The 144,179-nt window shown below is 38.0% G+C and overlaps 5 protein-coding genes across 6 annotated transcripts; 1 reads left to right on the top strand and 4 right to left on the bottom strand.

Moving 5' to 3' along the window:
* Nucleotides 1-4,676: 4,676 nt before the first annotated feature.
* june (JunE proto-oncogene, AP-1 transcription factor subunit) lies at nucleotides 4,677-17,958 on the bottom strand. Of its 2 annotated transcripts, none has more exons than XM_084746376.1 (2): nucleotides 17,891-17,958; nucleotides 4,677-10,381 (listed from the first exon to the last, which is right to left on the bottom strand). In XM_084746376.1, the coding sequence occupies exon 2, from the start codon at nucleotides 10,292-10,294 to the stop codon at nucleotides 9,257-9,259; it is 1,038 nt and encodes a 345-aa protein (XP_084602502.1). In that variant the 5' UTR covers nucleotides 10,295-10,381; nucleotides 17,891-17,958; the 3' UTR covers nucleotides 4,677-9,256. The 2 variants fall into 2 exon arrangements, with proteins under 2 accessions (XP_084602502.1, XP_084602501.1); XM_084746375.1 differs by having other exon boundaries at nucleotides 4,677-10,454; nucleotides 17,891-17,950.
* Nucleotides 17,959-29,459: 11,501 nt separating this feature from the next.
* On the bottom strand, nucleotides 29,460-46,326 carry LOC146308048 (oncostatin-M-specific receptor subunit beta-like). The gene is made up of 18 exons (XM_084746630.1): nucleotides 46,134-46,326; nucleotides 45,910-46,057; nucleotides 42,222-42,373; nucleotides 41,979-42,126; nucleotides 41,585-41,857; nucleotides 41,339-41,483; nucleotides 38,864-39,003; nucleotides 38,627-38,772; nucleotides 38,374-38,527; nucleotides 38,208-38,269; nucleotides 36,982-37,189; nucleotides 36,125-36,316; nucleotides 34,299-34,400; nucleotides 34,046-34,213; nucleotides 31,952-32,080; nucleotides 31,755-31,845; nucleotides 31,463-31,631; nucleotides 29,460-29,876 (listed from the first exon to the last, which is right to left on the bottom strand). The coding sequence occupies exons 2-18, from the start codon at nucleotides 46,034-46,036 to the stop codon at nucleotides 29,460-29,462; spliced, it is 2,823 nt and encodes a 940-aa protein (XP_084602756.1). The 5' UTR covers nucleotides 46,037-46,057; nucleotides 46,134-46,326.
* An 8,335-nt stretch (nucleotides 46,327-54,661) lies between these two features.
* On the bottom strand, nucleotides 54,662-74,211 carry crata (carnitine O-acetyltransferase a). The gene is made up of 14 exons (XM_084745375.1): nucleotides 74,059-74,211; nucleotides 71,694-71,990; nucleotides 71,485-71,603; nucleotides 68,131-68,184; nucleotides 67,441-67,606; nucleotides 66,225-66,399; nucleotides 65,239-65,417; nucleotides 61,281-61,381; nucleotides 60,939-61,058; nucleotides 59,217-59,339; nucleotides 57,625-57,760; nucleotides 56,236-56,298; nucleotides 55,851-55,988; nucleotides 54,662-55,275 (listed from the first exon to the last, which is right to left on the bottom strand). The coding sequence occupies exons 1-14, from the start codon at nucleotides 74,083-74,085 to the stop codon at nucleotides 55,060-55,062; spliced, it is 1,914 nt and encodes a 637-aa protein (XP_084601501.1). The 5' UTR covers nucleotides 74,086-74,211; the 3' UTR covers nucleotides 54,662-55,059.
* An 827-nt stretch (nucleotides 74,212-75,038) lies between these two features.
* ptpa (protein phosphatase 2 phosphatase activator) lies at nucleotides 75,039-114,224 on the top strand. Its single transcript, XM_084745376.1, has 10 exons — nucleotides 75,039-75,157; nucleotides 76,162-76,271; nucleotides 76,771-76,857; nucleotides 79,291-79,416; nucleotides 80,800-80,917; nucleotides 82,811-82,910; nucleotides 84,266-84,390; nucleotides 88,413-88,513; nucleotides 102,382-102,489; nucleotides 113,092-114,224. Exons 1-10 carry the CDS (start codon nucleotides 75,133-75,135, stop codon nucleotides 113,164-113,166), a joined length of 975 nt encoding a protein of 324 aa, XP_084601502.1. The 5' UTR covers nucleotides 75,039-75,132; the 3' UTR covers nucleotides 113,167-114,224.
* Nucleotides 114,225-127,606: 13,382 nt separating this feature from the next.
* On the bottom strand, nucleotides 127,607-129,470 carry ier5l (immediate early response 5-like). Its single transcript, XM_084746381.1, has one exon. The coding sequence runs from the start codon at nucleotides 129,312-129,314 to the stop codon at nucleotides 128,424-128,426; it is 891 nt and encodes a 296-aa protein (XP_084602507.1). The 5' UTR covers nucleotides 129,315-129,470; the 3' UTR covers nucleotides 127,607-128,423.
* Between the last annotated feature and the right edge of the window lie 14,709 nt (nucleotides 129,471-144,179).

Genomic DNA, 144,179 nt, shown 5'->3' with positions numbered 1-144,179 from the left:
ATGGAGACAGTACAAATGTCAAATGGTACATAAACTGAAGTTTTAATCAACATCTGTGTAAAAACCCCCGAAAATCTCCACACTAAGTGTGAATTCCCACTTGATAGAAACTGACACATGAGGACGTCATTAGTGTGTCACCATCTGATCAAACAGTTTCACCTCGGCGTCTCATCACGGTTAATCATCGTGTTTCTACATCCAAGGGACTCCACATAATGTGTTCAACAGTCAACAGACAAGATAATAAAAGTCAGAGTCATGATTAATGTTAATAATTGAAACAGTAATATGTGAACATGATGGAGTATGTGAAGGAAATCTTTATATGTACTGCGTTGATGAATAAACAGTGTGTGGAGTAAAGAGCTGTTTCTGTTCTGCTGCTCTGATTCACTGAGAGAAATCACTTCAGTCTGATGAGTCATCGATGAGTTAAACAAGTAAAAGCCTCAGAGAATAAATAGATAGATACACTATATGACCAAAAATGTGTGGACAACCCTGCTGATATCGTTAGTCCACTTGTGGTCAGGGACAGTTTTTTGGAAAAGTGTGAGCTCCCGATGTTGCAGCATCAGTTTGGGGAGGGTCCTTTCCTGTTTCAACATGACAGTGAGCCCCGTTCAGACTGACCAAATGTGTCCAAAATCATCAATCTACTCTATTAATGTACCTTTATATACAAGATACAATTCAGACAGGGAAATTACCATGATCATTTCATATCTTATGTTCAAACGGATTCACAGTTTCACTCTTACTCAACCAGACAGTCATCTGATAGTCATCTTCCCAAACATCTCACAAGCAGAAGTCAGTGTTCGACACACACAGGAACTCTTTGTTACATTTGGTTAAAATTACATTTTCTTTAAACTCCCACAGATCATATTTGAAAAAGACTTAAGTCTGTATTTATCACCTTGTTGTTGATGTTATAACATATATAATTTTAAAAGTTTCATTTGTTTTTCTATTTAGGTTGAGGTAACTTTGTTTTTCCTCTCTCCCTGGGTAATATTATATCTACTTGTTAAAGGGACAGTTCTCTCCAAAATCTTTATTTAGATTTTTCATTTTTAATTAATTAAACATATTTAATTTAGATTGTTTTAGTGTGAGTTGCAGAGTTTTGGAGATATCAGCCGTAGAGACGTCTGCCTTCTCTTCAATATGATAGGACTAGGTGGTACTCAGCTCATGGTGCTCAAACCACCACAAATACTTTCGAAAAATTCAAAACCAGTGTCTCTTTCCAAAAATCATGACCTGGTTACTCAAGATAATCCACAGACCTTGTGGTGAGCAGTTCAATGTAGGAATTACTTTCTTTCTGCAGTAAAATCATCCAGAACCACTTTAGAATCAATTAGAACTACTTTTGAATCTACCAGTACTATTTTACCAAAACTACTATAGGATCTATCAGAACTACTTTAAAATCCATCAGAACGACTTAAGAACCTACTGGAACTACTTTCTCTCTAGTAGAAAAAAAATGCCACAGACAACATAGCAGCTGTAGCTGGATATTTTTTAGCTAAGATGTACATGTTGTTATTATGAACTATTTTGTTAGATTAATCTGTTTACTGGCACATATGCAATGATTATGAATGCATTTAAATATTTTATGTTTAAGGTTAAAATGTAGAAAGTAAAGTTTACCAACCAATATTGGCCTTGTTGACTGCCAGCAGCCAATAAGAAATAAGAAGACAGTCACCAATGGAAATGGCTGATTTTTATTGGGTTGCTTTTTGTTTGTTTGAGGCTGTTTTCAGTTGGACTTGGACAGCAGCTAGAATACCCTGTGGTCTCTTTTCAAATAAAAATGAAAGAAAATATCAGCCATGTTGGAGTATTACACTATCTGAGAGAAAGATCAGTGACATGCTGTTTGTCAGGTGTGTTCCAGAGATGTTTCAAGAGGAGCAAGAATACAGTATTTCATATAGTACAAATACTTTGTTACTGTGTGTAAGTAGATTTTTCATGTATCTGTACTTTACTTGAGTATTTCTTTTCCTGCCAACTTTTTACTTTTACTTTTTACATTGGAACACAAATATATTTACCTTCTACTCCTTACATTTTCAAAATAGGCTTGTTGCTTTAGTTTTAATGCAAGATTCAAACAGTGTAAAAAGGTGTAACTAGGTGAAAACACCATAAGACAAAAATGATTAAAAGATGTAACAAGGCAAAAACGATGTAAAAGGTGTAACAGGATGAAAACATATACATTTAAGTACATAACAAGACAAAAATGACATAAAATGCATAGGAACGTAACATTAACAAAACAATGTAATGTAACAAAACAACATAACGATGAAAATTAGGTAGATGTAACACAACAAAAATTAAGAAAAAGGGTGCAACGATACATAAAAAACGAAAGTGGCGTATAAGATATAAGACAAAAACAATGTAACAAGATGAAAACAACATAATACATAAGACAAATGTGTGGAAGATGTAACAAGACAAAAAATAAGTAACAAGATGAAAACAGTGTAAAAATTCCTAACAAGACAAAAACGATAGAAAAGACATAACAGACTGAGAGCGAGACGCAACCAAAGAAAGAAAAGATGAGGTTCAGTTAACTTTGCACAGAAACAGTCAGTAGAAATGTCCTTCAGATGACGACTTTTTGCTTTGAGTACATTTCAGAGCCTGTACTTTTTCCACTTTTATTGAGTAAAGAAGTTGAATCAATACTTCTACGTTTATGACAGTCTTGTTCTACACAATCTGTACTTCTACTTGAGTACAGAATGTGTGTACTTTTGCCATCTCTGCCTGAGACCAACAAAAAACATCATTTTGCTGACGTCTGTCTTCCTAAAATCTACAGCATTGTGGCCGTGGACATTCATGAGCTACTGGCTGGTGACATTCCTGCTGTCATTTTCTAAGGCCACGTAAGTACAGAATAAGTGTTCTCATTGAGTTGCCAGTTGGATAGCAGGCATTTGGATCTTTTCACTTTTCAGTCTTTCAAAAAAAATAATCTTTTTCATGCAAAAGGAGGTCATAATGGCTGTTTCATAAATCTGTATAGTTGAATTTGTACTCATTCAAAGATAGTGCAATGAAAGGCTGAATGACTTTACAAAAGTTCTGTTTTATAACTGTGCAGATTCCTTTGCTTCCTTGCCACAAAAGGGGGCACAAATAACAGCAAAAACAAAATAAACAACAAAAGTAAAAATATCTGGTGAAATTGTTATTTTAAGCATCACTCATCTGCCCCACAATTTCACAACCAGTGCAAACATAATATTAAAGTAATGTAATTGCTTTCCATTTCTTGTGGACTACCTCTAAAGTTAGCGGTTGTGTATAGGCAACGTTAGTAGTTTGTGTGTGTAGATAACGTCAGTGGTGGGCCTTTGTCGCTATCAGTTGTTCTGTGTAGCTAACATTAGCGATTGGTCTGTGTAGCTAAACTTCGCAGTTGGGTCTGTGTAGCTAACGTTAGCCGTTGTTCTGTGTAGGTAATATTAGCAGTTGGGTCTGTGTAGCTAACGTTAGCCGTTGTTCTGTGTAGGTAATGTTAGCAGTTGGTCTGTGTAGCTAACGTTAGCCGTTGTTCTGTGTAGGTAATATTAGCAGTTGGTCTGTGTAGCTAACGTTAGCCGTTGTTCTGTGTAGGTAATCTTAGCAGTTGGTCCTTGTAGCTAACAGTTGGTGGGTGTAACTAATGTTAGACATTGTTCTGTGTAACTAATGTTAGTGGCTGTTGGTGTTGGTGTGTGTAGGTAACGTTAGACTCTTGGTACCCATGTGCACATGGTTTTTGAGTGTACTGCACTTAATCAGTTTTGGAGGCAGGTGACTGACATAATATCTGGTGTCACTGGGATGTAAATACTGTGCTTCCCAAATGTTGCACTGTTGAACGATGATTCTTCACTTAATTTATTAAACCATCAGAGACGGGTTCATTTCACTGGCTTAACAGCAGCCAAAAAAAATTAAGCTATTAATCAGTCCTCAATCCTTTCATAATGCATTAGTCTTAGAATTGTCAGTTTCATCCATAAACAATGCAGAAACATTAGAGGCTGCAGACTGGGTATTATCATTGACATGATTCATGATTGTAGATAAATGTATGAATTAATAGGCTGATGGGTATATGCTGAGCATCGTGTACAATTATGAGATGCCGTAAATATTCCTTTTTACATTTTCACTCTTGCAAAGGAGAGTGGGCAAGGGGATACCTCATTCATACTCATTCAGTTACTTTTTCTGCATCCTAATTATGTAATCCTGTTACATGTAATCTGTCACTCCCCAAACTTGGTAAAACGTATATAGCTTTCAATGAAAATGTGTAAGTTTGAGGATTTCATCAGGATTCATTCATCTGATTCTGTCAAGAGTCTCATTTACAGGAAAAACAAAAATGAGGAAGCTTCTTAATAGGGAAGTGTACGATGTTCTTTGTCACTCCACAATTTCTCAACATGAAACCAGCGGCTGTTGTACTTGAAATCCTGACACTTTCAACACTCAATTTACATTTTGATTGTTGAATTTTTCAAAAGTTTGACACCCATGTAAAATGAATTTAGGAGTTTAGTGTACTTGTTTACAACATGTGGCCGTGGTGTCGTGGAAAACTCTGAATGCACACACAGTGACAGCAGCAGGTGAATATTTCATCACTGATATATTGACACAGACATCTCAACACAGCAGAACAGTGTGAAGGAAATAAACACATATCTGTGAAACAAAAGATATTCATAATAAATAGAGACAAAGTGTCTGGGCAAATCAAACAGCTTATTCACATACATTTTTCTGGAATATTAATAGCAACAGTTTTTATACATTTGTACAAAAATAGAATCATTAAGAGACGTCAAAAGCCTCATTCAAGTTAAAAAAAATAAATATTTGCTCGACAATTGTTAACAGTATTTCTGAGAGTCTCTTATTTGTCAAACAGAAAACACGTAACTGCAACTGAAACTGTTTTTTCATACTTTCATAGTATTAATATCCAGTTAAAATTCTGATGTCAAGTTAATTAAAGTAACAGAACTTACGAGAAATATTTTTGTCACTCATAAAAGATCTGAATTATTTTATTTCTTTGCAGTTATATGTTTTTCTATCCGACAGCTGCAGTTTACAAACTGTAACATGATACAGACGTGCTGACTGGACAGAAAAGTCTGTACAAAACAGAGTCCAAAATAAGAAAGGGATTATTGGTTTCATGGTTGAAAATGTGTGAAAATATCAATCAGCACTGCAGAAACAACAACACATTTACTTTATATTTTGTCGATTTACCACTGTTCTGAGATATTAAAGGCCCGATCTGTCGTTTTTTTTTTTCACCATCTAAATCGAAGGTGTGATTACACACATAGCTTGAGTTAAGTAAAAATAAAAAAGACAGAATGTGCAATTACTGAACAATAATACACATTTTGTTTTCATTATACCTCAGCAATAGAACACCCTGCTTTCTGATTGGCTAGCACATGTCCATTAAAATCTTTCATGGACACTTTGAACATAATAGAGTTTTAAAAAAATCTGCAGGTAATCATGGCAACAACACTCATAATTCAGTCTCCTTTAGCAGTCAACTCACTCAGAGACTTCTGCAACTTCCTTGAGGTCCTCAAGACCTCTACCAGCTCCTCGGGGTCTTCAGAAACCTCTACAACCTTCTTAAGTATCCAAGGAGCCCCTTTAAGGACCTCATAAACCCTTCAGGGACCTCAGATCTCCACTACCTCCTCAACCCAAAGAGCCCCTTCAAAGACCTCAGAAATCTCCTCAAGGACCTCAGGAACCCATCTAAAGACCCCAGAAAACCCAGCATGGACCTTAGGAACCCCCTCAAAGTTCTCTACAACCTCCTTAAGGTCATCAAAAACCTCTTTAGCAACATCTGCAACCACCTTAAAAACCCAAGGAGACCCTTCAGAGACCTCAGCAAACTCCTGACTGTTAAGGACCCTAGCATTGACCTCAGGAATCCCCTTCAGGCCTTCTACAACAGTCTCCTCTAGGACCTCAGCTGCCTTCTCTAGAACCATTACTACACCCTCACAGCCTTCTTTAACCTTCTCAAGGACCTCTGCTACCCATTGCAGGATCTCAGAAATCCCCTCAAAGATCTATACAAAGTCATGAAGGTCTTCAGGAACCTCTGCAGAAACCTCTAAAAAACCCCTCAAGAACCTCAAAGAGCCCAGAAATTTTCCTCAAGGAGCCCATAGACCTCTGGAACACCCCCCAAGGTCCTCTAATGACTTCTCCAGGACCTCAGGAACTCCATCCAAGAACTCTGTTACACCCCAAGGGCCTCTTTAACCTCGTCAAGGACCTCTTCTACCTTCTGTAGGATTTCTAAGACCTAAGAAGCCCCTTCAGAGACCTCAGATGTGTTCTTAAGGACCTCAGGTACCCATCAAGAAACCCCAGACACTGAAGCATGGACCAAAGGAACCCCTCAAGGTCCTCTACAGCAACCTTAAGGAATCTCCAGGAATGTTCTCAAAGACCTTCTCCAAGAACTTTACTATTTTCTCAAAGGACCTATGCTATCTCCTGTATCTCGATCTCTACAAGGTCCTCAGCATCTTCAGGAACCTCTACAACCTCCTCAAAGACGTAATGAGCTGCTTCAAAGAGCTCAGAAATCTCCTCAAGGACCCCAGACACCCCAACGTAGACCTCAGGAACCTCCTTCAAGCACTTTACTTAACCTCCAAGGCCCACTCTAACCTCTGTAACCTCAGGATCAAAGATCTCTAAAACCTCCTCAAAGACCTAAGAAGCCCCATCAAAGACCTCAGAAATCTCCTGAAGGACCTCAGGCACCCCTGAAGGATCCCAGACACTCGAGCATAGACCCTTGGAACAACCTCAAGGTCCTCTACAGCCTCTACCATTCCTCAAGGTCTTCAAAAACCTTATCAAGAACCTCAAAGAACCCTTCATTGATCATAGGGGCCCCTTCAAAAACCCCACAAACCAGGGTCTGCTATCTTAAGTGGGACCTCAAGAACCGCTCATAGATCTCCACAACTTTTTCAAGGTCCTCTGAAAAAAACCTCAAGGTCCCCGGACCCCGCACATGATATTCCCCTGAGATCGTTTTTGCAGAAACAAAATCAACTTCTGTACATCAGAACCTGTAGAACCCTGTGGATTACTGTCACAGGGGGGAAAGCAAGGTGAAATGTTTAGAATGCTAGGAAAGTCAAGATTAAGTTTTTCCATTTTGAAGTCAAAATGATAAAATGGTAGGTCAGATTATGACATCCATATATATATGTATATACACAAGATATTTTTTATTTCCATCATTCTTAACATTTCACCTTTCTCTAAATATAATCTAAAATGTGCTTCCATATACACCGGAAAAAGAACAAAAACAAAAAAGAAACATTGACGTATATGAAATGATACTTTTTACTGTAAAAGGTAAAGGAATAACAGGTACATTATTAACATTACAATAAGCAAAATAATTAATATTCTTCAATAGTCATATCTTATCTGCACAATATTATGAATAAACAAGATATGAAACACTTCATCTGACATTTTTCATCTTCATTTATATTCAGTAAAATTTCTGCTGCTGTAGAAAACATGAATATCAACAATCAGTCAAACACAAGTTAAATATTTTTAAAAAATTCTCTCCCCACGTCAGGATTTTATGCCATCACTCAAAAGTAAAAAAATAACCAGAGAGATTAAAACTCTCATTAATGTGGATTAAAGTAAATATGAGTCAGTTTTGCACACGTCAGTTTCATAACTCAAACCATATGCAGACGTCCTCGCTGGCAGCTCTTCAAATGAAAATTTCCCTCAGTCCTGATTCCTAAAAGATCAAGAGAACGTGTGAAAAGTTTCCACCAGCTGACAAATGAAAAAACCAGAGGACCAGAAAAACAGAACGATGGAACGTCAAACTCTGTTTCCTGATCAGACTTAAAATGATTTCAACTTCCAGCAGCAGGAGACAGAAAACACAGTTCAAACATGTGAAGTCACTGGATTATAACCAACCACAGCTGAGCTGTAGTGTAAGATGTGTAAAAATGTAGTAATCAGCAGAGTCAGACAGATAGGGCGGTCATATTATTAGCCCGATATTATCCTATCACAGCTAGATCAGTTTAAATCAGCATCTTTGTGTCTGCAAAGAAAACATTTTTTACAGAACATAATGCAGATTGTTTTTATTTTTTTTAGTTTTGTAGACAGAATTTATATCGGCTGATATATCGAAATCGATTTTTTTTCCTCCCAGTGTGCTATCGGCCTATCACTCTATTACAGTTACAATGACAAGTTACCGTAAAAATAGAGTTGTCAAAGTCAAGATGTTTCTTCTAAAGTGATGCTCCCTCAGCTGTGTTAACATATGGACTGATGGTAGGGAAAAAGTAATGAGATTACAGTAGTCAGCTCACAAAACAAACTGCAGCATCTGCACTTCTGAGCAAGGCGTTCACTGGATTTGGAAAGAAACTGGGTGAAATTGTCTCTTTGAAATGGTTGAAAACACTGATTATTGTGAACTATGACAAGAAAATTCTTTAGCTAAAAGTAATCTGATTACTTGACTCTTTTCCACATAAAATACATTAGTGATCTCAGTACTCATTATTTACTGTTTCTGAGTGATCTTCTCATTTCTGTTTCAAATAGTTAAAGACAAACTTCACACCATAAAAATGTTCATTTTAACATGTGTCATGAATTATTCCAACACTATAAATGAAAAAAAAAAATCATCTAAGAAAAATCATTTCCACCTTCCACCTTGGAAATCTGTCCATAAATATATGTCATCTGTCCAATGAGTGTGTTATGTCTGTTCTCACACACACACACACACACACACACACACACACACCTGTCTCTTCAAATGAAATCTGTCACCATCTCTTCTTTACAAAGTTAACTGTCAAAATTCAAATTGTCCAAATTTGAACTTTGCTCGTGTCAGGGATGTGTCCCCCCTCTTGTCTCGTCTCTGTCCTCTCAGCTGGCTGGAGGACTGACAGTGGTTCACAGGGCTACAGAAATCCCATTAACCATCTATCCGTCCTGTCGGGCGTCGTTGACACCTCACTCTCTGCCCGCTCTGACCGAGAGTGCGAGCAAAATGCCAAAATCGTAAAGTAACCCATCGGCCTTTCGGCTTATTTTCTCACCCTCGTCCTCCTGATGTCCCGCCTCCTCAGCAGCTGGAGTCCTCGCTGCCTGCTCCTCCCCCTCCACCTCCAGACTTGGCGGTGGAGGTCGATCCGACGGCGATCTGGCAACCATTGGTGACATGACTCATGACCTTCTGTTTGAGCTGGGCGACCTGCTCCCGCAGCATGGCGGCAGTGGAGGCTAGGTCCGAGTTCTGGCTCTTCAGGACCTTCACCTTCTCTTCCAGCCGCGAGATCCGCTCAAGCTTCCGCTTGCGGCACTTGGATGCGGCGATGCGGTTGCGGAGCTTCTTGCGTTCCGCTTTGATCCGCTCCTGCGTCTCCAGGTCGATCGGGGATAGGGAGGGTGGGGACGTGGGGTCGCCCGGTGGGTGAGGCACCTCAGGGACAGTCTGAGGGGTGTCCAGGCCTCGGGCGTGGTGCTGAGGAGCTCCACTCCCACCATGGCCATGGCTGCCATACGCCATCTGTGCTCCAGAGTACGCCATCTGGCCCGGGTTGTAGCTGCTGAGGTTGGTGTAAACAGGCATGTCTCCGCTGGACATCAGGTTCCTCTGGTAGGACGTCTGTAGGGAGACAGTAGAGGACGAGGATGGGGACATGGGGCCACCTCCCACCAACTGGTTCTGCTTGTGAAGGTCAGCTAGTGCCTTGACGAAGCCATCAGCAAACCCTTCTTGCTCGTTGGTGGCCTGGTTGCGGTAGATGAAGGGGGTGGCAGAGTTGGACACGGGGCTGGTGGTGACCAGTCCCTGGTTGGACTGGATAATCAGGTGCTCCAGGTCGGGGGATGCCAGCTTCAGCAGGTTCATGTCTGCCGAGGAAGCTGCTGATGTCATCAGAGAGCTGTTGCCACTGAGCCCTAGGTTGTTTGGGTTTCCGCCCCTTCCTCCTGCTGGACCACCGGCACCACCAAAGTGATGACTGCCCACCACTGACATGGCCTTCTTACTCATCAGCATCTTGTTTCCCGGGTAACGGTCGTACTCTGCGATCTGGTTGAAGCCGGAGACGGCGGGGGAGTCGTCGTGGTAGAAAGGAGTCTCCATCTTGGCCGTCATTGATGAAGAGGCGTCTCAGAGGAAATCTTCATAATCAGATTAACCTGAATATCAGAGGGGATTGAAACGTTCCACTGACGTCTGTGGCTGGAGGATGAAGACAGGACGAAGACAAGAAGAAGAGATGAAGAGAAGAAGAGGAAGAAGAGATGATGAGTGCCTGCAGAAAAAACAAACATGTCTGTGTGAGGAAGAGGAGGACGAAGAGGACTAAAAGATTACTGAGGTGTAAACTGGGAGGTGGTGCTGACACTGATATTACTGCTGTGTGTGTGTGTGTGTGTGTGTGTGTGTGTGTGTGTGTGTGTGTGTGTGTGTGTGTGTGTGTATTATACATGTATCATGCATTCTTGAGAACTGGAACAAATCATCCTAAAAAAAAATATTTTAAATTATTATTACTAAAACTATGAAAATGTATGTTTTGACTTACTTTTTTTCTGAACTTTCTTCATGTGTTAAATGCCTTCAAAATCTAAAACTAACAATACCTACTGATGACATAGGTATAAAAATTCTATTATAATCATCTTTGTCTTGAAATCAGTTTTTTTAATGAAAATATTGACCCTTTGAAGTTGTGTCCCAGGTTCCCATCAACCCTGTCAGATTTTTACAAAAACATGATTTAATCAGGCATAAAAGGGTTAGCTATACCCTAAGGACCCCTGTTTCACTTCCTGGTTTAAAAAAGGCAGGAAATCTGCTCAAGCACTGGGAAACTTTCTATTGTTTGACAAATTCATTAAGTAATATTTCTATCAGATGTGTCTCAATCATAACATGTCAACTCTGTAGTCCTAAATCAAAGCTAAATAAGAATTATGGTTTAAAAATGTGTATTTTGATTAACATTAAGAGACTCTGAGACACTTTCAAAAATAAAATGGCTGCTCACTATAACTATGAAATTTTTTTTGTCAACTTCAAGAAACTTTAAAACAAAAATGTATTCACTAGGATGTTGACCTGTTACAAGGTTTAACAGCCAAGAGTTTGATCTTTTAAAATACATTTTTCAGTTTTGTCCTGATTTGATATAAAGTATATATATTGTGTGTTGAGAAGTAATATCCAGCTCTGATTGGACAATAGAGCTCTGCTCTATAATACTGTTAGTTCAGCTGTTAACTGTGGACCTTGAGTACTACTGCTGACAAGATCAGGAATGAGCTTTTGTGCTCAAGGATCTTCTTTACATCTCATTTCTTTATTGTGATTTTTTCATTTTAGATGTTTATTCCTGATTCATTTTATTTATATTTTCTACTACTTGAGTGACAGCAGGATTCTGGTACTTTCTAATCATGTTCCATAAACAGTATTTGTTATTGTCTTTATTCCATGTAATTATTTTCTTTTTCTATATGATGTGAATATGGAGAAACAAGACTGCCAAAATGAAAAAAAAAAAATAAAATAGATAAAGGACTCTATAAACAGATTTAAGGAGCAATATGTAGCAATTGTACGTGCTAAAATGAGTACAGCAGTCCAAATTATGAATTGGAGGTGCAGACTGTATTTAAGATTATAAGATCAGTTGAAGTGAGTTGTTTCCCCCGTCCCCTGCTGCAGGAGCTCTGCAGGAGTGCAAGATGAGCTGAACATCAGAAACTGGCAATAACAAACGAGGACGAGTCCTCCACTGTAAACTGATCAGCTGTTTATGACTGAAAGCTGTCTGTCAGTGTAAAGTTCAGCCTGTTATCCTGAAAACAAAAGTCATCTGCTCTGAAATAACACACTCTGGATGATGAGTTAAGCAGCTGCCTGTCTCACTGCTGCCAAACTCCATTAACATTTTGCTCAATTTAACAGTTAGAAACATCTAAGCCTTCTACAAGATTATTAATGATTTCTTACGAATCATGAACACTCACTCATTCAGCAAACATTCAGCATTCATTTGAACTCTGATTAATGTGAAATGGGCAAACTAAAACAGTTATTTTTGCCTGGAACAGAAATTTCAAAGCGGGACCACACAGCTGTAGCACTGACTTCAGAGAAGCAAGTATTTCAACTCAACGTTTCCTTAATCCCTGATGACATATCGTGGTTATTTTATGATTTATCAGAGTAAATATGTCACAGATTTCTCCTTCAATATGCCATTAAATGTCATATGAGGTTACTCAACTGTCTCAGCATTATTTGTGTGATGTAGGCGATGCCAATGAGCAACTTCCTCCAAATGATAGAAAACTTAAGGTCAGCCTCTGTGCCTGTGAATCCAGCTAATTCAAACACACTGTCAGTCAAAGTGTCAGCACAAAAAACCTAAACAGTCCAGACTGACAGTATTATTTTCAGCTAGATAAGCTCTGTGCCTCAGTTCTATAGCGCTCACTGTGAGCTTGACCACCAGTGTGGGAGCAACACATGTAACTGATCTCTGCACTCAACCAAACAAAAGACAAAAAAGTGGCCGCATGGTGACATTTGAATGACAGCACCTCATTTGCGTTTTAGGAAGCAGAAATGCATAAAGAAATGTACAAAGAAAAGTTTGGCAAAATAAATAGAGGGAGAAAATCAAAGGGGGAAATATTACAGAAATACATTTTGAAATTAACAAATTAGTTTTTAAAATGAATAAAATTAAAAATTAAATGGGAAAATAAATAGATAAGGGAATAGTTACAAGTAAATATCAATATATTTCACATTTTCTAATATTTTTGGTGGTTTTATTTATTTATTGAGTCATTTATTTATTTGTTTTATTTTATTTTATTCCAAAATTTTGGCTGTTTCGAGCCTCCATAACAATATATGTTGACTTGACAAAACAATTGCTATTATTAAAACTATAATAATAATGTTATTAGTATACAGTAAATAACGTACATAGTAGTAGTAGTAGTATGAATGTGTGCATTCATTCAGTCTTCAGTTCATCAGTGTATATTTTATAATTTCTAATCTATATGGGATCCATCGGTGGAAAGTAATTTGATGCATTTACTTAAAACCCCTGAAAGCTTGATTTCCAATTAATTTCAAATTAAAGGTACCCTGTTGAGTTTTTTGGTAAACAAACAACTGTTATGTTTACATGTAGTGTTTCTCACCAAAACACGTGTCTGTCTTTGAGAACAAACAAACATGTTGGATGCATTTCCAACCAACAGAAGATCTGCAAAACTGATATTTTCATATTTTAAACTATGCAGTATTTACATGTGTGTATGCTAGCTGTTTGCTATAACGACTATAAATACAGGTGTGGTGTTTCTTTGCACATTACAGTATAGCTTAAAACAGGCAGAAGAAATATGTATCACATGCATGAGCATCCTTGTACATGTGTATGATACATTTACAAAAGGAGACCCACTTGTTGACACACTGCTCCATAGTGCTAGTTGTCAAAAACTTCACAGGGTACCTTTAAGTATTTATGACATTTATTGTTCATAAATAAGCAACAATCAAAGTTAAAGTTGAAAGGCAGAGTTTAACAGTCACAGCTGACCTGCTCCATCAGGACTGTGTAGCTGTGGTTTGATCACATTTGTTTGACAGTGGTTTGGCAACATCAGGAAACAAGCTTACAAATATGATCACATTTTGATTCCAGATGTTGTTAAACCGTGATTAGCGCACTGAAACACATGTCATCGACTTCCCACTTCAAACCAGTGAGAAGACAGAAACACAAATACAGACATCTGTTTGGCACAAAATTTTTGTGTTCACAGTACCACTCTAACTAAGTAACTGATTGAGAAAATATGTTTAAGAACTTTACTTAAGTATAATTCTGGGTATAACCCAGCTGATATTTGCAGCTGAAAAAAGTCTGATGTTGGTATATCCATTTACATACAACATAACATTTTTTATTAAATTAAATTCCCTTAAATTTGTTTTTAATGAACAGAGCATGATATGTCCCTTCATTAAATTTTACAGTTCAAACATTAACATGTAGAGGTGTGTGCCACATCATATTATTCATGTTAAATATTACCAGTATAAATATTAATGTATACTAAAAATGATCATATCATGGTATTCACAGTATTGCCTGTGTTGACATATTTAGGTCATAACTATATACAGCAGTAACACACATGGCTGAATGCAAAAGTGTCATTGCTGCTGGCTCTGCTGTGGAGGGGTTGGTTCTATGTGATCTGATAACATTAAAGGGACAGTTCACCTCAAAATCAAATACCTTTTTGTGGTGTGAGTTGCAGAGTTTTGGAGATACTGGCCGTAGAGATATCTGCCTTCACTAATGGGAATAAATGGCACTGGTCCTGTGGTGCTCAAAGCACCAAAAAAACACATTCAAAAAAATTCTGGAAATCATGACCCAATTACTCAATATAAACCACAGACCTTGTTGTGAGTAGTTTCATGTAGGGACTGCTTTCTTTCTATTAGAAAGGGTGAACTGTCCCTTTAAAGAATATATTCAACACTCACATGTAAATATGCACATTGAAACCAGTATTGATTGCTGTAATCATTCCTTCTGTTCATTTTGGCTCAAAGAGATCAAAGAGATCCCTTCCTAAAGAATGTAAGTGAAGTCTCTTTATATTTCAAGACAGCTTGTTACCATGACAGTAACACAAAGAGAAAATATTGTACTAAAAAGAATAACTAGATATCCACTTGATTAGTCTGCTGAAGCCTTGGGTCAGCTTTTGCTGAAATTTTCAATGCATTTTTCACACAGAAGGAAGACTGTGGATTTTGTCCATTGAAATTGCTTGAAAGGAATGGTTCAGATTATTTGAAGTGCCGTTGTACGAGGTACTTAACAGCAGTTGGTGTATTACCAGCAATCCATGATGATTAACATGCCCCCAGTAAGTGTACACTGTATTTAAAGGATTTTCACTGCTTTAGCTTGTTGTCAGACAGACTTTTCTGATGGGAAACCATCATTTATAAACCAAATATCACTCTCTCAACCAAACTCCTTTGGCAAAAACAGATTTTACCTTGTAGAACACAGGAGCTGCTGAACTACCTCTCCCTCAATCTGTTTGTTAGTTTGTTAAGTTAGTTTGTGTTATTGTATGATTTCAGTGCGTTAAAGGGTTAGCTCAGATCCACTGAAGTCACACCATTACACAAACAAACTAACAGATCGAGGCAGTGATAGACTAGCAACTCCTGCATTCTGCAAAGTACAATCTCTGTTTTTGTCAAAGGAGTTTGGTGTAGTTTGGAGAGAGTGATTTGGTTTATATAAGGGAGGTCACCAGCCAGAAAAGGCTGTCTGACAGCAAGGTACAGTTGTGAAAATATTCTAAATATAGCATACATTTGAATTTTTTTTTTTTTTTTTTGGTATCTAAAATATCAGCGGCACTCCTGCTGCTTCTCATCCATCATCTACTGTAGGTAATACACTGACCATGAATAAAAACCTCATATAACCTCACCTCAATTAATCCAAACTGTCCCTTTAAGAAGGGATCTCTTTGTGGTCAGCATGAACAGGAGACGTAAATACAATGAAAAAAAAAAAAAAAACATTTCAGTGTACATATCATATGGGCATGTGAGTACTGTTATAAAACAGACGTAGTTAAGAGGCCAAAGAGCAGAACGACAATGGACACACACTCTGGCATTAAGTAACAAAAATGACCATGAGACAAGACGTGTGAGGATGTGATTCAGCTCAGGTCAGTCATCACTTTGCACAGTCGCTTCCTGAGTTAAAAAGGGAAACTCTTCATGGCTTTTATGGAAAAGTAGAGACAAACGTCTCATTGCTCATATTTAGGAGGGGATGTTTGAAGAACATTTCACTGCACATGCAGTCAGACACCAGGTTGAAGTTAGTGTGATCATCACCAGCTGCGAGGAGCCGATGAGCTGAACTCAGTACAGCTGCTCTGTGCAGATCAATGATCATCACAGCTCTGACGCTCTGACTCCACCACTGACCATATGCTCTATATGTGCAGACTTCATACAACAGCTGGTTTTAAATTTTAAATTTGTAATATGAGATATTAGATTTTGGCTTAGATAATTGTAAATTTTGAATTTGGATCTATTTCAAACTATTGATCTATTTTCAATTTTGTGGCCTATTGATGTAACAGCAAAATAATTCTGCATTTTTAAAGGGAAAGTTCACCCCAAAAAATACATATTCTATACATTTAAAAATTAATAAATTAATTTTAAAAAAGAAAGAGTTAATAAATGAAATGGAAAACTGAATGGGGACTTTACCACTTTATTCTTTGAAATTAAGTGATCCACAGACCATGTTGTGAGCAGTACTTTTTTTCTGCATAAGAATCTACCAGAACTACTTTCTTTCTAACAGAGAGAAAGAAAGTAGTTCCTACATGAAACTGCTGTGGGTTATCTGGAGGAACTGGGTCATGATTTTTGGAAAGAGACACTGGTTGGTACTTGGAGCAACACAGGACTTGTGCTGTTTTGTCCCATTATACTGAAGAGAAGGCTGACATCTCTACGGTCATTATCCCCAAAGCTCACACCAAAATTATCTGGATGGATAAATAACGCTGCAGCCCAGGGGAAAAATATGCATTTTTGGTTTGGGTTGAACTGCCCCTTTAAGGACAATTGTCTTGAAGAAGCTGTGATAATGCTGAAAGGTGAATTAACAAAATTAATACAACAGCTGGCTGTAAACATCTGCAAACACCGGCTGTAAAACAATCCAACATTTAACATATTTTTTTTTTCCATGCTGCCATAGGTATTGCTGCTGCAAAAATACCTTTCAGTATCAGGACAGAATTTTATATAAGGTCACATTACTCTCTGCTATTTGTCTGTGCTCTCTTGTGGACAAACTCTGTAATGGCAATTTTTAAATGACCTCCAACTGTGTTATTTATCATCAGCCAACATGTACAATTCAAATACGTAACACAAACTAATATGATCTGATATATGGATCTGAGTATGTCCTCTTCTTGCTGCTTTATACATCCACTTCACTGCACTTCAGAGGGAAATATATACTTTATGCTCCTCTACATTTACTTAACAGCTGAAGTTACTTTGCAGGTAGAGTTTAAAAATAACTAATAAATGATGATTTCATAAATACGATTAATTTAAGAACTCAACAGTGTGTTAGATATAGTTTAAATCAGCTTTTCCTCCGCCATAGACAACATTCAGACACAATAATACAGAAATATGATCGCTTACCAAATAAATATTATCATTATCATTGTCAGAGCTCATTATTAATAAAAAGATGAAATATGAATCTCATCATCTTTGTTACTGCTGTTTAATAATAATGATTGATCAGTAATAGTCAGACAGAGACTTCAACACTGACTGTTGTGATCTCTCAGTATTAAAGCTGATGTTCAGGTGTTGGTTTAAAGCCGTTAAAGTTCCCGGTGCAGCCGTTAAGTTCACACCGGGAGAGAGCAGCGGGAGGCAGGCAGCGCCGCTGGATCTGATGGATGAACACAATCAAGATCTGGAGGAACTACAGCAACAGAGCGAAGCAGAGCGAAGCGGAGCCACCTGGAGCTGTGACACCTCACAGGAACACAGCGGCCGGAGGAGGCTGATCACAAGCGTCAATAATCATGTTTGATAAAGGTTCATACTCACAGAGAAGAAGAGGAGCGGAGCGGAGCGGAGAGGAGAGGAGAGGAGAGCTGCTGAACGATCCGACAACACACAGAGTGAGTCAGAGAGAGAGAGAGAGAGAGAGAGAGAGAGAGAGGCACACTGAACACACACACATACTCTTCTTCTCTCTCCATCATAAAGTGACTCACTCTGACGTTCTCTTCATTAGGTTATTAACACATTTCTAATGAAGTCATTTATTTACAGGACCACGGTTGAAATGTTATATTAATATTTGATGTCTAATTTACTTTGATTGACTTCATTATATTAAAATCTGCCAATACTCAATTTCAGCTAAATGACGTAAGCACGGGGTTAGTTTTCCACTGGAGCTGAGACAACAAGAATAAAAAATATTAAAAGTGCATAATCATTAAGTAATATATGAAAATGATTGATTTGGGGGAGGGGGGTTGAACATTATGTTTTTACTAAGAAGCAAAAGAAGTCTTAACTAAAAGGGACCAAGTAATATAAAACTATTGGTTATTGGTGCCTTTCTTTTTGTGTGGAAAAGTATGAGGGCGAGGCATGAAAATCATTTCAAGAATAAAGTCTGAATATCAAGAATAAAGTCAAAATGTCAAGACGAAAGTTGAAATGTCAAGAATGTCAACGAGTCCATAATGTTGAGACTACAGTCAATATCTTGAGAGTCAAGTCGAAATGACAAGTCTACTGTCAAAATGTCCAGAGTGAAGTCAAAATGTAGAAAATGAAGTCAGTAATGTCAATAATAAAGTAAAAATGTCAAGAATAAAATCGATATGGCAAGAATTAAGTAGAAATGACAAGACTAAAGTTGAAATGTCAAAATGTTGAGATTTAAGTAAAAATGTTGAGAATAAAGTCAAATGTTTAAAATAAAGGCAATTATGTCAAGAATAAAGATGAAATGTTGAGAATAAAGTCAAAATGTTGACACTAAAGCCAATATTGTTGTTAATAAAGTTAAAATGTTGAGAATAAAGTTGAAAATGTCAACATTACAGACAAAATGGGAAGAATAAAATCGAAATAGTGAGAACTAAGTTGGAAATGTCAAATATAAAGTCACATTGTCAAGAATAAGGTTAAGATGTTTACAATAAAATAAAAATGTCAAGACTTAAGTTGAAATGTTGAGAATAAAGTGAAGTTGACTCTTCGCTAAGCCCCGCCTCCAAACAGCAACTGTCCAATCATAGCTTAGCAACTGTAACTAGAGCTGTCAAGCTTTCCATTTCTCTACAAGTTGAAGGTGTGCAGGAGGCTCTGAGGAGAGCGATGCTCAGCTTTTCATGAGTCTGGATGGTAATGTCTTTTTTGTTTCTCAAAAATGTGAAACTGTCTTCTGTATTTACCTGCTCTAACATAAGGTGCAAACATTAGCATGTCCAGCTAACTAATGCTAGCTTAGTAGCTGCAGTAACAAGCTTGTTAGATCCCACTGCATCTGCATTTGTTCTGAAAATTTGCTGAGATGTAAGCTAGCCTCAGTCTTTTAGCATTATCCTAAATGCAGCTGTCAGGTAAAATTACATAAACACTTTCACAGGGTTCTTGTTTTAAAACGTGTCAGATGAAAACATTGAAACGTCAATTGGAGACGGACTTCTCGGCCGACTCAAGGAGTTAGCATTTGCTTAAATCAGCCAGCTACACTTATAAAAGCTGCTTGTGAATCATTATTTTAGCCAACAAAAACCACCGTTGTCAGAGCTGTTAAATAAGAATCTGCCAATACCAAGTGTTTTAACAATTACTCCCAATTTTTCACTGTTAAATATGCCACCATTATCACTGTAAACTACCTAAATGCAGGGTGAGAATGGAAAGTTTGGCAGGCTTAGCAACAGTAACTAAGGAGGGCAGGCTTAGCGAAGGGTCAGTTGTCAAGAATAAAGTTAAAATGAAAATAAAAAATAAAACCTTGTCTGGCACTAATACTGACTTCACTCCCAATATTTTGACTTTATTCTTTCATAGTTTAACCATTAATAACTTGCAGTGCCAAAAAAAAGAATGTAAGATGTGAATTCTAACTTAATATATCATAATATGTTCATTGTGATTGTAAATAGCCACTAGTTTGCACAATGTAAGTGGACATAGCACTTGTCTTAGCAATCGTTCAAATTATATGGCAAACATATTTCAAAAATGATACTGTTTTTGATACTGATATTGTTTTTATTTGAAGCTATTTTTTTAATGCAGTTCTTCTCGTGAAGATGCAGAATAAAGTGATGACGGGATCAGCTGTAGAATAATGAAATGGACGGCAGTCCATTTAACAAGAAGATGAAAAGTCTCAGTAACTTCTCTAGGGTCCCTAATCACTGATCACTCATTTTAATTAAATTTACCTGAGCTGTTTTTGCCTTAAAGAGAGTGAAAATCTTAAAGTTCAGGTAAACAATATAGAGGACATGACCTTTGTCAAGTGCAGCTGAATATTCAGTGAGTATCAGTCAGCTGATGATGATTCATCATATCAGACGTGATCACATCCTAATTTAGTTTATTTCTGTCATCTGTCAGTTTCAGTCACTATTGATATAAGTTTTGAAGACTAACCAACAAATAACCACTGTGTGTGTGTGTGTGTGTGTGTGTGTGTGTGTGTGTGTGTGTGTGTGTGTGTGTGTAATGACAGATCAGTGTGTTTACTTTGGCAGGGCAAAGTAATTACAGTTCTTACTGTAGGTGGAAGAGCCAATACAACTACAGAAGATGTGTTCAGTGTCTATCGGGGGAATCATGCTTCAGTGGAGGGAAACATTGGAAAGAATAACTGAACAAAACAACATCAATTTGATCATAAAATTGTTATTACTATTATTATTGTTATTTAATACAAAAACATTAATATCACACACCATTCTGACATTATTATATAGACTCCAGCATCACTGTTAGGAGGTTATATTTCAAATTATATTAAAAAACAAAAAACAGGGAAATGAACGTAAACTAGTTCATTTTTGGGACTGTGAACTTTGGTCAAAATTCGAAATTGTGAATTTTGAACATGAACTGGAAACTGAAAAGCAGGGCCAACAGTATTTCTAAACATCCGTTTTAGATGTCCAAAATGCTAAACATAACGTTATGTTACAGTACGTTACGTTACGTTGCGTTGTGTTGTGTTAAGTTACGTCATGTTACGATATGTCACATCACGTCATGTAACGTTACAGTACGTCACGTTACGTTACGTTATCTTACGTTACATTGTCTTACACTACCTTACTTTATGTTACCTTATGTTATGTTAGCTCACATTATGTTATGTTATGTTATGTTATGTTACCTTACAATATGTTACCTTACATTCTCTTATGTTACATAATCTTATGTTATGTTATCTCGCTACATGACTTTTTTGTAGTTTTATGCTCAAACTCACACCAACAACAAGATGACAAAGTGACTTGCACCCGAGCAAAAACTCTTCTTGGTCTGAGTGGTGCAGTATCAGAGTACAACACACTCAACAGCAGACCATAAAGTCACTTTCTGAATGGAAACACAGCCCAGGAAGTCAGCCTGTTTCACACAGCAGATACTGTTTGTGCTCAAAGTGAAACTGACTTCACTCTGAGGTTATTTGGCTGGTTGGGGCGAGAGTCCACTGAGTGTAATGGAAAAAACCTCACTCTCACATCTGAAAGTTATCAGCTGCCATGACATCATCTGAACAAACAGGCTTGATGACATCAGACTGAGCAAGAGACACAGAGAGACAGAGAGGGAGACATGGACTGACTGAAAGAGAGGAGAAACAAGAGGAGACTGAAAGAGTTAACTCCTTATATTTGACACCAATTTAAACCCAAAAACTTAACAGCATGAAAGGAGGAGAATGTCTGAGAAACACTGCATAAACCTGAAGTTTGGTGTAGGTTGTGTTGAAAGAGTAAGAGGCTCTAAGAAGTTGTCCATTCTTGTTAAGTGATCCAAAATAAGATCCAAAAAAGTTTGTTTGCTACAACAGAACTGGTGAATTAATACCTAAATTTTCTTTCCAAGTAAGCTCACGAGTGCAGTTCGCATAATCTCAACCATAAAAGATGAGGCCAGTAATAAAATCCCATGAGCTCCACATTTTGGTCCAAAAACAAAACAATGAGCCTCACTCTCACACAGGATGACATGTCCCTTCGTTATCATGAATACACACACTGTAGTTTGCTTGGGCTCAGTCTCACATCTACCGTCCTGCTGCCTAAAATACTCACCAGATCACCAAATGTGGATTAATCCGCCACTGAAAATAGTACCCGAACTAGAAGAGGTCACTCAGAGTGCAGATCCCCACCAGACAACAGAGGGGGAAGCACCTTCTGCAATGCCACCACAATTGCGACATGTGAACAGCAGAGATTTGTGAAGCTCCACCTCCATCAACACTAACATAAGGCCCACATACGATGTCCCATGAAACAATATTTCAACAGCTGTTGATCGCTTGTGGCCCCTAGTGGCCAGTTAAGAAGAGCGAGAAGTCAGCTGTCTGCTAAAACAGAGCAGTCAAAAAAATAGAATTACTGCCTCACAGTTGTATGTCTCCGCTGACCAAGTTACAGTTAGTGAAGACTTTGAAGGAATTTAATATGGAACTTACCACTATATTGTCCTGTAACTTTGAAGGAATTTAATAAAAGTTGGGGATTATTTTTGGCAAACCGTTCTCACTATACATATGTATGATTCCAGTGAATAATTTCCAATGAGAAACATGCTGTCTTCACTTAGAGACTATTTTTACAGAGGAGGACAGAGGACTGATAGAGAGCTGAACATTATGGTGTCACAGTCAAGTTGACCTTTGACCTTTTGGATATAAAATATCATCACCCCATCATTTTATCCTATTAGATATTTGCGTGTATAACTTTGTCATAATTAGCATATGAATTCTTGAGTTATGCCCAAAGATGAGGTTAATGAGGTCACATGACCTTTGACCTAAAATCAAATCAGTGAATCTGAGACCAAGTGAACATTTGTGCAAAGTTTGAGGAACTTCCCTGAAGGTGTTCCTGAGATATTGTGTTCACAAGAATGGGATGACCTGAAAATATAATGCCTCCTGCTACAAAAACAGAAGCCATAAAAGTCATAGAAAAATAAGTATTTTTCAGTGTTTCAAAATTCTAAGTTACAGAAGTCCTTCGGCCTGTAGGAATGAATGTGCACAAAAAATATTAGGCTGATCCATCCAATAGTATTCCAGATTAGCGGCGGACAAACTGTAATTCCAGTCATCATGTATGCACAGAAGTGATTACATGATCCCCTCCTGGTTTATGCCTGGCAGGGATAAAACTGCATAGTGTTAATACAAATACATTAATGTGTTAACCACATTTTATTGTTGTAGCTGCTCAAGATGGAGCTAACTTTACAGTAACTGATGTATATACAGTTAGGTAGTTCAGTGGTTCTCAATCTAGGGGTCAGGCCCATCCAAAGGGTCATAAATCTAAGAAGGCGTGAGATGAGTAATGATTGTCTGTTACAATAATTTATTTTAATTTCTCTAGTCTTTTTTTTGTTTTGTTTTTTTTTTGTGAAGTTTTGGATAATTTGACTCTTGAACTGTTATTGAAACGAAACCATCTGAGAAGTTTAGGGGAGAGTGTTTCTGTTTTTCTGTCTTTTTTTTTGTTTGTTTGTTTGTTTTTTTGTTTATTTGTTTGTTGCGTGGGGGCACAAGCCTACAAGATTGGGAACCACTGGTTTAACCTTTAATAATACATTCTTATTTTATAAGTTTATCTTATTTTTCAAATAAAAAAGTGACAAATAAAAGAACTATAGTAAAAATATAAAGTAACATAAACCGAAAATTCACAAGTGCAGTACAAATACTTTAAAACTGCCCTTGAGTTCACTACTTAGTTTCTTTGAACCTCGACCTGCACTGTGTAACAATTCAGCCTCAGTCCACACTGTCCTCTCATCTGTAGTGCAGTGTTAGCTCCCTCTAGTGTTCACTGCAGAAATAGTCAATCATCTCCAAAACTCAGCAACATACACCAAAACCATCTCGACTGATAAACAGCACTACAGAAAAGAGGAAAAATATGTCTTTTTGATTTGAGGGTGAAATGTTTCATCATCCCAACATTTTGGCTACAGTTTAGAGACTTTGAAGTCAGCTGGAAGAAGATGTCTATATATGAAAAAAGAAATGGAGCAGCCATTCTTTATTTGAAAAGTTGAACCCAGCAATTAAATGCATCTTTGCCCATTTTCACGTACACACACACCCTTACTTCCTCTGCTATGACCTACATACTTGCTATCCTTCACTGTTTCCTCCAGGGAACACAATTCTTCTGTATTTCTCTGGTTTTATGACAAATGTTCATGTTTTCTTTTTAATTATTTTCATTATTACAACTTGTTTCTGGCTGTTGCATTTAACAGAAGCAGGATGGAGACAGTTTTGAGATGTACAGGGTTTTATTGCAAAATGTAGATGAATGACGGTTGAATGGAAGGCGGAAATGATTAAATGATAGGAGCCTGCACTGTGGAAAAACTGCTGCATCAGTTCTCTTATAGTGACATGGAAAAAATAAATGAATGAAAGAAAACTAATTAAATATAGTTCATTCTAGAGATTTAAGCAAGTTAATGCCTTATTCTGTATTCTTTCCTGAGAATTTTAAGTAAAATCATTTAAGTAAAAGCATGTAACATAAAAATTCAGTTGTAGTGTACTAATTATTTTATAATTTTCATTCTTTACAAGTCATCAAAATAGAAGAAACACAGTGTCCGAAACTTCAATCTTTTGGTTTCCCCATTTTTTGAAGTCTCAGGGTTAGCAAGTTATAATATCTATAAAAGGTTTATATTGATGAAGCTTTGATAGATGTTTCTCAGACTTTATGGCTCTTCTCACTACATTTCCCATTTTCCTGCAATTACCACATGTAGCCGCAGTGGCAGCTGTTTATCAAAAGTTACATAAGATCATTTTTAACTACATCAATCTATCTACTTTGATTCCATGGTGTAATGCATATGTGTCAAACTCAAGGCCCGCGGGCCACATCTGGCCTTGTGTTTCTTTGCACTGAGTCAGTTGCCTAAACAAACAAACCTGTTTACATTGTCGTTTGACAGAAACTCGCGTCTTCGCAACTGCGAGCTGATTTGAGTTGCGCGGCAGCTGACGCAGTGCATTGTGGGACTTGTAGTATGAGTGGTGGGGGTGCTATTTACCGACGGGCCATTCATAATAGACACATGAAATTATCTCGCGGGCCGTATATAATTGAATTGCGGGCCACATCTGGCCCGCGGGCCTTGAGTTTGACACATATGTTTTAGTAGAACAAAACATTCTGGTGACTGTTCCATCTTCTGTTTGTGGTTTCTGCAAACATTACTACCTTTACTTTTACCTTTGTGCTAAAGTAAAGTAAATACAGTAAAAGTAAATCTAAATTAAAAGTAAAGTTACTTTACTGAGTATGTTTACGTTAGCAATTTATAGTTGTTCATTTAATAGACCTGTCTTACCTTCTCTTTTGTATATTACCATTTTTCTTAATGTAATAGAAAAAAAATGCAGAACACGCAATATTTCTTATCTGATTACTCGATTAATCTGTAGAATAATCGATAGATTATGCTTTAATTTTACTGGTTTGGCCCACTTGAGATCAAATTGTAATCAAATGTAATTATTATAGGCAATATATTCTGTTTTGTTTGTTCAAACTCTTTATTGAAGCCCTTCTGTATGTTTATACTGACTCAAATATGTTCAAACAGGACTGTAACCAGGACTGTAGAAAGACTTAGTCAAAAAAAAATTCTGACCAGAGTCTCTACAATGTTTTTAGTTGTTTGTCATTTTCACATTTTATGTATTGATTATACTTTCTGTAAATACAATTTACCATAACGTGTTGAAGTACTGTTTCAAAACAGATTATGGGAAAATAATGAGTCATTTATCTTCTTTTCGTCATTTTGCTGATTGCTGAAAGTCTAAAATTCCAAGGCAGAACACAAAAGACATGAAGAAATTAAAGTGTCCTCACTGTGGTCATGGTCTTCTATGATCTGTTACAGCTGCATCATTTCATCTAATGGATATATTCAACATTTTCTATATCATTTTCCTCAAAATTAACCTAACATACTTTGTCGTTGGAAACTAGGATCTCTCCTGTAGGACTGAGTGTTGTTTCAGCTTCAGTTTCACTATTGGTCATTTCTACTGATCTGGCCACTGTGACTCACAATTACCAGGAACCTCTCCCTGCATGCAACTCCATGTTGATTTTACTTTGTTATTGTAAGAGAGACGTCAAGACTCCACATTAAGACATGAGAATTTTTCACATTTTATTTTGAGATACATACAGTAGTTCACATGTATTTACACACACACACACACACACACACACACACACACACAAACACACACACACACACGTATATATATGTACCCCAACTGCATTGGCATATTTCGTCTATAACTCACAGTGTATGTTGCTTTATCAGTGATCATTAATGAAACAACAAAAATAACAGAATGTCTGTGAAGATTTTCAGTCATTTGGGTCACAGTGTATCCACAAGAGCTACGTCAAGGGGCAAATGAACATAGTTTAGATTCTTGAAGATGTTAAAGAAGCAAAACAGACAACGACAAGATCCTTTCTCACCACCACACAGCTGGCCAATCGTGGTGAGAAGTGGTTGTGAATGTCCAATCAGAGATTTAACACTTGTGAGAGCTGCGGGGGCCTTTTGGATGAGAGGTGGAATACCTTCAAGAATCGAAAGCAAGTCCAGTTGTCTTTGATTTAACAAGACAAAGGGTCCTATTTAGAGAATCTACAGCACTACTTCTAATTACTGGAAGCAACTTCTCTAATTATTAAAGAAGATTTTTAAAGAAAACACTGATACATCAATACAACACACAATAAAGAAAGAAATTACCTGGAAAGTTAGGGCTGCTTAACATAATTTAAAAGATGATTAAATGATTAGAGAAGCTTCTTTCAGTTTCCATGTGTGCAGTAAAAATATTATTAATATTTAAGCAGCAAAACTAGAACTCTAGTTAAGAACTTGACAGGACAGACAAAACACTGCAGAGGAAACAGGAAATATATTATATATTTATTATATATTATATATTATATGACTCTGATGGAAGTCAGGATTCATACGGCTGCTTTCCTCCAAACAATGTCCCTGTATGAAATTAGACTGTTTTGTGAGAGATCTTCTGGATGTGTAGAAGAACGCCAAACATTACTTAGCATTAGATCCCATCTGGTTTAAGCAATCAGTGAAGTTACAGCTGCTGTGCTGGTGCGTAAATGCGAAGGCATCTCTCTTAATGAGCAGACAGTTCATCCTACTTCACCCACCTGCAGCTCGTCTGTTATCAACCACCAGATTAACTGCAGTGCCCTAGTAGCAGAGTGTATGTGCACTGTGAACGTGCTTACTGTCTGAATAATGTTTCCTTTAAGTAGCAGGAAAATTATGCACCATGGACTTGGTTTTTGTTGGTCAGCATGGGCACTGGGCAAGAAAATGACGACTGTCAGAAAATAGCAATGAAAAGCTTTGCGCTGGGCGTTATGTAGCAAAGTAGCATGTCAGCCATGCTACTTTGGCATAGCAGTACTGGGAGATAAATGGCCAAGTCCGCACGCTGTCATGCTCAATTTAAAAATGCTAACATGTTGATGTTTAGCAGGTAGAATATTTACCATAGTTGCTATCTTAGCTTAGCGTGCTAACATATTAATATTCACAAATTAGCAATAAACACAAAGTACAGCTGAGGTTGATGGAATGTTGTTAGCTTTGCTGGTAATCTGTCATGCACCAAATTACTAAAGAAACTGAAACTGTGAGCTGATGATGGCACTGCCTGTCCAAGTCTGGGAATCAAAGTTATTATAATTGACCCTCTGCAATCGTGAATATCTGTGCCAAAGTTCATGGCAATCCATACAATGGTTGTCAAGATTTTTCAATACAAAACAAAAATATCTACCTACTGTTGGCAAAATGTTGGCAAGTCATCTACTTTATCTACAAGGAAGTGTGAGACTGTGGGCCTCCTTTCAGACAAAGCTTAGAAAAACGTGCCACATAACCACCTTACTTAACCTTATATTGCAGTTTAACATAACTTCAGCCCACACTAAATATATAATAAGGTCACGAGGTACTTTCAAATGTGGCAGTTGTAATCACTGTGAAAATGTGGTATCATTTTCAAGATGACAGTACATGCAGTACATATACCAAATGAGACATTTTGCTAACTGCAACACCACACGTTATTTACAGACTGGAATGCCCTTGTGGTCATTTTTATGTTGAACGAACATAAAGAAGGTCAAAAGACAGAATTGCAGAACATAAAAATGCCATTTGCACAAAAAATCTTGATTATGTGGAAGCTGGACATGACAACCCAAATACACTGAAGGTCATACTGCAGGAAGTTGTTGAAAGGGACGTCAGATATATAAAGAATATAAAATATATATAAAAAAGAAATTTGATATACATATATAGCAAATTTCTTTTTTAATTTTTATTTTGTTTATATATATGTATGTATAGATTTCTTTTAAACTGTTATTATTATTATTATTATTATTATTATTATTATTATTATTATTATTATGTGTATTTTTATTTTTCTTATTTGATTTTATTTTATTTCTCTTTTTTTGTTCTACTTTTTTTTCTTTTCTTTTTGTCCCCCACCCCCATTTTTTCACTTTGATACACTTGGTATAGTGTAACACAGCATACGTGTGCAAGTTACTCCCTGATGAAGATGTGGTCGATATGCGTAGGTCATTTTTAGCTCTTTTTTGTCATGTAAAATACAGGCATTTTAACTTTATACAAACTTTACAGTGTGCTTCGGTGTGTTTTTGAAGGAGCCTTGCATTTTTGATTTTTTGCTAAAACTGTTTGACCCATGCAACGAGCCCCTCACCTGAAAAATAACTGGAAAATACCTTAAGTATCCAAAGAGCACCTGTATTGTGACCAACAGAAAGACCCAGCAGCGCTTCCACTCTATTGTCTTCACATAATAAGGTCTGTCCAAAGTCAATTCTGACTCTAGGAAAGTGGGAAAAACAGTAAAATTCCCCAAACAACTGTATGTCTGGACTATCTGTTTGACCCAGTGACACTGCTCTACTATATGTGTGTCCATCTCCATTTCAAAACTAATGTAATATTTTTCACTTCCATTTACTGAGCTTCCCTTGAAACTATGTGGACCCACTCTTGGGAGGCTTGCCTCCCACTTTGGAAACTTTTACAGTAGGAAATGTCGAGACCAAAGGGTGGACAGACAGACGCTACCCTCCTCAGAGCTATGCTGCTAACATGGCTAAAATGTGCTTAAAATACTGAAATGTGCGATTATGTCTGCATAATAAACATTCACAAAATTCATTTTAAATGTCCGTTTTCTTGCAGGATTATCATACTCGACAACCTTCTTATAACATTCTATCTGTGCATGCAGCAGCTATGTGGAAGCTGACTGTGGTAACATAATATAAGTGGAGTCACAGGACATCGGACTGTCTGGGTACTCTGTCATCTGGTTTTCAGTGAAGGTCTCTGTAGTAGTCTGAGGCTGGTATCCACTGGAGCTTCTCTCTAAAGCTGGTCTCTCCTGGAGCTCGGGACCTGGATCGGACTGCTGATCCCCAGTCTGCGGCACCAGGTTGTATGACGGGTTCGAAAACTCACCTTTGAACGGAGAAGACAGTAACCCCCTCTTCAGGGGCTGGTTGTAGTAACCCTTTGGCGTTTGTGCAAAAACAAACAGCATGTCCTCCTCCTGGCTGTTGTAACCTCTCTTTAATGTCCCTGAGGTACAGTACAGCTCCGATACAACCACAGTCTCTGCTTTGTGGAGTCCAAAAGGACTCTTCCTATCCTGGAAAACAGACAAATAAAAAAAAATAGAGAAGATGAGTGGTAGCTGGGTGATAGAAGGGAAACTAAACTTTATTTTCACCAATATTAAAGGTGCATTTAACCAGTTTAGGGTAGCACTTCCATAAAGTTTTGGGACTCAGAAGAGACACACTAGAATAAGACTGATTTTTAATATTTTTAATTGCAGGAGCATGCACACGGTGATCCCAGAGACATGGAGTCTAACAGAAACTCAAACATGGAGGCAGACTGTCATTGTCAGCTGATTGCACTTGTGTCGCGAGTGTTACTTGAAAAAATTCACATTAACCAATGGGAGCAGACCGGCTGACACATATACACTCACTCAATGGATGGATGATTTTTTTTACAGTTGCCAGGGGGTTGGATGACTGGATGATTATATGGGGGATTGGCTGTTTTTTGGGGGCAATTTAAAACACTTCAGGTAAGATAATGTTACAGAGTTGGTGATATTTATTGTGCGAGACAAGAGATGTAGTTCACCAAGCAGTTTCACACAAAACTAAATGGTACTATGACAAACTGAGATTTTTTTGACTTGTAAAATTAGCTAAATCTACAAACACTTGCGTAATTCATGGCAAATTCTTGTCAATGACTACCGTTCATATTTTTTCCATTAGGTCCCATGTAAGGGCACGTTGAAATGGGAGGGACTTTGCCTCTTTGTTGGCTGTTATGGGTTTTTGCGAAATATTCCATCATCATTTCCTCTAAACATTTTGATATTTAGGATTCAGAATGAGGGAGCCTCTGACAACTAACAAGTAAACTGATCTTCATGTGTAATATTAAAGTAGCGCCCCTTTAAGCAGGCTGTGTCTTGCCAAATGCGGATCAGTGGGGAGACCCACTTAGTCATATGTCATCTCACACGTGCTAGCAGCTAGTTGGGATATATATATATATATATATATATATATATATATATATATATATATATGTATATATGTAGCTCTAGCCTACCTTTAAATTTTAAGTTCATCAGATGAAATGTATTGAATGTTAAATGCATGCTCATGGACCACTATAGAGGGTTTGGAATCCCCCCACTATAGTTTCAAAAAATAGGGCCCCCAAAAAACATTTTGCATAGGTCCCCCAAAAATCTAACAAACAGCCCTGCCTTTAAGACGTTTTTTGTGAGAACCTACCATTGATGTCAACCACTTGTCTGTCGCATGTCATGTCACTACATCACTCACATGAGCATGGTGTTTTTTTTAAAATATGTTTTTAATATAATTAGCTTATTTTATTAGTGTCACCAAAGAAAATGCAGCATCTGTCTCATTTTGGCAGATGTTATAATGCAGATTCTGCAATTTTCTTAATGTAGGGGAGGCCTAGTGATTCCCATTTATTATAATTTCCTATAGGGTTAAATTTCTGGGGTCAACTTGAGAATTGTGATTTGAATTTGAGAGAAAATTGATTTTTTTTTGTTTGTTTGTTTTTGCAGATCTAGCCTCCTTTCCATTTAAAGTTCACTAGATGCAATGTATTAATTGTTAAATACATGCCCATGGACCACTTAAGAGGGTTTGGAATTCCCCTGACTATAGATTCAAAAAATAGGGGCCCCCAAAAAACATTTCGCACAGGCCCCCCCAAAAAGATAGAAACGGCCCCTGCCTTTAAGACATTTTTGTGAGAACCTACCGGTGATGTCAACCACTCATCTGTCAACACTGGCTTTGGGACTGGTGGATAGACTTTGTGTTTGATGCTGTTGGATAATAAGAATGCAAAAAAAATACATCAAACACTAGTTTGGCAACAGCATTCAAATGGCACCATCAGGCAACAACTGAGCAAATCACACAGAAAATTCATGCGTTGACTAGCTTACCATGTCCACTGTCTGTAGCAGACGAAAGTGATGAGAGAGAGGAGACTAAAAACAGTGACCAGGGAAATGATGACAGGCTTCAAGTTATCAGCTGGTGGATTGAGACAAACAGAACTGATGAGGAACAGGAGTAAATGGTTTGACTTTCTTCATTACTAGCACAGACGCAGAAATGGAAATGGAAAGAAGCAACATACTTTGTGTATTCAGAGTGGCTTCAATGAATGTAGTGCCACATTCTCCAACTGCCGTCTTCACCTTCACTGTAAATGTGTAGGATGTGATTTCGAGGTTTTTTGCTGTCAGGCTGGTGGCTTTAAGATCGTCTAAACAAAGAGAAAGAGATCACTCTCACTGTAAGCCTTTAAGGTCACAGTTTAAGAGAGTGCACTAAGTAGACACTTCACTGTAGTTTGGATTATTTGAAAGCAAAATATATTTTAGACATCTAAAAAATCAGTGTACCCAAGAGACAATCTCACAATCCCCTTTTCTTTGTCTTATGAGAAATAAATGAGATTCTTGTTTTGAGCTCACTGAAGAAGAAAAAAAGGAGCAAAACAAAAGAAAAGCAGATCTTTTGCAGAGCTCATAGGTGTCTCGGCGGTTTCTCCTTGTTGACCATATGGAGCAAGAACACTTAAATTTGTCCACTGAGACAAATTTAAGATCTCATTTAAGAATGTTTTCTTTTAGATCTCACTGTTATCCAAGAACTGATTATTAAAGATGAATTTCAGATCAGCACACTGAGACAAAAACAATAACATTTTAAAATCTTAACTTGGGCTCAAATTAGTCTGAGAGGCGAGACACAGAGGCTATTTCTTAAGAGCCAAATTTAAGAAATATGAGAAAATGGTCAAAGTCTCATATTGGTCTTAAATTAAACTAAGGCAAGACTGTGTTTTGAGCTTTCTCTGCTTTACTTTGCTCTCTCTCACTCTCACCAGAAACTTTTACCAAAAACAATAATTTTGCCCAGCAGCTGGATTTTTAACAGGGGGGACTGGCTCATGAACAACACTTTCTGTTCTGTATTTTTTAAATATTCCCTCTGTAGTTCCTCTGCAGCTTTTCCATGGCTTAAAAAGGCGGTTGCTAACAAGTGGCTAAATCAGACCGCAGAGGTTGTCTGGGACTATTTCCTGACGTTGTGGACATTAAACATCATCACTCACTTAGTGGGGGTGAAGTCACTGTGGTGTGGTGTAGTAATTTTCTTGGATTACTAATCCAAAATCCAATAGAAAAATTTTATTGGCTTTGTGCGTAGGCAACCAAAATAATGCTAAATTTTAGGGGCACGAGAAAAAATTGTTTTTCTTACGCATCGTGTGTCTATTTTTTATGATTCCTGAATCAATTTTTTAATTGCTGAATTGATTTTTTGTCTATATGAATAACAAGCGCTTAGTGTATTAGCTCAATGCTAATACACTAAGGTATTGCGAGGGGCAAACAGTGTTATGGCGCATTACTGCCACCTACTGTGTCGGAGTGTGAACTGCTTGAAGTTAGTGCTCCTGTGAAACTAGAGACGTGTACAGTTATGTAGTGACTTGCCCCACCATCTTGAGGAAAAGCAAGCCGGTTCTTAGATTGTTCTCAAGCTGAACCAACTGTGAACTGGCACTATCACCAACACCGAACTAGCACTAAGTTCTTGTTGATCGAACAGGGATATCAGAGGCTATAATTCAACTTTTTTTCCCATGGTTTAGTGAAACTAAACAAACAAAAATCACATTCGCAATATACTAGTATTGAATCAGATGATAAAATGTATCATCCCTGTCCAACTAACTTGGGAAACTAATCGGGTTGGCCTACAAACATGGGTTTTTGGTAATTTTGCTAACAAGGGGGATGGCATCCCTCTACAAATAGCCTTAAACTCTTATACTTGCCTCAGTCTGTTAGTTTGTGTTACTGTGTGACTATATTTGCCAAAGTAGTCCGGTTGAGAGAGATAATGGGAGAGTTGAGAGTGATATTTGGGTCATATGTCCCATCAGAAAAGGCTGTCTGATGGCAAAGTAAAGCAGTAAAAATATTCTAAATAAAGCGTAAACCCATTTTTTTAGGTGTCAAATAATAGGTTTCGCTGCTGTCCCTGTCCACAGCAGTACAATGACTATGGAAAAGTGCCTCATACAACCCCGCTTCAAGTAATCAGAACTGTCCCTTTAAGTTACTTCTATGTGTGCTAGCAGGTTCAGAGAGAGAAAGACATCTTTCATAGCATCATTTGTGATCTATCATCAGAAAAGAACTGGGTGTCATCTTACCTGTGCTGACATTCATGACCATACTGTTGTTGCCCAAAAGATACACGAGTAGAACATAGCCTTGGATGAACGCAGACTGATTTCTTAGATCTATAGGTTTCCAGGACACCTCAACATCTGAATACTTCTGTTTCCACTCCAGTGATTTAAAGAGTCCAACTTTTATTCCTGTAACATGGGTGAAACGCTGTTGGACAAACTGCTGACACTTTTATTAGGCAAACAGTGCTACACTAAAGTCAGACAACCTTACTTTTCTCGCGAACATAGCCCTCTCTTCTTTCTAGTCGCATTGGAGCTCCCTGGGTGCAGGCATACACAGATAGTGTGTATCTCACTCCATCTCTTAAGTTTTCTGGGATGAGAAATGAAAAAAAAAAGAAATGAGAAAAGACATTCTGGAATCTTCTCGTCATGTATCAAACATGCTACTGTAACACCACTGTTAAAAAAAAACAAAAAAACAGGAGTAATCTTGATCCACTTGTTTTTGAGAGCTGTAGGCTAAAAATCAAACCTTCCACTTTGGGGGAAAATTCTTGAAAAGGTTATTTACCATCAATTACATATGTATCTGTCAAATAACACTATGTTTGATGTCTCTCAGTCTGGTTCAGCAGTTCATCATGGCACCAAACTGCTCTGATCAGAGTTGTTAATGATCTTAAAGTTAGCACAGACAACCACAGAGTTTCTATTCTGGTATGCTTTGATTTCAGTACTATATTTGACACTGTGGACCATGTATTTATTCTTCAGCACCTTGAACACACTCTCAACTGGTGTTTTTCATATCTTACAGGAACATCTTTCTCTTTGTCTGTTGGTAACTGTGAATCTGATGAGGTTGATATTCCATATGGAGTTCCTCAGGGGTCAATTGTAGGTCCTCTGTTATTTAATATGTACATGCTTCCACATGGGTCCATAATACAACAATGTAATACTTCATGTCATTCCTATATTGATCACACAAGTGAATGATCTCAACCAGTGCGTTGCAAATGTCAGATTTTGGATGGACTTTTTTTTTTAAAGATTTATGAGGATAAAACAAAGATTTTTTTAAGTAGGTCCCAAGGCTTTTTTTTACTTTTACTCTCAGCATTTTAACACAAATGTCTGTATTTTCTATACCTTACATTTTCAAAACAGGCTTGTGACTTTAGTTTTAATGCATTTGAGGGGATTGTATCATTGCACGCCACCTTCCCAACATCAAGACAGACTTTAACTTAAATGAATGGGACAATAACACATAGAAAAGACAATTTCTTGGTGTGTCCATCAGTGCATATCACACATGCCAGATATAACAAACATGACATAAAAAATGACATAAAAGACTTAAAAATACAAAAAAAAAGTAACCAGATGAAAAAGATGTAACAAAACAAAAAACAAATAAGACAAAAACCATGTAAAAGACGAAAAAGACGGAAAACTGTCTAACAAGACGAAAATGATGCAAGATGAAAAAGACGTAACAAGATGAAAGCAGGACAAAAGACTTAACAAGATGTAACATCACAAATGACAGATGAATGAAAAATTATGTAACAAGGTGAAAAAACAACGTAATAAAAGGAAAAAGACAAGACAAAAATTACATAAAATACATAATGAGACAAAAATGATGCAAAAGATTTAACAAGATGAAAATGATGTGAGGAAAGAAGAAAACTACCGAAAAGATGTGAAGAGACAAGAACGGTGTAAAAGACATAACAAGACAAAAAAGAGATAAAAGACATAACAAGATAAAACAAGACCTTTTACTTTTGAGTACAATTCAGAGCCTGTACCTTTTCACGGATGTACAAAAGATAAATCAGTACTTCAACTTTTTTGTTTTAGTTTTTTTTAAACACAAATATGTGCACTGTAAATAATGTGTGTACTTTTGCCAACTCTGTATATATGTAATACTTCCTTTCTTACATGCTGTTTTCTGTTTTGTCATGTACAGCACAGTGAGTGTACACTTGCTTTATGAAATGTGCCATGTAAGTAAGACTGACTTGACTTGTTGCACAAAGAAGTGTAATATTGCATTGGTGGACAAAGAATAAGACTTACCTGAGGATACTCTGGCAGTGGTTTCACTGGGAGACACTTTGAGCCACTCCACCTCGCACTGCCCTGAGGCAGGACACCAGTCCACTATGTAGCCACAGCTGGCTGCAGGACTGGCAGACCAGGACAGGTCGAAGCCACCGCTGCTGCCGAGGATCCAAGAAGTGCTCTCTCCTTCTGCTCCGCCAGAAGACTCTGCGGAAGTTAGATTGCAGGTATTGAGGCAATAATTTGTAGATGAGACAATAGAGAAGGCAGACATCTCTACAACTGACACCTCCAAAGCCTTTTTGATTTGGGGTGAACTATCCCTTTAAAATCATCCTTTAACTCTGTACATGTCTTTGATAGAAACTTGTTTATCACTGTAAAGTAACCACACCTTTGCTGATCACATCCTCAGTGACTCAGTGCTGAATGATGATGAAATGTTGGAATTTTGGGTTTCAAATCTCTTAAAAGCAAGTATTCTTTCACTGCATGTTTCAATTCATCAGTTATGATTGTTAATTTCCTGACTGCAGGGGATCATGCAATCACTTGTATTCATGATTGTAAGGACCTCTGTGATTCCCAATTTTTTGAAAAACCTTGAAAAAGCTGGTGAACAGAGTGGAGCATTTAGTAGCTAAGGAGACAGATTCAGACCAAACCAGAAAAGCAGAGTGAATATCAGATTTATCTTCACTGGGTAGCCAGAAACATGACTGCTGAATTTGTAAATAATTCACGTTAATAAGGTGATAGTAAGTTAATTTGTGTTTACAGCCTGTTGTGTTCTACTTGAGTGGTCAAATAACCAGGTTTACAGCCTGAACTCTTCCCTAACTGTAACACGTGCAGCTCTGTTGGCTTCATACCTGGCGGGATGGTGATGGTCGAAGGAGATGAACTGCCATTTTTATTCCTCGCTGTAACCGTGACGATGTACTTTTCAGTCGTGTCCAGACTGAGAGTAAGGCTGGTCTTGTTGCAAACTCTGATTCTGTTTTCTTGTTCTCTCTCTGTGCTCCTCCAGGTCACTTCATAGTCTTCAATGTGTCCATGACTCTGGTTGGCCAGTGGTTCCTGCAGAGAGGTAACATCAGGACTTTAGCTTACCTGGAGATCATGCCCTCATTAACACTCCTCTCTAATGAGGCACCCTTTATAAAGAGTTTATATCTTGTAACTAATAGCTTTATTAATGGTTAATAAACTAATCTGTAAATGGTTACAAAATTATTTGGCAATGGTAAATCAGAAATGGGAAGCAACCAGGTGCAAATACTTTGTTAATGTACTACTCTACTAAGTAGATTATTAAGGTATCTGTACTTTACTTGAGTATTTATTTTTCTGGCAAATTTTTAGTTTTACTCGCTACACTTTAGTTTAATTTTACTGCATTTGAGGGGAATTATTGATTTTCTTTCTTGTTTTTTTTTTTTTTTTGCATAATTTTTGCATCATTTCCCAACATCAGGACTGATTTCATACTAAATATATGCAACAATTACACATAGAGAAGATGATTTCTCGGTCTGTCCATCAGTGCATATCACACATGACAAATGTAACAAGACAAAAATGATGCAATGAGACAAAAAAGACATAACAAGATTGAAAACTATGTAACAAGATGCAACACAACTTAACAAGACCTAACAAGACAACAAAAGACGTCACAAGATGAACAACAATGAAACAAGACCTAACAAGATAAAAAAAAAATCTTGGTAAGACAAAAAAATGACATAACAATACCAACAAGATATAACAAGACAAAAAATTACCTGATGAAAAAGACATAACAATACAAAAAATACATAGCAAGACAAAAAAATGATGAAACAAGACAAAAAAAGATGCAACAAAACCAAAAGCAATGTGACAAGACAAAAAAGATGTATGCAAAAACAGCACAACAAAGACAAAAAATGATGTAACAAGACAAAAAAGACATAATGAGACAAAAACAATGTAATAACTGATCCATTACGTATCATTGAATGATTTACTACCCATGAATACAGTCATTAACTGCAATGCAAAAGCTTTAAAAAGAGCATCATATTAGAAAGTGGTTTCCACTCATGTCACTTACTTTCCAGACGATTGTAACGTTGTTACGCTTCACCTGCATCCACACATCAAGAGCGTCTGGGACTGTGGGACAAATCAGTGACCAGAAAATGTCAAGACCATCTATTACGTTTCCAGTATCACTTAGAAGGTTGTTGTTTGTTTGTTTGTTTTTTTCCAATGCTTACCATCTCCCAATGTGTGGAAGTTGATGCTTTCGCTCCAGTCGCTCCATTTCCATAAATGTGGCGTTGTCCCACATTGTACTTTCACTTTATATCTCCAGTATGGTATCAAATCATTCAGAACAGCTAAATGAAGACCGACTCCAGAGGTGTTATGCTGGGAACACAAAATGCATATGACTGATGTAGGTCAGAACAGAATTTAATAAAAAAAAAACCTTGCTAATGTCTCACCCTCCTTCTTTTGTCAACTCACTATGGCGTATGTTTCATGATGGCTTATGTGCACTTGGCATGTCATACTGAGATCCCTGTACTGTGGCACCTTCCACGCCCACTCCACCGTCACATTTCTGGCATTCACATTTGAAGCCCTCACTTTCTCTGGCTTGTACATGTGCACTGAAACAGAGGACAAACAGCAGTCAGCTGAGTTTAATCATTAAAAAGAGACATCAGTGTTCGAGGAAGCATTTTACCACACAAGGTCTACCTCTTTTAGTCAGGTCTGCAGGGTCTGAGATCACCACCTTCCCAAGAACATTTGTTGCTGTTAACGTCCAGTTTGTCTCTCCAGCATCCACTGTCACGTTATTTATCTTGCATCTCCCTTTTGGCTTTTGTGTACAGGTCCTGAAATATAAATGCCAAGAAAATATAACTTAGTTTCACACATATATGCTTAATTGTTTTGTTTTTTTTACCTCAAATATGGAGCAAAGCAACATCATGAATTCAAGATCAGTAAGCAACCGAACACCTAATTATTTAATTAAAGAACCACTGAATATTTCAATGTTGAAATTTTAATACTTATGAATATATATCATCAATATATTTTACTTTGAAAACTACAGCCTGTTTCCACCAATGAGATTAACAAAAAGAGATCCTGTAGTCATTAGAATGAGAAATATTCTCAAAATGACAACTTAGTATCTAAAAATCCTCATTATTTTGATAATAAACCATCATTTTGACATTCTAACTTGTTAGGTTCTTGTTAATGTTCTCACTCCCAACTCAAACCACCTTAACGTTGTGTTTTTCATGTGCTACAAGACATATCTGGAGCGAATTAAGCAGTAAACACCATGTCTGAGCATATCTTGCATTTAAACTGATTCTGTCAGGCGGGCATGATGATGTCATAAACTTAAGGAACCAATCCTGTTAATCGAAGGAGTGGTGCTACACATATCATTAGCGGCGATGCCCAGCCCACAGGAGTAGCTGGATGTAGCTAGTTACAATGCTAGCAAGCTAGCAAAACAGAGGAGAAGCCAGGTGCACCTAGGGTGGGGGTTGGGGTGTGTGGGGAGGGTGGAGTCTATTTGCATATTCATGCAAAAGCATTTTGTATTGGTTAAAACACGACTGAAGGTGGACTTTAAGCTATAAAACTACAGATTTGCAGGTGCAGGGCACCACAGTCAAGTTAGCGATAATAAATATGCAACGTCCAGATAGAAAACAAAATACAGGTTGAAAGGTCACCTCACACAAGCAGACAGCTCTTTGGATTCTGTAGTTTTTAAGTCAGGACAGACAGAGTGGCAGGACTGAGAGAAAAAGTTGCAACTACAAATCAGTCTGCTGCTTCAGCACCGTGAATGTCTCCATTTACAGCACAGTTAGACAACTGGTATTTCAGAGCCATGGTAGTTTTTAACCTCAGACGGGTAAGTATCATCTAGAAGAGGTCGCTCAGTAGAGTGCAGATCCTCGTCCGGCAACAGATGATGAAGCACCTACTGCAATGCCATCACAACTGCCAGATGCAACCAGCGGAGATTTGTAAAGTTCAGCCAACATTAACATGACCACCACATACACACGTGGTCCTGAACTGAAACCTAACAAGGCCTGACTAGACATCAGACGTAAGAAAATACAATAACGAACAATAAGACATTAGGGATGTAACGATGCATCGTGAGACAGTTAAAAATCGATATGAATGTGGGACGACTGAAATCGGTTAAGATGAAAAACGAATCACGATGCAATTTTTAAAGAGCAGAGCATGTAAGACTGTGTGAGATCATCCCGACCGGAGAGAAAAAGGTATGTGTGCTTCTGACTTGGATATACAGTAATTTTGCGCACTTCAAACTTAGGAAACACTTTCAAATTCTGTTTCCTGCACTCACAGTAGTGTTTATATTTTTAAAGATAAATATTTTCAGTCATAATTTGTCTGCAAGCTTATTATGTTAAAAAAAAAAAAAAAGAAAATATCGTATCGTGAAGCCAGTATCAGAAATCGCATCGAATCGTGAGTTGAATGTATCATTATATCCCTATAAGACATACAAAAAAAGACAAACATGAGACAAAGAAGACACAAGAAGACAAAAAAGACGTAATAAGATGAAAATGACACAAGACAAAAAAACTGAAGCAGATGTTGATCACTTGCGGCCCCAAGTGGCCGGTTAAGAAGAGTGAGAAGTCAGCTGTCACTGGTCGTATAAAACAGAACAGTCAAAAAATAGAATTACTTTCTCACAGTTGTTTGTCTCCACCATCCATGTCTGTCCACACTCATATAATGTATGAAGACTAATTTAGAACTAAGATATAAATTACGGAGGACTGATAGAGAGCTGGACATCATGACGTCACAGTGAAGTTGACCTTTCACCTTTTTATCCTTTTAGATTTTTGTGTGTAATTATATTATAAATAGTATGTGAATTCTTGAGTTATGACCACAACTGTTTTTAGCAAGGTCATCATGGTCTTTGACTTCCAAAATTTAATCAGTTCATCCGTGAGTCCACGTGAACGTTTGAACCAAATTAAAAAAAAAAAAAAAAAAAATCCCTCAAGGAGTTCTTGACATATTGTTTTCACAAGAAGCCAATACTGCAGACCCAGTGATCACACACTCACACACTCACACACTCACAGAAGTGATCAGAATAATTATGTATTCAGTTGCGTATAAGATTTAAATCCTCACATGTTTTTTTCATTTTCCCCTCCAAGTAGCTGATAATGTGTTCGACTCTTGACCGATATGCGGGTGTCTCGTTCTACTTCCCAGCGACACTCGACAGACCGCAGATCTCGGGTTTCACACTGAAGATCCCTGTCACCAGGCCTGTCTGATATGCGTAAAAAGAATTGCAGCGTTTCTTGACAAGGCATATTTAAGACTCAAAAATCACAATCTACACTATCGTACACAATATTATGTCATACTTACAGCCAATATAAGCACAAGCCCCATTTTCGCCTGCAGTTGTTCTACACATCACGTTAGTGCAACTGTTTCCTGATGGTTTGTTCAGGTCAACAGTCACCAAATACATCTGATCGCTGACCCGGGTTGCGTTCATACTGGAATCATTGTATCCATGCAGAAACATTGTGTTGATTTTTTTCCCTGCTTGCACAAAGCAGCAGAATGTGAATTTGCTGCCAACCTCCATCACTTTGTCCTTTGGAAACACCCCAATTTGTGACTTGTGTATCCCAGCTAAAGCAAAATAAGAAGGCATAACAAGCATGTGAAGGAGAGCCATGACTGTCTCATGAGTAAGAATGATTGAGCTTGAATGTTTTTGCTGATTAAAATATGAAGTAAGGCTGATATTAACCAGGGAGAGTCTGTTGTTGTTTCCACGGGCCTGCTTGGTTTTTGTATCGGGACCTGAGCCTGACTGAAGCGCATTCCAACACCAGAGTAGACGTCCAGTTCCAGGAGTGAGTAGATCCTGTCTGCTCCGGTGTCACGGCGACTTCCTCCTGAAACATTTTCATAAACAAATCAGAGGTCTGTTGGTTGGACTTTTCCAGTTACTGATATGGAAGTCTGCGGCGTTTGGTGTGTGAACGCTTACGTAATGTACTTGCTCGTCCGCTATGAGAACCAGCAGCTCGTAGATCAACCCGTCCCGTAGTGATGAGCAGGACGGCTCGTCCTCCCATGTTACATTGATCATCTTGTCAGAGCTGGTGGCTGTCACGTTCTGAGGTTCACAATGCAAGACACCTGAAGAATACAGATCATAGGAAGTGAATTTAAAGGACCGTCTTTATCCTGACCAGCAAAGAGACAAACAATAATACACAGACAGTGGTACAGCAGTGATAGGACACCATGATGGCAGCCTGATGGCTTCATTATGACATTATTTGGCCTTATTTTATGTTTCAAAATAATATCATGTAGCTGGACAAGGCATAAGTTAACATAAGTTTAATAACAATAAACTATAAACTTTATGGTAACACTTAAAGACTATATTAGTGTTAATAACGGCATAAAACACATATTAAGTGTTAGATTATAAGACATTTATAATAGGCAGTCTTAACTTAACAGTCTACCTATTATGTTTCACCTATTATGTCTTTGTTAAACCTTTACTACACTTTTGTTGTTGCTTTATTAGCAGTTCTTAGCAGAGGAAAAAAGCCTCAAATAGTAATAACTAAAGAAAACAATGGTAACTGTTAACAAGTGCATAATAAAGGATGAATTAACCTTAATAAGCATTGTTCACACTTTAGATCCGGTAACCCCAAAATGAATAGTTAACTGTTAATAAGTGCATAATAAAAGATTAACAACTGTTAATACATGCACAATGAAGTAGGTGGGAAAGTTAGTTGACCTAAATAAATATGTTCATAATGCTGTTACAAACAGATATATGAAACTTATAAGCCTTTTATTAACATTTTCAAGCAGTCTATAAACTGTTAACAAATGTTAACAGACTGTTAATAAATGTCTTATAATGTAACAATGAACATGTTTATGATGCTAACATTAACACTTGCAACATCTTATTAACATATAGATGTTAATATGCATCTTATAAGGGCTTCATTACCTGTTAACTAACACTTATTACAAGCACCTTAAGTGTTACCAACATTATTTGTTTTACACCTCACATACAAGAAATGCAGCCCAAAGTACTTACTCAGAAAACTGACATGCACAACACAGCATAAAAATAACTTCAAAATAGAGATAAAATTTCATAATTCATGTAAAATAAGATGAAAATTAAAACCCATGTGTAAAAATGAGAAAAAATGAGAACAGAATACATAGAACGTATCTTCAGAATCATACAGCTGCAGTTAAGTTTATTACCATTACAACTTTTAAAAAGTACTTTTGATCGTTTGAATATTGCTAAACTTAATTTGTGTAGCACTTTTCATGCAAGAAACGCAGCCAAAAGTGCTTTACAGCAAAGAAATTACACACACCAGGTGCTTCACATAAAAAGGCATAAAACAAACATAAAAACAGGAGTAGAAATGAAATAAAATGAGAATAGAATAAATAGAATCTTCAAAAGGATAAAATCCACAGCACAATAGCAGTAAAAATAGGAATATGTAAGATAAAAAACTGAATAATAATGAAATTGAAGTTAAAAATAGAGTATATAGGATGCATAGAGTCAAGGAAAACAGAACATTAGTGCAGCAGTGTGTGAGTGTGAAGCAAAATGCAAAGCAGAGTCTGAGGCCTGAGGCGAGTCACAGCCACGAACTAAACACAAACAGCCAATCAGCTCTCGGATGGTCTCATTAGCTTACGTAGGTCATATTGGCATCACTATTAAATTAAAAAATGTTGTTGTAGCTTTAAACTTCAAACTGACAAAAAGAATCCTGTGTTTTTATTTGATTCATTATTAATGAGTAATGGATTATTAATTATTAACATGCTCAACTATCAGTGAAGGCAGTCGTTCCCAGAAACTGAGCTGGGACGCACAGGTGGGACATGGGAGATTTTATTTGGGTCTCCAAATAAATAAAAGACTATGGAAGATGTGTCCTTTTTAATTTTGATTAAATCCACTTAAAATGTATATTTTTATATTGATGAGAGGAAATAAAAACAATGAGATGGTCTGTTAACTCAGCCTGAATGCATTTATTTCTTATTTATGAAATATTTAACGTGTATGTTTTAGGAAACATGCGGCAAGATGATATAAGGTGATGAATATGGCCATGAAATGTTCATTTATGCACAAATGAACTCTTCCCAAGGCCTGTTGTGAACTGAGTCATGATGATTTGTCATTTTTAAAAAGAAAAAAAGTTTGAGGAACACTGAGTTAAGAAAAATGCACAAAATCTGCAGCCCTAGTTAGATTAACAAATAAATTATACACCACATAAATAAATCATTTTCACTAACCATACACTGTACATATTTCCAGTGGTGGAAAGAGTACTGAAAATCTGTACTCAAGTCCAAGTACTGTTACATTGCTAAAATATTACTCAATTACAAGTAAAAGTACTAATGTTAGAAATATGCTTAAGTAAAAGTAGAAAGTATTTATTGCAAAAACTATTTAGAGTATTAGTTACTTTTAAGCATCACAGTCACCTCTGCAGACTAGGGTTGCAAATTTTGTGCATTTTCCTGAACCAGTAGTTGAAAACGCTACTAATTGATTATTGATTGACAATCTTTTGGATACTAAACTCATTTTCTTTCTTTCTTTCTTTCTTTCTTTCTTTCTTTCTTTCTTTCTTTCTTTTTGTCATTTTAAGTCTAAGTTTAAGTTTCTTTATTCAACAAATGGTCCCACCAGACAAAACAATGTCAGATGAGGTGCAATTACTTAAATATATATTAAATTATATATATTATATACTTTCTAATTCTAATATTAAAATAAACTATCACCAGATTAGTTTTGTTCTGTGAGGAACACAGTGTGTGGCCAGTTGCATTTTAGAAAAGAAAAAACATCAACACCTGACTTCAAAGTTACACTTCACCTAAAAGTAACAAGTAACAACAACCTTCCTAGAAATGTAGTGAAGTCAAAAGTACAATATCTGTCTTTGAAATGTAGTGGAGTGAAAGTCAGAAGTTTACAAAAAAAACAAAACAAAAAAAAACAAACAAATACTCAAGTAAAGTACAGTACTCAAGTAAATGTACTTTGTTATCGCCCACCACTGCCTGTTTGTGATCAGATCACTTTTATTCGCTACTAAAATGCAGATGAATGGTTTGAAAACAATTCACATTATACTCAGTACTCAACTATGATTTTAAAAGTAAGTAGATTACATCCTGCAATGCATACTTAAGTATGAGTAAAAGTACAGACTTAAAAGTCTACTCATAAAAGTACAAGTACCCAAAATAAAACTACTTAACTGCAGTAATTTGAGTATTTGTAGTTAGTTACTTCCACCCCTGAGTATTTCTTCATGTTATTCCAACAGATGTTTTGGTCAGTGGAGCATGTCAGTACAAAAAATAAATAAATAAATAAAAAATCGCTGTTACAACTAAAAATGTGTTTAAAAATCCGATTATTATTAAACTAAACAGACTGCATGTACGCTTAGAGTCTAAAATAAATGAAAGCAAATACAGAAACCATTGTCTTCTCTCAAATACAATCTAATTTGACTTGGAAATAAACCAACATTCTCATGCTATTAATAGTGTCATAAGCTGACACTACATTACACACTACACTACTTTACAGCTGTAAAGAATATCTGAAAAGATGACATACTCACCATTTTGTTGTCTAGTTCCATCCTGTATGCTCCTGCAGAACAGTGAGACCAGTAATAACCATGTGATCATTGTTGTTAATCCGTTAAACTTGTCGGCAAGTCTTTGTGGATTTATCACGTTCGTCATGGGAAAGACAACCAATACAACCTGTGGAGACACATCAGTTTGTCCAGTGTCAAAATAATATATATCCATTTTTAAAAGGCTGAATTCAAATACTTACATGAAGAGGTCTGACTGGTTGTTAGAGCTCTAACACAGAGAGCTCATTTCATTTGATGACTAGAAGAGCCAAGAATCAAACTTGAAAAAAAACAGCAGTGTCAAGTCACTCCCTAAAGCCACACTCCCTTCAAAAGAAGCTGTAATACATTCTTAGGAAAACCCATTTGTTGTTTGAGCTCATAATGGTTGTGAAATCCATGTGGACCTCTGCAGGAAATGGAGTGTGCTTGCTGGTAATCGTGACTCACAGCAGCCTGAACAGACATGCCAAACTTAGACATGGAATGTTTTAGGATGGGAATCGAGGTTAGAAAAAAAACTTTCAGTTTCTCCAGTGTGGTGGGCCCACATCCTGAGAAAAAATCTGTTTGTTTTTTTTCTTTTATGGGTTCCAGTGCCAAAAACTATAGAGAGGAATCAGGAATCTGTCCAAAATGTTCTCTTAGTAAAAACACTTATTATTATTGTTATCCCACATCCTTTATAATATGAACAATAGGGTTCTGTGATCCAGGTAGTGTTTCACACAGGACAAACACGTCCACACTGGGAACACAAAGTCCATAATGTTTTAAAGAGACAGAGACTTAAAGCATGCACAATTCTACAGAGCCCCGAGAGGACACTCATTAAGCACTCGAAATGCTGCTGATTTGTTCCCACATTTTTGGTTAATTCAGGGGCACAATTTACAACTCATTCCCATGTTTTGGTTAACTTTTGCGCACGAGATAGGTCTATATATAGTAGCCAACGCAAGAGACCAGCCTTTATTCTCGGTGCATGAAGAGCAGTGCACCTGTTTCAAGTATCCTGAGGCATGTTTTTTGCACAGAAATATTCTGTTCTATATTGTGCCCACAAATTAACCAAAAATGTGGGAACTAATTATATGTTGTGTTCATGGATTAACCAAAAATGTGGGAACTAATTATATGTTGTCTTCATGTGGGAACTTATTCATGTTGCGCTGACGAATGAACCAAAAATGTGGGAACAAAATGTATCTTGTGCTGTCTAACTGACCAAATTTGGGAACAAATTATATGTCATCCTCTCAAATGAACCCAAAAAATGGGAAATGATTATATGTTGAGCCTATAAATTAACCAAAAATGTTTGAAAAGGAATTGTATTTTGTAACCATTAATTAACCAAAAATGTGGGAAATAATTGTACCCTATGGTCACAAATTAGCCAAAGATTTTGCACCTAAATTATGGAGCTAAATTGGGGCCAAAAGTTTTGTACTTGAAAAAATAAAATTTTAAACTGAAAATTCAAGTTTTGATCTTGAATTCTGAAAAATACATCAGTGTATTCAAAATAAAAATAAGTGCACAAAAAAAAATCAGGTTAAATATAATTAGGATTCACTCTGGTAATTCTTTTGAATAAATCATTTATTTTAATTTTTCACTTTCATATGTTTTGATATTTGAGATAATATTTTTTTCACTTTCAGATCTTTATTTTTCTGTTTCAGACTTTTGAAATTTTCAAAAAAGGCGATATTTGGATAAACCTACCACATATTTAAGAATATAAAACTTATATAAAGTGACATATTAGCAGTTTTAGCCTTACAGAGAAAATTAAAACAGATTTAGCCGTGCAGGATATTCCTGCACGCCGTGCAAATGGAAGTTTGTCACTGACATCAGTTTTTTCACTGCCAATCACATGGTGTAGTCTACATAAAGTGTTGAGTTGAATTGTTTTAGTTCCTACGTTCCCTGAAGGTAACGTGACAGGTGAAGGTCCCTCGCCTTTTTGTTAAGCTGTCTGTCATGATTCCACACCCCTCTCAGTTGATGCCACGCCCCCCATGCAAAATCCGGGCCAAAAGTCTGAAACTGAAAAATAAAGATCTGAAAGTGAAAAAAAAACTGAAACTGTAAAAAATAAGATTTGAATCTGATTTTTTTTTTTTTTTTTTTTTTCAAGTACAAAACTTTTGGCCCCAATACAGCTCCATACTAAATATCTTCTTCTCTCGAATGATCCAAAAATGTGTAATTGTATTTTGAGCACATAAATTGACCAAAACTGTGGTAACAAACTCTATCTTGTGCCCATTAATTAATGAAAAAAATTGGGAACAAATTATATCTTATCCCCACAAATTAAACAAAAATGTGGGAACTAATTATATTTTGCGCCCACAAAATAACTAGAAATTTGGGAACTAATTGTACGTTATGGCCAAGAATGAACCAAAGATGTGGGAACTATTTATATCTTGTCTCCACAATTTAACAAAAAATGTGAGGACAAATTATATCTTGTGGCCATGAATTTACTGCAAATGTGGGTTAATTATATCTTTTGACCACGGGAACAAATTGTATCTTATCCCACGTTTTGATGTCCACTCTGGAGCTCCATGCAATGTCTAAACACTAAAGTCAGCAGTTTTTCTGTCAGCAGTTTACTTGAATATGTTCCTCAAAATAGTCCTGGCAGTGGACGGTTTACCGGAGGAAAACTAAAAGCAGAAGAGGAGGCTGTGTCCACCCGATAACAAAACTGCAACAGGAAGTAAAGTTGGACTAAGCACAAGTTGTTCTAGCTGCTGAAACTGAAATTCAAACATTGTTACTGTTCAGTCCATTTCTCTGTTCATAACACTCATTATAATCAGAATAGAATCAAGCATATTACATAGTTATAACAGTGCTCATGTTTGAGGAGGCCCAACATGGGTGACACCAAACTTAAATAACTTAAAATTGATGTGACACCAATATTTTTTGTTATGATTTACAGATACTGAACTGTTATTGATCATGTCTCAAATGAGTATATGATTTTGACACATACGTATCATTTTTAGAAGAAAAAAAAAATCATATAACACATACAAAAAAAGCAAATGTGAGTACCATTGAATGCACAATATGTAAGTCCTGCCATTAGAGGTCTCTCTCGTGTCAAAAAAAAATAACATAGGACATATTTTGATGCCATCAGGATGTAGGGTAGGATCATGGGAGTTGGTATCCTCACCACTCTCCGCATAACTAAAGAAAATCAGGCAGAAATCATGTTCATGAAGGAGGTTGTGTATTACAGTTTTATTCACATTAACCTCAAACACGTTCGATGACTTCCCTCTTCACTCTCTGATGTGTAGCGTGTTTTCACTGACATAACAAGTAGCAACCAGCTAGCAACAGCTATTAGAAAATGCAGCATTACCTTCAATACTGCAGATTACACATTTATCTAGGTCTGACCATTGTTGGAAACATTTAGGATGTCAGTGAACAACTCAACAAAATATATAACATATGTAACATTTTTAGCCATTTTAATACGGAAATGTTACATATTATAGCTTTAAATAAAAAGGTGTCAGTACTGTGGTACTGTGGTTGAGAATTTATTTTTAAATTCTTTGATAAAATACTAATTAAATTAATAATTATAACTGTCAGGGTGTGTCTTTAAATGTTGGAGGAGGTCACTCGTGCTGCGGCTGTGCAGCACACTGGAGAAAAGTAGGACAAGATCACGTTACGTTTCATTTATGCCACCCGCTCGCGCAAGTTTGATGCAGAAGAGTGTGACTGCGCACGGCTGCGCGCTCTGTTCTCATAGGGTTCCACAGTCATGTGACACGAGGGAGCTAAACATGTCAGGTGTTTTTTATACAAGGACTACAAACTCCAGCTTTAGTGAAACTATGGTGGTAATGTTTTCAATTCACTGTTAAATTCCTGCAATTTTGGAGTTAAATAGCCCACATTTGATTTCATCTGGAGTTACTGAAATACAACTTTGCTTGCTGTTTTAGTCTTAGAGGCTGTTTACACCTGGTATTAACATGGATTTACCCAAGATGCATTGAGATGTGATTGTTCAGACTGGATTCAGAGGTGGCTTGAGCTACATGTGACCACAGTCTCTCAGCAGTGTGTTCTGGACCACATTCAAGGACTGCCTGCTCAACTGACATCCTAAAATCTGGTTTAGGAGTATTTGATTGACTGTGATGCAAATGGGATGTCTGAGCTCTCAGCAGATGATTTCACCATTAAAATACTAACCACAATATTCACAGACTCACTTAAAAAATAGCACAATTTCGTAAATTGCTGAGTTAAGAGAAAGTTTATCAGCTTTGTCAAACACTATCTACAACAAAGTCTTAATCATCTCTGCATTCTTGTAAATGCCGCACATTGTTTCTTTCCTTGTAAATAAACACTCAGTTGTTGTTGCAGCATCTCTGTACTGCTGGCTACTCTTAAGTGTCTAACATTTATTAGCTGTTTGAACACTGTTTCAACTGATTTCACCATTTACACTACATTTATGACAGAAGACATTTTATTCATGATAAACGTTAAATTTAAGGTAACTGATTTAGCTGCTTATTTGTCTTTGTCACCCAATTTTAAGCGATGTTGATTAAGAAGAAATTTTATAAACTTTATGAAACACTGTCTTTGACAAATGCTTAAGCATTTGAGCCTTCTTGTAAATTCAGCATTAATACGACACATTAAGTTGTTCCTTTACTTTTAAAAAACACTGTTTGACTGTTTGGACACTGTGTTTGAACAGTTTCCACCATCTGCACTAAATTTATTGATGATAAATGTCAAGTTTTACATATACAGTAACAGTAACCACTGCAGCGGTTTCTTTGTTGCTAAACTTCCTTAAACAATTGTGCAATTCTGTGAGTTGTTGAGTTAGGAGAATCTTTGTAAACTTTGTGAAATGCTGTCTGCAACAAATTCTTCACTTGTTAAATCTTCTTGTAAATTCGGCACATTATCTCCATGAAATTGTTTCTTTGTTTGCATAACAAACTTTGTGTTTGTCCCAGTGTGTTGGCTGAGTTACTGTGGCTCCCACTGGTAAAAACAGGATACAGCTGCATGTTCAACAATGCAAAAGGTAATTCCAGGTGTAGAGAGCCTCCAAGTTTCTCCAGCAAGCCAGTAACCTCTGGTTGTTCATGCACGGTTGGATCAACGTGAAATGAGGATGCCAGTCTATGCAGAAAGAAGACAGAAGAGCTGAGGAGGGATGTGGGATAGTAGTGAGGGACTGTGAGTAAGAGGTCAGTGGCAGTTCATGGGTGAGCAGAGTGGAGCTCATATGGAGAAGTGAAACGGTAAATCGAGGGTCAGGGGGGTGGAGACGGGGCCCCTCTGTGCTGGTCAGTGACAACATATGGGTACATTTACAGCAGTGCACTTTTTTCAAAGCATGAGGGATTTTAGTTCTGTACCAGTAAAAACCACAGTGACTGTCTCACATTAAAACAGGAACAAGAGACACATTTTGAGGACATTGTGAAATACTGTGGGATCGTGGGAGGTGATTACTAATCAGAGGTGGGAAGTAACTAAGTACAAACGCTTTGTCACTGCACATAAGTAGATTTTTTAGGTATCTGTACTTGAGTATTTATTTTTCTGACAACTTTTTACTTTTACTCCCTACATTTAAACACAAATATCTGTACTTTTTACCTCTTACATTTTCAACACGGGCTTGTTACTGTAGTTTGAATGCATCTGAGGGAAATTGATTATTTTTACTTTGCATCATTTTACGCCACCTTCTAACATCAAGACTGATTTCAGCCACAATGGATGGAACAATAATGCATTGAAAAAGGACAGATTCTTAGCGTATCCATCAGCACCTATCATGAACGACAGCTGCAACAAGACCAAAACAACATAACAAGATGACAAACAATCTAAAGGACGAAGACGAAAAAGACGTAACAAGACAAAAGAGACATAAGACGTATCAAAACAACATAATGAGATGATTATTAGCTACACCAGCTACAGTTTTGAAATAAATGCTTTTAATTTGGGAGGAAGTGTTGAACAATTTGAACAAAAAAATCATTGCCAACATCCCCCTTCCCCCGTCACATGCTTTATTTTTACATTCAGAATAATTTTAGTTATGAATATTAATAATTACATCTCCTCTATTAAACACAAGTTCACTATCTTGCACAACAAAACATGGGTGAAATGCTAACTGGCCAACAAAAGTCAATCAGTCAAATCTGACATCTCTACCTGAGGAAGATTCATTGATTTTGCAGTTTTGCACAAATTATTTGACACTTGACACTTTGATTCTGACTTTTGGGACTCTCAGTGGTATGAAAAAAAGACAGTGCCAGAGATAGATGCTGATAAACTTAAGTATTGACCAAAGTACACTTTTGGTGCCCCGAATGTAAACTTAAAACTCTTGCAAAAGGCAATTTAACGAAACTTCACACAGCCTGCCTGAACTCCCGCGTCCACTCACTCTGAAATTTGACAAGTGCTGTTCACCGTTTTCATAGATTGTTGAACTAAAATGAGTGAAGGAATCGAGGTGTTTGTGGAGCTGTAACCTCGTGCTGGTGAACGCTGGCAGTGTGGGGATACAACCAACACTGTAAAAATGAAAAAGCTGAGAAAACTCAAAATTTCAAGGTATCTTACTGCAATAAATACTTGAGTTTTGAGCCCAACTCAAAAAGTATTTACAACAGCCAATCTTTTGTTGAGATAATTTACTTTTCTTCATTACATCAACTTGAATCTTGGAGTTTTAGAAACCACCCAAAAATTGTATTTCATAATTTGAGTAAAGTGAAAGTAAATAATTGTTTAATTGTTAACGGTAGTTTTCTGAGTTTCTACAACTAAAAGATTCAAGTTTATATAAAGAAGAAAAGTTAATTATCTCAACTTCAGATTAAGAGTCAAACTCTGATGCCAAACAGCAGAGATACCAATCTTTTCTTGAGAATTCCTGATGTATAACATGCTTGTTTTTTTTCAACAGAATTACAGCTTTATTCTGAATGCCACATATGTGACCTGAAAGTCTTTGTTTCAGATTTCCTGTACACAGTTGGCTCACTCCAGCAGTGTGTCAGCATGTGTCATCAGTCTGTGTCTGGAGATTTGAGTACCCTGGTTTCCATCTTTGTTTTCTTGCTGCATGACTACTCTGTGCAATGCAGCAATAAAAAACGCTGTCAAAATGAAAAGCAGAGGTCTAAGGCACAGAGGCAACCAGAAACTTATTAAAACAACATTATGTATTTGTTCTACCTTAAAGTAACAGCATCAGAATCAGTGCCATGCTACACTGACTTGTACTGGTAGGTTGAGTGATGCTTCTGTTATTGTCACTCTGCACCCTGTTTGTTCCTACTGTGTAACTTTGGTTGGCAGGTTGTGACAAGTGCGCTTTACGTCACTGATTCTGGTGAATCTGTGTCCATTTTCTGGGGAAAAAGTTTTTGTTTTCACTCTGAGATCCTTCAGCTGCTCTACTTCAACTGTGACACAGATCTTCCTGATGGACAGCACTAGGAGGGGGCGCTGGCGAGGAAAAGCGCCGACAACTGGGCTCAGCGGTCTGTACTAACATCACGGCAGAGGCGAAGAGACTGAAGAGGACGCTGACCGAGGAAGCTAAGAGGAGATAACTGGAAAACTGGACTAGAGTAAATGTGGACCTGACTTTTAGTGTTTGCTGAGAGCTTCATGAAATAAAATGCTCCATACAGACACTGAGCTGAACTTCTTCTTGTTGGACTAGTCAGTAATATCAGCTGCTTGCTGATCTTAAGTAATATAATTAGGGATGCATGATATGGATTTTTTTCAGCTGAGGCTACAACTGATAATTTACCTGCTTTACATGACTGACAGCATTAAAATACCCGATTATTTCACATTTGGCATTTAAAATTTATTTAACTTATTCTTGAGAATTGAGATAAAATTGTATTTGGGGGGGGGGTTAATTTTTATTCTTCAATTATGCTGGAAAATATATTTTATAAGATCAAACTCTTGGATATTAACCTTTGTATCACTCAACATCCTATGATAAAAGTTTTTTTGTTTTATTTTAATGTAGACATCTCTGTCAGATGGAACATCTGAAAGAGTTGACGTCTTATGGAGTTGACAAAATCTTTTACATTTCACAGCAGAGTCATAGTGATTAGTCACTTTATTTTTAAAGTGTCTCAGAGTCTCTTAATGTTAATCAAAATACACATTTTTAAACCATAATTCTTATTTATCTTTGATTTAGAAGAACTACAGAGTTGACATGTTATGGTTGAGACACATCTGATAGAAATATTATTGAATGAATTTGTCTAAAAATAGAAAGTTTACCAGTTCTTGAGCAGTATTTCTGCCTTTTTTTTAAACCAGGAAGTGAGACAGGGATTTCTTTTGTAGAGCTTTTATAGAGCTTTCTGCATGAAAATTAAAATGAAATGCTTTGATAATCTGTCAAATCAGATATTAGTATATCTGATATTTATTGGCTAAATTGCACTGATACTGGTATCACCTGATATCACTGGATAGGCAAATATCGGACAATAATTTATCAGATATTTCTGGTGCATCCCAAATGTTATCATAACAAATGCATGTGTACAGCTGTTCATATTCACCACAGTGACTGCACTCTGAAACTGAGGCTGCTAAATTACTAAAAGTACCAAATCTTACATAATGCTACTTTAATAAAACCAACAGTTGATTGTTAGATCTGGATTCATCAGGTGATTTGAAAAAGGAAAATAAAAATGAAAATATCCATCAAAAAGATCATTTCTGTTGATTTTTCAGTGTTTCACTTTGAAACAGAAATGACTGAAACAAATAATTGTGCTTCATTATTAAGTGAATGTACGTGTGAATTGTACCAGCAGAGGAGCAGCACGGCCCGGTCATCTAAAGTGCATGACGGTGATCAGTAAGAGAACACTGGTTCAGACTATCACCAGGAGCGGTGGAGTCTTTCACCAGGTGAGGGGTCCAGTCACACAAACGTCGCTCAGTCTTCCTCACTCGCCCTGCAGCGACCGCTTCATCTCTGAAGAGGTCAGTAAAAAGTCTGAAGCAGCTTCACAGTTTGGCTCTTGGGGTTTGTTCCAGCACTGTCCTCATGTCCAGCAGCGCGTCCTCCACGGCCTGCACCAGACGGGATGCGTTCGTGTCTTCACAGGCGTTGAAGGATGAGACTGCAAAGTTGATGTGATCCTCCATGGGGTTGTAGCACACGCCGTATCCGTTGGATACGACTGGGCCGAAACACATGACGCAGTCGGTCTTAGACGGCACCTTGTGAAGAAATGAGAGTGTGGTGGTTAGTTAGAAAACTGTTTTGGTTAGAGGGTAAAACACCAAAGGTGGAAAAAGTACACACATTCACTTAATTTCTTGTCTTGTCACCTAATTTTTCTCCTTATATCTCGCCACGTCTTTTTTGTCTTGTGTCATGTTACTGTTCCATCCATTTAGGCTGAAATCTGTCTTAATGTTGGGAAGGTGGTGTGCAATGATGCAAAATAAAAATAAGCAATAATAATAATTCCCCTCAGACAATAAAAGTAATGAGCCGATTTTGAACATGCAAGGACTAGAAAGTAAAGATATTTGTGTCCAAATGTAGGGAGTAAAAGTAAAAGATTGTCAGAAAAATAAATACTCAGATACAGATACCTGAAAAATCTACTTAAGTAATTGACACCTCTGTCCAATAGTTACCTACAAACTACTAGTACTTTATACTTCTGATGTGTACTTGCATAAATACTTTGGCACAAAGCAAACTTTTTTTTTGAGAACAGATCATAGAAAGATATATATATAAGAATATTTTTATATTTTTTGTCAGTTTCAGTCCTGGTCCATACCTGACTTGTAGACAGCTGGTAGTGTAAGGCTTTGGCGTAGGCGGCGTCTTTGAAGAAATCAGGCACGGAGAGTTTTTCCTCAACAGCCACCATCTTAAGGCCCAGGAGGTGTCTGTCTATGGCCTGGCCACTGATGGCCTGCGGGGACAGAGAGAAGTCATGTTTGACATGTTAGTCACCAGATACTAAACAGCTGGGAACTGTAATTTTGAACAAACATTACTCAAACAGGAGGAAATAGTGCACATGTGTTCAGGCTTTGATACAAAACTTGTTAGTAGTAAAAATCACTGTAGGTTTTGTTCTGCACATGAGATTAGTTGATAAAAAGAAAAACATATATTCTCCTTAACTCTCTGCCAGTCGTGGTGCTGTGAATACTCACCATGTTAGTGTATGACCTGTGTGCTTTCACAGCTTTCTCCAGTAGATCCACCTTCTCTGTGTTCTGTGAAGAAGACAGTCACACGTCTTATATGGTGCCTATAAAAAGTGATCGCGCCCTGGATGTTTTCTCCTTCTGTTGCTTTTTAAAAATGTAATCATGGTCAATTTCATTTAGCCAAAAAATTACAAAACCCTATTTAAATGTCAAATTGAAAACAGATTTCTACAAAGTTATGTCAAATAAATAAAAATATATAATGTAAAATAAGTGACTGCATAAATATTCACCCCTTCCAAGTCAGTATTTAGTAGATGCACCTTTGGCTGCAATCACAACACTGAGTCTATGTGGACAGGTCTCAATCAGGCTTTTGTTCAAGACTATTGTTCAAATACATTTAAAAAAAAGAAATAAATTGAAAACCTTGTGTGCAACACTGAAATTCCTCAGCAGTAAAGCTACTGAAACCTCAAATCCAACAAAGCCTTCTAACTATGTGATTTAAAGTCGTAAGTACATTATATTAAGCATCTATTTTGAAATATTGGCATTTAAGTTTTGTGCACTTTCCTGACATTTGATTTGAATTGGTTGTGGTTATAATTTGACACTTATTATGAAAATTACACAATTAATTGTGCAAAAAATCCATGTAAATTGTCCCACCAAACAGGTGCAACAAAACATCTCTTAGGGAACTGAAGCTGTGTTGTGCCACACTCCTTTTAAAAAAACTTTTTACCTCACAGAACACAGGAGTTGCTGGTCTAACTCTGCCTTCAGCCACAGCAAGTAAGCTGGATAGTTTGGATCCAAGTAAATGAGTTAGAACACCAAAGTCACACAATTACACAAACTAACTAACTGATGGTGTCAGTGGTAAACCAGCAACTCCTGTGTTCTGGGAGGTAAAATTACTTTGATGTTTTCAAAGGAGTCTGGTCGCTGTGAAGAGAGAGAGCGCAGATGGTGGCATCAGTTACGCCATTTATTTTCACTCAGGTTTTTGTCGATGCTTAATGAGAACCTCATCTTTGATATCTTGTACGCATTTTTGCTATTTCAAGCAAAAATCTGAGACTTTAAAAGAATAAATGTTAGTCATTATACATCATCACTTTGTCTTTGGTTCCATCTCTGGTTTTATCTTGTTTGGACTTGATGTATCCAGTGATGTGTTTGTCATGTGGCTCTTTGGTCATGAGCTGTTGCGTGACACAGCTGTAGCTTCTGTTTGAATCTGACTGCTCTATCATTAAGTATTTATGCTAAATGACTCATCTCAGTATCTCAGTTTTTGGGTTATAATCCGAGTTGGTTGATTTACTGACAAAACAGCTGCTGTAAATACAAATAGAGTCTCCTGAATGTCTCCTGTCAGCTGACCTGTTTGCTGGGATCATCAAAGGCCTTTACAAAGGCAGCAGAGGCGTTTGTGGCTGATCGGATCGTATCTGTCCGGCCCAGTCTGAACATACGCAGGGAGGCGCTTTCATATGTAGCACAGCAGCGTCGGTACATCCTGCAGGGACAAGAGGACAGAAGCTGTGAGAAAACTCTGGAACACTGTTGCTGCTGCTGCTGCTGCTGCTGAGTCACTGCTGCCTTTATGACTAAAGCCACTCAGAAAATACTGGCTTTACTGCATTAAAATTCTAAGAATCAACCGCCTTTGCTCTTGCTCTTCATAGTAAGAATTAACATGTACAAAGAACTTTAAGACTAGGTTGTCTCAACAAAGATTCATTTAACTGAGATCAACTCCAATCAGAGTAAAAACTAGGTTTAAAATGGTTACTGCAGATAAGGGGTGGGCGGTATAAACGGTATATGGTAGAAACGATATGAATTTGGCCAACAGTAGAGATTTTGACTATACCGGCTTACTGTGATAGCGCATGTTGATGATGTCATCAAGCTTTTTTGCACAATAAATGTTCTTAAAATGGCATTCTGTACTATTTAGAAGTGTGTTTATTCTGCTGCAATGTATCTGCTATGTGAGTATGTTCAGAAACAGTCATTTTCTCTCTCACACACACACACACACACACACACACACACACACACACACACACACACACACACACACACACACATATACAGAAGAAAAGAATATATTGCAATATATATCGTTACTGCATATGCTTCAAATTATACCACAATATAAAGTTTAGGCCATATCGCCCAGCCCTACTGCAGATTCTCTGAGTGAGCAATTTTACTATTTTGTCTTTTCTGTCACCTGTGTTGATACAGCAATAAAGTACTGAATTTAACTGTTGTACAATAACTTGATTAGTTTGCTCAATCCAACTCAAAAAGGAGGACATTTAAGAGTTAAACCTCCTCATGTTTTGGTGCAATAGAACTGAAATTAATCTAGAGTTAGAGTTAAAAACTATACTCAGGTTTAAATTAAAGGTTTCTTAATTTAAAGCTAGCTTAAAAGTATGACGCAACATAATTTTGATGATTTTAAAAATTCACTACACTGAAATTTTGCATATTCTTTTAAACCTTGAATACTTAATGAAGACAAGGTGTAGAGCTACATTTAAGACATTTCAACAAAGTAATTCAACTTATTTTGCAAAAAGAAACATCAGACATGAGATGAGTGCTCAGCTGCCAGGCTTTAATCGTGGCCATTAAACTAAAGTTTTAATTCATTTAAAAAGAGACACTTGAATCCAGAAGGTGTACACTTGTATTCTTTCATTTCATAAAGGAAAATAGTTGTAAGAACATTATCTTTTTTGTCATTTTGTCCGTTTATTATGGTTGTTTTTTTGGATGTAGGGGTGTGTAGCGCCTTTAAAGTAGCAAAGTACCAAAAAAAACTGAGGGAAAGCAACTCACTTAATGGATAGAAGAATCTCTGTTGCAGCTTAACTGTGTGTTTTTACATGAAACTCTTAAGTTATTCTTAGAATGAAAAACAGTCCATCCATCCACACCACTCTCCAGCCTCTTACCTGTAGTAAGCCAGTTGTAGAGCTACTTGTATGAAAGCATCAGGGCTCATCTTGTGGGCCTTTGGGACATTTTTCCCAAAGTGGCCAAAAACAATGACCCTCATATCCAGGTCCTTGGCCAGCCTGTGGTGGGAGAGATGTCAGGAAACTGAGACCCGGTCCATCTGATATGAGGTATAAATATGCACAGATGAGGATGAAATTATTAGCACTCCTATGAAAATTTAATTTTTTCAAAAGTATTTCTCAAGTGCCGTTAAACAGAGCAAGGAATTTTGAAACACAGCTTTTCCTTCATCCTAGTTTTATTTTGGATGCTTGCGTTATTTTACTTTGCACACAGAAACTAAAGTATTTCACAAAACCAAAAACTACCAGGGTCAAAACTGTTAACCCCCCTGATGCTAATAGTCAGTTGTGTGTCCTTTTTGCTGGATAACAGCCTGCAGTCGTTTGTTGTAGTTTTCAACAAGTCTCAGACTCTTCTGATATGGACCCTGGTCTTCAGTTCAACCCACAGGTTTTCAGTGGGATTCATGTCAGGTCTTTGTGCAGGTCGGTCAGTAATGTCCACTTTGGTCTTCTGGAGGAAGTTCTTCACCAGGAGTAACGTATGTTTTGGGTTGTTGTCATGCTGGAAGACAAAGCGACGACCCAGACCCAGTTTTGCTGCTGACTGCTTGATCTTTTCTTTCAAAATCCTCACATATTCTTCTTTCTTCATGATTCCTTCCACCTTGATGAGATTCTCAGTTCCAGACTCATTGAAGCATCTCCACATCATAATACTCCCACCACCATGTTTCACTGTGGGGACGCTGTTCTTTGAGTTATACGCCTCTCCATTCTTTCTCCAAACATAAGCAACGTCTCTGTGGACCAAGAGCTCTGGTTTTGTCTCATCTGACCAAAGGACACACTTCCAGTATGTTTGTCCAGGTTGTCCTTAGCATACTTCAGTCTGGCTTGAAGGTGTGTCTTCTGCAGAAGTTTTTCTTGGTCTGGAACCTCACAGTCCATTCTTGTGCAGGACTCTAGTGACTGTCTTCTTTGAGACTACAATTCCTGACTTGGCTCAGTCATTCACTCCTGTCCTGGCAGTTGTTCTGGGGTCTTTAAGACACGTCTCTCACTAGTTTTCTTTACAGAGTCTTTCTCTTCCTCCCTCTGCCAGACTTCTTCTGTCCTGTGTGGCTCTCTTTGAATTTCTTGATGATACTTTTCACTCCAGTTCTTCACACTTGGAAACATTGTGATAACTTTGTAAATCCTTCTCCTGCTTTGTGAGCACTGATTCTTTTTCTCAAGTCTAAACAGATTTTTTGTTTTTGTCATGATGCTTTCTCAAGTGTCGGCTCAAACCCTTACTGAAGTTTTTATACTGTGTGTAAATTAGAAGATAACCTTCAGTTTAAACTTGGTTTTACAAGCTTTGAGCATTACAAAGGTCAGTTCTAAATGGGGCTAATAATACTGACCCTGGTAAAAAAAAAAACCTGAAATAATTCTGTTACTGTGTGAAAATAGAAATAATTGATGATTTCTAAAGAAAACTAGTATGATTAGAAATGCTATGTTGAAAATTCCTTGCTCTGTTAAAAAAAGCACTTGGGAAAATTTTGAAAAAAACTTTAAATTTCATAGGGGGGCTAATAATTTTGTCCTCCACTGTATATACTTCTTATACTGGTCACTGAGTGCAGTTACAAAATCTGCCCTCACGTGTTCATGCTGTTCTTGGCTTCCTCAATGTCCTTCTTGATCTCAGTCGTGATGTTGAAGTGCAGTTTCTTGGGCATGGGCAGAGGCACCATGGGAGACCGAATCATCTCTGGCTTCCTCCTGTTACCACGAACAAGACAGAACAGAAATGACACATGAGATAGAACAAATACCGCAGTCAGAGAAAACAAAGTCAAGGTTTTCTAACTGTGATTTCCTGTCAGAATGTTGTGATTTTGTTGTGAGTCTCTGTGCACTCTCCGTCTCGTTGCTGACCTTTCAAAAACTCCAGACACCCAGAGACTCACACCACAGAGCCGAGATCATCTTTGACCTACTTACGTGTACTCTACAACATGGTCGATCAAGGCCACTATGGGTGGGCCCTCAGCTGGAGCGTGCTCGTAGTTCGCTCCGCATGCCCCGTCCGCTCCGATAATAAACTGAGAAGAAAGGTCGGAAACTTTTAGAGAGCAAAACACAAAATAAGAAGGAGAACAGCCTGAGGAATCTGTTAAATTATTACATGATCAATTTTACACTGGTATTTACATGAAAAGTTCCAGTTCTGTTTAAGCAAGTCAAGTCCTTCAGGGAAGTCAAAATCATCAAGTCAAAATGTTAAGTAAATAAATCATATTGAATGTGAATGTGAGGACAATCTGTGTCTCTGTGTCTCTAGAGGCTCTGTTGTTGGAGGTCCTAGCACAGTGCCTTGAAAACTATTCACCCCCCTTGGTTATTTACATATTTTGTTACATTACAACCTGTAAATTAAATGTTTTTTAATCTGAATTTCATGTAATGGATCTGCACAAGTTCTGGTGCAACCAATTACCTTCAGAAGTCATATAATTAGTGAAATAAAGTCCACCTGTGTGCAATCTAAGCGTCACATGATCTGTCAGTAAATATACACCTTTTCTGAAAGGCCCCAGAGGCCACAACACCACTAAGCAAGAGGCACCACTAACAAAAAAAAAAACATGAAGACCAAGGAGCTCTCAAAACAAGTCAGGGACAAAGTTGTTGAGAAGTACAAGTCAGGATTGGGTTATAAAAAAAATATCCAAATCTTTGATGATCCCCCAAAGCACCATCAAATCCATCATCATCAAATGGAAAGAACATGGAACCACAACAAACTTGCCAAGAGAGGGCTGGCCGCCAAAACTCATGAACTGGGCAAGGAGGGAATTAGTCAGAGAGGCAACACAGAGACCAAAGGTAACCCTAAAAGAGCTGCAGAGTTCCACAGCAGAGATCTGTCCATAGGACCACAATAAGCTGTACACTCCACAGAGCTGGGCTTTATGGAAGAGAGGCCAGAAAAAAGACATTACTTAAAGATAAAAATAAGAAAGAATGTTTTGAATTTGTCAAAAGGCAAGGCAAGACTCCCCACATGTATGGAGGAAGGTGCTCTGGTCAGATGACACTAAAATTGAACTTTTTGGCCACCAAGGAAAACACTATGTCTGGCGCAAGCCCAACACATCTTATCAACCCAAGAACACCATCCCCACAGTGACACATGGTGGTGGCAGCATCATGCTGTGGGAATGTTTTTCAGCAGCAGGGACTGGGAGACTAGTCAGAATTGAGGGAAAGATGCATGGTGCTAAGTACAGGGATATTCTTGAGCAAAACCCGTTTCAGTCTGTCAGTGATTTGAGACTGGGACAGAGGATCATCTTCCAGCAGGACAATGACCCTAAGCATGCTGCTAAAGCAACACTCGAGTGGTTTACGGGGAAACATTTAAATGTGTTGGAATGGCCTAGTCAAAGCCCAGACCTTAATCCAATTGAGAATCTGTGCTCAGACTTGAAGGAGCTGGAGCAGTTTTGCCTTGAGGAATGGGCAAAAATCTGTGTGGCTAGATGTGGAAAACTCATAGAGACTTATCCAAAGTGAATTACAGCTATAATTGCTGTAAAAGGTGGCTCTACAAAGTACTGACTTTAGGGGGTGAACAGTTACGCATGTTGAAGTTTTCTGTTATTTTGTCCTATTTGTTGTTTGCTTCTCAATAAAAAAAATAAATAAATCACATCTTCAAAGTTGTAGGCATGTTCTGTAAATGAAATGATGCAAACCGTCAAACAATCCATTTTAATGCCAGGTTGTGAGGCAACTAAACACGAAAAATGCCGAGGGGTGTGAATACTTTTGCAAGGCACTGTAGGTCTTTCAAGGTAAAGCAGGTGCAGGACAGGAGCCAGGTTAAAGGGCAACTTCAGTGTTTTTCGATCAGGATCCTTTTTTCCCGCGTTTTTGTGTTTAATTAACTAATAGAGACAACACTTTTTGAAATTGGTCCGATAATACGTCTGTAATCTTGGTGTACTAATAAACTAAAAAAAAAAAAAGCTCATCCAGACTGCTGGGGCGCAAATATTAACCAGCCCAACCAAGAGAACAGCTCATATTACACCAGTCTTAAAATCTCTGTGCTGGCTCCCTGTCAGCTGTAGACTTAGAGTTTAAAGTGCTGCTACTTGTCTATAAATCCCTGAATGGTTTGAGCCCAGAGGACATTTCTGATATGCTCGACAAAGATGAAACTAGTAAAGCTCTGAGGTCCATGGATGGATTTACTAGTTTAGCCCAGAGTCCAAACCAAACTTGGTGAAGCAGCATTTAGTTGAGATGTTGTTTGTGCCTGGAATAAACTGCCTGATGATTTTAAATCTGCTCTTAGCAATTTTGAAGTTCAGATTAAAAACTTTTCTTTTTTCATGTGCCTGCAACTGAGTACTAAAATTTGCACTCACTGCACTTTAATCCTGAACTAGAACTCTCATCACTCCCACTGAGAGCGGTGTCCTGGGCTCAGCTGAGCTCTGCTTGCTTACTAATGAGTGAGAGCACTACAGCTGTCAGTCATTTAAAGAGCTGCTACGTAGACTTATGGGCCATTATGGATAATCAAAGTGTGTCCACTAAAAGTGTTTGTTTTGCCACTGACCGGCTCAGATTGTTATTCTAATGGTGCAGACGCACCAAATCCTACACTGATGGATCTTGACGCAACACAACACTCCACACTTTTACCAGTGGGCAGTGCTGGATTTTGGCTGAAATCTCTTCAACACGATGGCCGGGTCAAAAACGTGATCATTTTTCAGGTAGAGAGTACACTAAAATATGTTCTTGAAAACAATTTAGGCAAGAAACAGATAATGCAGTGACAGAATCTTGTCCCATGTTTGATCAGAGTTTCATGAGTCTGCTTTAACTAGAGGTCTAGTTGTGAATATGCAAATTCGGATACAGCAAACAATCTGTCAACTTGCTGTGCTGTACCCATCATGCACTGCGTGGTTGGATCTACTCTAGGGCTGCAACTAACCATTATTATCATAATTGCTATATCGAATGATTATTTTCTCGATTAATCAGTTGATAGTTGTTTGTTTTAAAATGTGGAAAAATAGTGGAAAATGTCAAGCAGTGTTTCCCAAAGTCCAGGATGTCGTCAAATGTCTTGTTTTACTCACATCAAAAAGATATTCAGATTACTTTTATAAAGATGTACATAAGGAAACCAAAAACGCTCACATTTATGAAACTGAAATCAGGGAATTTTGGCTTTTTTCTTTAAAAAAAACCCTCAAACTTAAAAATTATTTATCAAAATAGTTTGTGATTAATTAATTAATTAAATCTAATTTACTCCTCTCCATAAAAACTTATTTGGTCTGTACCATAAGTGTCAAACATTAAGGAAAGAAAACCTACAGAGACTTTTTATTATAAACTTATCCACCCACCAACAGTAATTTTAACATTGTAAAACATACTTCATTTAAATTCAATAGAAACAAACTAAACAGCTTGGCTCATCTTTCCAATGTTCCAACTCTGATTTGGCCGAAATAAATCCTTCATTCAGGTAATTAGATGTGAAAATATTGATTGAGGAGTGAGAGGGAGGTCGGACATTGGAGAAGCAGGGAGGGTCCAGGTTAAAAAAATACCTTCACTTCCCTTCAAAGGCCAGATTGTACTAAAAAAGAACACGTGTTGTCTTATAGTTGATCTAAATGGCGTCACTGGAAGTCATAGAGGTGTTTGAACACAGAGATAACAGCACAGTTTGTTCACATGAAATCTGACTGAATAGTTCTATAAAGAGAGCGAAAGGAGTCAGGGTTTGAACTTTGAACATCTTTGAGGAGACATTGTCTAAAATGTGTCACTCACTCATCGGGGCTAAGAGCTGTGGGAAACATTAGCTAAACTATTACTAACAACTACACTTTAACTGTGTGTAAAAATAGCAGCTGTGGGTCACCTGCAGCGTCTTGTCAAACCAGCGGTTGCCACTGTTCCACTGGCTGCCTCCTCCATGCAACATCTGGACGGCAGCACAGCTGCGGTACATGTCATCAGACACTCGAGGCATCGCTCCGTCCAAACACAAAGTGAAGATGCTCCTCTGGATGGCTGACACTGACTCTTTGTTGGTCTTATCTGGACACATCAAGTACACACACACACACAAAGTAAACATTAAGTTATTACAGTATGTAATCAGAGTGTAACTTATGGAGATATACAGACATTTTACACACTGGATCTATTTACAGTTTGCATATTAGGGATATTAAATGATTTATCCCTGTGTTACTATAACTCATTTCAATGTTATTTTTGAAACACGCTTCCATAATTTACTTCTACAATCAGGGCTCAACAATAAAGCTTGTGTGGGGAAAGTAAAATGCCATGCTGGGAAATTAAGTATAGCCTAACTGGGCAAGTGGTAAAATTAACTTTTTTTTTTTAAGAAAAAAATATTTTTAATAATGATTAATCATTTATGGTTAGTTATTTTTTATGCAGAAAGGCTGCATTATTCACCCAAATGCTGAGATTTCCTCTTTCCTCTGCTATTTATCATATTAAAGTGAATATCTTTGGGTTTTGGACTGACAAAACAAGAAATTTAAAGACATCACCTTGAACTTTGAGAAGCTGTGATGGATATTTTTCACTATTTTCTGACATTTTGTAGACCTTGCAGTCCTAGACTGAACATGACAATTAACTTCTTTGCTGTTATTTGATAACCGCTAAAAATACAACAATTCATACAATTGACTTAAAGCTTTCTGACCACAAACAAAAACAAAACAACATTTAAGTTGTGCCCTGCTGCTGAATGCAGCTACAATTTATTTAATCTCTTCTTTTATGAAACTTTAAAAAGTGCTCTGTGCACACTTGATGTCAGCGATCTGAGCAGACTTCAGCGGACTCAGCAGTCTCTGAACTCACCCTTGATGAGGTTGACGTAGGCTTTGCCCCAGGCGTCTCGATGCTGGGTGGTGAGGATGCCGACAGGCACCGTGTTGGTCTGTTGTGAGGAGCTGCAGATCCTCTCCAGCTGAAGGCAGAGCTGATCAGCAGTCAGCGGAGTTCCATCGCTGTTGTACACGTCCAACACAAAGAACTGATTCCAGGAGGAGGAAGACAAAGAAAAAGAAAGGCTCAGTCAGGCTTCTCGCTTTTAGTGGAAAACTGTCAGTTTACCAGACGTAATTACAGCTGCAGCAGCTAGCAAGAGTCCAGTCTAGACCTGCTCTGTATGAAAAGTGCCCTGAGATAATGTCTGTTATGATTAACTATTTAAGTAAAACTGATTTGAATTGACTTTTAAAATGAAGTATTGTTTTTTTTTTGTTTTTTTTTTTATATATTAGATTTTTGTTGAGCATTTCTCTTGAATCAAACATAAATACATTGTCAGAAATAAGGCTGCAGCTCATGATTATTTTCATTATTAACCTTTAGATTATTTCCATGATTAATCAATAAATTGAGTAGTCTATAAACTTCACAAAAAATTGTGAAGAATGTTCATCACAATTTCCCACAGCCCAAAGTGACATCAACAGATTGCTTCTTTTGTCCAAACAACAGTCCAAAACTCAAAGACTCTTCATTTAACAACATAAATGACAAAGAAAAGCAGCAAATCCTCACATTTAAGAAGCTGTAAACAGAAAATGTTTGACATATTTACTTAAAAAGACTGCTGATGATTAATCAATTATTAATTGGTATTTTAATTTTCTTTTGATTACTTAACTAATCTTTGCAGCTCTAACAGGAAACCCGAAGAAGACATCAAGCAATGGTCTCCCAGACCCAAAAACTTTAAGAAATCCCAAAACAGACCCAACAAATTATAAAAATCTGAAGACCCGAGGCCTGTAACACAGAGCACAATTAGTGGGTTTGACTCTGGTTTTCACAAACAGGTTCACTTTTAAGTAGATCACTATGGCAGCCTAATGCCGCATAGCTACTGTGTCCATAACTGGTTCAGTTCAGAGTATTAGATCAAAAAAATATAAGCAGACCATCTCCTAGAAAAATGGATTCATCGTTCTATTACTTATTCATAATAGTTTGTTCTTTATGAGACAAAGCACCAAGTTGTCATTAAACAGATCGACAGAGATGTGGGACGGGGGCCAGTGCTCCTCACCTGGAAGTTGTGGACCACAGTGATGTGTCTGGGGGGCTTAGAGCTCTTGGCGTGGTTCACTATTGAGTCTCTCTTCAGACCGGGGATGCGGCAGGACGACAGCACTTCATAGTACTGATTCATACACAGGGGCTTCCCCCCCAGATATTCAACTGGAAGTGTCTCACTGAAAAACAGACGATATTTCTAAGAAGGTTTGAAGGAAAACAAACTTTAATTGTAGAGGATTCCATGTGCAAAACACAAAGAAAAAGAATACAAAAAAAGTTTGATAGGGGAGTTTATTGGTAGATTTAAATTTAGATTCTTACGTACATAAACTAAAGGACAACAAATGCTGAGAGGAGAATGTTCTTATTAAGATGAGAGAGCAAATTCATCAATCTTAGTTGGTCAAATCCCAACTCATAGCTCTTCAGACAAACTGGTTTTATATTTGTGGCATTAGGGGGAAGAAAAAAAAAAATCAGTATTACAATATTTTCAAGCATGCCATTTACAGTAAAGTAACTGCACTGTAACTTTTGGCATTTAATGTATGTAAACGACAACGTGTGTTCCGAAGTTGTGTGAACCAATCAGGTCCAACTTTTACTTGGCATATTTGGCAGAAATAGCAATCAGAAACTAAAAGACAAAAAGGGGCTGGTATTTGGTCAGTAAGAAGAACTTTTTAAGGTCAGTACTCACTTGTCAATCATCGTCTTAAAGTCCAAAACGCCTGCTATCAGTTTGGCAGCAAATCTAAAGAGAGACATCATGATTCATATTCATTTACATCTTAACTTGGATGGACAATTTCTTATGTTGGTTAAAAAAAAATACAGTTTGTGTCTAAAATCTTTAAATGAAAGACAGAACAGATCACAGCACAGTGGAGCTGCATGATGTTGAAGAAATTGTGTGGGGTTGTAATTTGAAGTCTAGAGACATAAAACATACTGGATTAAACTGGAGTTTGATATCAGTGTTTCCTCTATCCTGGTCCTCAGGGCCCACCGCCCTGCATGTTTTAGATGTTTCTCTGCTCCAACACACCTGATTCACATGATCAGCTCGTCATGAAGCCTCTGCCTGAAGCCTGATAACAAGCTGACCATTTGAATCAGGTGTGTTTTGGGAAACATCTAGAACATGCAGGGCGGTGAGCTCTGAGGACCAGGATAGAGGAAACACTGGATATATATTGTTAGATAAAACAATAATGTTCAAAAGTGATTATCAATGGGTCAAACCATTCATGTATATGCATCAACGTCCTGTGAGACATGAATCTGATCAGATCATTACACCATCTGGCCCTGTTCAGATCTGGTATTAACATGCACCTGGGTATCTGATCACATATACATACATGCATCCACCATGCATTTGAGACCCAGCTGCAAAGACCACGTTCAGAGGTGGTCTGGGCCACATGTGACAACATTCTTTCAGCAGGAGGCTTTGGTGTTGTTAGGGTTAGGCTACTTTTTAAATGGCACCAGTGCCTGACTTTTTATTACTAAAGCAAATTTGAACTTGAAATTGAATAACATATCAAAACACATAATTTATAAAATCACACCAAACTACAATAACTTAATGCTAAATAACAGTTACAGTACTGATAACAGCAGAATAAGTTCTGAGTTGGTGTTCTACAACCTTCAGCTTCAAACTTAAGAACGTCTTTAGCAGTAACAGCAGTATGTATGAGAATGTGTCCTGGGCCACACTGCAAGACCACCTACTAACTGACGTCCTGTACGTCCACACGAAAAAGACATCTGATTTTCATTTGGTTCACTGTAAGTGTGTGTGTCCAGCTCATAGTTCAGTTATAAAATACCAGCACAGAACAGACTGTCTCTCCTGCCAGGCTGCTGACAGCACAGGTAAAACATGATGCTCATGTAGGCTGATATAGTTTAGTGTGGCGACAGGTAGTCAAGTCTTTGTACTGAAGGGAAAAATGGAAAGTAATGGACATTCAACTGACAGTTGGCACCAGAAATACTAGTCAGTTAAACTACTTGTTAATGTACAACAGCAGTTAAGTGTCGTGTCTAAGATGTAATGCACTAGCCGAGGCTGCAGCTCTGGCAGATGGCAGCCCTCATCTACCCTCACTGATGCCTGGATGGTCCCCATGTTGTAATAAGCAAAGCGGGACAGACAACATCTGGTAAAACCAGCATGGTGGTATTATGATCCAGAATGAAGATATGGTGTTATGTAGGCTGTCAGTAAAAAAAACTGGCACTCAACTGGAGTGTAACCTCATTCAGTGCAGGCATGAGGACGTTAACCTGCAAAGAAAGAAGCCCGCTGGTGTTAGCACTACTAATGTTAGCTACACTGTGTGGTAGCTTACTTTAACTGCATGTACACAATGTCATTTATGACTAAACTGACATTGTGTACCCACAGACACTGTGATCGAGTGCAGCCTGAAAACATAACACATTCAGTGAGTTGTTGTCGTGTTTTGTAGGATAATGTGCACTGTTCTTCATGCATGGTGCAAAGGGCCACACATTTCAGCAGCATTTAAAATGTGGTTTGGTTGTTATCGAAGAACGTGACATTTTCAAATGACTATTAATAGACGCAATATTTGTCAGACACTGTTTAACCTTATTAATTAACTAACTGTCCTCAATTTGACAGTTTTCTGACAGTCAACTAGTCTAAAATAAAATTTCTGTTTAATCAATCAAGTCGTCAAGAACATCCCTGATTTGCACAAGGAGCAGGGAGGTAAGAGGTCACTGGAGACACATCTGGAGACACATTTTAATACCAGGAATGAACAGCATCTGACTGTGTGTAAATGGCCTTAATTTTTCAAGAGCAGCTTGAGCGATTAATCAACATAATAAATTATGAAAATACATCAATTTGAATAATGTGTGTTGATGCATCACTATAAACTGCTGCACCCGGTCAGAGCATGGGTTCACCCAGAGAACAAGCTGCAGAGGGCTAGACTTGCCGTGATCATCTAAAGTGTGGGAGTGTTTTAGACAGAGTTTGTCTCTCTTTAGCTCTGCGAATTGGCTATGAGAAATTATCACAGCAGGACAACTGCCCCACGCTACTGCTGGAACTGAAGCACTGAGCAATCTGTCCTCCTGCTACAGCAGCAGCAGCATCGTCCTGTCCACTTTCTGTCAGCACCCACGACGATTATCAACACATGGAACATGCTTCTATCTGTAGAAGTCACTTAAGATAGATTTTCTAGATGTTTCTTCATCACTCTCATGTTAACAGTGATGTCTGCCTCACTGCTGTTAACTTTTACACCGTGCGTCATCTCACAGTGTTATTCAGCTATTTTGTACTTTCTGTTCACTTTATCAGCCACATATGAGTCAGAAATGGCTAAAAATAACGTTCTGGACTGTCTGTAATTCATGTCAATTATGTCCTGTGTCCCACACTGATGCAAAAATACACTGCAAATGATCAGTTAACCTGCATGTGACTCCAGTGATTAACTAACTCCATGTCATTACCAGTTTAAGTCTTAAGTCAAGGGTTGACAACGATTAGTTATTAAATTAATATGCATCAGTTTTTTGTGAATTTGAGGCCCAGAATTTTTCTTATCAGACATTTGACGTGAAGTGTATTTTATATATATACACACATATATATATATATTATATACAGTATAATAGGGTGGAAATTAGACTAACTTTAAAATATGCCACTATTATCATTATTCTAATGTGCTTCATGTGTCTATGTTTCAGGATTATGATTGAATAAATATTGAAATATTAATGACAAAAGTTTTTAGGTAAATGAATTGTTATATAACTGAATAATTAAAAAGTAATAAATGAATTAATATAAATTAAACAATGGATTCATTCTAAAGGAGGCCTATCAAACTATTGTAAATGGGTGCTACAGAGGCAACATGTATGTCTACTGTGACTCAAGATTGTACTGAATGAAGAGATAAGCCACGTAAACATCATGGGACTGTAACTGAAAGTCATGAAATCTTAATTTTTCTTCAAACACATGCTTTCGTTTGTATGTGATCACCTTATTTGTCCCTGCTTATCCCTGAAGTTCATGCGGGGCAAGACCAACCCAGGACTCGAATGAACCACCACAGGCAACCGGTACTCCAGATAAGCAAGCTGCACCCACCACGCTGACAACTGAAGAGACACAGTCAGTGACAGGTCAACAGACGAGTACAGTGATGAAGAAAATCAGTCAAATGTCAGTCGCAGTTATGTTGAGCTCACCCAGTTTTCAGTGCTGCCTGCTCTCTTCTCCAGGTCTCTCTGCAGCTTCTCTCCGATCCCTCCGGGTCTCTTGAAGTCGTCCACCAGCTCTTTAGTGTGCTTCAGCTCGTCCACCTCGATGATGGGCTCCAGGGCGGTAATGTAGCGTTCGCAGGTCTGCTGCAGAGGGGGGACGGGCAGACTGGGCAGTCCCTTCTGATGGGTCAGGTATCTGCCAGTGATCCGAGTCGCTGATACGGGCTTCACCAAGTGACATGGTTTCATCAAGCCACAAGGTTTTCCCATCCCCACCTTCACCTGAGAGACAACAGTGTCCGTTAAAGATGTGCTTTCAGTGTAAGTTTGTTCAAAGAGTGCGTGGTTGTTATTTGCCCAGTCAACTGTAAAAATAACTCCATAATACAGCCTGACTTACTGAAGAGTCTGCTCTTTAATACCATTATTTTTCAAATTCAGGAATATTGTTGCCAGAGATAACATGTAGAGCTGCAACAGTTAACTGACTCATTAATTATTAAATTAATCAACTATTAACTATTTTGACAATCGATTAGTCGCTTTGAGTAACTTTTTAAGAAAAAAAAGTCCAAATGCTCTGATTCCAACTTCTTAAATGTGAATATTTTCTGGTTTCTTTATTCTTGTCTGACAGTAATTTGAATATGTTTAGGTTGGGAGACATTCATCAAATTTTTTCACCATTGTCGGACATTTTATGGGTGAACAACCAATAATCAATTAATTAAGAAAATAATCGACCAATGAATCATAAATCATGATCGTGAAAATAATTGTTGGCTGCAGCCCTAATTGTCATTCTTTCATCACCTGCAACTAAAATAATTCCTTCTGTTAGCCAAAAGTAAAATAAACTAGGTAACCCTTTGTATGAAAACATCATCTATAGCGCATTATGATGGCATTAGTGAATTATAATGCATTCATAATACTTTATGACTACACTAATAATACATAATGCTTTCTTATGCATTGTATCAACAGTCATAGAACATTATAGATGTGACTTACAATCAATTTTATGTTTAAGTGTCTTATTGACTAGTTATAAAATAGAGGTTACAGGAGCAATATGTAGCAATTACACATGCAAGTTGGAGCCATAGACTGTATTTCCAACAGGTTGGAATCATATTTAATATATGATCTATAACTGAAGCGAGTTCATATATTGACAATAACAAGTGACGATGAGTCCTCCATTATAAGTTGATCAGCTGTTTATAACTGAGTTTTAAATGTCTTGAATAAACTGACTTATATGCAATATTCTCATTGTTTTATTTTTTTGGGTGCTATACCAAAATCAGTCACCAGTAGCTTCTTCTTAGCAGCTGAATATTTCATTATGAAGAGACAAAACATGACATATGCATCAGTAAATGCACAAATCATTTGTTTAATTATTTATGCTTATGTCATATCTTGTCTTTCATAAATGGTGACCCCATCTAAAACCAACTGAGCTGCAGTTTTTGGTAGCAGTTGTCCAAATATGTGGGAATCTGTGGCCTCCTTTACAGTGACATATATTTCCGGTAGGGGGCAGTGTGTACTCATTCTCAACTGGACTACAGCTTTGGAAAACATGTCAACAAAAGTACATAAAAGAAGTACATAGCAGTGTAAAAACTAACAACAGAAATATTCACAGAGATATAATCAAAAAGTTCCCAATCCATGTGCGAATTATAGTTATGGAGTGATTATTGATTTTCCACCACTTCAACTATTATGATGATAAGCTGAAAAGCCAAGATGAATTTTAAAGCAAGTCTCCAGCAGGATATAAAACTAGTGCAACCCGAGGGACATGTAACCAGATATACAGTGTTTGCAGGTCACTGGACTGTCTGGATGTGTTGGTCCAAGCAGGTGACATGTCTAATAATACAATAAGTCTGATGATGAGTAACGTTATGTCATATTGTCTTCCTGTATATAATGAATTGTAACTCGTTGTACAGAAACGCAACGTTAAGTACTAGAGCTAACGTTAGCGAATTAAAAGTGAATACTGCAGTCTCGGTCAAGCGCGTCCTTTTTGTGTTGCAGCTACACTGAATCCTAGCTAACTGCTAAATCACCTTTCACCCAGTTAGGTTGGCTAGCTAACTGCTAACACCGCTGTGTTACCTCAGTTCATTAGCTAACTTTGCTAACAGCTTACAAACCGTCGCCACCTAGTTAGCTACCTAGCGTTACCTGATCAATCACCATAATTATAAAGGCTGTGTCACGTCGGCGACAATAACATTAGCTAGTCGGTCAGTCCAGTCTACTTCAGTGAGATAAAGTTGGCTTTTAGCCAGTGTAACAAACACAGTCAGTTAAATGTGCTTCTTACCATAGTTCTGCTGCAAATGCCCCACATTCTGAGTTCAAAGTGTAGAAACGCCCCCAAACAAACACAGTCAGGTCCGTCACTGCTTCAAGTCCAGCAGAGACAGAAAGGACTAGCTAGCTGTTAGCCGGCTGTGTTATTAGCGTTTAGTCAACAGCTGTGCCTCTGACTTCACTACAGCACACACAGGTCAGCTGCTGAACACAGTGAAGTAACTCAGCTGTCAACACCTGCCATAAAGAAGTGAAGGGTGTGACTCATTGTTTATCTCCATGCAGTGTTTATCATCTGATCCAACACATAATAACCAAGTACATTTATTCAAGTTTTGTACTTAAGTACATTAGAGGTATTTGTACTTTACTTGAGTATTTTTTTTTTTACAGGGATGGCCTATTGGTGGCATGAAGCATGTACACATGTGCACATTAATGTACCATTTCTCATATCTTACAGTTTCTCATTCCTTTGTTTAAAATTTGTAGTTCAAAGCCTAATAGTCCTAATCACAGCACAACACAGTGACACTGTACAAATATATATAATATAAAAGCTTCCCTGATTCATCCATTGTAAAAATGCTTTTGCATGATTTATTATTTAAATTATTTAGTCATTACTCTTTACTCCATTCCATTTGTCTGATAGCTTTTGCTACTTTTCAGATTACAATAATGTCCATTGAAAACTATGTATTTCTGCTGATTGTGAATGTTTGTGATAAAAATAAACTGAAGGATGAAATGTTTCTTAATCCCTCCTGGGCATATAACAAAGCAATAAAAAACAAATTATAAATAAAATAACTACAACATCATGCAGGAAAAGGGGGTCAGATATCAAAATATGTTTTGATAAACATCCAAGGCCTGTTTAGTTTTTATACATTTCAATTTTTTTTCTTTTTGTGAATGACCTCATTTAAAAAAAATAGGCTGAGGAAAAATTATGAACCTTTGGTCTGCACAACTGAACCTGGGATGCCATTTACTTTGCGAACAGCGGGGAGCAGTAATGAGTTGTGGCTGTTTTAAATCTGCCTAAAAAAAACCCGCGAAGAAGAGTGTCAGGCTCACCATGGCGGAAACAGAGCAGCAGTCAGGTAAAGCAGCACAGCTCAGTGCTTCTACTCAGTGTTAGCAAATTCTGTTTCTCTTCTGCTACCTTATAATAAAAGCTAGTGCTGTTAGCAGGTACAGCACACGGTCACATTGAATTACTTCACTTCAGCTTTGTTAGATACGAACAAAATGTAACATTATATCAGCGCTGTCCTCAGGCAAAGCTATCTTACACTGAATAACTCACGCTGTCATTTGGGCTGGTCATTGACTTGTATACAAGCTTGCAGCTGTTCTCTGTTATTTTTTTTGCAGTTGTTGTCACACTCTGAAATAATTCCTCAGTTATGTGTTTCCTGTCTGTTCTGTGGTGTGAGCTAGCAGGAGTGAATTTGAAGGAGAGTTTTCAGTGTTGCACCACTCATTTATTCACATCACCAGGATTAAACTCTTTATTTTAAAGACTGAGGGTCAACAAATGCTAATCAATCATGCACACTGATTGATATGACGGATGGAGTCATGTATTCATGTTGTCACTGATGAGAGGTTCTGATTAAAGGGCCAGTCCGTCAATTTGGCATTCGACTCAGATAGAGATGCTTTAGTGCATGCACTGTCTCTAGCTTTTGGAGGGGAGCATGCTAGAGAAAGTTTGGGAACCACTGATCTAATGTTACTTTTACAAACATTAATATTTTATATATTTAACCAAAGGTTGTGCAGGTTGTGCAAATGTGCAGGATTTGTTGGTTGCTGTTTGTAAATGCACTACAGCTGCAGTGATTCATCAATTATTAAATTAATCGCCAACTACTCTGATAATCGAATAATCAGTTTGAGTCATTTTTTAAGGGAAAAAAAGTCTGAAGGCTGAAGTCCAGAAACATCCCGAGCACAGCAAAATAGAATAAAACAAGTAGCTACAGAAAGCATGTCTATATATTGTTGGTAATTATTTAGGAAAATCCTGCGTAATATGCCTGTAACAAAATAGATCCTGGGTAGCTATTTTTATTTAACTGTCTTTACTCAACTTCTATAGGATCCACTCCTGAGGATGAAGCACCTGAAGTCACCGCCAGCAACACCTTCATGGTACCCAAGAAAGAAATCAGCATGGTGCCCGACATGGGCAAGTGGAAGAAATCTCAGGTAGGTTGTCACCTGTGGTTGTGTGACCACGTTTCAAAATCCTCTGTTTTTGTCTGACCTTCAACAGGGCTTCACAATTTGGTAAAAATGTCACACTGCAATTATTTTGACTGAAATTGCGGTTGCAGTCTGTGATACAGTCAGAAATGATCAGTTTTTCATTACAATTTTCATGTTCACAAAAAAAATAATTCAAGTCGTGATGATTATTTATTGAGGTTTGTACCAAACAAACATGTATTCTTGCATCTGAGGAACAAGATTTTTAGGCCACGTCATCTCTGCAACACTGCAGTACTTCATTATAATGCTGTTTTCTCACACATTTTTCCTTTTTCAAAAAATTGTGATTTGATTCTGAGTCTGTGGTTTGGATATTGCACTTGGCCATATTGCGATTTATTGTGATTAATTGTGCAGCCTTAACTTTTAATGTTATGTACAGACAGTGTAAACCAGACCAGCTGACTACACTTTCCACTTTCTCCTCTTCTTCTAGGCATATGCTGACTACATGGGCTTCATTCTCACGCTGAATGAAGGAGTGAAGGGGAAGAAGCTCACATGTGAATATAAAGTGTCAGAGGTATGTTGTCTTTCTTATCAGTGGCTTCTAATAGCATGTTCTGCTAGCCGTATACACTAAAAAGGACTATTATTGTTGGGAAATAAAGGACAGGAAAGGAACACTTTACTCACATAAGAGGCTCAGTGTCACAACTCGACATGAACAGTTTTACTTATCATAACAGATCGTCAATTTGCTCACGTTCAGATTTTATTTGTATAGCCCAGTATTACAAATCACAGTTTGCCTCAGTGGGCTTTACAGTCTGTACAGTGTGTGACCCCCCCTGTTCTGTAGAATCCTAACAAATAAGAAAAAGCTCCACCCAAAACACCCTGTTAACAGGAAAAAAAGGAAGAAACCTCAGGGAGAGTCATGCAGGAGGGATCCCTCTGCTAGGATGGAGAGAAGGATTTAAGTTAATTAACATCTGCATGAAAGTAAAGGGGAAATCAAACGTCTACATGTAGACCATAGCTTGTGTCCACTGATCCCAAACTTTACCAGAAATAAGTTGGTGGATGGACCGGTGTGTGGACAATTATTACTCTTAAATAAACATTTATAAAAATGTTTTTATCTTGGCTGTGAACTTGACGTTGACCTTCATAATATACAAGTTATTTAACATTTTTATCAACCATATACTAATGATAGTTAGTATCTTTACATTCACATGTAAATATTATATACAAGTTACCAAGAGACATTTGTTAACAGAATATAATGCTAATTATAGCGTTGATTAACTGTTAGTTAATGTGTATTGTGGATGTAACTAATATTAAAAGCATCTATTAACTAATTTATGAATTAATACCACAGTTAACTTGTTTATTAAGCATTAACTAGTGTTAATTATTGGACCCTTATTGTAAAGTGTTACAGAGTATTTGGACAGTTTTTATTAAAAAAATCTACAAAAATGATTAATTGATTATCAAAATAGTTATTGATTAATGTAATTAATAATTGATTAACTGATTAACTATTGCAGCCCTGCTTCAGATACCTGTGTAAATGATCCATTTGTGCATATGTGAGTGTACAAGCATGAGGCTTGAAAATTGCATAATTAACCCCCCAATAATACCATATATGGCTGCACTTCCTGCTCCATATGTCAGGAAGTGTTGATTCATGAAAATGAATCAAAAGAGAAACTTAGGAGTTCAGAGTTTGACGTCTTGCTTTCAGAGAGCCATAAAGCAAAATCTGTCACTTCAGCAGTGTCATCAATGGTATTACGGGATCTTCTAAAGCAAAGAACGAGAAAAACAAATGCTGTTAATGTCGTGTTACCTGAGGGTCAGATGGTCACTGGAATAAAGAAGAAATGTCTCCATATAAAAATGGCCTCAGAGGAAAAAAAAAAATGCAACTTGTCCAGAATTTGGTGTCCTCTGCTGGCTATTCAGTTTTAGTTATCATGTTATTATGATAACATATTTTTAGCTGATTTAAGTGTTAAAAATCCTGCAAAAAATATTTTTTATTTCTGATTTCTCTTGGGAAGAATACATTATTATGTTGTATGTGTTATATTATTATGACCCACTTCCCACCTGCAGTTAGTTCATTTTTACATGTGCCTTTACCTGTGAATGTGCATAAATTTATATAACTTTATATACCCGACCCAGTGCAGGATTCCCTCTCCAGAGTGGAGGACTTCAGAACCACAGATCTTAAGTATTGGACTGAACAGGGAAAACTGATGACATACTGTTAGTCAGCTCAGACATGGTCTGGTGTCGTGTGTCATCTTCCTGCTGTCACTACTTTTTTTCTGCAAGCAGTCATTTAAAAATGCAAACATAGCTGATCTCACCCAGCAATTGCTGACATTAACCTGTATTTATGCTTAAACCATCAGATGACTGTAGGATTCTGTTCTGATGGATGTCTGGGTGCAGCGGCACAGAGTTACTGTTCTCTTTAGAGATGCTTTTACGAGCCAGGAAGTAATCACTTTTTTCTACTCTCAGTTTGTCTGAGAACAGAAACAGAACGATATGTCAGTAAGAGCAGCTCAGGTGAAATTCTGCTCTACTGAAACCTGCTGAGTTTCAGCAGAGTGAGCTGTCTGTCTGATCACACCCACCACCAGGAATGATAACAACTAATGGATCATCGATTAATCAGTTGTGAAGAATTCAATTGATAAATAAAATTTAATTGATCTACTATGAAGTAAAGATCTGAAAAATACAGATAATTTGTTAAATATGTAGGCCTCTGTGTTGCTGTCAGAGAGTTTGCAATATGTTGCTGTAGAAATAAAGTTTTGATTGAGGGGGGAAATGCATTGTTTGGTATAAGCAAAATTTATGTTTTTTAATAACAATTAATTGCCCCCATGCCTCCCCCATGCTTGTTGCTCTGACTGCTCTTTGTGCTGATTAAATCCATCCTGTGATGGTTCATCACTGCTGTGTTGTTGTTTGACAGACAGTGGAGAAGTTACTAGACCTTCTGGGGACTCTGGACCGATGGATCAATGAGACCCCTCCTGTTGACCAGCCGTCACGCTTTGGTAATAAAGCCTACAGGACCTGGTACGGCAAACTAGACCAGGTGAGTACACACACACACACACACACACACACACACACACACACACACACACACACACACACACACACACACACACATCAAAGAGCTTAAACTGTTTTACTACTTTTCAAAAGTCTGACACCAAGCACCAATCAGATACCATTGTTGAACATTTTCAAAATGTAGAAGCTGTAAATCTCTGTGTGCTACTTCAGATCTCTCTGCTGTGTGTAAGGTAATGTGTGTCTGTTACTGTATATCGGTTATTAAAGGAAAAATCTATAATATATTTACTGTAAGAAATCATAAAATGACCACAGTATGTCATCAGAGATCAAGGAAACATGCTGAGTTGAAATACTCACTTCTCTGACAACCACAGTGTCCTTTGAAATTTCCATTCTTGGGCCAGAATAACTGTCTTAGTTTGGCTGGTTCACATTAATTAGAGTTCAAAGTAATGTAATGCCAAATTTTTGCCAAACAAATAAGTGTCTGTTTACGAGTTGTAAAAAATCATTAACAAGCTTGTAGAAGGAGTAGATGTTTATAACATTTAAATTGAGCAAAATGTTAATGGAGTCTGGCAGGCAGTCACTTAACTCATCGTCCATTGTGTATTTTGTTTTCAGGATAACAGGCTTAACTTTACATTTATAGACAACTGACAGTTATAAACAGCTGATCAACTTACAGTTGCTTGTTATTGTGCAATTACAGTGTTGTGCCTGTCTTGCACTTGCCTGCCTGCCTGAGCTTCCTCAAATCTGTGGAGGAGGGGGTGGGGAGAAAAACTCACTTCAACCATAGATTGTGTCTGTAGCTCCAACTCACTATTTGGATTGCTATACTCATTTTTGCACACCTAAAGCCTAAGATTTGTGAACTTGTTGTTATAATCCATCAGCGTCATAGCAGCAGACACACCGTCACAGATTTAGCTCTGCTCGCATTTACTATCACTCTCTCCTGCACACTCTGTCTCACTCCACTCAACCACCTTTCATGTTTTTGTCATTTCATCGATGCTAGAAATGCAGCTGTAGCAAGTAACTCTCTATCGCTATGCTCATTCATATTTTAAGATGCTACAAATTATATCCAGCTACAGAAAAGCCTGAAAAGCTGCAGTTAGTAGGGAAGTGCTGGGAGTCGTTGCCATGGAGACGATACACCGTCTCCCTCACTGTCTTGTCACATTGGTGTAAACTGGAAGGCTTTCAGAACGGCGAGTTTCTGCTCATCTCAGTGCAAATCTTTGGTCTGAACAGAGCTTACATGAGCCTGTAACTGTCACACTGTCTCAAGCATCCATGCATACAACCACATGATCTGTGTGTAGATGTCTGACAGGTGATGTTGCTGTGCATGTGCATGTGTGTGTGTGTGTGTGTGTGTGTGTAGGAAGCAGAGGCCTTGGTGTCAGCAGTGCTCCCTGCTGACAAAATTGCTGCAGCTCCAGAGATAGCTGTCTATCTGAAGGAGTCGGTGGGGAACGCCACCAGGATAGACTATGGAACAGGTAACACACCTGTGTTGTTAGATTTCACAAATGTCTGCAAATTGACACCAAGCACATCAGTCCATAGATACACAACACAGGCAAGATATTTGGCCACCAGGGGGTGCTATGACACTCTGTAACTCAATGATTGTGTAAGATTCAGAGCTCGACAAAGGCAGCAGGCATGAAGTTCTACAACAGTGAAGCTATAAGAAATCATACTAGAAGAGGAAAGCAGTCCAGCTTTAAAAGACGACACATGAATTATAAATGTTTGAAAATCTTTTTCTGTAGTATGTATAATGTATGCTGAATGTCCTCTAAATTCATTGAAAACTATGTTAAAATAATATATGGAGATGACAGACAAAAGACCAAATATCCTTTTCACTTTACATTTAAAGAATGGGTAACTAGTGAACTCTGTAGAGTGCAGATCTCCACCAGGCAACAGATGGTGAAGCACCAACTGCAGTGTCACCACAAATACCTGATGCAGCCAGCAGAGATTTGCAAAGTTTTAGATCCATTGTTTTTGTGTAGTATAGTCTCTGTCTCTTCTGTAAGTTTTAGAGAAAAGGCCCTGCAGGTGGGCCTTCGAGGACACGGAAAATGAATAAATAAAACCAGTGTTTCTCCTATCCTGGTCCTCAGAGCTCACTGCCCTGCATGTTTTAGATGTTTCCCTGCTCAAACACACCTGATTCAGATGATCAGTTCATTGTCAGGTGTCAGGCTTCAGACAGAGGCTTCATGATGAGCTGATCATTTGAATCAGGTGTGTTTGAGCAGGGAAACATCTAAAACATTGCAGGGCAATGAGCTCAGAGGACCAGGATAGGAGAAACACTGAAAACATTTTTAAGTAAGCAGAATTAAAAAAAACAAAGCCATGTAATTTAAATTATGTTATTCTTTATTATCTGACCTAGTGTAAAAGATGTTACATCATATTTGGTGACCTGTTACAACATCTTATATGTTGTCATTGGTACAGTTAGTCATATATGTTGATCAGAGCGGTGATTAAATGTTTAGGTGGGCCGCAGAAGATTTTCAGATTTCAAATTGGGCCTTGGCATCCTTAAGTTTGGGAATGGCTGATATAGACAATAGTGTAATGGTATTGTAACTGAGTGTCCTGGGTCCACCCAGCTGTATAATCTTAATAAGGAAACGATAAACAATATATTTAGAACATTTTCTTGTTTATTGAGAACATTTTTTTCTTTATTTAGAACATTGCAACCAATCAGGCGGATCTCCAACGTTGCAATAGATACAGAGATCTACATTTTTGGAGAAACTCATAAAAACTGAAAATCTCAGCTTTCCTGTCCCAGTGGAAATTGTGGCTGTTCAAAATGTTCATGTTTGGGCACAGAGCTGATGAGATTGTCTCTAGTGACTGAATTCCAACAAGTAACCACTATACTGCTTAATTTCTCAGGTTTATAACAAGCCAGATTTCATGAAAATCAATTCAGATTTAAGCAGATTACACTCAGTATTGTAGTGAAGTCGATAAAAGAGCTTTGTCAAGGTTTTTCACCACAACCATGAGAGATCCTTGAGCATACAGTCATAAATGTACACAAAAATCTAGGCTGATGGTGAGATAAGCTGCAGATATGGACGGTTCATCCAGCTCTGTTGTCCACTCAGAGACAGCCTGTTGTATGAGCTCCCCCAGCCTTACACGTGGCAATAAAAATAATAATGATAAGGAATTGAGCAGACACAAGTTAAAGCAGTGGTAGTATCAGTAATAGTACTGTGTAAAAGTAACATAATTGATAGTAGCAGTAGTCAGTTATAAAGTAATAGACTATAGTTTTGTTTTGTCACTTGGTAAAGTAAAGTGAGTCCTGTTCTTGGTTGAAGATTTGATGTGTGTTTTTCTTTTCTCAGGTCATGAAGCTGCTTTCGCTGCCTTCCTCTGCTGTCTCTGTAAGGTCGGAGCTCTCAGGGTAGATGATCAACTGGCTATCGTTTTTAAAGTTTTTAACAGGTGAGCTCCTACCGCTGTGCTCTGCTTCATGGTTAAAGTGATAGTTCACCCAAAAATGAAATTTCACTCAATATCTCCTCACCCCTGTGCTGATGTGAGGATGGGTGAAGATCTCAGTTCACAAAACACTCCTGGAGCTTCAGTGGAAAACAGCATTGCAGCCAAGTCCAGTACAATTGAAGTGAATGGTGACCAGTTTTAAAATGTAAAAAAAGAACAAAAAAAAACAACAAAATGTCTCCATACTGCTCGTGTGGTGTAATCCAAGTGTCTGTAAGCTGCAACATTAAAATTTGACCCAAAGAGATGCAATTTACACCATGTTTTTAGACTAAATGTCAACCTTCTCTCCAATATAAGGGAACTAAATGGCACTCACTAATTTGTGTTGTGTTTCAAGCCTTGACCACTAGATAGCAGTGTTGTTACCAGTCTTCACTGTTCTGATTGCATAAGCAAGAAAACTTTTTTTTTAAACTCAGATGTTATACATATTGTGGTTTGTTCTTGACAATCTTACTAAAATTGGATTTTAGCAATAGCAATGTATCATCTTGCTTATATTGTAACATCATCACTATATATTGAATCGTAACCCCTGTATCATGATATGTACTGTGTCGGCTGATGCTTACCAATACACAGCCCTGTGCTCAAAGTGCCAAATAACTCATTTGGTTTCAAAAGTAGTGTCTCTTTACGGAGACCATGTCCCGGTTACTCAAAATAATCCCCAGACCTTGAGCAGTTTCATGTAGGAACTACTTTCTTTCTAGTAGGAAAAAAAGTAGTTCTGGTAGATTTTACTAAAGAAAGGAAGTAGTTCCAACATGAAACTGCTCACAACAAGGTCTGCTGATTATCCTGAGTAACTGGGTCATGATTTCTGAGAAGAGATATTGGTTTTGAGTTCAAATGTATTTTTTGGCACTTTGAACACTACAAGCTGAGTGTCATCTAATCCCATTATATGGACAAATAGCGCTACAGGCCACAGGAAAAGAGTCTATTTTTGATTTGGGGATGAACTGTCCCTTTAAGCACTACTATAAAGATAACGTAGGCAATGGTGATCCTCTGGTTTTCGTGTAATGCCATCAAGTCAAAAACTTACTTACGATTGTGACCCTGATTTTTAGACATTGCCAGTGAAAGCCCCCAGATCAGAGGCAACTTGGCGTTCGCTCTGTGCTCGAAAATTGCTTGATTTCTTTGTGTGAATTGCTGAGCAAACTCATTTGGACATTGCACTTGGCCGTAGTACGATTTTGATAAAATTTAGTTTAATTGGACAGCCCTACTCTCTATGCTGATCCTCCTACAACATTTAAGTATGCACGTGTGTGTTGTTGCAGGTATCTCTCAGTGATGCGGAAGCTGCAGAGGACCTACAGAATGGAGCCGGCTGGAAGCCAGGGTGTGTGGGGACTGGACGACTTCCAGTTTCTGCCCTTCATCTGGGGAAGCTCCCAGTTTGTAGGTAAGAGCCCGGCTACAGTGGCTCAGTAACAACTACAGAACACAAGCATGACAGACAGGACTGAGTGTGTGTGAGCATGAGGGTGAGGTGAAGCTGGGGTCACTGATGTTGGGTCATGCAGATTGATATAAAGTCTGCACTTTGTTACCATCAATTTTAAATCTTGATTTGAAATCTGCAAGAGCAGTGATTTGCATTATATTACCCTTATTCCAAAAAAGTTGGGACGTTGTGTAAAATGGAAATAGAGAATCCAGAGAAACCTTTGCATGTAAGGGGCAACTGGTCATTCAATAGGTCAAGTTTTTTGATACAGACTTATTTTGTTTAAAGGTCCAGTGTGTCTCATAAAATGTCAAGAAATGAAACATCCTTACACCCATTTTATACTCTACTTTCATCCAACCGTACACCCTCCAAGTTTCTCTCTTTAACTGAACTAAGACAAGCTTTATTGCCTTGTTAACTCATTGTAAAATGCACTTCATTCAAACAGTACAGAAAAACTGTGTAAAACTCACCCAAACTCTCTTTATTAGTCTTTCCACTGTTACAACAGTCACCAACTCTGGTTTGGTCAAAATAAATCCTTAACTCACCGTGTTAAATGTTGAAAATAGTCCGACTCTGCAGGCTGTTTTCCTCCCACTCCTCCTCCAGCTCAGCGCACTTGTCATCCTGCTCAGTGGGCGTGTTCTGTGCTGCTGAATGAGAGTGCGTCATGGAGCAGCAGTTGTCCCTCTGCACAACATTAAATTAGCTAAATAAAATGACAAAAACGCCCAAAATAACAAGTCCATCGCCGGTTGTGGTTTTGGGACATGAATGAAATACTGGGCAAGCCAAGTTCTGTCTTAAGTTAATGCAAATAAAATGCCATAAAGCAGTGCTGCTCACTGATTTGCAACACTGTGTACAATGTACACTGATCAGGCATAACATTATGACCACCTGCCTAATACTGTGTTGGTCCCCCTTTTGCTGCCAAAACAGCCCTGACCCATCGAGGCATGGACTCCACTAGACCCCTGAAGGTGTGCTGTGGTATCTGGCACCAAGATGTTAGCAGCAGATCCTTGAAGTCCTGTTAGCTGTGAGGTGGCGCCTCCATGGATCGGACTGGTTTGTCCAGCACATCCCATTGATGCTCGACTGGATTGAGATCTGGGGAATTTGGAGGTCAAGTCAACACCTCAAACTCGTTGTTGTGCTTCTCAAACCATTCCTGAACCATGTTTGCTTTGTGGCGTGGCTCACATGTCCATTGTTGGCTCTTTCAGTGGTCCACAGGGGTCAGCATGGACACCCTGACTGGTCTGCAGCTATGCAGCCACATACACAACAAACTGAGATGCACTGTGTATTCTGACAGCTTTCTATCAGAAGCAGCATTAACTTCGTCAGCAATTTGAGCAACAGTAGCTCATCTGTTGGATCAGACCACACGGACCAGCCTTCACTCCCCACATGCATCAGTGAGTCTTGGCTGCCCATGACCCTGTCGCCGGTTCACCACTGTTCCTTCCTTGGACCACTTTTGATAGATACTGACCACTGCAGACCGGGAACAGGACAAAATGTTCACTTTCTGCCTAATATATCCCACCCACTAACAGGTGCAATGATGAAGAGATAATCAGTGTTATTCACTTCACCTGTCAGATGTTATAATGTTATGCCTGATTGGTGTAGGTTCCAACATTAACACCTGCCTAATGTTAAATTCAGGTAAATAATTTGGAATTAGAGCATAGTGCCAGTTTTACATTGTTGTGTTTTTATGTGTACAGCTCTGCAGGCCATTAAATTAGCAAAGTAAAATGACAAAAACACCAAAAAAAACAACTGGTGATGGACGCAGCCAATCAGTGCGCCCGATCAGCCAGTCCTATTTCATGTCAGCCAGAGGCATGGAAATCTGGACAAATATCACAATATTTTTGACTGAATATCTCAATATTGTGACAGTATTGTAGGGATGGCTACTGATGCTTTCACAAAATATTAACATGGTGAGATTATTGATCAATAATCACCAGTATTGTGGATATAATGACTAAGTGGGTAAAGAGAAATAATTGAACAGATAGAACAGTCTGATAAGTTGAGAAAAGTATATCACTTTGCTGTAATGCAGCCTTTGAAACCAGAAAAAAGACACTTATGTCTCAAGCTGCTACAATTAATCACTTATTAATCAAGTATTAAATTAATTGCCAACTATTTTGATAATCAATTAATTGATTTTAGTAATCTTTTAGAAATAAAGTCAAATTTCTCTGATCCCAGCTTCTTAAATGTGAATATTTTCAGGTTTCTTCCTTTATGAGACTAAACTATGAATATTTTTTGACTGTGGACAAAACCACGATTTTATGACATTTTGTAGATCACAGCTGTTAATTGACCATGAAAATAATTGTTAGTTGCGGCCCTACTTAGGTCATATCACAACAAAAGGATATCCAAAATCTAAGACCATATCTAGTATCATGATGTTGATATGTTGTCCAGCCCTGGACCACTGTAGTTCTTACATGCTTGGAAGTTGAGGATGAGGCCAGCTCATTGCTATAGTCCTCTAAATCCTACACACTAGTCCTTTAAATCCACAAATACAGACCTGCAGCTACATTTCTAGGAAATAATCACAATCACAATATTGTTCTGGAAATCGCAATTTGCCTCAAAGGGTTCAGGCTACTCTGGGCCTGGTGTGTGAAGCTCGATCACTCCTGATTTTTAACCAGCTGAGGACGCTGTCATACCTGTAGTTGACTTCATTTGGTCCAGAGCAAAGAAAAAAGATGGTTTTCAGTCCTGGTCCATTTCGCTGTCAATCTCATTTTTCACAAACAAGCCAAGAGGAGTAAACATGAAGTCATACGGACTGACCGTTAACTCATTGATTGGATAGTTGTAATGATGTCATCTTGCATCATCAGCGCTACATGGACCCACAAGGGAGAATCAGGTCATGCAGCACATTACCGAGCCTGATGTGTTTACTTATCTCCTCTGGTGTCACAGAGACATAATTCACACTGATGATTGTGAGCATTAGTGATGCAAACTGCAACTGGAACTCATGCATCATTATCATATAGAAATAGTAACCAATGGACAGAAACGGGACAAGAAAGAATATTCCAGAGAGAGACGCTCGCTACGTTTAACTCACTTTTTATTGGGAAAGTTCTAAAATAGACGGACTCGAGCTCCGTGCACCTACTGGTTTAACTCACTTCATGATCAGAGAAAATCACTGCGCTCATGTGGTGACTTACATATGTGTTACCATGGTTACCAAATAATCTTGCATAAATATAGGCTATACATTACTTACAGCTTACTTACAGCGGGAGATGGATTTAAACACCTCTTCCACTCCTCCCCTCCCTACCATACACCCATTTGTGTCATTTTTAGTGGGGTACAGGAAATCTTTAGGAGGAGATGACAGGTCAACAAAATAATCCACATAGTGGTAGACATCATCTGAAGGCTGGAACCTGAAGGTTAATTTGAGATCAGAACTGTGTGTTATAAGTCTGTGTTTTCATTAGGTGCCTATTCAAATGTTAAAACTATAGAGTGTATTAAGGACTTACAACATTATGATGGACATTCCTATGATGCTCTCATTAGTTGTTGCATCGGCTTTTGGGTTGATACCATTTATTACACAGATTTGGTCCAAAATGTAACAATCTTTGACCATTCAAAGATTAATAAAAATGCCAAACATCCCTCCGAAATCCACATTAAACCTTGAAGAACATCATAGAAAATTAATGCTGTAATTTAGTATCAGAAACTTCTGACATTTTGGAGATTTCTGTAAGAAATGCATTTTTCTGTGGTTGGATGGTGAGCACATCTGTTCTGGAAATTGCACAGAAACCCCCTATTGTCAGTGTAAGGGGGCGCATCCATCCTCTGAGGTTGATCTCAGTTAATGGGAAGGTGAATGATGACACCTGGTGGCGCACATGTGTACTTACAGCTGCTCCTCCCTTCAGATCACCCAACACTGGAGCCTCGGCACTTCCTCGACGAGAGGGTGGTGAACGAGCATCACCAGGACTACATGTTCCTGGACTGCATCAAGTTCATAAACGAGGTGGGAGAATGAGAAACACAAAGTCCACTCTTTCACAATCATCACATTCTTTTTAATCTGCTATTTCTTTGTTCTACCTTTACACACTGCATATTCACCTCACAAAATCATAGTTATTGTGGTATACTAACTGAAGGTACAGGGGGTGGTCAAAATAACAGGAACACTTTGCAGTTTAATGATAATTCAATATAAAAGTAATGTGATGTGTAATGGATTTTAAATATTGTCAAATAGGGCTGCAAGTAATGATTCTTTTCATAGTCGATTAAACAGTCGATTATTTTCTTTCTTTAGTCGTTTGCCTTTAAAATGTAAGAAAATTGTGAAAAATGTTGATCAGTGTTTCCCAGAGCCTAAGATCATGTCCACAAATTTGTCCACAAGCCAAAGGCATTCAGTTTACTGTGATGGTAAAAACCTGTTCATTCAGTAAATTCAGGAGGTGAGCTGACCTCACTTTTTGGACACATAATGTTGCTGAACCTCGACCTGAGCAACTGAAGCAACCCCAGATCATAACACTGCCCCCACAGACTTGTACAGTAGGCACTAGGCATGATGGGAGCATCACTTCATCTGCCTTTCTTCTTACCCTGATGCCCCCATCACTCTGGAACAGGGTAAATCTGGACTCATCAGACCACATGACCTTTTTCCATCACTCCACAGTCCAATCTTTATGTTTCCTAACAAACTGAAGCCTTTTTTTCTGATCAGCCTCACTAATAAGTGGTTTTCTTAAAGCTCCACAGCTGTTTAGTCCCAATCGCTTGAGTTCTCTTCACATTGTGTGTGTGGAAATGCTCTTACTTTCACTATTAAACAGAACTGTGAGTTCTACTGTTAATTTTTTCCTTTGATTTCACCAAAGATTTAAGTGATCTCCAATCATCCATCTCCATCAATCTCCTTAGCTGTTTTCTTTGCTTGATGCAGGTCAATAATTTGACTCTTCTGAAACAGAGTAACATCTTTTCCTCGACCACAGGATATGTCTTCTGACATGTTTAAGAAATGAGAAGCTCTTCACTGCATCAGTTAGAGTTCAATAAGTTGTTACCAGCTGAAACATATTAATCACTGCATCAGTATTAAATTGAGGTTGAACCCCCCCCCCCCCCCCCCAGTCTGATGACTTTACTTTGCTGTCCAACTGGAAATTGTTATATAAGTGTTATATAAGCCAAACACCACTCTCTCTAAGAAACCAGACTCCTCTGGCAAAAGTGTCATTTTACCTCTCAGGACACAGGACTTGCTGATCTACTGCTGCCTTGTTCTGTTAGTTAGATTTGTTTTATTGACTGTCTTTGGTGTTTAATGGGGTAGTAGCCGTGCTCATACTCCAGTACTCCTGCTGCTTGTCCAAACTGGACGTGCCGACTAGGGCTGTGGCAGTATGGATTTTTTGTTTTTATTGTGGCAAAAATACAAGGTGTTCTCACACTGTGACTGCCCAAACAATGGCATTTTATTGGACTTTATTGAAGGAAACTGTCATAAGAGTAGCATAACTCCTTTTAAAAAAATAGAGCATTGCATAATGTGTGTGTGGCATGCAGGTAAGGTAGAGCAAGCAGTGACGGTGCTGGTGGCAGAGCAGAGGAAAAGGTTAGCAGTAGGCTGCCAAGCTGGCAGTAAATGACAGAGTACAGGTTAGCATGTCAGTTAATGAACGCTGCTCTCATCTGCTATGTCCCTGCTGCTGAGAAAGTGAAGGGGGTTAGCCAAGAAGTAAGCTGAGCAGGAATGGCTAACAATATCAGTACCTCTGGGCCAACAACTTCAGGTTTGCTCATGTCTAGAAGGGAACCTTTGATTTGCAAAACTCTCAAGATTTGTATGCATGATTACTTCATAGTGCACCTTGTCCAAACTGTTTCATTATGTGACAATACTGTGGTTAAAATCTATGTAGGTGTAGAAACAGAAAACACTTGGCTTGGGTCAGGGGAAGAAAATTTTCTCACAAGATCTTTAGCAGGACTGAACTTCCCTTCTAGATGCTCGAATTTCTTTCAGGAGCTTTATAATCCAGCCTTGGACTACAGTATCTTTTTTGGATCTTTTTTGTGGTAGAGTAAGTCTATAATGATAAATCCAACACCAAATGTTTTCTGTAGTTATTTTTCATGGTGTAAAGAGTTGTTGTTGTTGTTGTTGTCGTTGTTAGCCGTCCACTGGCATTTCCATGATGTCTTGGATTGTTGACTTCAGGGTTTTCCCTGGATTTTTATGAGGCAAAAGGCTGGAGATCATGCGTAGCGTGCATAGCGTGCATGCTGTGTGTGGCATGTGCAGTGTGCACAGTTTGGGCGTGCACCTTTAGGGTGTCCTGTACTTCAGTGAAGAAAATCACAATTTCACTTTTTGCTTAGCAACTTGAGGGCAGACAAAGACAGTGGAGAGAAAAAAGTCAAAAGATCAGTATTGATATTGAAATAAAATTATGAATTTACCATAAATATATTAATATAAAAAAAGAGGAAGCACTAAAAGGCACCAATAAAAAGTCATGTGTTGTCTTTTAAAAAATAAATAAATTACACTAGCAAAAATAGGTGTGCTACATGAGAACAATTTAGAATCATTTTTTAATGATAACTTCATAAATCAGTACGAAGGTTTTAAAACATCAGTTTTGTGTCATTCAAGTGGTCATTTAGCCCTCGTTTTGTCTGATCAGGAGGTTTACTTCCTGTGAGATCGATGTCACACATTTTAGTAGCTGAAGTAGGATACCAGAACAGCAGTTTGAACAGCGTTTGTCTAGTTAATCAGGTAAAATATATCAATGCATAGGTGTTTTTTTTAAATGATCTATAAATTATCAGCACTTACACAGTAAGCTACTGAGGTTTGGTATCCAGTCCTATTTACGTCTGTAACGTAACCTAGCTTTCATCACAAACACACATTTGTTTGCCTCACAATTACCTTGATTAGGGCTGGGTAACAATACTGATTTGACTTGATATTGATTCAGTCAGGGATACTTCAGTTACAATACCTACTACTTGGATATGAAAGAGATTCTCAGAGAACTAATGCTGTAAATTGTACAAGGAACCCTTTAACTTGGTGCATTATTAAAAATATTAATGTTTGCCTTAAGAATTGACCCTTAAGTGTTAACAGTGGGCTAACAGTGTTTAGCCTACAATTGTTTTCACACACACACACACACACACACACACACACCCCAATGGAAGCCTCCACCCTAAGTGAACAGCTTTTATTAACTTTTATTTTATGTTTTGAATTCTTAATTTTTAGACGTTTTTATTCAAAGACTTTAATTTTGAAAGTATGTTTCCTTCCTTCCTGTTGCTCCGCTGTCTGTAATGTTTCTGGCTTTGTCGCAGACTTGCGGTCATAGACGACAGTGTTTCCTCTAGGATTTCTTTCAGCAGCGGGGGCAGGCGTTCCGTTTCTCTTCTTAGAGAAATATTTCAATAAACTCATCTGAAAAATGCAGTCAGTTGTTACATAATGGTAGATATTAACGTTAGCCTAATACTATCAATTAGTTTACTCACGTTAGCAACACTGAGTTGGCACCGGGCCAAATTAACTTAAACTACCGATAAGTTACATAACGTTAGCTGGTCATCAACATATTGTGAACGTCTGTAAATCTATGTCGAGTTATCTCAAGCTAATAACTTACGTCTACCTCTTCTCCGGCCGGTAATTCGCTGCTTTATTGTTTATTTGTAATTCGGGAATTCGCTCCTCTGACTCTGCTCTGTCGCCTAGGTGCTTGACGTGCTTGACGACCGCGACCCCCAAACAACGCTAGCATCATGCAAATGAGCACGCGCAAGTATATTGCCATACTGAGCAAGATAGTTATCTGCAGTTTACCTTAGTGCTCGCAAGTACCCGACAGGAGTCTGTTTTGAAGGTGGAGAGATGCGGCGGTGGTGTATTTGCGTCAACAATAAAAAAAAACAAAAAAAAAACGAAATTTGAAGGAGTGGTGGCTAAGATTTAGGAGTGGCGGCCTAAATGAATGTAGAGGAAACACTGGACGATGTTCTGTCAGACTCATGGTCCTCAATAACTGAATTCTCTCTCTGGTGTTCATGATGTTGCTCTGTCTTGTTGATGTTAGGTGTTAACTGGATGGCTGTAATATCTGTAAAGACCCGTTTTAGTAATTAGCCTGTGGAAATTAGCTTCACCAATTGATAAGCTAAGTGACTAGCCCAGCTAGTTTGCCTTTTATTACTGTGAACAGTTAACATGGTGACTGCAACAGTTGTTTAGGATTCACACAGTCACACAGAGAGTATGGTGATCTCATTTCACAGTCATAAAATGCTTTAGTTAATGTTGCTGTCAGTAACAACTCACAGATCTGCAGTAAAGAGCTGAAATACAACTGATGAATGTGTTCTCTGAATGGAGCCATGTAGTGGTTAAACCCCTCCCACCACCTTGCAGCGCGTCAGCGAGATCTCACACCACGAGATCTCTCATGAAAGGCTGGTCATGCAAGACTAAAACCACAGGCTATACCACACATCCACAGGAGAAAATACACATATTAGAAGATTGATTTAGGGGTTAGAGTCGATTAATTGATTTTTATTTTTAACCCAGTCTTAATCTTGATCTTGCAGAAGTTTTGAATGCATCATCCCCTCGTTGCCACCACACTTGAGTGCCGCGCCCTTGCGTGATGTGCACGTCTGTGGTATAGGCGCACCAAAGCAGCGGCTGTCAAAAAGCTTAATAGCTTTGGCGTTACAAAAAACCCCTTTTGGCCTATGTTTTTGTCTGAATTTTCAACAAAGGCGGTGGCCAAAAATAGAAGCGTTTGAGCTTGATAGGCAGGAAAAATCGTAGAGTTGTCAGCCAATCAGAGGCTGTGTTCCTGACTTGTCATGTGTAACAAGGCTAACCCCAAATGCATTGTGCAATCAAATAACATGAGATTGACCCCACAAAATTAAATTTGTGGTGATGACAGTAATGAGCTCAACCCTGTGGCAGGCGTCACATGACCACGATATTGTGGTAATGAGGTAATCATCACAGCTCTGCTGCCGGCTGCCATCCACTGTAGGTTATACACTGACTCTAGATAAGTGCCTCACTTAAAAAAAAACAAACTGTCCCTTTAAATTCGCAAGCTAATTCTGTAAATTAGCTGTAAACTCTGGGTTTGTTTAATGGGCAGCTGTGACCTCAACTCCCAGATTTTCTCCGAGCTTCCCTGCTGTTTTAACATAAGTTTTTTATTTTCGTTTGTGGAGCCAAAGCGTGATTGTGAACAATCTGTCAGTTCTACAATACAACATGGGGAGGTATCCAAATATGTAATACTGCCCCCTAATGGACCCTACTCTGTCCATGTGGTTGACATTTTTTCAATTTCTTTATTTAAATTTCAATATTTTTTCTCTCTGTCTGCTCTAACTGTTGAATTTTCAGATTCAGATTGCCCATGGAGTGTTTTAAATAATTACATATTCATTTATAGTCACTATGTACATACAGTACTGTGTGTACTTGTATAGACATTGTACTGGTTTTGTCCTGATTTAGCTGTTGGAATTAAACTGGTGGAGCACAGCTGAATGTGGTTTTGTCCAGGAAAAGGAAGACCGGGGGAAAGGCAGATGGATTCTGTTGGGAGGGTGCCAGAGCAGGAACCGTGTGCTTTGTTTTTTGGTTTTCGGAGGAAAAGGAGGGGAGGGAAGTAGAGGAGGGCGTTGGTGGAGCAGCTACATCCTTTTCCTCCTTCTCACTCAGAAGCACCACCTCCTCGCCTCTCTTTCCTCCACCTCCTCCTCCTCCTCCTGCTGCTTGACCTCTCCCTCCTCCTCACGGTCATGAAAGGATGCTGCTGTTGTGTCAAGAAGGGCCTCCGTGGTTCTCCTCATCCGTCGCTCGCAGTTTTTATTTTTTGTGACTTTGCTCCGTCTTTTTCATTGTCTGTTTTGTTGACTGTAATTTGGTATTTCTTCTGTGACTGAGCCAGTTGAATGGTTAGGCGATCAACAGAAAAATTAATCTGCAACTGTTTTGACAATCAGTTAGTCATTTGGGTCTTTTTTTCCAGCAAATTGTAAAAAATTCTCTGGTCGCAGCGTCTCCAATTTGACCATTTTCTTCTTTTGTCTGTTTTTATGTAATTGTAAACTGAATATTGTTTGCTTTGCTGTCAGGCGCTCAAAACAATGGACATTTGAAGATGTCACCTCGAGCTCTGGAAATTGGAATGGTGAAGTTTTTAACTAAACAGTGAATCAAGAAAATAATCTAATCCAGATTATTCAATAATGAAAACAACGGGGATGCACTGATCTGATACTCAGTATCAGTCCTGGCCAAAATCACTGGATCCATTGCTGAGTTAAGTTCAGTGTGTGCTTTGGTTACCAAAACCAAATGGCTCACTTGGTCTAAACAGAAGAGTTGAGGCCTGGTCACAGCAGAAAGTGCTACAGCACAATTTATGTGTACATCTTAGCGAAAATTTTTGGTTCTAGAAGATTGCTGGTGTAGTGAGTATATTCTGTCTTCAAATGGCACTCATGAGCCCGTGGTCACTAGCCCGGGAACCAGACACATCTCCTGTGCCTATGTTGTTGTTTTCTCTAGCAGATACGTCTGACTCCCTTCCATTCCTGGTCGAGTCAATCACATTAATTTATTTGATATGAATGATGATTGACAGAGGAGCATCACCGGTCTAGATCTGAAAAGTTATATGTCGTACATTTTTCTGCTCACCGGTTGGACGTCTGTCCAGTTGCGTTCAGAAGTCTCTTGGAAACTGAAGATGAACTGAGAGGTTGCAAATTAGTCTGGCAATGCCAGGTTCTGTGGTTATGACATGGGAAGTCGTGTACACGATATGCTTGGCATTCAAATGGTTAAGAAGTGAGAACACTGCTCCTAGGCAATGGCAACATGAGCGCCAAAGCTGTTGGTGTCTAGACACCACCAAGGCTAACAATTAAGCAAGCTAGCGAAAGGGTAATGTAATGCAGCAAATGGGAAGGCACAATGAAAAGATGAGGCTGTTTTCCTCAGACACATTCTGACTCACCAGATGTACACTGCAGGTATAAGCCTGCCGTTGGTTACTTGGTTTCAGCTGGCATCGCAGCATCTGCTGTCTCAGTTTTCAAAGTCTCTGGGAAACAACAACAACCTTCAAGTTGCTACGTAAACAAGCTAACAGCTATTAGCAGTGATGTAGTCATTTTAATGCCAGAGCTCACCTCCTGACATATGTTCCACCAAAATAAGTTCTCTCTCAACACTATTTTGCAGCAGCACTGTTGCTGCATCCTGAGCTTAGTGCTATCCAAGATGTTTGTGATTGGTTCAGAGTAATTTTTTTTTTTCATTGTCAGTCAATCGAACTGTCGATCAATTTTCTGCACTAATCGATTAGTCATTTGCTTCATAAAACGTCAGAAAATGTTGATCAGTGTTTCCCAAAGCTCAAGATGACCTACTCAAATGTTTTGTTTTGTCCATAACCCAAAGATATTCAAGTTAAACCACATTTAAGAAGATGAACTCAGACAATTGACATTTTTTAAATCAAAATCGTTGGTGATAAATTTAATGATTGATTAATAATAGATTCATCAATTAAATGTTGCAGCTGTAGATATACTTGTACTATCAGTTCCTGTCTCATAACTGTCTGCAAACCACTCCTGTTTTGTGGAGCAGTTTGTATTCTGAAAGAGGAGGTTAAATAAAAGTGGATGATACAATGAAGTTAATACACTATGATAACTTCCACCATTTTGATTAGCACTGTCCAGATGGTTTGTTAGCAAATATGCAGGTCACCAAAATCAAAATTAAGAAAACCTCTCTTGATAACTAGTCATTTAGATTGAAAGTAGTCTAAACAAATTATTTTAGTCTAATGCAGTATTCTTAACATACGTATCAGCTACTCAACAGTAATATAAAGCCTAATTAGCCCACAGGATTTGATTGTGAAAGTGTATGACACATCCTTTGACCTCACATCCTGTCAAAAATGGGACAGCAATGTTTGATTTGAAAGAGATGTGGGATCGCTGATAGATAAAACTGACGACACTTAGACAAGGAAACAGAAAGACACTCATAATTTCAAAGTAAAAGTTGTCTCATATGTGTTATCTGAATGGTTAAGAGTTCAATAAATTTTTTGTTTGTTTATTTGCACGAGGTCTTTGATTTTGAAAATTGACTGGATTCTCTCTACTTTTTCTGTGTCTGACTTCCTGCCTGTTCGATCTGCGCTGTGCTGATTGGCGTGCCATCCATCTAAAGTAGACTCGGCGCGTATTTGAAACGGAGCAGAGTGGAAAGCTGCCTCTGGGATGCTCCGAGGCTCTGCCGGTGTTGTAGAGTGGCTGTGATCAGCTGTGGCTGCCTCGGCACGGCCATAACGCCGCCATGGCTGGTGGAATTTAGCCGTAAGAGCATTGTGGTCTCAAATCTTAGGGAGACAAATCATGAGTCACATTTTAGCAAGTACTGTGTAGCTCTGTGTCATACCAAGGATGTGATCAGATAATGTATGAAGCATAATGATATACTGATTCTGGTCCATTACCACATGGGGACACATTAAAGGTGGCTCCAGTCAACAATCTAACCTCCATTCTCACTCAAACTGCAAGGTTTATTTACCTGTAGGTAACCATAGCAACAACACTGAGGTTTAATAGTTAACTAGGTGAAATCAACCTAACTGTGGGTTGAACTGACAACAAAACATGTTAAATATACAGTGTTTTTCTTTGGCGTGCTACAGAATAACCATGAAAACACTCTTTCCTGTCTTGGATGTATTAGTGGCGTTACTCAGTCTTGACTGCAGGCTTGTTTTGCCTCTTTTGTTTACTGTTGCTGAGACGGGCCTGTAAGTAAGCAACACTCCATAAGTATTTTCCTCCTATTCACACACATGTGGATACTTCAAACTCGTGTTCTTTTTTTAATTCACACACAAGGCTCTAGTGTGCGTGCGTGTGTGTGTGTATGTGTGTGTGTGCGCCGTCCTAAACATGAGTCACTTCCTTCCCCACATGCTGCTGTGAATCACTCCTTCCTCCAGGGAATACGGGCTGTCTCCACCCCCCTTTTCCCTCCCTTCTTCCATGCCCTTCCCCCATGTGTTCTCATGCGAGGCCCTGGAAAGTGTCTCGAGCGGTGCAAGGAGGGGTGGACGGGGGGGATGGAAAAAGGAGGGGGTTGTTAGATTGATGCCCCAGGGTCTGGGTTTGGGTTCCTCTGCCTCTTGGGAGGAGATGGTGGGAAAACGGTCTATAGTGCTCACTTCATTCATACATTTATGAATTCATACATTTGTTTTTGTCAAGTCTTACTTGTTACAGTGACTGTCTATTGTTCTTGTGCATATTTTTACTGTGTGTTGTCTGTATGAAAGCTAACACCCTAATTTTTAATTCCAGAATTTATTAATATTTAGGTGATTGCTGGAGCAACAATCAGCCTTTTGTTCCGCATGTTCTTTGAGAGCAGAGTAATCAATGTAATAAGAAAGCAGTAGATTTTTTCCCACATTTTCATCAGTGATTGAGGAAAGCAATCTGCTGTTTTTCATATTGTAGTCACACACATTCGTCTTGCTCTGTATTTTTCTTTCAGCTTCAACTGAAAAACTATCAAAAAGAGACAAATATTTAAAAATCACAAACACCCGTACGGTCACAGCATTAGAGCCTACATAACCAGATTCAATGTGCTTATGGGATCATTTCCACAGTTCACAGTTGCATTCCCAAACATCAACAGTGGGGGCACTGTTGGGTGCCAGTAAGTGCAGCTTTTAAATTCCAGTCATTGATTAGTCAGCCAGGAGCATCAATAAACTCCACAGGGATTAAACTCCCTGCAGTGAATAGATTTTCTTTATTAGTAACATGACATATATGATCAAAATGTTTACATGCAGTACTTTTATTTCAAATTCTGCCTCAAACCAGATAATACTTTATGTATGTATCCATTCCCCTCCAAAACATTCAGTCTTTTAGTATCTACATGGAAATAAAGTCAAATATGCAGTGTGATTTAAAGTCTGCAGAAATGATGTGGTGGCGTTGGAAAGTTACTTCCCTGATTTCCTTTCATGTCATTTGTAATGTTGCACTAATTGAAGGTCCAGGGTGTAAGATTGAAGGGGATCTTTTGGCAGAATATAGCAGAAATTTCCTTCAATTATACTGAAACATACTCTTGGCTATTAAACTTTGTAACAGTCCACCCTCCTAGTGATTGCATTTTTTATTAAATGCAGACAGAGTTACAGTTGTTGTAACATTTTTTTCATTTCACAGCAGAGTCATAGTGAGCAGAGATTTTATTTTTTTAAAGTGTCTCAGAGTCTCTTAATGTTAATCAAAATACACATTTTTAAACCATAATTCTTATTTAACTTTGATTTAGAAGGACTACAGAGTTGACATGTTATGGTTGAGACACATCTGATAAAAATATTATTGAATGAATTTGTCTAAAAATATAAAGGATACCAGTGTAGTCCTGCCCTTTTTAAACCAGGAAGTGAGGCAGGGGTCCTTAGAGTGTAGCTAACCCCTTTTTTATGCCTGATTAAATCAGGTTTTTGTAAAAATCTGACAAAGTTGACAGAAATCTGGGAAACAACTTTAAAGGGCCAATGTTTGAAACAAAGATGATTATAATAGCACACTTTTATACCTCTGTTATCAGTTGATATTATTAGTTTTAGATTTTCAAAGGCTTTTAACACATTTGTTGTTTTGTTCGATAGTTTTAAGTTGCAATTTCTTATCTGGTTCGAGTCTGTTTTCTGGCACAGAGCAAGTTTAGAAGTTAAAAAAAAAAAAATTCAAGCAAACCAAAACATTTCATTTCATTTTCAAGAAAAAAATTGGAATTAGTGTCGGTATTAATCATTTTTAAAATGTTTTTGTTTTGGGACATGATTTGCCCCAGCTCTCAGGATTGGGTGATACAATCACCTGAGGAATCATCGTGGTTTTTTGTCTTAGAATGAGCCCTTTATATCTACAGAGGCCAACGTGTTGTACCAACAAGTTTCTACAGCAGCCCAGAATGAAGAACCCAAACACTGGCTTAAGAGAGAACATTTTTCTGAGTTTTGCAGCCATGATAGGTTCTCCCACATGCTTAGAAGGGGAGGACGAGGTGCGGTGTTTGCAATCTTCAACGTCATCGCTGTATGCCACTAAATCATACACACTGATCCTTTACATTTTAATATTAATAATAGGTAATATGACTACATGTAGTCGCTCATAGTGGCAAACCTTCACAGAATTCTAAACTGACTGCACTTCCTGCCAGCTCTGGAGTGATTTAGCTTCTTTCAGCTTGTTGTTTTGGTTTTATGCAGCTTCAAACAAGCATCATTTTATCACCCTTCAAAGGACCAGAGTGTAGGATTTAGTGGTATTTAGGGATGAGCTTTCAGATTGCAAATGTGTTTCCTCAGCCTTCCCATTCTAGCATGGAAGAGAACCAACAGTGTCCGAGGAACCAGCGAAAAAGACAGAAGGCTGCATCCAGAGCCAGTGTTTGGTTTGTCTGCTACTGTAGAAACATGGTGGCACAACATGGTGAATTCTGTGGCAGATGATCTGTTCCCTCTGTAGATATGAAGGGCTCATTCTAAGGTAACACCAAATATATATATATAATATTATTTTCAGGTGATTGTACACTAATAATGACAATATCCTTTGGAATATTCTGTTCCATAAATCTTACACACCAGACCTTTAAATTGATATAGCAAACTTGGTAGGAAACAGTTGCTTATTCACACATCCAGCAGACACAGAGCAACATTATCATTTCTTTGGAATTGTATTTCTGGCCATCTGCTGAGTGTCAGTTTAATATTCACCAGAGCTGCAACGATTAATGGATTATTATTGCCAAGTATTTTGATAATTGATAAACCCTTTTGAGCAATTTTATGATAAAACAAAAATGTCCCAATTCTCTGATTTGAGCTTCTCAGATGTGAATATTTTCTGTTTTCTTATGACAGTCAATACATTTGAGGATGTCAGCTTGGGCTTTGGAAAAAAAAGATCACCATTTTTGACCATTTTCTGACATTTTACAGACCAAACCACTCATTGGTTAATAATCGATTAACCTGTTGATTATTTTCTTAGTTAAGCAATATGAAAATAATCGTTAGTTGCAGCCCTAATGTTCACTCTCTTTTAGCTCTGTTTGGGTGTTCACCAACTTATGAAAGAAACATCTGGCTCTTAAGCTGCCAAATGTTCCACTGTGTTCATCAGCAAATCATTTTGTCTCGTCTGCTGTTTGGTGCTGAACAGGTACATTTCAGAGTTGTATCACTGAAAAGATGCGAGGTGCGAGGGAATTAAAACAACATTCAGTCAGGTGATAATTCTCTCTGGGTTTGTCACTACAATGACCACTTTCACATGCAAGTAGTCATGTGATTTTTAAATATGAAAATATTGATCATAGCAGCTCTTTGACCTCCAGAAATCAAAATAAATCTTGAACCATTTGCACAGACTTTGCTGTAGCCTCGCCCTGGAGTGTGGGATAAGTCAAACAGCAGGGTTATCTTTGGATTCCTTACTGCTGAGCATCAGCTCCACATCTTCCTTTAAACACAGTAGGATCTGTTCCTGTTCAGGACATATTAACTGTACACTTCTGTGTTATCGGTAGTTCTGCATTTCTCACATTCCCACCCTGAACCAGCAGTGCCTTTTAAAAAGACTAAAAAGAAAAGTCAAAATCAGAGTTTTAAAGATGGATATAAAAAGTTTGCAATTTCTTGGTTTACTGAGAAAAGCAGCTTCAGTCAGCTTGGATGCAGTTATTTACAGTTGGTTCTACTGGTGACCCATTTTCACAGTGTAAAACTTCTCCACTTTCCATGTCCAGTATGTTCCAAAACTCATAGTTTTGCCAAAATCTGGCTTTTCCACCATGAATATGGGTCATCATCGCAATCCAATGTAACTGAGTCAACTCAGGCTGACCAGAGCTTCATCTCAGAAGAAACTCTAAACTTTTTAAAGCCACTTTTCCAGCCTACAGAAGAAGTGTTTGATTTTCTAAAAACTGGTTTTGGATATATAACTGTAACTATGATTTCAGGGCAACTAAAAGGTTTTTAAAATCATTTCAACCTTGTGGTGCAGTAACATTAATTAAAGACATGAACTATGATTTATATACTACATTGGGTAACACTTTATATAAGGGTGCCTGCAATAAGCATTAGTTAATAGGCAGTAAGACCCTTTTAAGATGCTATTTAACATTTATATATGTATATGCTGTAATAACAGCATAATAAACATGTTTATTGTTAGATTATAAGACATCTCCAAGCACTTATAAGAATATATTTACTGCTTAAGAATGTTAATAAAAGTCTTAAAATTATTAAAATATACTACTACTACATTACTAAACTACTATTATAATAATATAATTTTTAAAGCACGGTAAACTGTTAATAAGTGCTTAATAAAGGATTTATTAAGCATAATAAGCATTGTTCCAGTAGCCACAACATGCATGGTTAACTGCTCATATATGCATAATAAAGAATGTAAAAATCTTACACAAAAATAAAGACACAAAAACTGATGCTATACGTTTAACAGTGATTTAATAAGTTAATAAGTAAGTATGTTAAACTTAATGAATGTGTTTTCATTTGATTTGGATTCTCCTTTGGAACTTTTTCATGAAGCTCAAGTCCTGTATGTTGTGTTAGTGCGGATGAGTCACACCAAACCTGTCTCGCCTGTTCCTCTTCTCCTCATCCTTGTCCCTCTGTCTCTGTTCTGTAGATGAAGACGGGTCCGTTTGCTGAACACTCCAACCAGCTGTGGAACATCAGCGCCGTTCCCTCCTGGTCCAAAGTCAACCAGGGCCTGATCAGAATGTACAAGGCCGAGGTAAGAATCTTGGCTGACCCAAAACTAAAAAACTTAAGCGAAAAGAACGTGAATTACGACTTGCCTAGATAAACCACCAAACTTGAACCGCATAAATATAAAATCTTTGTTTGTGCTCGCCTTTGTTAAACGAGACAGAACAATGTCATAGTTATTATTAGGGAATATATTTGTACAATGACTGCAGACCACGGTGGATTTCTTTGGTGGATGCTCTCACAGAGCAAGGCTACATACTGTAGAAATGTATAGTGTGATACAGATGTGTACTGATTCAGTGCTCTTGGTTCCATCTAAGATCAGCACTGTGGAGATGGTTTGCAATCACTGTGTGAATCTTTCTATTTAAGATGCCGTTATGTGTGAAAACACTGAATTTTACTACACCTGCAGTTCAGTCTAAAAAATCACTGTTATCAATGATGGTGTGACTAAGTGTGTATTAAAAGATGTTTGCCTAGGGTTCTTTTTCAGCTAATGTATAAAAACAGGAGTCTGAAGGCATTATGAGGCTGTACTCAGTGGTGCTTTGTGCTAAATGCTAATGTAAGCATGCTAACATAGTTTAGATTAAGTTTAGATTAAAGTAGTGTCATTAGTTTTTCAGGTATGTAGTCATAAAAGTATTGGAGAAAATAGAATTTTGACCTTATGGTGGCAGTAAAGAAGGTAAAGTCATTAGGATCCATCCTCTGGGAACGACGTCTGTACTAAACTTTAGGTGCAGACATTCATTGTCCCGGGGAGATGAAAATGAATAATGACTAACTGTGACTAACTTAAGTCACTAAACTAAATTGACAACTGCAGTAAATGGTACATCTGATAAACATCATCATGCTAGCATCTTCACTTTCTAACATAAGCATTTAGCTTACGGCTGTTTAATTGACTATCAACTTCTTTCTGCTCCAAACTGCAAATTTTGATTTAGTTGTAGTCATAGACTTTAGATTATAATTCCAATTAGTTGGTCATACTTTTGTCATCTGAGTGGTTTTAGTGCAAGTTTAGTTTTAGGCGACTAAATATCATAAGACTTAAGTCATTTCCAACCACATACTCCAGAAGGAAACGTCTATTAACCTGTTATTACCACTTAATATACTACTGCTCTGGTGTAGTGGTAAATACAGATAAACTGAGTTTACTTGGGTTAACCTCTCATGGCACCCTTGCTTATTATCTTTAGCGTGTCAATCAGTCTTTTAATTTACAATCTAAGATTAGGAACTCTGCGTAATTCACTTCTCTAATCAGTACAGGACAGCAGCCGTTTCTTTTTCAATTTAAAAAGAAATACACCAGCTCAGGTTAGCAGATATAGTAATGTTAGCTTGAAAAACAAAAACCTGTGCCTGAATTATGGGATGACTCATCTGCAAATGTTGCTTTAAGTTTGTTGCATTTTTACCAGTGATTGTCGCTCTACATGGTTAACAAAGGTTTTTTTTTTCTTTGATATCAAACATGAAATTTATCTACGTCTGTTCTTTGTCTCCTAAATGTTGTAATGTTGCACAAATGATCATTCCCACTAATTGTATCGCATATTGCAATCACAATTTCAACCATAATAATCACAATATTTGACTTTTTTACAAAATCGTGCAGCTCTAATCGCTGTTCAACTTAGTCCCAAAAATTTTTGTTCTGTTTTTATTCGTTGACAGACATCTCAACAGATTTCATCATAGTTTTTATCTTTTTACTTATTCTCTCATTTATATCAATGAAAAAAGTAACCAACAAAAACCGTGACAAAAATTTTTAGTCAACGAAATAAACACAGGCTCCGCATTGTCATTATCATATCATCAGAACTGTTAAAAATCCACTATTTGTCGACCTCTAGTTGGCATATTTTGTGACGCTGCAGCTTGAAGTTGTATTTTCTTGTCTAATTGGACCGATTGGACTTTATTTCAATTTCAAGTTAACTTGATTATTTTTAATACAAAGAGGCATAGCTTTGTGTACTGATATTTCCCATCCTTCATCAGCCCTGCTGTCACAGTGATATTTTTCCTGTGAAGGCTTTGAAATGCACATATTCAAATAAGAGCCCCGTAGAAACCTGTTTCAGCAAAACATGGTCAAGAAACGGGTAACATAAATGTAACTGTGTCAACTGGATTGCTCGTAAATCCTTCACCCTGATTATGGAAACTGTGTTTTCTTGTTTACATGACATTTAAGAAATCAGGTTAGTGCTGAAAGCCGACTGTGACCAGGTTCCTTATGAGCAGAACGCCCTAACACACTGCTTCTTTGGGCTGCGGAGGAGCGAGGCAGGAAAGGGTTAAGAGAGGAATGGAGAGAATGGAATTGTGTGTGCGTGTGTGTGTGTGCGTGTGTGTGTGTGGGCGGTTGGGGGTGGGGTTGGGGGGGATGTCTAAACCCGTTCTCCCCGCCTGCATGCCCACATCCTGTGTTTTCCAGAGCAGCCTGTGAGTCTTCCCAAAGAGCTGAGGGGCCAAGCTGTCTGCCTCTCCCTCCTCCCCCTCCTCCCCCTCTCCCTCCTCCTCCTCCTCCTCCTCCTCCCTCCTCCTCCTCTGCGTTCCCTTCATTAAATCCTCCCCTCCCTCTGTCCCGACCTTCCTCCAAGCCTGGAGCAGCCATCAGCAGACTTGCATTCCTCTCTCCCCTTTTCCTGGCCCCACACAGGGTTTCGGGCAGAGAGCTGCACTAGAACTAGAAAGAGCCGAATCCACCATTTTCTGTCTGAGTGAGGAGGCGATTCTGGAGCCTCGGCGCCTGTTTGGAACACAAACTGAGTGCGTGAAATGACACATGCTCAGGCAAACAGTAGTAGATGGACTTGGCCTATTAGCTTGACTGAAATGGACAGAATCACACAGTTTGTCCACTCAGCTCTCACCTGTACATTTCACAGCCCCTACTACCGTTCTTTTTTACATATTGTGGCCTTTTTACTACCAGTCATGTAAATGTGTTTGGTTTTTTTCTTTCAGTCAGCTATTGGCTTCAGTTCATTTCACTGCGCTATAAAAAAAAAATCAACTTGTTCAGACTTGAAACTTGCTTAAGAGGGATAATTCATCGCTGTCGATGACATCATGTCATGATTTATTGTTGTCGAAGACAAGCTAGACGAAAGTCTCAACAAGTTTACATACACATTTACATACTGTAGGGGAATGACTGAAATCCAGAGAAAGCAACACATTCAGAAACACTCACTGGATAAGGCTGGTCTTATAGTCTGTATTTTTCTTATTGATAAATCTCATGAAAAGACTAAACATGTTAACGTATAAGGTACAGCTACAGGTACCCAACAGAAACATTTTTTGGTATTTAACTCTCTATGTTATGATGAAAATGTAATTTCTGTTGTGAAAAAAATAAGCCAAAACATCTTCATTTTAACATTTTTTATTTAAAACATTCAAGTAATAATAATGGAAATGCTACGCTAACATCAACCAAGACAGTGAAAAAAGTCCAGCTATCTCCAACAACAAATGATCCAACAGGTTAATGAGGCTAATCCTCCGAAGATGATGATGAAGTTGTCAATGCTTCATTCAATAATAGGGTAGAGTACCTGAAATTCAGTACCGGTACCCGAACGATTTGGGGATTTATTTATTTTTTGGTACTTTCTGTGTAATGACATAAATGTAATCTCTGTTGTAATCAGTGGTGAGACGAGTACTGAAAATCTGTATTATTGTATTATTTACTTTTACAAGTAAAAGTGCTAGTGTTAGAAATATACTGAAGTAAAAGTACAAAGTATTCATCTCAAAAAATAGTCAGAACCGTTGATGTCACACTTACAACTGATTAATAACTTATAAGATATGAAGGATGTTTTTTTTCCCGCAGTGTTTAGTGTTGTTTTTCATTTCTGTGTCATTGTTCTCATTGACCCATTTGTGATTTGTGTCATTTGTGGCCTCTAAAATACAGGATTTAATGGATATTAAATCAAATTGTACTCAATACTCAACTATGGGTTTAAAAGTAACTAAGTAGATTACATAGTGTAATACTTACTTAAGAATTAGTGAAAGTACAGGCTAGAAAATCTACTCATAAAAGTACAAGTACACCAAAAAAACTACTTAATTACTGTAATTTGAGTATTTGTAATCAGTTACTTCCACCCCTGGTTATAATAATGAAAATGCTATGCTAATGTTAACCAAGACAGTGAAAAAAGAGTTCAGTGAAGTTGTTGATGCCTCACTTGTTGCCCATGAAGGTTTAAGTTAACACTACAGTGTTTAGACACTAGCTGCAGGTATGCTAACGTTAGCTGCAGCTGCTGTGGGCGACTTGGCTCTCAGGCTATGATAAATGGTGCACTCTTCAGCTCTTAAATATACTGTATTTTGTGTTTGGTCACACATGCTGCCCTCACCAGCTTTGCATTTCACACTACAAATGTTGCAACAAGTGTTGTCTGTGTCGCGTTTTGAGAAGTATAACACTTTCAGCCGTTTTGGGCTCACTGTTGACTCACTGTGACTTGAACAAGCAGCTCTTTCTAGCGTAATTTGGTCTGTACCCTTAAAAGTACAGAGTTCAGAACCCAACCTTACTCAATGCATTCTGACTCATATAGCCTGTCTGTGGCTCTTAGCTCTGTTGTTCCAATACCAGCATGGAAAATGCCTCAGATACTGCCTAAAGTAGTGGCAAATGGAGTCTATGCACCAATCAGATTCCACATAATTTATTAACCCCGAAATGGGATCCTGCTACTTCCCAGAAGTGTCCCATACACAGGATTTTTTTCTTCCAGGATGGTGTAGGCATGAGCCACCCTACTCTGTCTCTGATGGATTACCCTGATACTCTTACCTGAACCCTACCTAATCACACTTCTCATGCCTAAACCCAGCCAACCCAATTGACCCAAACCAACAAAGGCAAATTAGAGCCAGAGTAGGGCAGGTCATGCCTTCACATTCCTGGGGGGAAAACAACTGTGCTCGTTTATTTTTTCTCTGTATATATTTGTTCATGCTTTACAAAAACTGAGCCAGGCCATAAATCAATACTAGCAATCATATCACATCCATACAGGGTTAGTAGTATACAGGTGTTAAAAAAAAACAGTATACATATTTTCTAAACACACTGGCCACTGGTGGCACTGTGTGATACACAGTCCAGATATTGGAATCAGTGTCTGGACGTGGCCTGTGGCCACAAAATATTCCTTGTAGTTGGCTCCCTGTGGCTACCAAGTTTTATCCCCATACTGCGAGCCTTTACCAACACAATGTTACATCCACAAACATCCTAATTCCAGCACACCTTTTAGTTCAAAATTATATGAAAGCAGCAAACAATACTCGTCAACAGCTAGCTACTGATATGTCTGGGCAACTAAAGTTTTAGGTTTGCTAAAACTACTCAAACTGCTGACACAATCCTTATAGAAGAACCAAAATACAAATTTAGGAGCTAATGGAAGCAGGAGTTTAAGTGTTGAGAATATGACACATATAAAGGTTAATTTGTGTGTTGCCTTAACATACAAATTTAATAGTTACCCGAAAAAAGAAAAAAAGTCAAACTTTTCTGACAACAACAAACATAGCAACACTGAAGGAGGTTGTAATAACATACCTCTTGAGAAAGAGACAAAAGTGATGGCGGTGGACGGAGGATTCTTTTCACTAACTAATTGATGTCAGTGTCAAAATGTCAGTTCCAATAATTAAGAATTTTTTAAATAGAATTATTGGCTATATTGCCCCCCACAATATCTAGTGGTACTGCTCCATTTTGTCCATATTCATAAGCTTTCAGAAAACATGCACAAATACGGACAAAGTGAAGTCAGAGTAAGGACAGACGGCTCTGTCCATATCTGTATCTAACGTTAAGCATAAATTAACCTTAAGTGTGAAATATACTGCACTTTGTGCCCCAAGTTTCCTCAGTTAGCCAACAAGTGTTTCATTAGAAACAATGTCCTTAGAAAACACAATCACAATTCATGGTAAAACAACACAACACAGTATCACAGTTAAAGAGGGTTGTGTTAAGCTGAGTTGAATTGCCTTTTCCATATGACATATGGTTACATTTGGGCCATCAAAAATGTACTTTGGCCACCAAATTTAGTTGTGTGGTGTCGATGGGGCCAGTGCTTTCTATCCCTGCATTCCAACTGAAGACGTATGTCGACAAGAAAATAGATAGTATATAGTTGCATTTTCAAAAAAGGCTCAGTGATTTCCTAAAACATCTTGGCAATGTAGTTTTTAATCAAACGTTACTGAAACGGGAGGAAATGGCGTGTCTGTTAGGGACTATTTTCAGCAGCGAATTAATCCACATTTGGCGCTCTAGTGAATATTTGAGACAGCAGGACAGTGTATGTGGGACTGAGTCAAATTATCTACAGTCTGTGTGTTCATGGTAATGAAGGCACACGTCACACATTGCAACAGTGTGGCTAACTGATGTGTTTTTAATCATTTTTGGACAACAATGGAGCTTTGGCTCAGAGGAGGCAGATTTATCTGGCTTTGATACACACACAATACTTTTTAGTAGATACACTGATTGTTAGTTTGGATCTGCACTTGGGATTTGTTGATAATAAGAAAAATATAGAATATTAGTAGTATGTAAAGTGTGATTTGTATGTAGCGTGGACAACGAATAAGGGTACAAATAGGGATAACTAACTTAACTACATAACTTTTTTCACCACACCTTAATTCAGTCTGTTAATACATTTAAATAAGCTAGTTTTCTCTTATAACTGACGAATAGCCCACAGTATTAAAGCCTTGAAATGTTTTGTATGAAAAGTTTATCTGTGATCAATGACCTTCTGATTATTTTACATTTTTTTATTGATTAAATATCAGAGGCAAATTTTTCCACCCCAGTTCTGCCCAGATGATCATGACTGATAATGTCAGTGCACAGACAGACGGACTGAACACAAGAGTTCAATTCCACCGTGTTCCCTCAGCACAGCCTACCAACCCCCACTGCAGACACCCAAAACCCCCACCCCTGCCCCCCAAAACTGTGTCCATGTCCATACGCACAAAGAGCCTCGTCTGGGCAGGTCCCCGGCCGTTTTGAAAATGCTCACAGTGAAAGGCCAGTGGGAAGAGTCAACAGCAACACTTTAGGTCAAGGTTAGTTCTCCTGGTTTGGGCTTCACTGAATGACTGTTGTAAAGACAAAGGCCCTGTATGTAATCAGATACTGCCACAACTTCCATCACCTGATGATGAATGACAAGATATTTATATTTTCTGCACTTAGTAAATTATAATTGTAGGTAACCAGTGTATCTGAAATAAATACTGGAGTAACAGAAAAATGCAGTAGAGTGATTCACAACCCTGATTGCAAAAAAGCCCAGAGGACATGACAAACACGATCTTCAAAAACAGTCAGTGGCAGCATTTCTGGATGTTGTTTATATATATACTTTGCATGGTAGAGTCCTAACTGCCATTTGTTAATTGACAGCGAGAATGGTTTTCTGAAGTGTTCCAGAGCCCATGTAGTAATATCCTCTCTACAATCCTGTCAGTTCTCAATGCAGCGCTGCCTAAGGGGTCAAAGGTAACAGACATTCAGTGTTGGTTTTTGTCCTTGCTTTTGGCCTTAGGTGCAGAGATTTCTCTGAAATGTTTGTCTGAAACTTTGAAAAATGTTACTAATTGTACATGGTGAAATCCCTAATTTCCTTGAAATTGAGAAATGTTGTTCCAATTGTTGGATTATTTGCTGATGCAGTATAACAAAAGAAGTGGTGAACTTTGTGCCATCCTCCCTTGTGAGTGACTGAGCCTTCCAGAGATACTGATGTGACTTAGACAGTGATCAGCCCCAGTATTAAAACCACCAAGAGGTAAAGTGAATAACATTGATCATCTCATTACAGTAGCATCTGTCAAGGGGTGGATATATTAGGCAGCAAGTGAGCAATCAGTTCTTGAAGGTGATGTGTTGGAAGTAGGATAAATGGGCAAGTGTACATATCTAAATGACTCTGACAAGCACCAAATTATGATGGATAGAGGACTGAGTCAGAGCATCTTTCAAAACGACAGCTCTTGTGGGGTGTTCCCAGTATGCAGTGGTTAGAACTTACCAAGGAAAGAGGTCCAAGGAAAGACAACTGGTGAACTGGTGACAGGCGCATGGGCAACCTAAGCCCATTGCTGCACACGGGAAGTGAAGGCCATACCATCTGGGCCAATCCCTCAGAAGAGCTACTGTAGCACAAATTGCTGAAAAAGTTCACGCTGGCTTTTTGAGAAAGGAGTCAGATAGGGTTAGGTGATGTCTACTAAACTGGCATATGACTATGTCCACATTGAAACATTGCAATGAGTGATGATGTTATTGCTGTGGTCTCGGTACGACATGTCCATCACAGCAGCAACAGCTTCTTTTTGTTTTCTCTCCCACATGTCAAAAACAGAGGTTAGGAAATAACTCTATGGACACGCTGCCTCAAATAGAGACGGTTTTTAAATCCCAATGTTAGAATGGTAGAGGGTTCAGTGTTCATTGACTGTCAGCCCTTGCAATGGACAATAGTATCATACATCAGCTCAACCCTAGTGTCACGCAGTGCATCACAGCTCGCTGCATAAAGAGCTGCATAACTGGAGACCAGTCACAGTGCCCATGCTTGACCACCCGTCCAAAGCCAAATGCACCTAAAATGTGCACTTGAGTGTCAGAACTGGACCAAGGAGCCAATGGATGAAGGTGGCCTGGTGTTAACAAGGTGTTGACTTGGCTTCCAAACTCCCCAGATCTTAATCCGATCAAGCATCTGTGGGATGTGCTGGAACAAGTCTGATCCATGGAGGCTCCACCTAGCAACTTACACGACTACCACGGGACACCTTCAGAAGTCTCTTGGAGTCCATGCTTCGATAGGTCAAAGCTGTTTTGGTGGCAAGAGAGGAAGCTACACAAGATTATAATTTTAGACAGGTGGTTTTAATGTTGTGGCTGATCAGCGTATGTGGCTTTTACAGGTCACCCAGCAACATTTTTAACCATCTCCAATCTGTGGTTTTCTTTTCAAGTCTGTTTACAGAGAATTCAGAGTTTTTCTTCTAAACTCATTCTACATGTTAGAACATAGTTGCTGAATAAATGTGTAAAGACTGAGAACTATGTAGTACTGAATTGTGGAGTTAGACCAGTTACCTTTTGTTCAAAATTTCAGATCAGGATATTTTGGGCAGACCTGCAACATGGGCCAGTGATGCCCTGGAGCCATGGTCCCCCAACACTCCCCCACTCTCCACCCTCCCTCACCCTCCCTGACAGTCAGTTACAAACATACCTTCAGCGACGCTCTCAGTCCAAATCAGCCCAGCAGTTCACTTCAGCTCACTTCAGTTCCAACAAACTGACGCCCATCAAACATGGCTGGACATGTTTAAAGAAGGTACTAGACAGTTTCAGGTTGTTTTCAGGTCATAGTGGTGTTTTACAGAAACAGTGGAGTGGACATGCAGCATTTCAGAGCAAAGGAAACTGCTCATTTTTTCATGATTTTGAGATCTGATTTTATATATTTTTTAGTCATTCAAATTTGGCTGGGTGGACAGTGACAAACAGTTACTGTTGCTTTACACGATCTTTAATGTCATCTCCAGCAACATCTTTTAATAGGGATGTAATGATACTATTTTCTTTCCAGATCGAATACATGTCCCTCTTGTCTAAGAGCTAATTAATTCCTACTTGTCATTGTTTAGGGGGGACAGGTATGACTGCGGTTCCATGTGTGCAACAGTTTAGTTTATCCTGCTGTGAACCCCAAGAGTGAAGTTGGGTGTACTGCGCTGTCAGGCAGTTTTGGTGAAGATTAACAGGAGACTAAAGAAGAGTACTCAATGAAATTGTAGCAGCTTGTTACCAAGAAAAGAAGGTTGTAGACTGGTGGCAGCGCTGTTTTTTTCTTTGTCTTCGGACTAGGACTTATTGGACAGTGGCTGGCTGCGGTCTACAGGTGCACTCTTTGAGGTTGTTTCAGTTTTACATACAAACAGTCGTCAAAGTCACTGCAGTCATTAGTGGAGACTGTTGCTGATGATGGCGTGACCAAAAAAGAGGGTAAGCATCAACAAACTTGTTGAACTCTACATAGTGTTGGCTCTTTAGATGTTTTATCAAGTTGCATGTGTGGAGTGGCTATTTTTTGTGATGTGGTATCAGGTATGAGGTATCAGAGTAGTTTTATGAGTATGAGTATGTGAGGACAGTAGCGGACTGATACCTGATACTGCTGTTGGTATCGGTGCATCCCTATCTTTTAACCAACTTCAGAATATGGTTTTCTCTTTGACATAGACATGCCTAGCACATAGTATGTCCAAGTACAGGAAAACAGAAAGGAGAAAGTTGACCGTGATTCTGCTGAGTACAAAGTTTGCGCAACTGTGATCGGAGAACAGAGTGACAAGGCACAGAAACAGGTTTCAGGCACTGTTGGACCTGTCATGCCCTTTATTTGAAGCATACCAGTGCCTTAACTATCTTTAATTTAAATCCCTCCATTTTTTGCTCGTTTTTCTTATGTTAGTCTCTTTTTTTTCCCTCTTCCATTTGCAGTGTTTGGAGAAGTTCCCTGTGATCCAGCACTTCAAATTCGGCAGCCTGCTGTCCATCCAGCCAATGAAGCCTTGACGCTCATGCCCGTGCGCACAATGGAAAGACCAAAATCCTGACAGTTTTCCCTTCCCCCGGCATCCTCACGTGCGAATACAAGAGTAGCAACAATCAACCACACGTAGTTCGACACACTCATTCCCACATGTACACGCATGTGGTCATGGAAGCTTGTAGGCCATCCATAACTTTAATGCAGAGCATGTTGTGGATGACCTCTGTGATTTTGGAGCATCTTTATATTTTTGTCATTGTATTTATATAATGGATAGAGTTTGAATCTGCTCCTTTTTGAGGGATAGAGAGATTTTTTTTTGAAGTGTGCTCATTGAAGTTTACTGCTTGAATTTACCTCAAAGTTTGGATAGGTAGGCTCATTCACAGTGTGAATTTGAGGTAATTTCTTGGTTTTGCTTTTAAGGCCAAATGTTTTGACTTTGTTGCAGATGTACCAATATTTTAATTACCCACGTCATCCCAACATGTAAGACACATTAATAATTTGCTAAGAAATAACTGTGTTTGAGTGTTTTTTCCTAAACAAAATGTCTTGACATTTCAATGTCCTGCTCAGAGGGAAAAGTAAAGGATTAGATCTATAATGCTTCTATAACAACTCATCCAAAACAGAATGTACAGAGTTTCTTTCACCATTACTTCATGAAAAACCAGTTTAGGTTTGATTGCATGAAATCTAGTGTTATTTTTCTCTCATAGTCTGTCCCTAACCAGTCACTGTCAACAGTCAACACCCATGTCTTCATTATAATAGTCCCAGCTCACCCCAGTCTTAAGTTAAATCTGGTCGGTATTGTACATAGATAAACCATACCTGAATCAATTCTTGTGGTTGTGCTGTGCAGCTTTCTCATCAAAATTCTCAATTGAAATATTGTAGTTTTTCTAATCCCAGATTTGACTCCAAAAATTAAACGAGTGTTAAATTCTGTTTCAATTGGTGCGGTTTGAAGATCCTGGCATGTGTTTTTATTTAATGAAAGGAAAAGTTATTTTGTGTTATTTACATTGACCTGTCAAACCTGATTTAATAAATTTCTCCCTTTTATCATCTTTTATCTGGTGACACCACCATGCACTTTTTTTTCTGTGTTCAGTTCCATGTTCCATTAAAGCCACTACATGTACAGTCTGAACATTTCCACCTTGGCACCCCTCAGTGGTACAGAAATAAGACAGCAATGCTCACTGCTAATTAGAAAGATCTGTAACACTTTTTATTAATGTGCTTGTAATACGCTTTAATTTATAAGTAATAAGGACCGTGTAAGATGCTTGTTACAATAATATGTGTAAACAAGACTGTGTTAATAATAGCATAATAAACATTCATCGTTTATTGTTTATTGATTTTAAAGACATTTATAAGAACCTGTTAGCAGTTTATAGATGGCTTTAGACTGTTAATAAAAGTCTTGGGTTTCTAATACCATTACAAACACATGTGTTAACTTAATTTAACTAACTTATCTATGATGTCATTGTTAAACCTTTGCTAAGTTTTGTTGTTGCTTTATCAGGATTTTTACATCCTTTATTATGCATTTATTACCAGTTCTTAGCAAGCCTGAAAATAGTAATAATTTAAAGAAAATCTGTTAACAGGTGCATAATAAAGGATTAATTAACTCAATAAGCAGTGTTCACACTTTCATTTCTGTACTCCCCAAAAATGCATAGTTAACTGCTTAATAACTGCTTAATAAATGGTTAATTAACCTTATTAAGCATTGTTCATACTTTGGATCTGTTACCCCCAAAATGCATAGTTAACTGCTATTAAATGCCTAATGAAGTATGTAAAAGGCTTAATGAAGCAACAACAATAGCTTAATAAACGTTTAACAAAGACATGATTGGTATTTTAGTTAATCTAAATAAATATGTTTGTAATGCCATTATTAGCCATTATAAGAAATTGATAAGGCTTGTATCAACATTCTCAAGCAGTCAGACTGCTTATAAATGTTTTACACTTACATAGTCTTATTAACACACATTAGTATTACTAAGCAAATTATGTGGGCCTTATGTAAGGGATAATGTACAGTGCTGCTATTGTTACAGGGTAATGTAGCAAAAAAAAAAAACTGATTTTATTACTCCTCTAGAGTCTATGATCAAAAGTGTGTCCATAGCAATGGTCTGTTCTTCATAACAATGGTCTGCTATAAATAAAAAACAGGCCTTAGAATGGTAATTGACCAATCAGAATCAAGTATTGAACAAAGCACAGTACCTATTAAATAATGCTCATTATAAGTACCTTAATATTAAGTGTTACCAAAAGATGCTATGATCATAAATATTTGGCACATAGAGGTTTTAAGTGAAAACAATTAGTTTTGTCTCTTCATCTTCATTTAGCTGCATCATGTTAACATCAACATTTTTGTTTGAATCTTTTAAATCAGGCTCAGTTGCATGCAAGATAAAGATAAGATTTGTTTGTACAAAGGTTCTATGCAAGTCAAATCGGATTCAGCAAACTCGCTTGTTTCAGCCTGATGAATACCACATGTTCATGAAACGGAAGGAGTTTGTGTGATTTCATCAGCAGCAAAATCAATGTCCCAAAATTTGCCTTATAGGGCTGGCTTTTCCGCTCCGTGTGTGGCCAAGTGTTATTCACAAGAATTTTACCAAACAATAAAAAGAAGAAGCGAGGAAACAAGATGACTCTGCGCGCTCTTGTTTCCTCTGCTCTGGCAGATACTGGCCACCCTCTTGTTCTGAGATATTTCCACGGGCCCTGGATCTCGCCAGGCCAATCACAACTGGGATGAAAGGTGGAGGAGCCTCACCGGTCCACATTTGAAAAGTCACTGTCAAACTATGCAGTGGCGATCTTAATCAAGATTTCTGCATTGACATATCTCACCTCAGATATTTTCCAAAACACACGTGCCAAAAAAGTTCTCTAACATCCAGATTTACTTCCATGGTATGTGGCCCACTGAGTATGTGCAATTGTGTTTCTCCTGCTGGCCCCGCCCATGACTTCCCCCTCAGCCTTTAGACTTAACAATGTGATGATGTCACAGATCTTTAAATCTCTTCTCAGCTTGAGGAAGGTTTTACAGATCATTGGGTCAAATCATGTCCTACCAAAAACAACAAACTAAATTATTAATACAAACACTAATTCCAATTTTTATCAGAATTCTCTTCTCTTATTCTTTAAGGATTTATTCATGTGAAATATTTGTCATGTATGAAATGTTTTTGTTTGCTTCATTTTTTTGTCCTTGAACTTGCTCTGTGCAGACAGGAATACAAAACATTGAATAGTTTAAAACGTAAAAAAAAAAAAAAACGTCGGCCCTTTAAAGTTGTGTCCCAGATTTCCATCAACATTGTCAGATTTTTACAAAATCCTGATTTAATCAGGCATAAAAAAGGTCAGCTTTACCCTAAGGACCCCGTCTCACTTCCTGGTTTAAAAAAAGGCAGGAATACTGCTCAAGCACTGGGAAACTTTGTATTTTTCAACAAATTCATTAAATAATATTTCTATCAGATGTCTTCTAAACAATAACATGTCGACTCTGTAGCCCTTCAGTGAGAAGTGAGTCAGGGGTCCTCAGGGTATAGCTAAACTGAAATTGTATTGTGATTTGTAAAAATCTGACAGAGTTGATGGAAATCTGGGACATTTTAATAAAAATAAATCAGTCAAAAAATGAAGATGATTATAATTTTTTACACCTGTGTTATCAGTTGGTATTGGTGGTTTTAGATTTTAACACGTTTTTAAATTGTTTTTCTGTTTGTTTTTTTCTGGACAAAACATTTCATGAATTACACGTATTTAAAATATATATAAATCCTTAGAGTATAATTTTCTTTTCTTTTTTTTCTTTTAAATAGGTGTCGGTATTAATAATTTTTTATGCTGTTTTTTTTTTTTTTTTTCGGACATGATTTGTCCCAGTTCTCAAGAATGGGTGATTTGGACAGTATTACACTTTCTTTTAGTTCAATTTTGCATAATTTAAACTCTAAATTATTCAGATGAAGGCACTATGATTTCAAGTCAAATGAGTCACTGTCTGTACTCGAGTCATCTGACAGGTTTGCACAAAAGAGAAAATTCAAAGTAGAAAATGGGTTAATGCCAGAGATTTTTCAAATCGGGAATTGTTCGGGTCATCCGCTGGTGCTTCCTACATGAGGCCCTTCGTTTTATTGGAAATAGACTTGGGCTTGCTGGTGACCCAGAGATGAACCGAGCAGTGAGGCAGATGGATTCTGAAATGAGGGGATAAAGTGTTGAATATTACATGAGTCAGGACACTCGAACTACTCCTCCATGTGAAGGAAGATCGTTTTTTTTTTTTTTAACAGCTGTGGTTAACAGGAGTAGGGGAACTCCAAAACAACATGCAACAGTCCTTTTTTTTTTTTTTTTTAACTTACTACGAGTCCTCATAAGGACTGGAGTGGAATTCCCCTTACATACAGGATGTTGGGCTGCAGAGCAGAGAGGGAGGAATGAAGCTCGGCAGGCAGGGGACGACTGAGGGACTCTCTGTTCGACTGCTGTAAGAGTGAAGGTGTGTTCTTCAGAAGAATGAAGTGTCCCCTGCTGAGATGCTCTACAGATGAATCAACGTATTATCATGAGATCCTGCCCCTTGACTCAGAGAGCAAAAGCACTGGTGCTTTCAAGTGATCCTCTTCACCTCACAAAGTCTGACAGTCATCTACTAACTGTGGCACATACTGCCGGCCTTTTAATCTTATGCATGTCATGATAGAGAAATTTAAGTAATATTTATGTTTTAGTTTACCAGTTGTCCAATGTGTTGAAGTGAAGCATCACAACTACTCATTCCAGGGTATCAAAGAGCTTTTCTTCTGCTGGGATTAACCCCTCAGGTGTTTTACGAGGGACAAGGAAATGACCAGCCATGAGTTTGTGACGACCGCCTGATTTCACGGTTCACAAGTGAGTGTGTACAGTAGATTTTTGGGGTACAAATCTGAAGGCAAAAGAGGCTGAATCTGTTGGCCTCATTTGGAGGAATGTTTGGAATGGGACAGCTGCGTCGACTCGTTCTGACTCGTCTGGGCTTGAAATGTGGACTCGCATGGAGGCGGTTTCTGAAATGGGATGCAGCTGCGGATTTAAGATGGTGGATAGCAGAGGTGGAAGTACTCAAGTCCTGTGCAAGTTCAGGTGCTCGTACTTCAAAAACATTTTTAGATTTTATACGTAAAAGTTGTGGCGTTGTCCCCAAACCTTTTGGCTTGTGTCTCCTTGTCAAACATTTCAGAAGACTATGAGTTGTCTCAGTTCTACCAAAGAGGGATTTTTCCTCCTACCTCCTGATGGTTTCATTTAAATCACTATTAAATTACTATATTACTATAAAATAGCTAAAATTATAATCCTTCCCTTTAGATCTATCTGATGACTCCAGAGTTCAACTCTTGGTTGGGAACAGTAAACTAATAGTGACTGTACACATTCATTCATCAGGAATAATTCAATAATGGCATCTTTAATAAAATATCACCATTTTTTTCTGTAGAATAAGTACTTTTATATTAATCAGTACTTAACATTCTGTCTTAATTTTCAACATTTCAGCTTTATCCTCAACTTTTCACAGTTTGACAGTTGTTCACAGTGTTCAACATTTCTTTTTTCTTTGTATCCTATTTCTTCATTCTTTATTCTCAGCACCTAGATATTATTCTTGAGATTTCAGCCTTATTTTCAACATTTCAACATTATACTGAATATTTTGACTTTACTCCAAACATGTTAACTTTATTCTCAACATTTCAACTTTGTTCTGATTTCATTTGTAACATGTCAACTGTTTTCTGAACACTTTGACTTTATTCTTGATGTTTCAACCTTATTCTCAACATTGCACATTTGTACTTTATTCTTGACCATATTATCAAAATTTAGACTTAATTCTCAACATTTTGACTTTATCCTCAACAATTAAGCTTCATCCTAAACATTTCAGACTAACTATATTCTCAACATTTCAACTTTATTCTTGACATTTCAGCTTTATTCTCAACATTTCAAACTTCTAAATATTTCACAGTTTGACTGTCTTCTCAACATTTCGACTTTATTGTCGACATTTCAATTTAATTCTCAACATTTCTGCTTTGTTCGCAACATTTTGACTTTATTTTCAACAGTTCAACTTTATTCTAAATATTTCACGATTTGACTTAATACTTGCCGTTTAGATTTTTTATTCTCAACAATTCGGCTTTGTTCTTGACATTTAGACTTGATTCACATGTCACATTTCACACTTCAACTTTATTTTCAACATCTTAACTTTATTCTCAACATTTCACATTTCAACTTCATTCTTGACATTTAGGCTTTATTCTCAACATTTCAACTTTCATCTCAGTATTTCACATTTCGACATATGTCCATAATCCTCCTCTGTACTTTTTACAGCACTGTTGGACAGCAACAACACAAACATCCAGGCTGCATTTGTCCCAGAGTTTACACTTCACTTTTATCCAAAGCACCTTCACTTTTTTTTTCCTCATACACATGCGCCAGGAGCGATCTTGGATTCAGCATCTTGCTCAGAGGCACTTCAACATGACAGGAACCACCAACTCTGAAATGAATGACTGAGCTGCTCTACCAACTGAGCTACAGACACTTTACATCTGTACAAGACTGAAAGGTATGAAAACCCCAAATGGTTTAGGAAATTAATAAAACATATAATATCACATTTCCTTTATTTGAGTTTTTATTGGCTTAATTATTATCATTTTCAGAATAACATGCAAAATTATTGTTGATTAATTTTCTTCCAGGAGAATTCCCTCATGGCTGACACTGTGACCTAATTTGTTTTATTATGATATGCAAATAAGATGCAGCATACTCTGTCCTCAATATGCGAATAAGACCATAACCTAGTTTTCAATATGCAATATTATTTAATATTCAAATGGGGCGTGGCCTGTTTCGTCCATTGTGAGCACGCTTTGTTTTGTTCATCGATCACAGATTCTTTTATTCACATACACACAGGGGCGTGTCTATATTTTCCTTTGAATTTATGATGAGGGGGTGTGGCCTCTGATATGTATTTGATATGCAAATGACATGTAAAGTAATGAGTGGACCACTACGGTATTATGCAAATAAGGGGGTCTGTATGTAAATACAGGCGTGGTCTATTTTTTCTAAAGTATGCAAATAAGAGTGTGACCCTGTTTGGGTGTAACTTCATCTATGTCATCCTATAGTACAAATATATGACTAGAATCGTGGAAACAGGAAAGTTGCTGTGTTTTACTTCAGTTTGCAAGTAATCAGAAGTTCATTTGCCACTTTTTCTCAATGTTCTTATGATAAACTGCAGTGGACTGTGTCATCTTGTAGCAGAAAACACAAAAGTTTTGAATGTGTGGAAACGAAAATGACTTTACCTGTCAGTCTGAAAGCTGCAGCTACAACACACATCTGTCCCAGAATAATCCTGTAATCTCATTCTGTTTTAATTCCTTTAAGGGTCATTGTAGCTGATGAACAGTGAGGTGAAACTGTGATATTTTCTGAGGGATTTGTTGTACAGTAAAAATCTCGCAGTTCTGACCACACCCAACAACATCCAACAGCGATGCTGGGTGTGGTTAAAGGTTAAAAGGCATGAAACTCGTAAGAACGTGTTTGTAGGATTTAGTGGCATCTAGCTGTGAGCTTGCAGATTGCAAACACCTCGCTTCACCCATGAATTCAATGGGCAGTCAATTGCAGTCGTTACCCACTCATCCACGCCTGTATTAGAACGTATGGTGGCCGCACAAAATGGAATGGTTGGTTTTTCCCTTCTGTAGATAAAAAGGACTCGTTCAAAGCTCATGAAACACAATACTTCTTATTTGCAGGAGACTATACATGAACAAAAACATTTGTTTTCCATTTCTGGTATATATCAGTGATAAATCCATGTAAACCTTAAACACTGGACCTTTAAACCAGGCCTTTAGCGGTGTCGCTACACAGAAACATGTTACAGGGTTGATTTGAAAGCTTGATCATCACACCACAGTATTTTCAACACAGTCATCACTCAAGTAGGTACTTGTGTTAAAAAAACACTCTGGTAAAAATAGAAGTACTGATTCAACTTCTTTACTGCAGGAAAAGTAGAAAGATTCAGGCTCTGAAATAAAAAGTATAGAAGAAAAAGGTGTCCTCTGAAGGACATTTCTACCGTCTGTTTCTGTGAAAAGCTAACTCTCTCTCTCTGCAGTTGAGTCTCCTTCTCTGTCTGTTCGATCTGGTGCCGTCTTTTACATGTTGTTACGTCGTTTTTGTCTTGTTTCATCTCGTTTTCTCATTTGGTCTTTCATGTTGTTTTTGTCTTGGTATGTCTTTTATGTTGTTTTTGTCTTGTTACACCTTTATTGTCATTTTTGTCTTGTTACGACTTTTTCATCATGTTTAATTTTTTAAGTCCTTTTTGTTTTGTTAGATCTTTTATGTCCTGTTTTGTCTTTTTTCTCTTTTTACATCTTTTGTCATTTTGTCATCTTACATTATTTTTTCTTATGTCTTTTATGTTGTTTTTGTCTTGTTACATCTTTTATACCTTTTTTTCTTTTGCCTTTTTTTCTTGTTACTTTGTTTTTGTCTTGTTATGTCGCATCTTTTTCATCTAATTATGTATTTTAAGTTGTTTTTGTTTAATTATGTCTTTTTTGTCTTGTTAAGTCTGTCGTGTGTGATATGCACTGATGGATACACAGAGGAATCATCTTTTCTACATATTATTTTTCCGTCCATTTAGGTTGAAGTCTTGATGTTGGGAAAGCAGCACACAGTGATGCAAAATAAAAATAATCAACAATCCTCCTCAAATGCATTCAAACTAAAGTAACGAACCTGTTTTGAAAATGTAAGAAGTAGAAAGTACAAATATATGTGTTCAAATGTAGGAAGTAAAAGTAAAAAGTTGTCAGAAAAATAAATTCTCAAGTAAAATACAAATACCTGAAAAATCTACTTAAGCACAATAACAACATATTTGTATTTAGTTACTTCCCTCTGATTTTCAGACGGTTGTTTACTCTGTTCACAGTAAAGTGACATCAGCCTTATAATTTATTCAATCTGGAGGGGGGAAAAAAGTAAGTAACAAAACAACACCAGTCTGGTTTACATTGAAGACCAAACCTGGTTAAAAAAAAAAAGCAGAGTTTTCACATGTGTCCACATTAGCCTGGACCTGGTGGACCTGGTCTACATCCCAATCCCTCTGACAAACCCCCCCTCACTGACCTCCCCTCCCCCCACAGACCTCTGTGCAACCTGGCTGACCTGCGTGATCTCTGCTGCTGCTGCTGCCACAGTCTGCCTCCCCCTGCCTGCACACCTATTCCCTACAGTCCACCCCCACCCAGCCAACCCCTCCCTTCTGCTGTCACATGCCCCCCCACCCCCACCCCCCCACAAACACATCAACCCCCTCTCCTGACAAAGCATGCCTCCCTCCCCCCTCTGCTACCCCCCCCTTCCGTGTCTCTGTTGTCTGCCCCTCCTCCGACACCCAGCACCCCCACATACACCAACACCACACACTCCCTACACCCCCGTCACGTCACCCCCACCACCTGGTATTGTCCTTTAATGTGGAGGGTAAAATAAATAAGAACATTCCACAAATAAGTTGACTGTTAGTGTGTTTATTTTATTTAATGCTTTAAATGTATATGTTTTCTTTTCTTTTCTTTTTTTTGTCTTCTCATATCCACTTCCCATTTTATTTTATTTTATTTTATTTTATTTTATTTTTGTCTGCTCATATCCCAATCCCATGTCGTCTTATTTTATTTTTATTTATTTTATTTCATTTTAGTTTAGTTTAGTTTTGTCTTCTGTTATGCACACGCCCTCCAGTATTTTTATTTAATTTTATTTTTGTCTTCTTAGATTTGTTAGTTCTTAGTTTTGGTTGCTTTGTTTTGGTTTTCTGAGTGTCTATACTTTTTTAATATTTGGTATATATATATATATATATATATATATACATATATATATATATATATATATATATATATATATATATATATATATATATATATATATATATGGGATGTAACAATATATTGAATATTGCAATACCACATTTTAAAAAAAATCTCACTGGAAGTCCATTTTTTATTTATTGTTTGTTTCTTTTTTCCTAAATATATGTATTTTTTTAACATGCAAAAATCAATAAATAAAAGAGAGAATAGACTGTGACCATATCTGCCATAATATTACCTGTTTTATTATTTGATTATACTATTTTGTGATTTTGTTATTAAAGAAAGAAAGAAGAAGCACTTTAAATTAAAAGGAAAGTGTAATTTTACATGAACAAAAATGCAAATCAGATTTTATTATTTATTTAATCATTTTTCTAATATGAAATAATGTTTCTAATATCACAATAAACATCATACCATGGACTTTTAGCATGGCATTATCATGCCTTCAGTTTTGGGTATTGTTACATCCCTGATATATAACAGGATCAAACCAGATCAAACTCAAATATCAATTCAAATATTGAATGAAATCCATAATTGCATCATGTGAATGAAAAATAGGGGAAATCAAATCAATAAAAAATCACTGATGCTGCAAAAGTAAATCAAAGATTTTGATTGTATGTGTGTGTTTGTGTGTGTGTGTGTGTGTATGTGTGTGTGTGTGTGCGTTGATGGGTGTGAGTCTGTCCCAATCCAGATGGAGGAGCTGTGCATACACCATGAAACAAACCCATTGTCCACAGCATTTGTCAGCAGCAGAAGGCTGAGCTGCGGTTTGTCTCTGATATCAGCTCATGTTGTTGTTTTGTTAGATTCTTCACATTCAAGCAAAGACTGTGTGTGTTAATGCAGATGCTGTCAGTAAATAATCAGATATTGAATCCATTTCTGCACAGTTACACAATGCATTGTTCACACTGCCTCATCACTTCCATTACAACCTACCAACCGCGGGTTATTATGGGTAGCGGCAGCTGGAAAAAGCCTGCAGAGCTGGAGGAGCAGACGAGCAGCAGCAGCGATGGATGTGATGTGCTGGAGCAGAGCTACGCAAGAGGAGAAAAACGAGGCAGCTAGGAAGAGGAGGAGGGTGGAGAGAGAAAGAGGAGGAGGATGAGGAGAGGAGGAGGGGTGTCGGGGGCTGGTGAGCGGAGAGCTGGAGGGAGGGTCAGCCTGAGGTGGCTCTGCTCTGCATACACAGCCCCACTGATAGCTTCATTCATTGATTTTAAAGAACACCACCAAGTGGCACAGAGCAGAGATAACAGGACTCAAAAGTTTTACTGAGGGAGGAGATTCCCGCCTGAGATGAGGAGTGTCACATGTGGGACAGGTGGTGCATTGTGGGTTGGGGGGCAAACTTAAAGAATGGGCCTTTTCATGACATTTAGAATAAAGAGGATGACGAACTTTACCAATTTCAGATCAGTAAATATGTGATGATATATTACCTGAGACACTTTGGCAAAATGCAGTATCTTTGTAGAACCTGATATATAAACTGTGTAAGCAGAAAATCCAAATGTGAAATACTTAATATTGATCCCTGGGGGAAAATTACCTGCAGTTTTTCTCATTAAAGAATAGACTATAAAACACTGTGCATGAATTTAGTGGAATGAACCAACATTTTCTCACTAACTTAACGTACATATATGTGTTTTAACACTCAAGTTAAATGAATTCATACAAGCAATATGTAATAACTGCATGCCCAAAAATGAGTACAATCTATGGTTGAAGTGAGTTATTTCCCCCTCCCTCCTCCTCCTCAGACTTGAGGAAGCTCAGGCAGGCTGCAGGAGCTCTGCAGGAGCACAAGACAAATGTGACATCGTAATTTCACAATAACAAATGACACCGAGTCCTCCACTATAAGTTTATCAGCTGTTTATAACTGTCAATTCTCTGTCAGTGTAAAGTTCAGCCTGTTATCCTGAAAACAAAAACCCACTGCTCTGAAATAACACACTCTGGAGTTGGAGTTCAGTGACTGCCTGTCTCACTGCTGCCAAACTCCATTAACAGTTTCCTCAATTTCAAACTCATTCAGTGATAATTCGGCTTTAATTTTAAGTTTCCCTGATCTCTGATGATACATATTCTAGTTTTTTTTTTTTTTTCAGGTCACTTCAGAACTTCTAAACATGAGTTGTTCTGACTTTTGAGTCAAATAAATGTGTAGTTTGAAGAAAATCTATCTATGGTCAGATGACCAGTGTGTAGGATTTCGTGGCATCTAGCTGTGAGTGGGAGTGAAAAGACGGTGACATGTAGCTGAATGTTCAGAAAAAGGGAATAAGTGGACCTTGATATGAGTTTTTTTTCCTCATTCATTTTCAAAATACTGTTTCCAAAGGGAAATATAGGAATAAGACATGTTGCAACCATCCCCTGTTGCAACCATCCCTAGTCTACCCTAAAGCCAAAAAAGCTAATATTATATGAATAATATTTATAAGTTATTGCCAATGTCTTTATTAATGTAAAATAATTTAGCTCTTTTTAATATAATAGTTATAAGTCATTAATACCAGTGACTTTCAGGTTGCCTGGTTGTGAAATGTAACATCTGGAAAAGCCTTTTTTTTTTTTAAACAAATTGTTAAAGGAACACTTTCTTTTGTTGAGAAGATCAACACCACTCTATATCTGTCCATTTAATACAGCTAGAGTCTGGTTAGCTTAGCTTAGCTCAAAGACTGGAAATGAGGGAATACAGCTAGCATGGACCTGTCCAAAGGTAAAGAAATCAGCTTTCCTTTAGCACCTGCCTTCAGATCCAGGCTAGCTGTTTCCCCCTGCTTCCAGTCTTTGTGCTAAGCTAAGCTAACCAGCTGCTACCTTTAGCTTTTAATTTAATACTAAGTGTGCTATTGATCTTCTGTGGAAGCCTATGTCTGCCACTATATACTATAAAAAAACAATCCTGTGAGTCATTACAATGAGAAATTTACTCAAAACAATGACTTAGTATCTAAAAGTAATGAGAATTTTGAGTTTTTCGTTATTTTTGAGATACTAAGTCATTGTTTTTAGAAAGTTTCTCATTATTATGAGACATTAAGTGAGACATTTTTAAAAATAAAATATGACTTAGTATCTCAAAATAATTAAAGTTTCTCGTTATTTTGAGAAAGAAAGGATTCACACCAATCAAATGATTTTTAGCAAATGATTTATCACCTAGTAATAAAGCTATTACCTATGAACCCTTTTTAAAGGGCGTCTTGCTCTGGCTTATTACAAATATGCAAGTGTTTTTCATAATGCTATCATTTGTTACAATAGCCACTGTACCTCACTCTTATTCTCTCAGCATTTAATGATAACAAAGGGCTTTATAACTGCAGTCAAACACAACAATTAAGATTAAGGTTTTCATTTTTTATTAAGATTATAAATTTTTAACAAATATTTTCTGGAACAGTTTTACCCGGTGATATACAATTTAGTAAGCACAAAAATACAAGAATAACAACAAAATATGTAGAGAATGGCTGAATACTCTCTTTATTTTGGTACACATAGTGCTCATAAAGCTAATGCGTGGATTCTCAGGTTATGGCTAAAATCATGAGTTTGCCTTTTTAAAACAAAAGGACTAAGATCATTCTTTTACAAAACAAAGTAAAAACTCACAAAACCAAGACGTGTTGGAATTATGAATCGCTGTGAAGGCTTTGAGCAACAACCATGATTGGGAAAGGAGGGTGTCAAACTGCCTAAATAAGCCGGACTGTGCACTGTCACACACTGGGGGCGGAGGTGAGGTGACGACCACAGTAAATAGCCCAAAAAAGTGTTACAGAACTGAAGTGTTGGCACTCCGTTAAGTGATATGAGCTGCTGCAGTCCATGTACCTTTAAAAGTGTTCTTGAACGTGGTGTTTCACATGACGACAAACTGCTCAGAATGTGCAAGGTCCGTTTCAAACTGGAGCCCGGGACAGGAGAGACATTCAGTCACTTTCTATTTATGACAATAGCTAGCAGTAGTGTGCATTGGATTTAAGGCAACGGAAGTCGATCCATTTCATCAGTCACAAAAGTGTGTTGTGTAGACATGTATATCTCCCATTGTGACAACAAGAGAGCCTGTACATGATACTGTATATATGGCACAAACTCTTTCCCCTCCCTGCCAACAACTATTGTCATTAAAATGCTCATTTAAATAGCTTTTTTCTTTTTCCTGCAAAAATAAAGTTGATTTAGACCTTGTAGGGGAAACCTGGGCCAGTTGTAACGCCTGTTTCAACCACCACACGTGTGAATGATGTCACCAAGTGTACACGTCACAACATGTTACTGACAAATGTGCGCTTTGAGGTATAATTCTTGACACTTTTATCTTCAACAGATTTTGAATTTTTGTTACAAGTGTGTACAGAAGCTAGCTAATGTCAGCAGAGTCAGTTGTAATGTATGCTAATACAGATGTTGCTAATTTTTCAAAAAAGTACCTTGTTGGTGGGGCTGCAATAAGCAATTATTTTCATTGCTGATTAATGTGTCAATTATAGTCTCAATTAGTTGTTTGGTGTAGAAAATGTTTTTAAAAATTTGAAACGTGTATTTCCTAAAGCCAAAGATTACATTCTCAAATAACTTTTTTTTGGCCACAACCTAAAAATATTAAGTTCACTGTCATAGAGGAGTTCAGAAGCTGGAATCCAAGAATTGCCACCTTTTTTTAAAATAAAAAATTTACTTAAATAAATTGCTTATTAAAACAGTTGACAGTTAATTTGATAGTTGACAACTCAATTGATTAACTGTTGCAGCTCTACATTGCAACAAACTTTTGCAATGTTCAAAAATGACATTTAGAAGGTAGGGATACCACACTTTATATATGAGAAGCTAATTAATTAACATTTTTATCCATGACAGTGGTGACATATTGTTTACTAAATCTTGTGTGGTCACTTAAAAGTGTCTCCACAAAATGTTTCGTGAAGGTGTAACTGAGTAAAAAGTTAGCACACAAATTGCGTCATTTTCTGCGTGAAATGTTGTAGTTATGTAAACTTTCTCGGAGAACAGTATGGGAGTGTTTCTTTGTTAACAGGGCCATTAGGCAAATGTTCCCAAACCAACTGGCAGAAAATTGTTCCCCGCCGGATTTCGATTGCTAAGACTTTGTTGAATAACATGTTACAGCTGACCCAGGTCTCCCCTAAAGTAAAGTGTTCGATTCAAAACGCCACTATCGCCCGGGTCCATGCGCCCAGACTGGCCAGGACCTGTTTGCTACAGATCTGTTCCAAGTCCGCCTGCCTGCTCAGCAGCCCTGAAAACCCCGATCCGAAGATGGAGATCAGGTTGGAGATGTTGGAAGTGTCCGTGTAGTCCGGCTGTGGGTACAAACAGTCCTCGCGTTTCGCCCTTTTGCGAGCCGCTGTAAAATCCGACACTTCTTCCACGTCGGACACGCAACACCCGAACTCCACCTTGCGCTTCTTGGCCGGGGACTGTGCGCCCTGGCCGCACTGGAGCGCGTCGCAGCAGCAGTCCTGGTGGAGGTAGCCGTTCTCCACCGTGGTCACCACATGTGTGTCCAAGTCCAGCACGGTGGTTTTGTTGCAGTGCGCGCTGCTGTTCGTGTTAAACTGGTCGCAGTGGGAGACGGGGGGAGCCTCCATGCAGCAGCTCCGGTAGTAGGACGGCTCCGGCTCCTTGCTGTCGTCCTCGCAGAGCGGGGAGCAGCCGTGGAGAGCGCTCGCTGTCCGGCTTGGCTGCGCTGCGTCTCGGTGGCACGCAGCGCCGCACAGACTCGCCTCCTCGCCGCAGCAAGCAGCCCGCGCCTGCTGCTCCTCTTCGTCCGCGTCCTCCGCGTCCAGCTCCAGCGGGTTGAGCTCCTGGATCTCGTTGCAGACCGTCATCACCTCCTCGTACTGCTGCATCCTGTAGATCTCCGCGTACTTCTCCTTGATGTAGACCTGCCTGGCGTTCCTCAGCACATAGGACACCAGCAGGTTTTTGTGCAGCTTGATGCCTCCTCTCTGCGTCCTGGAGTTGTGGATCTTCATCAGAGAGATGGAGATGAGACTCTGCGCGTCCACTGCGCACTCCATGGTGTTGATCATCGTGATGTTCTCCTCTCCGGGAGAGGAAGACCGATTCTCAGCTATCTGAGTGGGAAGCGTTTTGTTGGAGGAGAAAGGTTCAAGTCAGCTCTGTGGAGACACATTGGACACGACGATCCGCCTCCCGCACACAGCCAGCAATCATTTGCAGATGGCCTGAAAGCAGGATATATATAGTCCAGACGCAGGGTCCGCCCTCTGCAGGAGGAACCAATCAGCTGCCCGGGATCTGCTGAATGACAGACTGGCGCTCTAGAAATATGTCGCTCCTGACCAATCAGCGCCAGGCGGTTCCTCTGTACTATTCAAATTCCACCCAGGCTGTCTAACAGGAATGTCCTCATTTCAGCTGCAGCAGAGCTGGGACTTCCAGAAAACCAGTTAGTGTTCCGGGTACACATGTTGTATCCAAATCCAAACGATAAAGTAATCACAGTTCATTTTAAAGTTCGGATATCCAACTGAAAATATTTCCTCCAATTTTTTGACCTAGCCCATAACTTAATCTTGTCCCCAAACTGTGAGACAAGAAACAAACAAATAAATAAGTAAAAGCATTTGCAACAACTTAATTATCTGAACACTGAAATTAATGACAATCTCATGAGACAGATTTCATACAAAATAGTCATAACGAACCAAAAGTTGTTATTTTTGGTTCTGTATTTCATAACTCTTCAATTTGAGAGCATGTACTTGTAAAAACAAAAGTTACCTTTTATTTGTCCTTTTGTGGGATTTGATGAATATAAGGCAAATATAGGGGAGACCTGGGGCAAATGTAACACACTCAATCAGAAACAAGCCAGAGACGTGACACTTACTCTACACATTCTCAGTGGGTTCCTCTCTCTGTCTGTCACTTCACACCCACAGAAGTTTTACATAAAAAAACTGATGTTGAGGTTTTAAAGTTGTTTTTTGAATCAGCAGTACTTTTGTTCTTCTGTCTAAAGTTTAGATGACTGCAAATGTAAACTTGCATCAATTTTATTTCTAGGTCATGAACAACCTGTGCTAATATTGGTGTTGCTAGCTATACGGGATTACATCATTGTTGCAAAACTGAGCTACATATTGAGCATATTTCACTAAAATTTAAACATAAAATTACTTTTAACTCAATTCAAATAATTTAAATTTAGTTACCATTAGAATAGTTGTCTTGTCCTCTGGAAAACAAATATACTTTTGCTTTGAATGCATACAACATATAACATAATTTTTAAATAATTTTATTCATATAGGGAAAAAAAGTATTTGATACATCCTCCTAGGGATTCATTTTTAAAAAATTAAATGTAGATGTCTAAAGTCTGATGGAGCTGACGTTTTACAGAGTTGACAAAATGTAAAAAAAAAAAAATCATTTCACAGGATAGTGAACAGCCATTTTGTTTTTTAAAGTTGCTCAGAGACACATCTGATTGCAATATCTATATCTAAATATTCTCTCTCTCTCTCTCTCTCTCTCTATATATATATATATATATATATATATATATATATATGTATATATATATACATATATATATACGTATATACACACACATATATACATATATACATACATATAAATATATATATATACATACATGTATAGTAGTCTGTGAATTATGTAAGAAATATTTTAAAAAGATTCAATTGGCCCTGGTCTCCCCTATAATAAACCCAACCATATTTTTTAAAGACAGGTCACAGACCAGTATCATGCAAGTGAAATATGGGTCCATGTACAAACCATTGAAAGCAGGCTGCCAGTCAGTGAGGAATGTGGGGGGTTGGAGAGGTTGGGGGGGGTTGTTGAAGTCATCCTCTGGTTTCACTGATGACGAAATACTCAGTCGTCTGGCACATTAGCACCACAGCACTGCTGAGAGAGTCGTACAGACTGTGTATTCATAAGGAAGGAAATACAAAGACCTGGAGGAAAGTACCTGTTTAAAGGGTCAGTTCACCCAAATCACACACACACAAAAACAAAACAAACAAACTTGCCTCTGGTGGTATTTAACAACGCATAAAGCTTCATTCTCCGGGATTTCAGCCTCCAGCCCAGTACAATGGAGATGAATGTAATTTTATTTATTTATTCTTTTATTTTTTTTATTGATATCTGAGTCCAATATTTTATCATGAATGTTATGAATACATATGTAATGAAATATGTAATGAATATTCAACACTACAGACACCAAAATTTGTCAGCATAAATTTAGGGTATAATAAATAAATAAATAAATAAATAAATAAATAAATATTATTTTTAAAAGTGTCTTTTCAGAGACTGTGGATAATCAACAGACCTCATGGTCAAGTGACTACTTTCTGCCAAAGAAACAGTCCCTATATGGCATTTTTATAAAATTGTTATTACACAAAAGTCCATTCACCTCCATTGTAATGTGGTGGAGGTTGAAATCGCAGGGACAGATGCCATGGAAACCTCCAATAGGGATCACTTCTGCTTTGTTTTGGTATCCTGCTCTTGCTTCGTAAACTCTGTTTTTAAAGGTGCAATAGAAATAAAGCACTACATCACAAGCAGATGATAATTAAACCTCGTATCTCCATATTTTAACTTTTTTAAAACCATAAATTAGTGCTATTGGTCACCTTTTATGTCTGTCTGTGAGCATTACAAATCTTTAACAGTTGAAAAGTATTGATTAAACAGGGTATTTCAACAGTATTGGACATACAAGGATTCTGCCTGATATTTACAATATTATACATTAAGTATGGCCCTTTTACTTACTATGGCCAGAAACCACCAAACAGAACCACAGTATCTGTGGACATTAAGCAAAATGCTCCTTTTAGCAGTCTGGAGCTACTTATGCTAAAGCTAATGTTGTTATCTACTAAAGCTATATTAACCCTCCGGTGATTTGTATGTTGCATTTATATCTACTTCTGCCTTCATGACTATCTTTTGCTTATCATGATATCAGTGTGCAGGCAGCAGCAGCCTCAGTGGAACAGTATCCATGTGGAACCAGGAGGCAGAGTATCATGGGAGAAAAGTAAAAACAAAACAAAAAAAGACTTACCATAGTTTTGATTTTTTCCCCCAGTATTTTGATATAGTGATGTCATTAAGTATGGGCATGCACACACATTTACACATTAATGTACCTTATATGTTTACTCTCATTACTAATATTATAGTATCTTACAATTTCTTACATTTCTGTGTATAAAATTGTATTTCACAGATAAATAGTACCAATAATCACAACACAACAGAGTGGCACCGTACATATATTAAATAAAGCTTCCATGCTCTTTTCTCAGGATGTGAGACTTCTAAATCCATCCTCCACACTCCATCATGAAAAATATTTTCATTTTCATGATTGAGCCTAAATTAAATGTTTTTAAAAAATATAGCAGGCTACATACAAATGACACAAAAGGCACATTTAAATTATTTATTAAACAGTTAGTGCAAAATAACTGTATAGATAATCAATAATACTTGGTGGGACTTGGGGTGGCCAATCAGATTTCAGAGGTGATTCCAGCTCTGGAAACATCCCTGCATATAACTGGTTTTAAAAAATACAACACAAGGTAAATAATCTGATAACAGTGTCACTAAAGACTGTCTCACAGTAGATGCAGTGACAACACATAAGCTAACGCCACTATGGCTGAAAACTGTGCCACTAATGTCCACTAGATGGTGGCTCCAAAAAACAGGATTCCAGTCAGAATGTCCCACCTTCTCCTCTACTGAGGCTCTCAGTTGATTTCTTCTATGTGTCATGGTGTCAGTTTGATCAGCAGACTCTGCAGCTCCTCTCAGCTCTACAGGGTGTTTTAGCATCTTTCAGCTCATGTACATATTTCAGTGTTTTGGTTCTGTCTCAGCTCTCTCATCAGCTTCATTTCCACAGCCGTTTTTAGTGACAGAGGTGCTGTACACTACCTGCCCAGCACCAAACAGCAAAAAAGACACTCTTAATAATTAGCTGCGTGGAACGTTTAGCTGCTCTAAGAGAATGAATATTAGACTGACATCTATCAGGTGACCACATGAATGCTAATGTTCCTCTGTGTCTGCTGTGTGTGTGTGTGTGTGGATCAGTGGAGGACTCAGGCTGTCTGAGGGACAGGGGCAGCAACAATAAAAAGGGCACCCAGCTGTGCGCGGTGGGGCAGCAGCACGGCAAAAATCATTAAAGGTGAAACAGTTCCAGTTCCTAGTTTTGATTAATACTGTTTTATTGTACAACAACTACTACAGCTCTGTAATGGAAAAACACACAGGGAACTATTTTACTATTTAAAAGCAATTTGAAACCAAATCATTTTTTAGTATGTAGGGCAGCCTTTATGGCACTTCATCACATTTGAGTCCTGGAGGGGCACTTTAAAGGGCACTTTGCTATATTTTGTCCACTAGAAGTGCACCCTAGAGGGCACCTTTGAATTAGGGTGGCAAGGGGGCCATGCGTGTAAACATTACAACTATAATAAATGTAACTAAAATAAAAATTTCTTCAATTTTTATTTCAAAATACATCATCAGAAATACTTCAGAAAATACTGTGTTCTTCCACACAAACTGCTGTTTTGACTGTTTAATGTTTAAGAGAGTTCCTGGGTCAGTGTCATCATTTTGTATTTGGTGTTTTAGTAGCACTGTATGACTGCCTGCCCATGTAAATAAAACAGTACACATCTTCAGGGAGGAGTCAGGAGCAGCACTGGCTGCTAACCTGCTGACATGTAGGAATGTTTTGGGGAACACTGCAGACAATCAGAGTTACAGTGAGTCACTTTGAAATTTCAGTTTTGGCTGATATGTCGATTTTTTTCTGAATTTCATGCAGAATCTAAGGCCAGATCTGGTGCCTTATATCAATATAGTTAAATCTATCAGTTCAGTTTTACACCTCTGTAACTGTTTGCTTATGTTATCACCACATAAACTCAATATAATAAAAATATGTGACCAAAACATGAATGAATGCAGCTTTCATAGATGTTTTGGTGGTACATGTGCCCTATTATCATTATTTCAAATATGACAATATATTTGAATATTCTGAATTAAGCCTAATTTCAAACGAAGCATTTCATGTAGGAAATGTTGCTATTATTCTGGTTTTAGAAGCATTCTTTGGACATGAATACACTGCATTCTGCATGTGTCCCAACAACAACACTGAACTGAAACACACCTACTTTTATACATTATGCAAGTCTTGGATATCAGGAGGTTTTAGGATATGCTGTACGTCTTTCATTACATTAGATGGAGTATGCATGGCTGCATGTAAACAGGAATATTAGTGGAATATTTACTCTCACCAGCCATGTAAACATCATAGTAGAAATAATGTCATTTTTAATGAATAACTGAGGTATGGACGTGACTTGGACTCGAATCAGACTCGAGTCTCAAATCTGATGACTTTAGATTCAACTCGACAGAATCAAAAAAGACATGCAACTCAACTTGAACTTAAACCCCAATGACTCGTGACTTCAGTCGGACTTGAACCTTTTTGACTTGAAAAATACTTGATACCCAAACCCAAAGATTAAAAAGTCTTTAATTTAAGAATTGTTTATCCACAAATCAATTCATTTCCCTTCATTTCCTGAATTAGCTAACATTAACACTATTCATTCTCTATAAGTCAACACTTAATCGTCCAGATCCACTTTGTCTGAACCAATCAGACAGCATCCAGTCAAGCTGTAGGAGAGAACCACAAGTAACCAATGTTACATTACTGAGCTCCAGTTGGAAAAAAAAATGACACAAAAGATTGTATACAAAAACTACGAGGTGGTCAACAAGAAAACCCTAAACAAATTTCAGTGTGCAAAACATGCGGAAATCACAGACAGAGACATAACAACTTTCAACTTTATTTGACGTTTGAAGTCATATGACTAAAATCACATGACGAAAGTCACATGACATACATTAGTCATGTGTCACTGAAGCAACTTACAACAGAGTCACATAGTGAAAGTCACATGATGCGGTCTCCTAGTTGAGAATCCTGTGTTTGTTTGATTCATCCATCCCACCTCCTCCATGTGCTGACTTTCTCTCCTGTTATATTTCATCCACAGGCAGATGTGTTTCAGTCACAGATGGGTTTACATGGAAGTCATTTGAAAAGCTGCTAATAGTTACCATGTGCGTCTGTATGAGTATGAGTTGGGAATGAGAACGGGCTGGATACTCATTGATGCATTATGACTTGTTTAGGACACGAAACTCAAAGTTTAGGACTTGACTTGGGACTTGTCAGTCTTGATCATACACGGTATAATAATTATAGGATGAAGTGTCTGTGACGTCGCCCATAGGTTTCTAAAGAACTGTTGCAGCTCACAGTATGGCGACTGTGGCCATTACCATTTTGGCAGTGCCTCACTCGGCTAATCCAAAAATGGGGAAAGAGGCGGAGCCAAATGAAGCAGCTACCTAGTGGTTAGCCATCGGTAACAGTACACACCTGTTACTCAAGTCTGCATTATGCTTAAGTATGCATAACTTTAAGCCTTAATATAGTTCAAACATGTGAGTAAAACTATTTTGCTGCAAAATGTTTTTTCTCTTGTAAAGCTGAGCAATTTAACATGGGGCTCTATGAGGATTGATTCACTTTTAGAGCCAGCCTCAAGTGGCCATTCAAGGAACTGCAGGTTTACTTGATTTGGGACTTAACATGGGACTGGCCTGTCTTGTCATGAGTGCTTGGACACTAAAAATAATGACCTTATCCCACCTCAGCTGACTAAGGACAAAAATGGGAATATTTTGTGCATGTAGATGTAGTCATTGTCAGGTGTGTCAGCAATGGTTTCCACGTGTATGTCACACTCAGACTGCACCCTCTTTCACTACATTAAGGTTTTTGGGAAACAAAAGGCAGATAAGTTAACCTTAACTCATCACAGACATCAACGCCATGTTTTTTTATTGTTTTACAGAACAAATGGCAGCAGTCTGAGTCATGGTGAGGTATCTTGCATGAAGACAAAAAGTTTCCCGTGACATCACAGTATTATGTGTCTGTAAAAGCTGTAAATGCTTCCTCCCACCTCCCTGATTATTCATAACCCATACTGTCAGTAAACATGTTGGAATAATAACTAAAGAATGGTACAATTTGTAATACTTCACAGTGATAAGTCTCAGTACTAATACTATTGTAAAACTAGCTGAATACCTAGACTGAATAAAGGAGAAAGACTGAGTTTTGTCTGAGTCTGAGCAGCTCCACAGTCACAAACCCACTCCATCACATCTTGCAGGCAGCCAGCATTGCAGTGGCCTCTACAGGTTTAATCAGAGGTTCAAATGCTTGCCAAGTGAGTGCAATAACCTGTGTTGAACCTGTAGAGGCCAGTGCAGCACTAGTTTTCTGCCCTGTGTGATTAGTGCTTTGTTACTGTTTCCAAATTCTCCCTCTGAGGTGGGACGGTGCTTCCACAGCCCGCAGGGCGAAAGCAGATATTTATTTTCACGCAGGATGAACTAGAAGTGGAGCTCCCTCTGGATAAGACGGAGAGCACGCCGAGGGATGGCTGAAGGACGCCTGCTTGTAATGTTCTCTATGAATGATGAATGCGTGATGCAGAGCAGGACACACACTCATCTTTTCTTCCAGAGGAGGTAGCTGTTTGCAAAGAGGAGCACACCCCAGAGGGTCCCTGTGAAGAAACAGGTTTCCTTCACTTTAATATGTAAAGATCACCGGCGCTCACCAGATAAAGGCTTGTTGGAGGTGCTGGAGCTCATTTCCAACACATAAGGAAGAGCATCCACACACCGCAATCTGCGCTATATTGATTTATTGAGGAAAGCTCTCAGTAAGAAATCTTCTTCAACCTTTGAAAGACAGGTTTAGGAACAAAAGCCTGCTTTGGGAATTAAAAAAAAAATATAGCACATAACAGAAGAAGAAGACATATCAAGAAATTCATTCAGTCAGTCTTTATTTTAACTGGGACACACATCAAGATAGAGAAGTAATTTACCATGTAATTGAGTAAAAAAATAAAAGATCATGGACACAAATGAAAAACAGATAAAAATGCTGAGAAAAATAAAAGCCAAATAACGCTGTAAGAATAAATATAGCAATTAAAACAAGAATAACCGTAAGCTGTATTCAACAACAGACAAAGGAAATAACCAAGAAGCATCAAATGTATTGTTATGCATGGTAATAATATATGCACGCCACATTATGAGTGCACTGGTGTGTAACAGTTATGAAATGTACCAGCAGTGTGATAGATGACATCAGGGAAGCTCCATGCTCGCTTTATCCATGTAGAAAATTCTACACATCCTCATACCTCAACACCAGAATAGGTCAGTTATCAATTACTCCCAAAATGACAGACATTGCCAGCTTACTGGACCTTAACTACATTACATAGGTCATGTGACATAACACACACGACATTACTCACACGGTTTAAGTCGAGAAATGGTCACAGTTTTGGTAGGATCTGGCACAAAAGCTACTTGTTTAAGGTTAGGAAAAGATCATGGTTTGGGTTACAATAACTGCACTACTTATGTCACGTGATGTGAGTGACGTCACTCACATGACAACATAAGTCATGTGACACACGTAGCTTACATTGTAAAATGCTCACGGGTTGATTAGGTTTAGGCAACTGTTATGTATGTCATGGATGGATGTGACATAAATCACACTATGTAAGTGTTTCCACGTCCATAACAAAATTTTAATTTTAATTCTTAATGACTCCACATTTTCTTCTCCTGGGTGAAAGTCCTGTGCTTGTTAGTTCTGTCCATCCACCTCAACCTCCTCCAAATACGGACTTGCTCCTCACACTGTTATACTCACTACGTCCATTAGGGGGCGCTGCCTAACAATAAACTGACATATCAGGCGGAACACGGGTTTCAGGTAGATTCAACGTAAAATATTTGCGTCAGGTCACACAGTATGTAGGAATAATTCCACAACATTATTATGGACTTGCAGAATTAAGTTTATTGCACTTAAACAATTATTTTAATAATGCATTTACATGTGCCATATTTAAGTTGTTTTTCATGTGTTTAGACATGTCTGTAAACCCTTAAGTGTGATGTTGGGTGTATTGTGTTGTCAGGCTGTTTTGGTTAAGTTTAAAAGGAGAATAAAAAAGAGAATACAAAGAGAAGTTGTAGTCTGCTGATTACCCACAGTCAGAAGGACTGGAAAACACTAACAACCAAGAAAACAGTTTCACAGACTGGTGGCAGCACTGTGTTTTTTTTTGTCCATCTTCGGATTAATTAGCGTCTGTGAGTTTGTATCAGTTTTACGAACAGTTGCCAAAGTCGCTGTGGTCACTAGTGGACGATGTCAAGGACAGTTAATAATAATAATCATAAATCTGATCTGAAAATCTTGCTGTTTTTATGCAAACTGCTTTCTACCAAAGAAATAGTTCCTAAGAAAAGAGCTGGACAAAGAAAAACCAAACTATCTGCATTGCAGAGTGGCAGAGCTACAGCAGGGATACAGCTACAGGTAAATGAGACAGTATGTTTGTTCTGTTCTGTTTTTTGTCATCATTCATATACTTACCATCTAATGAATGTTTAAACTGCACCGTCTTTTAAGGTAAAAGAGTCAAACGTATGTACATGTGCTTTCTTTCCTCTAGTGAAATGACAGGATTTCATGTCTGTGAGTTCAGATCCGTTGCTAACGTGCATCCTGGGTGATCCAATCACAGTTGGACAGCTCTGACTACAGGTGTGAAAAGCACCCAGGACACGCTGAGGACGCACTGAGATCTAATCGCTCAGGCTGCATTCGGAGGTGGCCTGGGCTGACCGCATTCTTTCAGCAGCGTGTACGCCGTCTGTCCCAGGCCACACTGAAGGACCACCTACTCAACTGATGTCCTGTAAGTCCACCATTTGTTTCACTGAAAAGCAAAGTACGTGTTTGATGTTTGTGAACACACTAGCAACCGCAATATCCCCAGACTGCCTTTAAGATCTGTGCTAATAAGAGAGTTGTTGAGCGAGGAGACACTTTGTGAACTTTGTGAATCACTGTATGACAAATTCTTAATTATTTGAGTCTTCTTGTAAATCTGGCAAATGTTCTACATGAAGTTAGGTTCCTTTCTCGGCTACTACTGTTGAACTGCCAGGTTAAAACAATTTTGAAAATGTGCCTATTTGCATAAGGAAAGTGAAATGGCTACAGTAAATTCTAAATCATGCTTTCCTGTTAGCTCGCCATTAAATGCAACACATCAAGTTGTTTTTTCTTGTAAAAAACTCATTCACTCATTCACCAATATCTTTGCAAATTTTGTCTTAAATTTATTTTTAACAGAAGTCCTAAGAAAAGTCCACATCGGATTCATGAAGAAACCGCAGAGTTGTGTTTTTATAATGAATATTTTATAAAGTGCTTAGATTGTATTCAAATTTTTTCTAAATTTACTTTTGCAGTATAGACCAAAGTTGCATAATTTAAAACTACTACGGCTCATTTATTTACAGATGGACAAAAACCAACCCCAGAAATGAATAAACATTTAAAATGAACAAAGATCTGCACTGAACCCTCATCATTTGCAATCTATAAATAATCACACTATAAAGTCAAATGAACTATTTATTTTAAAAGACCATATTTCTTTGTAAAATATTGAAAATTATTTAAAAATAATCTAAACGATAAAATTATACAACTGTGGATTTAAAGAAAACACAATAATCAGTTATTTTATTTAATATTCAGTCTGGTTAGCCTAGCTTAGCATGAAGACTGGAAGCAGTGGGAAACAGTTACCCTGGTTCTGTCCAGTGCTCAAAAGTACACCTAAGGTCACTAATTAAAATAATGTCATTTGTAAAATCCAATAATTCCAGCATGTAACTCCAACTAAAACCATAAATAATCATTTTAACATTTCGCAGATATAATTATTTGAATCTCTGCTCATGAATTTGGGGTGTTTTTTAGTGTGAACTACACCTGCCAAGCGTGCAGAAGGAAGCGTACATCTACTCATGGAGGAGAGGCTTGTGCTTGTGACTGTTTGGGAACATTAACAGCGTCCTCCTCTGCTGAGCTGTAAACGTGTGTTAGCACCGCTGAGCTAGCTAGTGGCAGGTGTAGTTCAGTAGAAAGAACTGATCACAAGGTCTTGCAGTTCCGTCTGGATTGAGACATTGCTGTTGAGTTTTTCCAGTGTATTCTGAGCACCACAAGCCGTTTAGTCCCATTATACTGGAGAGAAGGCAGACATCTCTACAGCCGATATCTGCAAAACTCTGCAACTCACACCAAAACTTTTTAGATAGATAAACAGCACTACAGGTAAGAGGAAAAATATGTACTTTTGGGTGGACTGTCCCTTTAACATACCATACAAGAAAGAAAGATTTTCACATTTAGTGGGTGTAGTTTTCTACATGTAACCAAGTGGTAGATTTTTTTTATCAGACTGCAGTAAATGCACATATGTAACATAACACCGCTACATGTACATATCAGTGCAGTTCCTACATCCTATAAAAATAAACCCTGAACCCAAATGAAATTGATATAATACATTTTTGTAAAACACACTGATCTCATTCCATCACCATGCTTTCTTCTTCTCCTTCACATTCTTCCGTTGTACTGCGGTCTCTTTCTATTTTCAGTCTCTCCTCGTTGTATCTGCACTCCCCTGTTCACAGCCGTCCTCCCACCCTCGCCCATCTCCTCCCCTCATCCTTTCAGCCTCACTGCTCGATTGTCTCTGGCTCCTTTTACCGCTCCTCTGCTTTACTGTACTGACATCCTCTTTATTTCTCGCCCCTCCGTTTTCTTTCCCGGGCATGTTTGTTCCTCTCTCCGTACCTCGGAGGGGAGAGTGCAGCATTGCAATGCGGTTGCAGGTGTCAGCAGGGCAGATGCTGCTTTCGCATCCTTTGCATGCGCGGTCAGCACCGGAGACCGTGGAGGTGTCTGTGTGAGTGTGCTGCCACAGTCCACGTCAGTCCCATGTCTCCCTGCTTCCACGTTCAAATATCTCAACATCTTCCCCTGTGTTATCTGTTTAATTACAGCACTTCTCACCAAACCTCTCAACCAGCTGTTCTCTTCAGTTTCATACAAGAGTTTGCAGCAGATCTTCGAGAAATTAGATTTTAGCAGTGTATTCCAAAAAAGAAGAAGGCAATAAGCTGTACTGAAGATGAAGAGAATAATGATTTATTGATGAAGACTTGAGTCAGTTCCTCAGTGAAGCTTGGGAGGGACTATGATGCCTGATTTCTCCACCCAATCCTGTATGTCCGTCACACAACATATATATCAGATGCTGCTGATTGGATTTTAATGATGCTTTAGAGAATAATGTGTATCAGTGATCGGTCTAAGAGAAGAAAATAATGTTCAATTTTCCAACGTGATTTTTTTTTTACTTATAGCTTCACCATGACTCTGCTTTATCTAATGGGGGATGACATATTTATTGTGTGCTTGTCTTTGTGAGCATTTGATGCACCCAAATGACACAAAACCATGTTTCACTTACCACAAATAATATCGAGCCAAGCAGATAGTTTTGGTTTTATCTGTCCGGTCCAAATAGTAAGCACATCTGTTCATAATCACCATATGAAGCTGTTATAGCCCAGTATTCACACTACTTTCAGCTCTGTTTTTGGTCTCCACCACCTACTGTGCAATTTTTAGCTTCTAAATCCTCCAGTAGGTTCACTGGTCTCTGTCTGCTATCACAGCTGGTTTTATGGAATCTCAATAAACACACATTTAAAAAAAAATAAAGTTCACAAATGTATTTCTGATGCACATAGCATATTACCTAAATAAACGTTTAAACACAGATAAATCCATAATTTATTCAAGGTAATGGTATGATTCCTGCTAGCTACTGCTAGCTCGCTGGTAGCTGCTTGAACTTCCAGGAAAACAAGGGATACATCGGATGTGTCGGTCACGTCAGTGAGTGAGGAAGGAAGTCGGTGAGCAAAACTAAACATAATCATCAGCTATGGTCCTTGTGACAATAACGTCTTCCGTGATCCCACACTACTTCACAACATCGTCATACTACACCTTTTACTATAGTTTTACTGTGAGAGAGACCTCTAGTGGCAGAATTTACATATTGCGCATTTAAAGCAGTAATGGTTATGTCTAGATCAGAAATACATTTATGAACCTTCATTTTCTACATGGGGATTTTTTTTTACATTTTTATATGACGGAGAATATTTTTGTGCACATTGAAAAACATTTTTGCAGAGAGAGTCATTTATATATAAATCACAAAATATGTCTGTGAATCGTCCTGGGTGCCGTCATGAATAACAAGAAATATTTTTTCTTTAAAAACATGTTGCCCCACATTTTTATGTCACTACCTAAATAGTGTAAGTTTGAATCTATGGGCTGAGATTGATTTTAGCCACACCCCTACACTTGTGATGAGAAAGCTGAACCATACAACCATTTTCTCCAACTTGTTTGGTTTTTACTCCAGAAAACATAGTTTTTATGTGTCAGAACTGTGCCAACTAACCATGACTAGCATATCTGCGATAAGTTCAGAATTATATAAAATTGCCACGACAAAAACATGATGATGTTTCAGTGGTGACAACAGGGAACAGCTGGTCCTTTATTTGTCACTGTCAGTACTGACATAGTCACCACCTAAATGTAATGACATTGCAGTTATGATATGATTGTTTTGGTAGTGACAAAGTTATTAGGGTTAAATAAACAGTTTTACCCCAGTTTTGTTCCTCAAAAGTATTTTGATATAAACTCTGTGTCATTTAAATTTGGTAATGTGTTGAAAAATGTGCTGAAATATAACGCTTCAAAAATCATCCCTACCAAAACATGGGGTGTTTTGTCAAAAATACAACATATTAAATGATCAGTTAAGATGTTATTAGTGTTTGGTTGATTTAACAGTGTGTATTGAAACTAATGAAGCTAAATTTTAATCAATTTGATCAATTCTTATGCTCTTTACAAAGAAAACTTGGATGAGTCTCAAAAATTAATTACAATTGTTTTAGCTAATTTAGATATAAAGTTTACTTGTGAAGTAGGTGTAAAGATTATTTTAAGAGTTTAGCACTCTGACAGTTCTGTAGAATGGTCCATATATGCAGTCAATAATATTTCCTGGCACCAACACACTTGTTAGCACACACACAGGACACAGTAGATGTTACTAATATTATAAAATGTATTGACAAAAGGCACAGCCATGATCGTGGTGCAGTGTGGCACGGGCTGGAGGCGAGGCGGGAGCAGGATGAATACATTATTAGTAAGAGAAGTGCAGTATCAGCAGGTAGAGTTTTAATGATGGCGAGCTTCAGAAACGGCCAATCGCGTCAGCTCTTCTTCTCTCCTTTGATGGAGTAACTGCAACCAGCCTGAGGATCCTGCTCCTGCTGCCGCTCAGGAGTTTCTGCAGCTCTGCCACACCCAAACTACAACACTTCAGAGGGTACGTCGCCAGAGCTGGGTGTGGTCCAAAGTGGACCCATTTACACCCGACCACACCCGAAAGTGATGTGATGTGTGGTCAGACTGCAACACACTGAACTATTCATCCTGTAGAGGTCAGTCCTGCAAATTTCTGCTGGAAGGCAGCAGTTTTAAGCTCCCAGTATGTTTCTTCAGAAGTGCATGTCAGATGGTTGAATAGCTTCAGAAATCCCCCACCACACACACGCACACGTTTCCACAGACAGATTCAAAGGGTCTGAGTCCGACAATTGCTGTAACTTTCTGGAACCGACAATCCAACATTCACGCTGTGATTGGTCAGCTGGGTGAAGGCAAAGAAGCA

The sequence above is a fragment of the Lutjanus erythropterus genome, chromosome 20 (genome assembly GCF_056507025.1).
Source record: "Lutjanus erythropterus isolate fLutEry1 chromosome 20, fLutEry1.hap2, whole genome shotgun sequence".
In the NCBI taxonomy this organism is placed as follows: domain Eukaryota; kingdom Metazoa; phylum Chordata; class Actinopteri; order Lutjaniformes; family Lutjanidae; genus Lutjanus; species Lutjanus erythropterus.
The sequence above is the reverse complement of the archived record's forward strand: the minus strand, read 5'-3'. Positions and strand labels throughout refer to the sequence as shown.

Bases quoted from the DNA above. Each gene is read 5' to 3' on its own strand.
- june (XM_084746376.1), bottom strand. From the start codon at position 10,294: ATGACGGCCAAGATGGAGACTCCTTTCTACCACGACGACTCCCCCGCC.
- LOC146308048 (XM_084746630.1), bottom strand. From the start codon at position 46,036: ATGACGAACGTGATAAATCCACAAAGACTTGCCGACAAGTTTAACGGA. The intron at 37,190-38,207 runs GTAAGTGACATG...ACCTCTCTGCAG, and splicing joins ACGTTACAATCGTCTGGAAA to GAACCACTGGCCAACCAGAG. The intron at 31,846-31,951 runs GTATGTTGCTTC...TCAATCCACCAG, and splicing joins AGCCACTCTGAATACACAAA to CTGATAACTTGAAGCCTGTC.
- crata (XM_084745375.1), bottom strand. From the start codon at position 74,085: ATGTGGGGCATTTGCAGCAGAACTATG. The intron at 66,400-67,440 runs GTGAGGAGCACT...TCCTGGAATCAG, and splicing joins CTGTGGTCCACAACTTCCAG to TTCTTTGTGTTGGACGTGTA. The intron at 61,059-61,280 runs GTAAGTAGGTCA...TCGTGGTAACAG, and splicing joins GACCATGTTGTAGAGTACAC to GAGGAAGCCAGAGATGATTC.
- ptpa (XM_084745376.1), top strand. From the start codon at position 75,133: ATGGCGGAAACAGAGCAGCAGTCAG. The intron at 84,391-88,412 runs GTAAGAGCCCGG...TCCTCCCTTCAG, and splicing joins GGGAAGCTCCCAGTTTGTAG to ATCACCCAACACTGGAGCCT. The intron at 102,490-113,091 runs GTAAGAATCTTG...TTCCATTTGCAG, and splicing joins TCAGAATGTACAAGGCCGAG to TGTTTGGAGAAGTTCCCTGT.
- ier5l (XM_084746381.1), bottom strand. From the start codon at position 129,314: ATGATCAACACCATGGAGTGCGCAGTGGACGCGCAGAGTCTCATCTCC.